The 136,612-nt window shown below is 48.0% G+C and overlaps 19 protein-coding genes and 1 non-coding gene across 22 annotated transcripts; 10 read left to right on the top strand and 10 right to left on the bottom strand.

The window, feature by feature from the left end:
* The first annotated feature begins 441 nt into the window (after positions 1-441).
* Positions 442-21,719, top strand: LOC128726409 (uncharacterized). Its single transcript, XM_053820216.1, has 11 exons — positions 442-1,960; positions 10,597-11,590; positions 13,535-13,555; positions 13,752-14,836; positions 14,905-15,002; positions 15,065-15,448; positions 17,205-17,258; positions 17,934-18,143; positions 18,213-19,314; positions 19,648-19,931; positions 20,044-21,719. Exons 1-11 carry the CDS (start codon positions 442-444, stop codon positions 20,326-20,328), a joined length of 6,036 nt encoding a protein of 2,011 aa, XP_053676191.1. The 3' UTR covers positions 20,329-21,719.
* Positions 21,720-24,038: 2,319 nt separating this feature from the next.
* LOC128724787 (purine nucleoside phosphorylase-like) lies at positions 24,039-26,083 on the bottom strand. The gene is made up of 3 exons (XM_053818507.1): positions 25,959-26,083; positions 24,903-25,179; positions 24,039-24,833 (listed from the first exon to the last, which is right to left on the bottom strand). Exons 1-3 carry the CDS (start codon positions 26,081-26,083, stop codon positions 24,234-24,236), a joined length of 1,002 nt encoding a protein of 333 aa, XP_053674482.1. The 3' UTR covers positions 24,039-24,233.
* Positions 26,084-27,564: 1,481 nt separating this feature from the next.
* Positions 27,565-33,125, bottom strand: LOC128722567 (purine nucleoside phosphorylase). Of its 2 annotated transcripts, none has more exons than XM_053816240.1 (3): positions 33,014-33,125; positions 28,504-28,777; positions 27,565-28,422 (listed from the first exon to the last, which is right to left on the bottom strand). In XM_053816240.1, the coding sequence occupies exons 1-3, from the start codon at positions 33,052-33,054 to the stop codon at positions 27,841-27,843; spliced, it is 897 nt and encodes a 298-aa protein (XP_053672215.1). In that variant the 5' UTR covers positions 33,055-33,125; the 3' UTR covers positions 27,565-27,840. The 2 variants fall into 2 exon arrangements, with proteins under 2 accessions (XP_053672215.1, XP_053672214.1); XM_053816239.1 differs by lacking the exon at positions 33,014-33,125 and adding an exon at positions 29,938-30,134.
* A 1,769-nt stretch (positions 33,126-34,894) lies between these two features.
* LOC128726329 (uncharacterized) lies at positions 34,895-38,843 on the bottom strand. 2 transcript variants are annotated; one of them, XM_053820132.1, is made up of 3 exons: positions 37,670-38,843; positions 37,146-37,579; positions 34,895-37,068 (listed from the first exon to the last, which is right to left on the bottom strand). In XM_053820132.1, exons 2-3 carry the CDS (start codon positions 37,445-37,447, stop codon positions 35,457-35,459), a joined length of 1,914 nt encoding a protein of 637 aa, XP_053676107.1. In that variant the 5' UTR covers positions 37,448-37,579; positions 37,670-38,843; the 3' UTR covers positions 34,895-35,456. The 2 variants fall into 2 exon arrangements, with proteins under 2 accessions (XP_053676107.1, XP_053676106.1); XM_053820131.1 differs by lacking the exon at positions 37,670-38,843 and having other exon boundaries at positions 37,146-37,627.
* Positions 38,384-39,136, top strand: LOC128726330 (40S ribosomal protein S13). The gene is made up of 2 exons (XM_053820133.1): positions 38,384-38,646; positions 38,749-39,136. The coding sequence occupies exons 1-2, from the start codon at positions 38,437-38,439 to the stop codon at positions 38,992-38,994; spliced, it is 456 nt and encodes a 151-aa protein (XP_053676108.1). The 5' UTR covers positions 38,384-38,436; the 3' UTR covers positions 38,995-39,136.
* A 2,033-nt stretch (positions 39,137-41,169) lies between these two features.
* On the top strand, positions 41,170-44,584 carry LOC128727421 (kynurenine 3-monooxygenase). Its single transcript, XM_053821331.1, has 7 exons — positions 41,170-41,366; positions 41,951-42,020; positions 42,132-42,371; positions 42,474-42,561; positions 43,234-43,888; positions 43,954-44,115; positions 44,416-44,584. Exons 1-7 carry the CDS (start codon positions 41,277-41,279, stop codon positions 44,572-44,574), a joined length of 1,464 nt encoding a protein of 487 aa, XP_053677306.1. The 5' UTR covers positions 41,170-41,276; the 3' UTR covers positions 44,575-44,584.
* A 58-nt stretch (positions 44,585-44,642) lies between these two features.
* Positions 44,643-47,270, bottom strand: LOC128722469 (2-acylglycerol O-acyltransferase 2-A-like). The gene is made up of 5 exons (XM_053816133.1): positions 47,139-47,270; positions 46,967-47,064; positions 46,751-46,882; positions 45,463-46,004; positions 44,643-45,385 (listed from the first exon to the last, which is right to left on the bottom strand). The coding sequence occupies exons 1-5, from the start codon at positions 47,268-47,270 to the stop codon at positions 45,228-45,230; spliced, it is 1,062 nt and encodes a 353-aa protein (XP_053672108.1). The 3' UTR covers positions 44,643-45,227.
* A 1,242-nt stretch (positions 47,271-48,512) lies between these two features.
* On the top strand, positions 48,513-48,611 carry Trnay-gua (transfer RNA tyrosine (anticodon GUA)). The gene is made up of 2 exons: positions 48,513-48,549; positions 48,576-48,611. It is a non-coding gene; the product is annotated as a tRNA-Tyr (tRNA).
* Positions 48,612-68,527: 19,916 nt separating this feature from the next.
* On the bottom strand, positions 68,528-71,251 carry LOC128726573 (basic proline-rich protein-like). The gene is made up of 3 exons (XM_053820388.1): positions 71,240-71,251; positions 69,325-71,092; positions 68,528-69,255 (listed from the first exon to the last, which is right to left on the bottom strand). Exons 1-3 carry the CDS (start codon positions 71,249-71,251, stop codon positions 68,528-68,530), a joined length of 2,508 nt encoding a protein of 835 aa, XP_053676363.1.
* Positions 71,252-74,762: 3,511 nt separating this feature from the next.
* Positions 74,763-88,789, top strand: LOC128724788 (basic proline-rich protein-like). Its single transcript, XM_053818508.1, is given in 5 exon segments — positions 74,763-74,804; positions 84,819-86,044; positions 86,145-87,121; positions 87,218-88,366; positions 88,369-88,789. Coding segments are annotated over 5 exon segments (3,702 nt in total). The 3' UTR covers positions 88,677-88,789.
* Positions 88,790-89,226: 437 nt separating this feature from the next.
* On the top strand, positions 89,227-94,722 carry LOC128722478 (calcium homeostasis endoplasmic reticulum protein). Its single transcript, XM_053816143.1, has 10 exons — positions 89,227-89,309; positions 89,537-89,707; positions 89,792-90,204; positions 90,278-90,440; positions 91,063-91,135; positions 91,664-91,738; positions 92,132-92,223; positions 92,311-92,509; positions 92,588-93,616; positions 93,690-94,722. Exons 1-10 carry the CDS (start codon positions 89,285-89,287, stop codon positions 94,528-94,530), a joined length of 3,081 nt encoding a protein of 1,026 aa, XP_053672118.1. The 5' UTR covers positions 89,227-89,284; the 3' UTR covers positions 94,531-94,722.
* Positions 94,723-94,821: 99 nt separating this feature from the next.
* On the bottom strand, positions 94,822-96,829 carry LOC128722936 (ubiquitin-conjugating enzyme E2 J2). The gene is made up of 2 exons (XM_053816629.1): positions 96,760-96,829; positions 94,822-96,696 (listed from the first exon to the last, which is right to left on the bottom strand). Exons 1-2 carry the CDS (start codon positions 96,827-96,829, stop codon positions 96,044-96,046), a joined length of 723 nt encoding a protein of 240 aa, XP_053672604.1. The 3' UTR covers positions 94,822-96,043.
* A 1,152-nt stretch (positions 96,830-97,981) lies between these two features.
* Positions 97,982-99,380, top strand: LOC128722722 (mitochondrial E3 ubiquitin protein ligase 1). Its single transcript, XM_053816399.1, has 3 exons — positions 97,982-98,106; positions 98,216-98,385; positions 98,452-99,380. Exons 1-3 carry the CDS (start codon positions 98,002-98,004, stop codon positions 99,194-99,196), a joined length of 1,020 nt encoding a protein of 339 aa, XP_053672374.1. The 5' UTR covers positions 97,982-98,001; the 3' UTR covers positions 99,197-99,380.
* Positions 99,279-101,581, bottom strand: LOC128722721 (FGGY carbohydrate kinase domain-containing protein). Its single transcript, XM_053816398.1, has 4 exons — positions 101,396-101,581; positions 99,929-101,032; positions 99,638-99,856; positions 99,279-99,570 (listed from the first exon to the last, which is right to left on the bottom strand). Exons 1-4 carry the CDS (start codon positions 101,579-101,581, stop codon positions 99,424-99,426), a joined length of 1,656 nt encoding a protein of 551 aa, XP_053672373.1. The 3' UTR covers positions 99,279-99,423.
* Positions 101,582-102,245: 664 nt separating this feature from the next.
* LOC128726366 (uncharacterized) lies at positions 102,246-102,824 on the top strand. The gene is made up of 3 exons (XM_053820171.1): positions 102,246-102,265; positions 102,345-102,585; positions 102,648-102,824. The coding sequence occupies exons 1-3, from the start codon at positions 102,246-102,248 to the stop codon at positions 102,822-102,824; spliced, it is 438 nt and encodes a 145-aa protein (XP_053676146.1).
* A 345-nt stretch (positions 102,825-103,169) lies between these two features.
* Positions 103,170-104,474, bottom strand: LOC128724789 (protein yellow-like). Its single transcript, XM_053818509.1, has 3 exons — positions 104,097-104,474; positions 103,796-103,992; positions 103,170-103,722 (listed from the first exon to the last, which is right to left on the bottom strand). Exons 1-3 carry the CDS (start codon positions 104,472-104,474, stop codon positions 103,170-103,172), a joined length of 1,128 nt encoding a protein of 375 aa, XP_053674484.1.
* Positions 104,475-105,978: 1,504 nt separating this feature from the next.
* On the top strand, positions 105,979-107,236 carry LOC128726721 (uncharacterized). The gene is made up of 2 exons (XM_053820544.1): positions 105,979-106,825; positions 106,906-107,236. The coding sequence occupies exons 1-2, from the start codon at positions 105,979-105,981 to the stop codon at positions 107,220-107,222; spliced, it is 1,164 nt and encodes a 387-aa protein (XP_053676519.1). The 3' UTR covers positions 107,223-107,236.
* Positions 107,237-107,686: 450 nt separating this feature from the next.
* On the bottom strand, positions 107,687-108,688 carry LOC128726722 (60S ribosomal protein L7a). Its single transcript, XM_053820545.1, has 2 exons — positions 108,676-108,688; positions 107,687-108,599 (listed from the first exon to the last, which is right to left on the bottom strand). Exon 2 carries the CDS (start codon positions 108,585-108,587, stop codon positions 107,772-107,774), a length of 816 nt encoding a protein of 271 aa, XP_053676520.1. The 5' UTR covers positions 108,588-108,599; positions 108,676-108,688; the 3' UTR covers positions 107,687-107,771.
* Positions 108,689-111,895: 3,207 nt separating this feature from the next.
* Positions 111,896-122,489, top strand: LOC128726720 (protein zer-1 homolog). The gene is made up of 10 exons (XM_053820543.1): positions 111,896-112,074; positions 117,861-118,461; positions 118,532-118,753; positions 118,828-119,030; positions 119,098-119,269; positions 119,346-119,507; positions 119,601-119,762; positions 119,869-120,018; positions 120,084-120,329; positions 120,394-122,489. Exons 1-10 carry the CDS (start codon positions 111,896-111,898, stop codon positions 120,607-120,609), a joined length of 2,313 nt encoding a protein of 770 aa, XP_053676518.1. The 3' UTR covers positions 120,610-122,489.
* A 1,826-nt stretch (positions 122,490-124,315) lies between these two features.
* LOC128726024 (insulin-like growth factor-binding protein complex acid labile subunit) lies at positions 124,316-133,574 on the bottom strand. Its single transcript, XM_053819804.1, has 4 exons — positions 133,273-133,574; positions 126,061-127,078; positions 125,788-125,986; positions 124,316-125,713 (listed from the first exon to the last, which is right to left on the bottom strand). The coding sequence occupies exons 1-4, from the start codon at positions 133,572-133,574 to the stop codon at positions 124,716-124,718; spliced, it is 2,517 nt and encodes an 838-aa protein (XP_053675779.1). The 3' UTR covers positions 124,316-124,715.
* Between the last annotated feature and the right edge of the window lie 3,038 nt (positions 133,575-136,612).

Genomic DNA, 136,612 nt, shown 5'->3' on the forward strand with positions numbered 1-136,612 from the left:
TAGCAGGCGGTGCATTTGAAAAGATTTGTTTCCTCTTTGCAATGCCAACTTAGATTGGAGAAGCTACTGAGTGTTAGTGAGCAGCTCAGCAGACTGTGACCATTCTCGAGCATCTTTGAAACTTCAACCGGTGTTGCGCAGAAACAGCAGTATCTTGTGTGGAAATAGACGGTCAAGCAATGGTGATAATTTTCGCGACCTAGCAAAAACATTCACTATCTTCTAATTGCCTTGCGTATACGGCTTGTGAACAGCGTGTTTGTTGTGTCAAGTAGATTTCATTTCGGCTTAGTTTTGCATAATTTTATCTTGCAAAAGAATTCTTCTATACAATATGGTTAGCTGAAGCGCAAGACGTGTAGTGTGGGGTTTATATTTTATATTTGATTTCTTACGTGGTTCTTCTCTTTTTTTGGTAGGATTTTCGATTTCCCCAGCAAGATGGAGAAATCAGCAGCCGCCGCCCATCCGGCTTCTGCCGCTGGGCCTAAAGTATCCCAGATAGCGAACCTATTCCAACGGAAGCCTGTAGAGCTCACCCAGGAGGTACAAACCCGCGGAGAAGGTGCGAACGCCGGCAGCACCGCCGCAACCCACTCACCAACGGCCACCGTCGTGCGGACGGAATCACACGCGGCCCGTTTCAACAACGCGCGCGCCCTATTCGAAAAGCTCGGCGAAGGACGCGTCAATCGGCCACCACCGTTCAGTATTAAGATGTCACATTCCAGCAGCAAGGAAGACAACCTGTCCGATATCGGATCCGGCCCCGACCGGTCACCATCGCCAAAGAGAAAGCAACAGCTGCACAACCAGCAACAGCAGCCACCGGTGGCCATTAGCAACGGCATCGGGAAGCTCGATTCAAACCGCATCCTTAACCAGTCCCGGCTAAAGTCGGAGAAACCCGAAAAGCCCGAGAAACCGGAACGGAAGTTTAACTCCCGCGAGCTGATCGAGAAGCAGAAGAACTGGACGTCACATTTCTCGAAGACGCGCACGACGAAGGGTGCTTCCGGTGGCGATTTTAACCGTTGTGACATCATCCGGACGGTTCCGGGAACGGGCATCATTGCAGGGGCGGGTTCGAATGCCAGCTCCGTTCCAGCACCTACAACAAATGGGAATTATTCGGCCCTTTCGAATGGTGCCGCAAAGGAACCGTCAACGTACGTGTCGGATCGTAATGGACTCAACCACGGTGGCCATGTTGCTCCGGTAAGCACCGGGTATCATCGGTTACCTTCTCCCAGCGAACCACCACCGAGTCCACCCAAACGTCAGACACCTCCACCACCACCACCCGAAAAGGGCCCACGAACGAGCGCCAACTTGCGGCAGAATTCCTTCCCGAGTCCTACGAAAACACCACCAGCGGTTCCACCACACGCCACCGACTTGAGCTCGCTCAGTCCCACAAAGTTGAGCCCGGAAAAGCTAAAACCTCCACCCAGACAGGCGGAACCTCCACCGGTGACGGCACCACCCCACGCCAACCTGCCCCCGGTGGCTCCCGTACGAAGCAGCACTACCGTTCTTACTACGGTACATCACCACAGTGCTCATGAACAACAGGTACAATCGGTGGTTCCACCGGAGAAGGCGATCCGCAAGAAATCCCTCGAGGGAAATCTAGACGATCGGGTGCCAGTGGCCACCGGAAATGGAGCCGCTCCAGGATTCAAGTACCCCGAATTGGGAGCACTCGCTCGAAGGCAGTCCTCAGAAAAGGACACTGGCTCGGGAGGACTCACCTCGCCAGCTCACGCCATCAGTTCTTCACCCAGCCCAGGGGCAAGTGCATCCTCAGGTCCTTCCTCGCCCATCCACACCGAGGACGAGAAGCAGGAGAACGAATCGACGGAAAAGCTAGTGAAAGGAGCAAGCACCGAGCGGGAAGATTCACGAGCGGAAGATACCCCATCGGTGGCCGACAGGAGCTCGGTTGAGGAACTAAACGGTAAGTCTAGAAGCTAAGATCCAGCTGCAATTTGGGGTGGCACAAATTCATCGCAAACACCAATGAAACAATTCTACCACGTGACTAAATCCTCTCGAGACGAATCGTAATCGACGCGTAGCAATTCGGCGCAGAAAGTCTGGTTGTTTGGCCTGCTGGTCTGGTTCCTGGATGCCTGGTCTGCTACGCATCAGATAGCTAGGGTGGCGGGTTCAGATGAGCACCATTGTTCCCGGTCACGGAGACTTCTCGCGATAGGACCCTTCATTGGTGGTACTAAGCAGCTTATATTGAACACTTCATAGCATCGTCTGCGAAACGTTGCTTCCAACTCTGTTCGTTCTAAAGAGACGCAATAAGTGAAAAAAAATCTACTCACTCTTTTGAGCCTTCGGAAAGGATGTTTTGTGAAGAGGCGGAGTGTATGCAGGGTGTATGCGTACTTCAGACTCGATTCCGTCTCGGAGCGTGCCCAAGCATACCGGGAAGTGGGTGCTTACAACCCTTTCTGTTTCGTTTTGCGCGACTCCCTGAACCCCGGAGGTTTCGAATCTCGGCGATGCGTCGTGCATGATATAATAATAACTTTTCCAACATGAACTTTGGGAGGGTGCTGCCGGCGGTGTGACGGTTTCGAGCTAATTTCCTCCCCGTTCGGAAAATCTTCGCGCATTCAACTGTAACCGTATTCACTCCGTAGTCGGGATGATCTTAAATCATCTCGATGAGTGAGAGAGAGTGGGGTCTATGCCCTTGTAGGGCGCAATTAAGCAAACACAAGAGGTGTGGTGTGCGGTATGTGGCGTGGTACGAATGTCTGATGTTAGGGCAAGTCGTCGTTGCATGTGTAGAAGTTCCTCGTGCACTTGCTAACAAGGCACATGGTCCTTATGTAACGCCGCTAGCCTTCAGAAGGTGGGTGTGTTTCATTTTCATATGTTTCATCTTCGGCGTTTTTTCTAACCTTTTTGTAGAACAAAATTACAGAAATGGGGTACCCTAAATCTGGAAAACTCTGCCGTCAAAGAGACTACTGATTCGTGGTCATGCTTGGACAAAATGTTGGTAATTTTCGCGCAATTGACGGTCGAAACAAGCATCAGCGTCTCGTTGACCTGCTGCAATTGTTTATGCCCCGCTCGGGCCCGTAAAACCCGTCCCAGATGCAGATGCTGCTCACATGTTCGAGATGCGAGCAAACATCAACCACCATTTCCATCCTGCACCGTGTGGGGTGGATCGTGAAATTAGTACTGGTTTACCTCACCGCAGTGATGATGCACAGCTCTCCCTCGTGAATGCACTGCACGCGGTCGCGCTAAATTGGCCTATTTTTGATCCGAGCTCCAGCTATTGGAGCGTAGTAAACCAGTACGTTCACTGTAACACTGGCAGAAATGACGCCCGGATCCCGGGGGAGGCTGCCTGAATTGCAAATGAATGCATTTTTTTATGCACCCGTTCTCCTGACGGTCGGAAACCTGGGAGAATGGCGGAAGTTAATTCGGGAACGATACCCCGTCGTAAATGGGGGCAGCACAGCATAACGATGTTGGTGTATGGGCGTTTCGTTTCGTTATTCCATCACAAAACCCTCGGCCCAACCGCACATCGATGCCATTCCCGTGCGGGTCCCGATCGTTGCATTGCCTGGGGCGCATTAGTGGGTTTACCGAATAGTAATTTGCTTGCAGATGATGCTGCATTTCGTTGGATCTCTAAATAGCGCACTCCATTTGGGATTTGCTGGCACACGAAGTTATCGTTAGTTGGCAGTCACCGTGGTGTCCATTTGCTATAGAATATCGTTCATCTCCAGCATAGCGTTATATCGCAACTTCATCCACGAGTTCTATCCGTTTTTATACTTTAGCATGGACGCTTGCATTCCTGTGGGAAGTACTCAATGCTGGCTCTTGCACACATCTGTACACCAACAAGCCTGCTTATATTTCCCTCATAGCCCCATTACTCTTCCGCAAGAAAATAAATCTGAATGAATTAACTGGCACCCCGTTACGAGCGGGGATGAAAAGAAAAACAACATAAAATCCAACCCCCACCCGCGCGAGATCTTTGCTGATGAGAGAGCGGAAAATGCATGGCCTTTTCGGTGCAGGGGCGCGCGTACAATGCGACGTTGGAGTTTTGTTGTGCATTTTTCATCACACTTTTGCATCACCGTTTCCATCACGCATCTCCAGAATAAACGCAAACGGGCACTGCATCGAGAAGTTTTGGTTTTTTTCGATATAAATAGAACGCCATGTGTGGTGTAAGTGAAGGGAAAAGAGGCACTGCGTCGGCTCGCACACATGCATACAAATGTCTCGCGAGGGGCCAATAGAAGATGTACTTTTGAGGGAGTAGCAACCATCGTTGTACCCGGAAAACGCATTTCCTGCCCAGCACGTCTCACAATCGAGCCCTTTCATTGAGGGCGCTCATGATGATTCTACCCACGGAATGAAATGGGCGCGTTGATGCGTTGGAATGCTGACTAGAATGGAATTTATCTCATCGTTCATTCGACGATGCGTCAGTGAAAGTGTCTTCTAAAAAGTAACGACGGTTGGCGTACTCTAGCATTGTTGGTAATATTCATGTGCAGGGATTTTTCAATGGGCGCACTCAAAAGAACGAGCACTACAGCGGCTGTAAAAATGTGTTTTTGAGTATTAAAATTTGACAATAAAATTCAATCCAAAACCTGCTCTTAAAGCTATGAAAAGCCGCGCAATGCTCCCACGGGTGATCAGCTAAGACAGGCTTCCAAAAATAGTAATTGTCGGCGTGCAGTCTCTCTGGCCCGTGCTGTGATCCTGTGATCCCATATCGTGGCATCATTCTCTCCATGCTGTTTCGATCATAAAATCGATCGACGACTACCACTCCCCGGTTGGTTGATGCACGGCCGTTCGGTTTGAGACACCGTCCGGTAGTATTCCAATGGAAACTAGCACTCTCCGATCATGCCGGCTCGTGGGCGAGATATGTGTGCGTTTGAATGCTGCCGGCCGGCCATTAGTATACCCTACCCGCAGCATCCATGGATGCCGGCTCGCATACGAGAGAGAGCTCGAGCTCGTGAGTTCGACCCTCTCTCGATCAATTTAAGCGCTCGCGGTAGTTGAGCTCTTGTCTCACAGCGTCGATCGCACAGCTCATCCGCGAACGTGCCGCGATCGACACCGAGGATCGGCGTCGGACAGTTTTCCCGTGTTAGCTTCCCATCCGCACGGACGTGATCGCCGGCTGGTGCTGTTATTCGCAAAACCGGGTTCCCGGGATTGTTTGGTTCTGTTTTTGTGCTTCTTTTTGATTTGTTTTGTCGCCGGTGAGTGTGGCAACGCCTATGGTGTAGGCGGTGTTGGCGCCATGTAGCGATCAACATCGTCTGTATGCTTCATTCCATTCGGTGAAGAAGGAAGCGTATCAGGCGAGACTCAAAGGAGTAAAGTGATCGTGAACAGTAGTGGCGACCTTGTGCGGGATCAGCACTATCTCAGGGGAGTGGACCGCTTTTCCAGAGGTGTCTGATTTATGTGCCACCCACTGCTGGTTGGGGACAGTTTCTTTTATAATTCCACTTTTGAAACTACCCCTTCGGCGTGAACCACCGTATTGCAAATGTTGTGTCTGTGCGTGTTGCCACGTGAGAATTAAAAGTGATGGCGCTTTCGTTGTTGGGGCAAAATGTATATGTATATTTATAATCGGGCCCACCAACTGCGCCAGGCAAATGGGTTAATCTATTAGTAGCTGAAGTGAAAGTGTTACAGAATATGCCCCCATCACCCAAGAAGAGCCAAAAAAACAGGAGAAGCCCGCCTCGTTGGATTTGATGAATATTTGTGTATTGCGATTCCGTGCTAGCGTGTTTTTTGCGATGGGCGCTGAGTGAGCCATTCAATGTGGGAAAGGAATGGAATATGTGTTCACAAATCCCAGTGAGAGCACAAAAAAATATGGGGAAGCAAAATAATTTTATGGCGTGAAGGATATAATCCCTCTTTGCTAGCAAGTGGAATGATGTGAAATAAGCGAGGCGTGGCCAAAATGTGGAGACGAATAAAATGCGCACAAACAAGACCCATGCGGTATGTTTGTCTTTCGAGTATTTTCAGGCCCTAGTGGGGTAGTTTGATTCACGTTCCAGAGTAGGCCACTAGAGCGGGGTTGTAAACTGGTGTGCCGGCACAATTTAATTGGTAAAGATGAAGCGATCGAGTGAATGAGAGTTCGTCGAATAGTTGGTCAGAAGCTGCAGTGTGCAGTGCAGCGGCAGTTTCTCGAGCCTTCTTGAAATTCATCAGAATTGGTTTAAGTACCAACTGCCAGTTGCGGCTGGAGCTGCGAAGTTTTTTTCCTCCCTCTGTGTTGTACCCAATTGATGGCTGCCAATTATGTTTGCAATGCTTTTCGACGGCCGTGAGCGATACCACCGAGCGTATTGCCTAGCGTTCTGAAAAGAGGAGCATTCCTAGAGTGGTGAACGCTTATGCTTTTTGAAGACACTCTTTACACTTGGGATGTTAAAACCCCTCACGCGTTTGCTGACGTTACGGCATCGTGTTTGGTGAATCATAAATTCACTTGAATTATGTATTTAGGGGGTCGAAATTTGAGGTGCCTACAAAACAGCTGAGTACGTTTAAATGTCTCGCTTAAAAATAGGAAAATAATCACTCTGACCTTAGACACGTCGCCATGTATCGACCAGGATCGCGCCGGTAGCCGGTATTTTTCGTGGGCGGGAGACTGTTTTAAATTTAATTTCGGTTGCTATAAACAACTACCGATCACATCGCCACTGGCGCCACACAAGATCGCGCGTCCGTTCATCCGGTACGGCATGTTTGCTGGGGTTAATTTTTTAGATTTTGTACAGCAGCCTTTAATGCGATCCCCTGGGATAACAAGTAGAAATGTTTCTCTTGTCTGTTTTCCTTCTTTTCTATCGCTGATTGGAGCGTGAATGACAACTGCTTGAAATGTCAAATGCCACTCCACCCAAATAGTGCCGAATGCTGTTTGTTCATTGTTTTCACGCAAATAGCAGATGCGATCGTGCGATCGACTTCGTTTGCATTGGCGTTGTTACGCAGCACATGGCCGCAAGCGGACGGTCTGAGAAAACTAACAGCTATGCAAAATTCCATCGAGCACCAAGCAACCGCGCACACGTTGAAAGTGCACAGCAAATTCCTCCACCGAACATGGCGAAGCGCAACAAATAACAAACAAACAAACAAACGATTTGAACGATCTGCCAGAAAAAAAAGAACGAAGCAAAATGCTCATCATCCAAACCCGCGAACCATTGTTTGGCCATGGACGTTGCCCAATCACAGCAAAAACCGTCCCAAGTTGTTATGGCGGTCCCCACATGTGTGAATGTCACAAAAACCAGACGGTCGGGAGGTCGTTTGAAATTTTTATAAATATAAATGGACAATTTTTTTTTGTTGTATCCCACTTGTCTCGCGTGATGAAACCATCACTTGGGGTTGTGGTTGTCTATGGTGACAAGGCGCGCGCGCGCGTATGTGTTGCTCTGTTATGATCACTCGACTAGCTGGGCCACGTTTTGTCAAAACGCCGTTTATATCCGCCAATTCACGGGAAAGCGTAAAACCGAAGTTTGTCAGAGTCATCACCGAAACTGCCATCAATTACTTTCGTCTCGTTTTGAGGGAAAGAAAATAACAAAAAAATACCTACCCCGATTGGCGATCGACGGGGCCCGGCGAAAGATCAAACGGGCGCGCAGGGGGAAGATCCATTTCTAAGTGGATATTTGATCATCCAATTTATTCCTGCGTGGGGCCAAGATCGTGGCACTGACGTGAAACTCCCGCGCCGACGTCCACGCGGGTCCAAATATGACACGTGAGCGTGGTTTGTGGGAAGAGATGTCAAACAACTGTAAACGGTTTTGCGAGAACTTGTTTAAAGTTTTATTACCTCGCTAGATGACCTCGGTTTCGATCGGTTGCCGTTGGACCGGGTGGGTTGTTCTTGCATCTTTCCTTGCCTTTCGGTTGATGAATCATAGTAGCTAAGTGATTGAAAATGCGATTAAAAAAGGTTGAAATCTGTCGGCAGGTTTATTATTTCGTGTCTGCCTGACGCAAGCTCTCAATGACGTCAGGGAAAGGTCCTCTTTTTTTGTTTAAATTTTCTTCACGGCTACCGCATAGTGGCCATTAAGGAGAAATGTGAAAATATTTTGCTGCCCTGTAGTTGCAGTGGACGGAGGTTATTGGTGTTGTTTAAGTATGTTTGAAAAGTAAGCAATCTTTTAAAATGTTTCTTGTTGCACTGAAGGGTATCTTCACGCTAACCCAAGGTTTATGACGCCATAGTGAAGTTAATCAATGAGCTTCAATCAATATAGCGACCGCTCTGCCGAGGACACTTTCGACTTGTGGTGCTCGTGGCAGGAATTCCATCAGCATCCATACCACCCCCGGCAGCTATTCGTTGAACTTTCCATCCAAAAACCGATCGTTCCGTAACCATTCACTTAAATGCGAAGCAATCCGACCAATCTACAACCTACTGAACGCTCGGTAAGACCGGCTATGCAAAACATTTCCACCAACGCAACGGTTTCCTGACGTGCGCGCGCGCGGTTCGGAATTCGGAGTGGCACGTTCCAAAAATTGAACCAGCTTTGGGTTTACTTTGCCGTTGGTTCACTTGGCAAACCACAGCAGGGATCTCTGTGAAGCAGCTGCCAACATTTTAGACCGAAATTCTTAGTCGGCGATCGATCGAGTGCAAGTGTCGTTAGAATTTACGGTGACTGGGACATTACTCTCTTTCCGTCTTTCTTTTTGTATTTTTTTTGTGGGGACTTGAGCGCCATCTGACGACTTGGCCTTCCCTATGAGATGAGTGAAACATGTGTTGTGGCAATGTGGCAGTGGAATAGAGCAAACGGCTCGATTAAGCCGCTGGTTTCGTTCGCCGCCTCGCGTGGGACCGAGCCAGTAAGTAATGTTGTGATTTGAAAGCGTAATATGAGCCACGTAGCCACTCTCCGGGGGCCTCGTATGTATCAATAATTGGGCACGTTTTTGATGGGCCATGCGTTGCTATTCGGCTCAACTCATTTCCCGACAAAGAAACATTCAATACGTTTGAATACCCAAGATATATGACACCACGCTGAAGGTTCTTTTCCTTTCCGGTTTCTGGAGATAGGTCCGCTGGGAATGATGGACCGGGAAAAAGTGTTGGCATAACAGACTGTTCAAAATCTCGTACTTCATTAAGCAATAAGACAATCCGATAGGCTCGTGGTTTAATTGTGTAACGGATTTATACGCTGAAACGTATCTGTTTTGTGATCTGTCAATGGAAAATTGATAGCGCTCAGTCAACTAGTGAAATGTTTCCTTTCTGGTGAACTACTTACATCTGTAAAATCACGTTGATTGCATGTTACACTAAACACAATGTAAAAACGGTGGTTTTTGTGGGAAATATGATGTAGTTCGTCCCACCTAAATTGAATGTAGTCCAAGAAAAACGTTCGCCTTCCCATCAGTCAATTGTGAGGAATAATTTTATGACAACACCTCCTAGATGGCAATCACATAAAACGAAAGCGCCACGCAGTTGATTGAAGTAGATTGGCATTTTTAAAAGAAGACGGTAAGCAACAACCAAAAAAGTCCTCCTCCCCACAAAGCCAAGTTACGCACGACGAAAGCGGTCGAAAAAGTCAATAAACATTTAGTCTTCTGTCATGAGCAAACGTTCCCTAAGTGGTTAAAATTACGAACAACACCGCGAATGCAATTCATTAACACATAATAGCAGCCTGGCGTGGGCTCATCTGATGGACGTTTTAGAGGGCTCTGTCGGTACGTTGGCTGACCCCTGGCCATTCGCTATCGGTCCGTACCATCTACCGTGAGCTATTGTGAGAAGAATGGCCGATGGAGGTGACAACGGGGAAAAGTCGTGAAAACATCTTTGTGCTCTGCCAGCTAGCGATGGTAATGTTCTGGTGGAGGACGCATTTGCAACGCTGATTGTCCATCGAAGGCAGCCGTGGATCGCACGCGCGAAGGTGCCTTTTGTGTTTGATAAGTGCGCATTTAAGATGACTGACCAGCAACAGGCGCACGTTGTAAGCGTCTTGTTACTTTCGAGCGGTACCGTGGAAAGGTTGAAAATTGTGTGAGAGTGTGTGACGGAAAAACCATCCCACCGTGTGTTACGCTTTCCAAACGCGCAGTAGAATAAGATGTTGTTTCGCGAGTGAGAGCGTAGAGTTGGGTTGCGAGCCGACCGGTGTTGTGCATCAGGCAGCAGCAACACGATGTGTCTCAGTATTCGCCGTTTTTGCATCGACTGCAAAGGTGAGTGGGTGTTGTTGAGTCCCTTTCCCTAACCACTGGAAGCAGGTTGGGCTGAATGGTGGGAACATACGGTGCCAATTTCAGATAGTTAGTCCGCGTAGATCGTCCGAAGATGACACGTTTTGTTGGTCAGTTTGGTCTGGTGCAATTGGCGGTTTTTTTGTCGGACACTGTGTCGAAGACAGATCGTTCATATGGTGCATGTGACTCTATGTGACGTTTTCTGACTCTAAGAACTGTGTTTATTTTTCGTTCCAGGAAAATCCTCACGAACAGACGATGAACATTCCGGTGAACAGCAGCATCAGCAGCAGCATGATGGCGTTACACGTCGCACGAAGGTATCGAGCATTTGCTTCGATGTACCGGCTGCAGGACTCGGAAATCGTCCACCGAGCATCATCAGCAGCTCGACTACCACGGACGAGGGTGGCTTCAACGAGCCATCGCCAGAAATTAAAGCCAAGCTGAAGCCAGCCTACGAGTTCGATTTGCCGTTGCCGGCGTCTCCACCACGTAAGCTTCCGGTTGGTGAAGATCGCTCACCGGTTAGCAGCCCGGCGGAAGCCAAACTAACCTATGCAGATCTTGGCTACCGGGTCCGACCAGACGGCACCGAGTGTGACGAAATCTACGGCGAGGTAGACGTGTACCGAAGTGCCAACACGAGCAGCAGTATTAGCGGAATGCAGCAACTTCCGGCACCGATGGTGGCCAACAATCGATCTCAGTCCTGTGGCGTTAATGGCAGCAGTAATGGAGCGGTTATGCTGAATGGCAGAGGTTCATCTCAGCCCATGGTTGGCGGCCCAGGAGCGGTTCCAAACGGCCGAACGCCATCGGTTGATCGAGTGTTGTACGCGTCCATCTTGCCATCCTCGGTTGGGGACAACAGCTCCACAACCACCACGGCCACGGACAGTGAGCTAGCGTTTATGGACGGTGAACGGGACGAAGCGAAGATACTGGACTTTGACGAGCTGAGTGAGATGGGTGAAAAGGGCTACCATAGCCCTCAGACGCTGCTGGATCCGACACGACCCACACTGAGCGAGGTGGAGGATGATTACAGCACGAAAACGCTGCCTGATCCACCATCGCTGGCGTCTATGCGACCTCCGCCTATTCCGGAGGGTCCACCGTTGGATCTGCAGGATTCGCTGAAGTTCGCAGATGCTAGCGACAACGAACAGGATAGCCTGCTTCCGGATGAGATGACGGCTGATGAAGCCGAGCGGCTGCTAAGCTCCAGGTACGTACTTCCGGTGGAGTGGTGACATTCGATAGGATGTGGTGTGGCACTAGACCAGGTATGGTGTTGTCGTAAGTGTACCAAACAGGTGGTGTATGTGTCTTATTCATGTTTACCAATGGCTTTGAATCTAAGCAAAAATGTGTTTTAAACCGTCATGTTTGTTGCTGTAGTTTTCCTATACTGGTAACAGTTTCGCAGGAAGCGTAGTGTGCTCGTGTATTTGTATCTGTTACATCAAGTAAGGCATAAAACCATTCGTTGTTGATGTAAATTATTTAAGGACTAAAAGGTACATCGTTCAAATTTGACAGCAATTTGGCATCGATTATTTTCAATTGCACTCGGACAAAGAACGTCCAAGGTACCATCAGACAGAGTGTGATTCGGTTGCTTACTTTAGATACCTCTGCCCGTTGCTTGATAAATTAACATAAGAAAACAGATGATCTGCGTTGACCCAATTCATTTTGGGATGGTTTCCGCGTGTGTTTTAGCCCCCGCACTGGCTCAGAGTACGAGTATATTGAATATCCGTGTGGAAAATGCTTGTTTACAAGCAACACGCTTCGCTTCCTGTCCAAAACTCCCCAGGAACCGGGAAATTGTGTCACCGGGGAATGTGATCTATCGATCTTCGATGGTGTGTGATGCAATTCCCCTGCTGGGTTGAAATAATTTACATCATAAATGTGTTCAGTCACATGGCCGCGGAGAAACACGCGATAGGAATCATTCGCCTAAGAGCGGATGGTAATGTAATAAATCGTTATTGGCATACTTTTGCTCGTGAATGTGAGATGTGATTGAAATTCATTGAATAAACAAGGCTGCAATCACTTTGCTCTTGTACGAACCCAGTGAACGAAGGGTGCATTATAATTGTAGTAATTGTCAATCACACACGATGATGTAAAGTAGCTTGTGCCCCTTGGGGAATGTAGTTTAACTGCATTACAACGACGTAGTGCCGGTAAGGTGGGAAGCAGGGCTTGAAGAAGACGCTTTTTATCAGCTGATAGTGTGCAACTGCACCATTGCCCTTGACATCGCTTCATTGTACGTCTATGAATGGAATTAAATCAGTACGTAGTATGAGCGTGCATTCCTCGAAGACGGTTTCTAGATTACATTTGACATCTTCTTTGGCGGAAAAAGCGAAAAAAACGTTAATTGGCTGTTTGTACCAGGTACTGTGCGCCTCCATCGTTTGTTCCAATTATTCCAAATCCATTTTTCCAATGATCTTGCCTTGTAAAGCCATCACAAATATACACAAAATTCATCTACAGACTCCTACTTAAAGAAAATAGTTCCATTTTTTTGGGGATATGTTTCCATATCCGTCTCCTTTGATGAAGACCGACCAGAAGAAATTCGATCCAGTCATTAGCGATAGGGAAAGTAGTATGGATCATATCTGAAGTTCACCACTTCACAATAATCTACATTCGGGTTTCGTCTGTTTGATTAGAGTTTTGAGTGCGTCTTAACCATATTTATGGTTGCTTCTATCGTCGAAAATAAATTGATCTTTTTTCTCTTTTCTCTTTCTTTTTAATTTCATTTCTTATGTTTGGCTTTGATTCGTGCTTGTTGCTTGCCATTGGCGCGACAATTGTTGTGTTTTCATTCGTTCCTTCGGTCTTCCTTCGTTGCATGTAAACAATGGAATGAAAACAAACCCACATGCATCACACAACCATCACGCCGCGCACGAAATGCATCTTCATTCGACACTTCCTTTTACATGCACACGTTACACATGATCACCATCATCGCCATCCTCCGTCACGCCGTTGGGCCACGCTTCGTCACTCGCTCTGCCGTTCCATTTGGTTTGGGTTTGTTCTCTTTCCATCTACCCAAACCATCCTTCGGGTTTATCTGTGTTGGCTCAACTGCTTGGCTGATCATTTCTGTGTGCGCATGTTCGCGCAATAGGATATTGGAGAACAGGATCAGGTAATGTGAAGATCGAATACGATTCTAAATTTGCTAACTTCTAGTGATATAAGATATAAGTCGCCTAATCTTTGTGTGATCTTTGTCGTATAGATGGAAAGATCCTTGCCTCGTTTGATCTACGATAAGTGCATGAACACATATTGTATGGTGATAATAATCGTCCGTGCTACTTTCATTTGCTCGTATTTCTCAGACAAAGGCCACTACTCTCAGATGAACAGGCACGTGAGGTGGAGCAAATTCTGCTCAACAATCAAGCGAAAGCGGAAGAACCGGCACGTGTTGTTGCTAGTCCTCGGCAAACGGTTCGAGAACGGGAAGCGTCCGCAGTTTCAGTTACTAAGCAACACCAGGCGGTCCCATCAACTCCGATGGCACCACAAAAACAGACCCCAGGTTCGGTTGCCTCCGCCATACCGATGTCCGACGAACCGGATTGGTTAAAGGACGTGCTGGAGGCTCCGAAAAATGTCTCCTCTTCCACAGTGGGTTCGATGCGCGATAAACCTCCACCACCACCGCCGCCAAGTAGTGCGAGCAGGAACAATTCCACTACTAGTCAGCCGGAGGAAACGAGCATCGGCAACAACACGACCTGCGATCTGCTCAACCAAACCATCCTTGATTCGTCGTCCATTCTTGCCGACTCGTATGTCGACACTGGCGATTCGATTCCAAGCGTTACGACTACCACCTCGGACAGCATTAATCTGAGTAAGCTGGAAGAATCCGCGGGTGAAAATGGTGGCGCCGGAACCGAAGCTGAAGAAGCAGCTCACGTTGAGGACACGCAGGACGAAGAAAGGGATACGGCAAGCAGTCGACGCGGAGTCGTCCACCGTCAGCAAGCTCCGAGCGGTGAGGTTGTCAGTGAAGCGGATGTGTCCGCGGACGACGAGTCGAATAACTCGGCCGGGTTCTACATTCCTGAGTATCCGCCGGTACGCTGCAAGGAAGTGTACGTAAACCCGGACGGGGTGCACTTTTTCGAGGATGGCAACTTCTGGATGGAGGTACCCGGGTTGATCGAAGCCGAACGGGACATGGACGATGACGATCTGCGTGGTTACGTGAAGAAAACGACGAAGGTGAAGTTCAGCTCCAATCCGATGCAGGTATTTTCGACGTTCTCGGTGAACGACTACGATCGACGGAATGAGGATGTCGATCCGGTGGCTGCTTCGGCGGAGTATGAGCTGGAGAAACGAGTCGAAAAAATGGACGTCTTCCCGGTAGAACTGATGAAGGGACCTGAGGGTTTGGGGTTGAGTATAATAGGTATGTTCCGTAGGCCATTAGCCGATGCTAGTGAGTATTTTGTAATGCCTCTCGCAAACCTTCCACAGGCATGGGTGTTGGAGCGGATGCTGGTTTGGAGAAGCTGGGCATTTTCGTCAAAACCATTACTGACAATGGGGCTGCTGCACGTGACGGAAGAATACAGGTAATTAAAATGGCCAGTTGCGAGCAATGTGGAGCAGAATTGACCATTGATTTCGTTTGTAGGTGAACGATCAAATCATCGAAGTCGACGGTAAAAGTCTAGTCGGTGTTACGCAGGCGTACGCAGCGTCCGTCCTGCGCAACACATCCGGTCTGGTGCGATTCCAGATCGGGCGCGAGCGCGATCCGGAAAATTCGGAGGTTGCTCAGCTGATCCGCCAGAGCTTGCAGGCGGATCGAGATAAGGAAGAACGTGTCAAGCGTCAGCTGGAGGATTACATACGCCGGAATGCGGAAATTTCGGAAGACAGCACGCTTCCGGTGTCAGCCAATTCGAGTGTTTCGGAGGGCCCAGTCAGTCCGACGACGAATGCAGCTGAATCGCTGTTCGAAACTGAGGCCGCACGCAGCAGCGATGTGGAATCGTTGCGTCGCATCCTGCAAGAGGTAAGTTGCTCGTTTGCTGACATTTATCATCATCATGCTACACTTTATATACGCATTTCATTCATCGAAGTCGTTATCGTTTCTTCATCTCTCAAATTGGCGATTGGTATCCAATTCGTTGTCGTTTGTTTATTATGTTAGCTTATTCCGAATGAAACATTCCAAATCTGCTTTAAATGTCATTGGAGTTGAGGTTCAACGAATTGAACCCGAAAACAAATTGTGCAGAAGTGTTATGTTGATGTTAAGTTTAAGTATTTGTTTTGTTCGATATTCGAGTTCAATGCCTTAACTTTATCAACTCATAAACAGCCGATTGAAACCGGCCGAATAATTTTAAATTTTGCTAGTAAGTAATGGTAAGGTGAATTGAATGATACTGGTTTAAGGTTTGTTTTACTTGTTTCCTTTTATTAATGCTTCGGCGTTTCGAAAGCCGTTTCGCCGCTTCCACTAACCGCACCGATTCCATTTTGTTTCGAATTGTCAATTGACATTCGAGTTGAACGTTTAGTATTTCGTTTTCTCGTTTGTTCACTTAAACCGTTTGTTCTATTCCATTTCTTTTTTTACTGTGCATCACATACCTTCTAACCATGTTTGGGAATGGCCATGTCTGTGCAGCATAAAGCGGTAAAGTTTTGTTTTATAGTGCTTCTAGCAATTACCAGTGTTTTAAACGTTTGCTGCGTTGATATCTCACAGATGTTAGAAAGTGTTTGTTGGTAGATTGTTCATACGGATGTCGTTCAGTTTGGTTTGTTAGTATGTAGATGCTTTTTGCAATTTGTTGTTTTTTATTCGTTCAGCAAAACATAATTGCGGCTTTATATCTGTTGGTTTCCTTTGTTGGGGTGCCATAGATGGGATAGGTGAACTTATGGGTTTTGTTACGAGTTTCTAGCTTAAGTACTCATAGCTGGAACCGAAAACTCCTCAGGAAAGCGGAGATCGGAAACTGCTGGCTTGTTGAGCCTTATAAGAGTTGTGTATACAATGTTTCATACTCTTTCCATTGAGACGGTAAGATTGAACTGCATGCCACGCTATGTAACAGAGAAAATCGACGCCAAACGCATGCTACCCTTTTCATGATAAAGCACTGCTACACCCAACATATGCACAGCAAGCACTGTATTTGATTTTCATTTTTGGTATTTCTTTTAACTCCCTATTTGTTACTCGAACTTGGATGAAAGCTTGTAGTGTACTGAAACTGAACGAAGCAAACAGTTACTTCCACGTTTGCAGTACAGATAGCGCCAGAATCGGTGAAACCTCATACAGTTTGAACTCCCATCGATCTTGTTATATTTTTGATTGCAACATTTATTTCGTTATCCTCTAGATAAAAGCAAAACCATTCACATCTGTTCATTGGAATATTTTTCCCAATTTCTTTCTTTCTTTCCAATCCGTCACACGAATGCATCTGTATCTTTGTCACTGCCAACCAACTCAACCAACTACCCCTACACTCGCTCGAAAAAACGCAAAACAACCACCAACCACCCCTTATTTTGAACCGTTCTGATTGAAACTTGCAAAATTTCGCTCAAACGACCACCTACTCAATTTGCGAATTTCGCTCTTTTTTGGCTGTAAATGTACACGTCCTTTACTTTCGGTGTCCAAATTCGTTTGCCAATCTTCGCATCCAAATCATCAAACTATCCTCATCGAAACGAATCCGGTTCCCTGGAATGTTATTGAAACGATTTGATGATAACACGAAACCAAATAATAATATCTCCAGAACCTCAAAACCATTGCACTGCATGAGGGCGACATTCTGAACCTGAAGCAACAGGTAAGTTACGTTTATGGTTTTGTTTTATTATAATTTAACACTTATACTTTCTGTAACGGGTGGGTTTTCGTCCTTTGCTGGATGGTTCGTTACCGGTGCGAGCGAATAAAAACTAATCTTAAGTTTATGTGTAAGTGTGCAAGTGTGAGTGTGCGAGCGATTGTGTGCTTGTGGTCACTGTTTCTGTGCGCGCAAAACTGTTTTCTTCCCATTGTCCTTCCCAGGCGTGTGTGTGCATATATTTCCGTACTTGTCTCTATGCTGGATATCTTTCACCTCATATTTGTCACGAGCATACATATGCTTTACATTTTCACATAGTCACGAAACACCACGTTGCACCACAAGCAGCTCATGCGAATTGGCTATTTCCGTATCTTCTATCGATTTCTATCAAATTTCAAACATATTACACAGTTGTGAAGAAACAGAGTTGCGCTTTTCCACGCCCCAGTCACGTTTAGAACGATCTCATCACAAGATCGACGTTTATTTAATTGCAATAGTGCACCTATGGAACGGCAGAAGTGTATATTTATTTGCGTTGGTAAAAGCTGTTCTGTTTTGGTAAAAGCTGTACTAATTTCACCTTCTTTCTTCTCTCACCCTTCCCTTCTGCAATTGCAATTTTCATTCCACACTTCCACCCTCGTACTTACATCTCCGCCTTACTAGCTCATTAAATACCAGCAGACGTGCAACGAGGCTGAGTTGTTAAATGAGCGTGTTAAGCAGACGGAACGGGAGCTGGCCAACATCAAGAAGGAGGCAAACAATTACCAGAACATGCTGCAACAGTCCCAAGCGCAGTATCTGGTGCTGGAGAAAAAGTACAGCCGCGTGAAGAAAATACTGCGCGACTATCAGCACCGAGAAAGGGACATGGTGAGTAACCTAGGGCCTAGCAAGAATCTCTAAGCATGGTTACTAAATGATTATCCTGTGTGTTTGCAGATTCAGTTCCAGGAGTATTACCTGCAGCATCTGCAGGAAAAGGACACCGAGTACAATGCGCTGGTGAAGAAGCTTAAGGATCGCGTCATAAGCCTCGAGCAGGAACTGCAAGAGACGCAGCGAAAGGCCGGTTTTCCCGTAATACTACCGTACGATAGTGCCAGCTTGAAGCTGACGCCCCAGATGAGTCGCCGCCAGCCACCAAAGCCCGTCTTCCAGAAGCTAGAGACGGATCTGTCCGATACTGAGTTCAGCGATCTGTCACCGGATGGTGAGGGAGAGGACGGCAAGACGGCTACAGTCGAACGGAAAGTGCCCCAGGCGAAGGACGACGATCTAGACGTGGCAGTTCCACAGCACGAGCTGCTAGACAATTCTCTGAACAAGGGCAAGAGTGACTTGGTGGCTCGAGGTGGTCTGGCCAAGCGCAACCTGCCCGGCAAGCGAAGCCACAGTAACAGCGGCTCGGACTGCGCGCTGGACGAGAGTGATGAAGAGGGTCAGTTGAGAACAAATACCGGTACGGGTGGTTCGCACGAGTACAGCGGTCTATACAGCACGCCACAGATCGTGAACCGAAAGGTGGCCAATCTGACAGGAGAAGACTCGGGACCGCCGGTATACGCGCAGGTCAATAAGGATCGCAGCTCAGCCGGAGGCCATACTGGCGGGCCTGGGGATCCGGGACAACAGCACACCACCATACCCAACATCTATCGGGCAGCCGTCGGATCGGACAACGGTAAGCTCAATTCGAGCTATGGCTCCGACCTGAACGCGTCCTCGTACGACAGTGATCTCGGTTCGTCGACGGATAAACTGAAGGACAGTGGGCTTTCGAGTGACAGCTGGATGTATCCGAGCCGCCGACCAAAGGGTCTGAAGGGCATCACACCGCCGTTGCTGGCGGAACAGCTAAAAGAGCGGCTAGCGGAGCGCCGTGGTTCCGGTGGTGGACTGATCGATGACGGATCGTCTCGAGATTCGAGTGACGACTATTCGGAGATCAACCAGCAGCAACGGCACATCAGCCCGGCCGTGTCGTTGTCGCAGAACTTGCTGGTGGAAATCAAGAAGGCCGTCAACGAAGCACAACCGAAAGGTAATACACCCGCCCGGAGTTATGCTCTTGGCTCGGCTTTGCCTGTGTGTGTTCGTGTGTGTGTATATGTCTATATGTCCTGTTGCGCGACCTTTGCATGTGCGCCACGCATTGGATCTTCATTGATGTGTTTATGTGTGATTTTCGTCCTCGCTTCCTTACTGGGGGCGGGAACGCGCACGACATTTTCATTTGAATCGTCCTTTTTCGTTATCATTTACAACCGTTATCGTGTGCGTAGTCTGGAGCCAAAAGATTTACTGTAGATTCTTTTGGTTTTTTTCTTTTTTCTTTTTTCTTCGCTTCTTCTCTTTCTCTCTGTTTCGTCCGCAGTGAAAAACATACTTCCACAAAATTTATCTCCTCCAGGCGGTAACGGGCCCTGGCAGCAGCAGCCCCAACAGCAGCAAGGACAATCCACGAGCGGTGGCACCACGGCAGGATCGCAAGGACCTCCGTCGCCATCGAGCGTGTCGAGCGGATCGACGTCCCCGGGCGCCTACTCACCGAGCCGTACGCTCGACCTGTCCGGATCTACGTCCAGCTTCTCGAGCGATCGAATCCGTGACACGCACCAGTGGAAGAATGGTCCCGTCGAGGAGTGGTCCAACGAACAGGTACCGTTGTCTAGCATTTTTCTTTAACACCTTTTCTTTGGTTATGGCAGGAACTAACCAGTGTCTTGTTGTTGTTGTTGTTCTCGTCCTTCTTGTAATGTGTGTTGGCCAGGTGTGCCAATGGTTACTGGGAATCGGCCTAGACCATCACATACCGGCGTTCATGCAGCATTCGGTCGAGGGTGGCGCTCTGTTGCAGCTGGACAAGCCCGATTTCAAGATACTAAACGTCGGGGGTGACGACAAGAAGCTACTGAAGCGCCACATAAAGGAGCTACGGCGACTGAACGAGAAGGAGCGCAAACAGAACGAAAAGGAGCGGCGCGAGCGTGAGAAAATGTTCAAGAAGGCGGAAAAGAAGGCCGAGAAGGAGCAGAAGAAGCGGTATCAGAAGTAAATGGCCGCCACCGTGCTTTAGAGCGTAGGCTGTTCGCGATAAAGAGGCATTTATAAATAGCGATCGAGCGAAGAAAGCGACGCATCTTTCGCCAATTCAGGCATGTCCTCATAGGCTCCACATAAGCTACATTTATGTGATGGACGAGGATAACGAAAGACAGCTTTTGATGGATGAAAGGGTAAAACTAACAATTAGCAATGAGAGAGTGCGCATGGAGCGTACAGTTGTTGAGTTACAAAGAACGCAATAGCAAGGCATAGAAGGTTAAGTTTTATTGAAGTAAAGTGTTACTTTTTCTTTTGTTTTTCTTTTTTTGTTTTACTTTTTCGCTGACCTTGAAAGCGACTTTACGATCAGGAAAGCTCGGCAAGTGAATATAAAACTTGCAGCATTTCCTTGCCCGTGTAACACAAGCGAATGTGTTAGAGATTACTTTGCAATGCGATATTGGCATTTTTCCACATTTTAGTTTATTTCGCTTGCGTTTAAGGTGTGTGCATTTTTGATAGATTTATTGTTTAGGATGGCGGTTGTAATTACGATTTGCTTTTGCTTTCGTGTGTGTGTATGTGTGTTTGTTGGCTATAATTTATTTATTTAAATTGAGAGTACACAGTCTGGAATGCATGTGAGAGCGAAAGTGCATCTCCCGATCACGAAGAAACCTTGCACTGTGCAACGACTCGCATGCCCAGCAATGGCGCTTATAAATGAACAAAGCAAACAGAGGTAGCTATGATCAAATAAAAATTATGATTTAGTGTAAGCGCAATCGCGAACCGACCCGGCCTAACGGTGGCGCCCGTTTAGATGCAAGGGCCAAAAGAAGTGGTACCAGTCCACTGACTAACCTTCTCGGTCAACTCGCGAGGCGAAAGTGGCACTGTACGTAGCAGCAAGGGCGTATTACAAATGATAATTTATTGAGTAGAAAGACACGTACGAAGACGATGGACCGTACAGCAAGGTATATGATGTAATCGTTATCGATAGAGGAACCCTCCCCACAATATAAACGAGAGCACACGCACGCGAGGTGTGTGCATGTGTCATAAGGGCTAAAAAGGGCGTGGGGTAGCACACGGCGCGAATGGTTGACCGCGGCCATCGGACGTTGTGATGCCCCGCGATAAAAAACCAAACCGTTCACTACCATTACTATCACTTCCTTTTCCCACCCGCGGGGAAATGCACCTTTATATCGTTGTAGCGAAAATTAGCATAGGCGGAAATTTGAGCAAAAACCAATTGTAGTGAAACTTATTTTTAAACGCATTGTAAGTATCGGGAAGACGTTCAAGCGTAGATTAAAATATTCATGGATTTACGAGGCGAGGCGAAGAAGTAGCGCCAAGAGCAGCTGGGAGGATATACAACAATAAATCTGACGATGGAAATTGTTTATTCGTTCATTTATGTGATTTACGTTTGATGTTTGGTTTACTGTTTTTTTTTTATTTTTCGTTTCTGTATAATGTCTTTAGTTATTCTCGTCTTTGTCTTGTCTTGCGTTGCTCTCGTCGAACTTGTGACGTGTTTAGTTTTTTGTTCAACCAGTACGGTATTGTTTTACTTCTCTACTTTAACTAATATACTTTCATACTAATATACTTTGTTTCGTATATTTCTTGTTTGATTTTTTGATTAAATGACAATCGCACACAATTTTCGCCCTTTGAGGCAAACAAATCGTCAAATTGCGCAACGGGTAGAATGGAACAATCCCCTGATAGCACAGGGTGCGAATTTAATAACCACCGCTTCGATGCAATGCCAATGCCTATCGAACATCGCTGTAAGAAACAGCATTAACCTTTCGACATACAGGCAGTGAGCCCTCGGTTTTGGTGGGCCTTAAAGCATTCGCGTGTTTTTTTTTGTTTCCTTTCCGTACGATTACGACAGAAACCACCACCACCGTTTAATTGATGGCCCCGTCGAATCAGACGTTACAGCGGTTCAAAAAGTCGCCCAAAAGGATGACGAATTGCTTGACCCGCCTATCGGGAACTGGTCTCGCGGTTGTCGAATGTGGATTATTAGAAAATAATCAGCAGTCGGCCGGGATAGGTTAGACCGTTTTGTAGTCGGGCCGGTGTCAATCAAAAAAACGAAAACCTCGGTGACGGCCTTAGCATAATTTGCCCACGTTTGTGGCGACCGGTGGGTTTCTGCTTTTACGTTTCAGGCACTGGCGAGCCTCGAGATGCGTTGTTTGACGTACCAGTCGTGTAGTATCAATACATACCGGTGATATGTTTAGAATGCGCAGATTGGCGTGTACGCGTAGCTTTTCACATCGAAGTGATTTCTCATGATAATGGGCTTTGTTTTGCAATCTCATCATTTTATAGGTTTTTTTTTCTGTTCTATTAGCCTTTGTTTAAATTCCATCGAGCAATTTGTTCTACACGCAACGCAGGCTACCGATGATACATAAATGTTAAAGTTCATCGCCAAAAAAACAGAAACCTTTGACACATAAAAAGTACTACGGACAAGGCGACAAACAGACACACCCACACGTGGAAGACAGGGAATAGTAACTAAATAAACCCAGGCGAAACCTCCAGATATTAATTGTAACCGATGGGATGCGTGAGCAGAAGCATACAGAGTTGTCCAATTTTTTGTATTAACCTTTTGAGCAAGTTTTACTCCATTGCAAAAGTGAACCACACGTGGAACGTAACCGCTCCTTTCTGCGTTTGTGTTTGGATGCCGGAATGCAAGGACCCCAGTGGAGTCGATCGCACACACATGCGCATCCGAACGGGCTCCATTTGGCATTCAAAAGCGAACCGGATCAGATTGACTACCAAGAACCAATATCTACACGAAATGCTCATTTGATATTAAGTGAATTTAAGGATATTTAAAGGAACAAAAAAAAAAGAAACACGAATCAGTAAACGGTATAGTAAAGCAGAAGCGAGGCCCCCTTACAAATATATGAAAGAGAGAAAAAAAAGCAACAACGGCACATTTTAAGATAAAGCAAACTTTTACCCTTTTCTTACTCCAATTCTACCTATTGCTATCTAGGACAAAGTAAACACAACATAAAGAAATGAACTAAATAAAGGGAAACTAATATGAATGAATAGTAACGCTCTAACAGACAGTAACGCAAGCCAAACGACGGTCCAGATTTAGATGTTTTGTGGCCCCGTTGGGATGTGCTGGGTTTTTTCCTCAAATTTTTCGGATGCTCCAACCGTTAGCAAAGTCAGCAGAATGACTCACGATAAGACCCCAATTGAAGCTGACGATTCGAACGCTCCATTCGTGTGTATGGTGGATGGGAAGGGAGGAATGTGGGTAGGAGGGCGTAGGAAGGACACATGAAACATGAACGACTCTAAAAGGCGGGTGGGTAATAAAACGTAAAATGAATAAATGTATACACACAAACAAAAAAAAATCGAATCGATAATAAACGAATAAACTAGCATTGGAAAATTGTCATCAAGTGCGTTAAGAAGGTTGCGTCGGATATTGAACGGTTTAGCAGATACGGTGATTAGCAGAATAACACTGATTGACACAGGACAAATCAACCATAAGTATTATTAACGCAATTATGAGCAATCAAAGTGGAACAGAGCACACGCGCGCAGGCTAATCGACTCGTGGAACAGTAACATTGAAAGACAAAATAAAACTGACCCCGACGTTTCGCAATGACAACACGCTAGACACGCAAACGTAAACTAAGCCGGTATTGAACCGAGACCGGCAGCAGAAACTACCATTTAATACAACACACATGATAACACGCAGAAACAAAAGAAAGAAAGACATCACAAAAGAACAATGAACAGACACAGAAGTGGCAAACAGCAGGCGGCGACTGATTGACAGAATAGAACAGAAAACTAACATGGCGACCTCAGCAGCACCTACTCCGTGCGAGTGCCGCCATTTTCGGTGCGTGGAATTGCACCGACAACCCGCGTGACCAGGTCACAGATGCGGCTCTCGAGCTGCCTGCCAACGTTCACGAACGTCTCGTGGCAATGTTCCTCCTCCTCGTCGTAGCTCATGGTGCACATGTTTGTGATGAGGCTGAAGGCGAAGCACGTTAACCCGCAGTGCCTAGCGGTGATGATCTCGTGCACGGTTGACATACCGATCGCGTCCACACCGAGTAACGCCAGTAGGCGTCCTTCCGCGACCGTTTCGAAGTTTGGACCGCCGACGCAGCAGTACACGCCTTCGCGCAGGATCTCCGGCAGGCCCGGTACCTGTCGGGAGGCTTCCCGAGCCATTTGTAGCAGGGTTGGATCGTACGCTTTGGCCATACCGAGGAACCGTGGTCCAAACCGGTCGTCGTTCGGTCCAAGAAGAGGGCAATTCCCGGCGAAACCCATCAGGTTGATGTGATCCTTGATCAGCATGATGTCACCAACGCGGTAGTCGGTATTGGTTGCACCAGCAGCATTTGTTGCGATCAGGTGCGTACATCCGACGAGCCGCATCACCCGCACAGGCATGGAACACTGTAGATCGAGGATCAAGACAAATGTAGTAACGTGTGGGAAGAAGGATAGCTAATTCTACTGGCTTACCTTTGCCAGCGAGTATCCTTCGTAGTAGTGGAAGCGTCCCTGCATGCAGAGCACCGGTACACCTGCCAGATAACCGAACACGAGCCGCCCAACGTGGCCTGCGACGGTCGAAATGGGGAAATGCGGGATCGTCTCATAATCGAAGCTGTCCACGTCCGTCAGCTGATCGGCCAGGCAGCCCAGTCCTGACCCACATATGATTCCGCACCGTGGACGGATGCGCGTGCGCTCCAACAGGTAAGTGGCGATTTCCTGTACCATTTCGAAGCTACCGTAGCTAGGGGACATGATGATGAGTATGAGAGAAATAACACACATTCATAACCAACGTAAGGGAGGAGGGTTTTTAATTGCCGTGGCAGCGACACGTCCCGCGCAAGACCTTGGAGATGATAGGTACGTCTTACTGACGACCCCTGTCTGACGAATCTCATCACCAATTGAAGTATCTATTGCACAATTGCAACTCGTAATCTCATCTCGAGAATCAGATGCAAATCTGAATGAACCCCTACACGTGTCTAGATCTTCATTCTGGAATGGTTTTAGTCCCTTCTTTTCAAACAGACCTCAGATGGACTGAGAATCTTCTCGAACCATAAAACCGACAGCCATTCTAACGTTATAAACTGCATTTCCAATGATCTGATTCTAAGCCCTTTAACTAAGAACACCTACAAAAACTAGATTACACCCACCGGGCGGTCGTTTAGACCCTCGGAAAGAGAAAGTAGCTCCCACGAGTGGAACAACGCAGAAGCAAACACGCCTGGTCAGCCCACGTTAATAATGGGCCGACCTTGCCCTAGCCGCTGATCTAGTTGGCTGCGTGTGTGGGTTCGCTTCCCCACGCGAGAGGAAACCGTTACATGAGCTTCCCTCAATCAGCCACCCGTTAATGTCAGCTGGAATCTGAGTTCCAGCTGACAAGTGCACTGCTTTTCGATTGTCGGCAGGAATTCGCCGGAATCAGTACGCCGCTCGATAGCAATAATTTTTTATCCTAAAACAAAGCAGCCACTAGAGGCTCTAGAATATCCTCGACGCGTTATGTACCCAGCGTTATCCTGCACAGGATTACACAGCTTATTGTGTCGTTTGCCATGAACCGCTTTAGCAGCGTGCGTTTGCTGTTCCAACTTCGGTTCCTTCGAGCTGCCGTTCACGCCGTTACGCTCCATGATCGTTTTTGGGATGCAAATTCACACACGTTCTGTAGTCACCATTCACGAGTTGGCTGTCCTTTAACGACTCGTTTGAACAGTCCGTAAAATGAAAAAAACACAAAAAATCACAGCCACACGCGTGTTCCAGAGGTACAGAATAGTGCGCCACCAAAGCAACCCGTTCGCGTTGACCGATCGAATGCAAGTGACCGATAATGACGGTCGTGTCAGCAGCTGTGGCTCGGCCCGATCCAGCATTGCTCTTTGTGTTGGTGCCGCGAGATCACGAGCTGCTAGCTCCGGATCATGGAATGCTGCCGATTTCCAGTGCGGTGCATGCTTCAACGTGTCGTGGGATGATAACACATTAACGCTGTAACGCAGCACACGCGGATTTGCGCGGTTCAGGGGAATGAATGCGAGAACATTTCGGGGATGGTTGTGGTTGAGCATTTTTCAACGAATAACAATGTTGCGGTAGAAATTTTCATAACGGTCATGATTTATTTGACGCCTTTCACGTGGAGCTGCACTAAATTTGTGTTTTTTTGTAATGCATTTTCCACCGAACACGTTGGGACAATGATTTCATGCGAACCGGCGATGTTTTTCGTTCATTTAGCATGCCATAATTATTTTATAGCAACGTAACATTTCATCTATAACCGAGTAAGGCAAAGAACAGTGAGGAAATTCCCTTTGCAGTTTTTCATTGTCGGCTCACGGCGAATCGATTATTTTGCGTTTATTCGATGTGACATAGAACAACACATAAAACAAACTTCCATTTACCAGAAACCCATTGGAAATCAACGTTCTTCAGATGCTCATGACCAACGATCACTATTTTTGTATTGCTCCATGGCCCTCAATTTTTCGCAGCAAAACACCCATCTTCATTGCGTGAAAGATGATTTCCGTGCTCCTCAACGAGCGGCGTTTTGTGATGTGATTCAATGTATCCTATCCACGATCCTTACCGCAATTCCCGGTGCACCACCATTAGCGAGCGTTTTGCGTAAACGCAATTTAGGAGCATCATCAAAAACAATTGCTACTGATCGTGGCTGTGGGCATAGATTCACGGATGAGTGGGGAACATCAGCTGAAAGGCGAAAGTGGTAGCGTTCAAAGTGCCGCAACGCCGACATATGATGAGATAGTGGGGTTTTCGCACTTGAAACCCCATGCCAGGGGTCATTGTCAACGCGTCCGCGAGGTGTGGCTCGCTTGGAATTAAATTAGTGTCGCTACCGCAGCAATTGATCCGGAACCGGACCCGAGGCACGGTTGAACCGCTTTTGGTTTGTTTCCTTACTCGATATCAACGAGGGGGTGAGATATGTTGTTGCTTGCTTATGTTAACACAGCTGGTCGAAGGGTGTAATTTAAATCAGGTTAAATTGTTCAATCTTTCGTATTCCAGGACACACACTTTCTTTCCTTGAACCCTTCGATTGACTCCTCTCTGAGTAAGGCAAACGGGTTTTTTGAAAATGATTACTCATTTATTACAACTCTTCGATGGCGGTTTTGTCTAACGCAAAGGAAAGTGGACTTAGAAGTTTCCCTCACGCATTAAGGCTGCCTAAATTACGATTACGCTTACAGATACATTAGTTAACCCTACCTAATTCACTATCATTTATCTAGTGCGTCTCCCAGCCACTTAAGATCGATCACGAAAGATTCTCCAGAAAAACGTTCCGCTCCGTACTCATGTTTTTTTTCTTTTTCGTTCGGTACATTTCCTTCCGTCCGAGCACGTCAGCTTATTTCTTCCCTTCGTAGTGGATGTGCTTAACGATAAGGCTCACGAACTGAGCGAGCGTTTTCTCCCGGTTCTTGCCCACACCTACAATACTATCGTGGCAGTGTTCCTCCTCCTCGTCGTAGCTCATGGTGCACATGTTCGTGATGAGACTGAACGCCAAACACGTCATGCCACAGTGCCTTGCGGTGATGATCTCGTGCACAGTCGACATACCGATCGCGTCCACGCCCAACATAGCCAACATTTTCACCTCAGCCACGGTCTCGAAGTTAGGTCCTCCGAGACACGTGTAGACGCCCTCACGCAGCTCGTTCTCGATGCCAATCTGTCGACCGAATTCCTTCGCCTTTTGGATCAGCTTCGGTTCGTACGTATTGGCCATACCGAAGAAACGCGGTCCAAATCGCTCATCGTTCGGTCCCTGCAGTGGGTTATTTCCGGCGAATCCCATCAGGTTGATGTGATCCTTGATCAGCATGATGTCACCAACGCGGTACTTCGGATTCGCACCACCAGCGGCGTTCGTCGCGATCAGGTGTGTGCATCCGATCAGGTGCATCACGCGAACTGGCATGGAACACTGCAAAAGTAAAATGAACGGTGCATTTGTTAAGTTCCGCAAAACTGTTTACTTGGATGGAGTGTTTGTAACGTGTCCTACCTTTGCCAGAGGATATCCTTCGTAATGATGGAACCGACCCTGCATACACATAACCGGTACACCTGCCAGATAACCGAACACAAGTCGCCCAACATGTCCAGCGACGGTTGAAACGGGGAAATGCGGGATCGTCTCATAATCGAAGCTGTCCACGTCCGTCAGCTGATCGGCAAGCGTACCCAATCCGGACCCGCAAATGATTCCAACCTTCGGGCGGAGCTCCGTACGCGCCATCAGATGATTGGCGATTTCCTGCAGTATGTCATAGGTATACCTGGTGCAGGTGGGGTGAGAGAAAAAGCGAAAGGAGAACGATTAGCATCAACGGCCTGAACCGAACCGGAGTCTGCTAACGAAATTAGTTGCCATAGGGGAATGCGTTTAGTCGTTTGAAAGGAAGCACTGGCGCCTAAGCACCTCAAGACCTTGACAGCTGTCACTGGAGGCGTTGTTTCTTCGCGCGAAAATTCGAGACAACACTTTCACTTCACTTATCGCGAACTGGAGCATTTTAATTAACATCTCTTGGACCCTAGAAGATCTCCCATTCTGAAAGTTGCCTTCAATAATCATATACTAATGTGTTCCCTATTCGGGGAAGATGCAGAGTTGTTTGGAAAAATGGTTTTCCGCTTCACCTGCCAGCTAGGAGGACCAAGAAACGTCCCCAAGACCGTTATCAGAAGGCTAGCCACCGAATTCCCATAGATTCATCGCATTTTAAAAGCTTAACTGTTGCTGTTGCGATGACCCCAACCGAACTGTCGGGGGCACGATCGCCTTCCTTCCAGATCGCTGTAGTCGACTCGACAACAAACACGCTGTGAGGTGATTCGGCAACGACCCAGCACACGGTGATCACATTTTAGAGAGGTTCTCTCGTTCTCACCCCACAAAGCCACATGAACGTTCTCGATCGGGAACTGATAAGGCAGCTGGCTGGCGCATATTGGCGAATGTTCCGTCGTTACTGTTGTTGTGGATGTACATTCTAACGGGTTTTGGAAGCTGTTTTCGTTTCTCTTTTACTGAAATTTTTGTGTTTCAAAAGGACGCGCTATTTTCCCCTAATTTTTACCAGCTTTTCAGGGACTGGTTCGGTTTGTCTTTCCCTCCGAGAGCACCGAACATGTCGTAGAAACGTCATATTTATACCTCCGTTTCAACGAGCATCCTCGTGATAACGTTGGGTACGTTTACTTTGGAGTACGGTCGTAGATTTACTGGCCCATGTTCCAGAGGTGTGGCAACCCTCATCGCACCAAATCCAGCGACCATCGACAACTCGCCAACAACACCAACAATACAACAAATCGATGTGCACCGGTCATGTGCACCTATACCAGCTGCACTTGCATGTTTTCCGTCACCGAATGGGATCACCTTTCCAGTTTCGGCCGGCCGCCTTCCGGCCGGTTCCGGTTTCTGACTTACCCAACGTGCTGGTCAGGGCGCGTCATATGGAAGGGCCCGCTCGTAGCGCCCTTCGGCGGGGAAGTTTCTGTCAGCCCCGAGTCACCATTCCGGTTTCCTGCCGAATGTCCATTCTGGTGATGATGGTGACCATTCGACACACCGTTGCCATTTTGGAGGTAGCTAAATTTGCTCATTTTTACGCCTCTTCGAGGATACCTTCTTCACCGAGTTGTGCTTTCACGCTTAAGGCACTTCCACAAAAGGAGTATTATCTCCGCAAGGTTTCGTTATTCGACCACAAATTAACCCCCCGATATAGAAACAACTTCACACCGACCCGCGTGTGCCGGGTTATCCTTTCAAATAATCGCACTTAAAAAACGCACGCACGCTTCACTTGGAGCAGCTGAGCTGGCCACACTGAGCTTGACGCCTTTCTACTGCAAAGAAGTCCTGGTTGTGTCGCTGAACCGTACACTGCCGCGCCACAAAATCAAGTGACCGCTCGCGACGCCAAGTGATAGCATAAAAGCTCTCCCCATGCCGGATTGGCTTCATGCGCATGTTTTCGCGCTCACAACCACCGAGTCACCGAGGGGTGGATGCTGCCGCTTTGGTGGTGGAGGTTGGGTAGAGGTGGACAATCCCGACAGGGTTTGGGGGTGGTAGAAAAGTGGGGTGTTTGCGCTGATTACTGAACGTTCGAGAGAGGCAGAGTGAAAGAGAGAGAGAGAGAGAGAGAGAGAGAGAGAGAGAGAGAACCGATCGCGAGGGCTGGTCGCAGGGATAATTATGAAAAGATGCTGCGCTTAAGTAATGGCGTTGTTATTTCCAATGCACCTTTTCTCGCTTACCAGGCCCTCCTAACTCACCTCCCATTCACTCTCCACCTATAGGTCAAGATTTGTCACGAAGGAGACACATTTAAATTGATGCAATGCGAATGGTTCGCGCAATGGTTTCCAGCGAATGCAAGGGTGTCTAGAAGCGAGAACTGGTGTGAGACTTCAGGAAATATCTACATCTATGACGTATTTGACTGATTATTATTGGCATCATATTTTTTTTTTGCTATATTCAATTTCGCACGGCATTCATTCAGCTCGAACAAGCTTGGGGTGGATTTCTTTGAATGCCCACCAGGCGAGCAACCCATTCACCGGTTGCGAACGAACGCGTGGTTTTGTTTAATTTGTGCGTATTTTAATCGTCTTTGTTTCGCGGAATACATTCGATACGATCCGCGTGCGATCAAGAACGGGCGCGTGGCACGTTCGATTTGCCGGTGTTGATTCCTTTGTCCTCCGCGAGTCCTACTCGCTGGTGCATAAACGTCACGCTACACCCGGAAATCGGCCATTAATGTTGTGACGAGATTGAACAGAAAAAAAACACAGCAACACAAACTAAACCATCACGCTCTCGGCGCCTCGCGTACTTTGGAATGTTCTCGTACTCTGGTTTTTTTGTTTGCTTGTAAACAGGAGCAATTTGGGTGGTTTTTGAAATGTACCAAAAGTCTTAGCTCGACTGCACTCATCACCCTTGAAAAAAAAAAAGCAAGCTGTAACGAAGGCGAAGACGTCACGCGTACCAACGGTTTTGATAAGGATTGTACGCAAAAGGGAAAAATTGCTCCGTTCGTCCTTTTTTCCTACTTTTCGGTTCTTCCCAAAAAGTTGGGTCAAGGCTCCGGGTGGGATCTGGGATTCAGCAACTGTAGACTGTGTATGTGTGACGCAGTGGTGTTTTTATTTTTCAAATTTTCGGTTTTGGCTCGCGAGTAAAAAAATAAAAATAAAAAATAAAAACAAGTCCCGCAAAACACCACGCGGTTTGCATGTGAGATGAAAGCTGTTTTGTATCGTCTAATCTCTCGTCTAATCAGCCGAGGGTCTCGCACAATAATATTATGGCTCTGGTGCTTGGCTGCCCAATGGGGGCATGTAGCCTTTAGCTTTCCGCTTATCGGTGGGATCGATCGCGTGCTGGGGTGTGTGAGCCCTTTTTTCCCAAACAAGCCCCTAACTAGGGGGTCATCCTGTCGAAGGGATGCTGCACCGGGACGATGCACAAACAAAGTGATGTAAGGAAGTGAACCTATTTCAATCGTTTCACGGCAGGGCAGACAAAGCAGCCAAACAGATCATGAGCAAGTAAACATTCAACGTGTGTTTTTCATCATTATGCGAGCTTTTTTATTTTACGGCAACAATACACGATTCTAAACCGAAACAAGCTGATAAAGCGGCCATTTGACGGGCTCTTTTAATGGTTGTTTTGATTGAAACGGAGTCACAAACAGAATTATTTTGAGACGCGCGCATTCAAGGTAGTTCTTGCAAAGAAGTCCCTTTGAAGCTATTACAAAAATCAAAAGCCAAGATAGGCAAGTCGTCTTTGAGGTCCTTCAAAATTTGCAACATATGCACTCGTCTGCTATCGTCTTCATACTGAACCGTAAGGAATGCGTTCAACTTCCAATTGAAGCCGTGGTGGCACTCGTACTCTTTCCCTAACAGCCTCAGGCGAAGAAAAGCGAACCACTTTAAGGCGTTGAGCAACCCACCGTCGTGTTGTCAAGCCCTTCGCCGCCTGATATACGTAATTTGTGCAAATCTACAAGCCACCGCCTGGTGGGGACGCGCGAAAATGACCATGATTGGGCTTGTTTGTGTTCGCGGTCGAATGATTGCAAGAAAAACCGGGCCCCAGGTCCGCCGCGATCGGCCCCTGCAAACGGATGCATCACGCGTGGCATCGTCGCTTAATGACGATCTGATGTTGCCAACGGGTTCCCGAGTGCATCGCGTTATTGCCAATCGCTGATGATTGATAGTAACGCAAGGGCGATGGAATAGTGCAGTGTGACAATTGTTTTGCCTACTCCTTGGCCTTCGTAGTGGGCAGTGTATGGTGGACTCAATTTTTGCACGAGAACCGCCACATGACGATCGTAACCTTAGTCGTCAGCAAGACAAGTGCTACGATTTCTCACATCCTTGGCAATTTAGAACCTTAATGTGCGATTCATTGGTGGTAACCGTTAGTTATCGGATTCGGAGCGTGCACTGGTACTTTAACTTCTACTTACATGCGACCGACGCCCTGTTTACTATCAATGAACGAAGACATTTTGGAGAGCTCGTGGAAAACGATGTTATAACCTCACTTTTCAAACACCACCGGGTGACGTTTCTTTCAAAGCTATATCCGTTAGTATCGAACCACAATTTCACTTTCTCGCCGGCTTAGTAAAACAACGAACGATTAATATGCAGACGAGCTTTGGCTTTCAGATGCGATCAGTTAGATTATCTATAGCTTAGTGCGATCGCGTTCTCGAACGATCTTCTATTTATAAGCCCCAATCCCCCACCGCGGCTGGCAAAGGACGATCGGTTTCTTGATCTGTGTATAAAAATCGTAAAATTATTTGTTTGACTGTTTGCTTTCACCCGGCTCGTAAACGCTCCTGGCCTCTGGAACATCCGAGTAAAAACCGTAATCGACTCGATCGATGTAGACCATTCCCAGGCGGAGTGATGAAAGGGGGGGCAGGACCTCTCCACAGAAACAACTTCACATGGATCCACCCCTAACAGGCGCCAAAGTGATCGAACTCACCCTGCGAGGAGGTTGCCCAGACATGGAGGAGGTGATAGTCAGTTCGAAACATCGAAGCCAGCAGAGCAAGCGACTGGTGGTGTTGGTGTTACAACCCTCGTGTGTGTTACCCACCGCATGGTTGCCGTTGACGACGGACGCAGCAGGCAGGCATCCTGAGCTCCTGAGGATCTACGTCAGCCAGTGATAAGGGCTCCTCAACATTCGTGTTTCGATGCTCGTGGACCGGTTGGTCGGTGGAAATGGGGAACGCGGTGAGCACGTTACAAGTCTCGCGACTTTTCTTGATACCGCGGGTCGAGGTTTTAGGTGTTTTTTTTGGCTTTCTGTTCCGTTGCCGTCCGCGTTTTACGATTCGCGATAGAGTGCGCTAAAGACATGTGAAGACCTCGTCCCTGTACGTTCGCGAGTGGGGCGTAATTTTTGCCAATTTTTGCATGCAGCGCGATTGGAGGCGATCGCGTTTTATGGCTCATTAAACATCCCCGGGTGCATCGGAAGATCTTCACCTTCAAAAAAGGAACCCACAGTCCTGGAAATGAGGCTGGAAACAACCCGGCACGGTAAACAGGAAGATGCTTTATGGATGAGGTCTCGTTATCAAAAAGTGTCCCGAAAACGACCGGGCAACGAAAAGCAACGAGCGGACTAGAGCGAATCCGTTGTCCGGATGGTTCGCAAAGGGACGCGATGCCAACGTGCCGCGCAGCGATAGGGAGTTTGTGTTAGACACGCACTGGTCACGCGTTTTTCTCACCCCACAATCAAATTGCGACCCGTCAAAAAACGTGCCATGATTTCCGGATTTTAAAGCGTATTTACATGTCCTCAACGGTTGGGTTTACACCCGATTGAAAGGACAAACACGCACACGACTGTGGTGAACAACTGAATGGACGCGTTCTTAGTCATCAACAAACGCCTTGGAGTAGTAAACAACAACCGGCCATTACGATTGCAGCCAACTATCGGTCAGTATGCTGCTCGCACTGTTGCTCGTGTTTTTCTGAACATATTTCGACGTCAGCAAGCATCGATCCTCGATGCCAATGCACTTTGGGGGCATTGAATGACGTCGACGGAGACCGAGTTCCCGAGTGTAGGATGCGTTCAATGATGGGGTCTTTGAGGCGCGCTAGAATTAGAGTAGGACGCAGTCCATTAAGGGGCCGTTCGGGGATTATTTAACCTTAAATGTCGAAATGAAAACTCATTCTTTCTGTTCTACAACGCAAAAGAAATGAAAAAAACCCAACGCTCCTTTACTAGTAGCTATCTCTTTACTGTTTTTCCCCCTCTAGATTAGGGCCATGTGGACAATCTTGAAACGTTACTCTAGGGCTAGGTAGTTTTGTCATTGTCTTTTGACAGGGTTTTTTTTTTCTTCAACAAATTACAGAACCGCGTGCCGTGTAAAAGGGGTGCTGTGGCTAATGATTGTGATGGTGCCAATAGTGGAGATGGAACCAATGGTTCACTACGTCTCGTCGGGACTCCCGATGCTCTTGGAATGAAGTGGAGTGAAACATAATGACAGAGAGAAGGACTCATCCTGCTGCCCTTCGTTACACTATGCACTCTATCCGCTCAACTCGTAATGGCCGCCACGCATATGCTATCATTATCATTTTGCATTGCTCCTCGCGCCTCTTCCTAGCTTACACCATCATTACTATCATAAAATTGCATTAATGTGAGTATGGGTGTGTGTGTTTTTTTTATTAGCTAGAGTGTAAAGTGACATCCTACATGAGCAAGAGGATGCGTTAAAAAAACGTCAACATCCATCAAAGGATAACAGAAGTACATGTAAAAAAACCCAACTTGGTATGAGATCACACAATCACATCTTCGTTTTGCGGGTGGAATGGTGTATCCTTGTTCCGTTTTCCCCGGTTTGTTGCAGGTCCTTAACCACTTCGCTCGCTACCGGAGGTGTCCACTTCCACGGTCACCGACGGCGAGTAGAGCTTCGGAAGTTCCGACTCAAGCCGCAACAACTGCACGTACGTCTTCAGCTTCATCGTCGCACCCGGTCCCACACCCACGCCAGCTCCCATTCCATCTGCCTCGTTGGTGGCCGTCTTTACGAACGTCGAATAGTACGACACCAGCTCCTGGGAGCCGTCATCGTCCAGGTCGGCGATAAGGAGTGAATTTTCCTGGTAGTTCAGGTCCGGTTGGCAAAGGGCCTCCGTTGTGTCGCCGTTAACCGCCTCCCGGCAGAACTGGATCACGTTGCTTTGGCTTGTGTTTTCGATTTTGGTGTAGGACGCGTTGAACACGATCAGTTTGATCGTTTCCTTGAGGAAACGCATGCGCGTCCGGAACACACCGGTTGGACGCGAAGGTGCGGTCGTCTGATTTTGACCACGTGCTGATGAAGACGTCTTCGAGATGGCATCCAACCCGGGAGGACCAATCCAGGCTCGTTGGTGTACGAATCGCTGCGAGACATCATCCTTTAAGGCATGCACTGCACGCCTGAACCGGGTGCTCCTGTTGTCCGGATCACGCTGGCTCCACTCCCAGAACTTGATCACGAACCCGTACATCGTGGACCGGTTGTCGGCACCGAAACTGGTGAAGGTAAGACGCACCGGTTGCATTCCGTACAGCTGACGACCGGACACGTTCCAAAGGACCTCACCGGTGGCTTCCTCCGTCATCAGCACCGAAGTGGAGCAGTTTTCCGGACATTTACCCCGGTTTTCTACCACCAACTGTTTGCCACCGACGTTCGTAATCGTGCGCTGCTTCTCGGTGTTGCGCCGCTGCCCGTAGAACTTATGCTGGGGTAAATCCGTGGGCATACGACGGACCACGCGCATGTCGAGTGCCTTCCGGTGAATCAGCTTGTACAGCTCTGGGAGCGATTTCGCCTTCTGCTGCTCGGATTTCTCCTTCACGCAGTTGAACTTCACGTTCAGCTCCTCATCCAGCATCAGTTTGTGCACGTACAGGCACTCTTTGACGGCGTACGAATCCCCGATCATGACGCCCTTCCTCCCGGATATCATCACCAGCCTGTTATGCTTCGTTTCACTAGAGCTTGTCACGAACAGCAGATCATGCACACCGTCCCCATCGACATCCGGTATCAGGAGCGGGAAATCAAGCATATCACTCTGCCGACCGGCGTTGCTGCGCTTGTTGTAGCCCTCGGCATGCCAAAGCCACTCACCGGATAGCGGATCGATGCACTCCAGCTGACCGTACTCGTCCAGCACTAAACAGTCCGGTGCACCGCTCCGATCCGCGTCGAGCAGCGTGCAGTCGATGCTTTTTGGTTCGTTTATCATCTGATCGTACCACGCCACCTTGCCGGAACTGCCGACCAGCGAGATGATGCCATTCCGGCGCCGATACGACTCGTCGAACTCCGGGAACAGCTTGTCACCGCGGTACATGAAGACAAGATTCTTGCTCTTGCCGTGCACACCCTCGACCACATTTATCACGCCTTTCAGCTCGATTTTCTCGTAGTTGCGTATCCAGTTCTGCGTCTTTACGCGTTCCGCCCTGCAATGGATGGGATTCCAAGTGTGAAACACACGTACGTGCTAGGAACACCGATGGAGACGCATGGTACGCCTTACCTGGCGGGACAGGACAGCTCATCCGAGCAGGGAATAATCCAGAGAAACACCACCAACGCCAGAAAACACACGACCAGCGATGCCACGAAGCAGCACTTCCGCGGGAGTGACATCTTCCGGTCCGGAATCGAACCAGCCTCGTGCAGGATGGCCACGTTGTCGGCGTGAAACACTCCGCTTACGTCCTCAACGTCGCTCGGGCTCGGTGGATAACCACTGTTGTACAGTGTAGCGCCCCCATTTTCGGCCCCGGACGTCGTCCTTAGCTCCGCTACCGGTCGTCCTTTCAACCCATTCATCATGATTGCCGTCGCAACGCCTCGCACTCCGCCAGCACCAACGGTTCCACCGTTAAGCTTGCGTTCCGATAACCGTCGGACGGTGATTGTGCGATGCAGCAGTTCTTCCTCACTCTCGGAATCGGTTTGTGTCGTCTGTGGAAGAGGGGAGTATATACCACCGGACGAGTCACTATTGGGCATGCTACGGAAAGACACTGAAACGTATACAGGTTAGTGCATTACCGTCGAAGGAGTGCGGTTTTTGTTGGATTCTATTCTGCAGTTACCGCTTGGAGACGTGTGAACGTTTGTTCCCTGGAGCTGCTTCCGGCAACGCGCCCGAGTCGTTTGTGGTGGCTCGGTAATTTACAGCCTACGTGCTAGGGTTAGACCCTGGTTTGCCCTCCACACCGGCAACATCTTCACCGTGCGCTCCATCGCTTTTAACTCGATCGAATCTAATCAAATTTAAGCTCTTCTACAAATGAACTTGTTTATTATTCAACGCATCTAGGGCGACGAGTGAATGGCGAGTTGTTTTGCTATTTTTCATTTTTCCCAATTAATTTCGTGGGCATGCGTTGTGCGGTGGAAAATTCAAACTCATTACTCGATCGGAAAACTGCTGTTTGCCTTGTGGATCTAACGGCATAGAGCACACGAATTTAAATGAATGGAAATCTTTTGACTAATTGTTCAATTATAGCATCACAAACACTGAAAATCTAAGGCATTTTCAATTGAATAATTATTGATTCAATTTTTTGCAACATTTTGCAAGCAAAAAAATGATAACTGGGATAAATAATAATAACTTTTCGCTGGCCTTTTCGATACAAAGGCCTTTTGGACGCTTGTTGCGCTCCCTGTTGGTGAGAATGCAAACTATCAATGACAACGAGCAGCGGTGTCGTGCTGTCAAGGTTTGACGTTTTCCTCCATCTTTTCTCGTACAAACTCTAGGTGAACTAACACGCGGTGTGCGAAGGCACGAATAAAAATATCGAAAAATGGGTCGTATGCACGCTCCCGGAAAGGGTATTTCCAAATCCGCTCTACCGTACCGTCGTTCCGTGCCGTCGTGGCTGAAATTGAACGCCGATGATGTGAAGGAGCAGATCAAAAAGCTCGGCAAAAAGGGCATGACTCCGTCGCAGATCGGCATCATCCTGCGAGATTCCCACGGTGTTGCCCAAGTGCGCTTCGTGAATGGCAACAAGGTTAGTTTCGAGTGACAACCGGCCGCCGGATGTGGCACGGGAGCGACAAGCAGTGCGTCAGTGGAATTGAAACGTGAATCGGGCTTTGTTTTTGTATTTTAGGTGTTGCGTATCATGAAAGCCGTGGGTCTGAAGCCCGACATTCCGGAGGATCTGTACTTCCTGATCAAGAAGGCCGTCTCGATCCGCAAGCACTTGGAGCGCAACCGTAAGGACATCGACAGCAAGTTCCGCCTGATTCTGATCGAGTCCCGCATCCACCGCTTGGCCCGGTACTACAAGATTAAGGCAGTTCTGCCGCCAAACTGGAAGTACGAATCGAGCACTGCTTCCGCTCTGGTCGCCTAAACAGCGAAGAGTTGATGTACAGAGGGGATGTGCGACCTGGTGAACGTATTTTGGTCGTCTAAAACGTTCAACTTCAAACGTGGAATGTTGGAAAGTTAATAATACACAGCAGGCTGGCGTCTGGATGAGGTCAGTTTCTCTACGCAGCAGTGTTGATTGTTCTTGTTGAGACCGAAAAAAGCGTTTTCCGCCTCTCAGTCAGCAGTTATTGTCATCTGGGAAGTCTTCCCCATCACCCTGCTTCGATTGTGAATGTTTCTGGAGAAGATGTTCGTTTATTTTTGATGTGGATGGATATGGTGCTGACTATAATCCACCTAAATTTACGAATAGGTTGGGAAATATTAATGTACTGCTCCAACGGCCAACTAATATTTTTGCGTGTATATTACACTTAGATTTAAGACGTTAGAAGATCTAACACCCTTCATTGTATTGAAAGATCTATCAAAATTTATCTATATTATGGCTAATGCTTTGTTTTCAGCATGTATGAGCAAGTACACATCTCTAAGGCAGGTACAGCAATTCACTTAGTAATACGGGTTACCATTATTGTAATTTATGTAATTTTACACACCAACCATCCCAAGAAAGGTATTCTTTATCGTTTTTCAGCAACTCAGGTAAAACGTCGTACCTGACTGGTATCACACATTACCGCATGTAGTCCCGATAAGATCATTTGCCATCGGTCAATCACAGCACGGCGCTTCCGTGAAGATCACGATCATTGAACGTTGCTAATCTATCTGGTTTGAATGCAGATGCTCGCGGCATGGTACTGATAACGAAGGTAACGTTTGCTGGTATGAATCGCATACCTAACAGTTTTGGGATGCGATGAATAAGAGCATGTACGATGGCATGATAAGCGCGGTTTATCGTCTACGGTACGTCGATCATGTGCCAGTCTAGATCTCTCGGTTCTTCGGTATGGGAAAGAAGTTCTTCTATCTTAGTTGTTGTCCATGTTAGGAAACTTCGATAAGTGAACCTCCCAGACTTGTCGTCGTTGGGAGCATGGGATTAAATGTGCATTCTTCTCTTAAAGCCTAGAATCACGTTTGGATTGACTAAGGCATCATGATTGTTAACTGTATAAACACTTCCCATTTACCAATTGTCTCTGCGCGACCTCATGGCATTATCGCTTAAAGGGCCAATGCAAACGCAAACAGTAGCGTCGAATGTTCTTCCGCCCGTTAGGTTGTTTTGTTAGGCTTGCGTGTTATTTCATATAAATGTCTACTTGTAATCCTTGTCGAGATCTCCTGTTGAGTGGTTTATTTATATCGCTGTCGCGAAGAAGGAGGCCTTAGGTTTGGAAGAATCTCGACAAGTGCAATGGAACTTTCTAGCGCTTTCACCAGCACAGTCACTGATCGGTGGGATTCAGTTTCGCTTTTAATTAGGCCACGTTAAATATGTTCATCTTCCTGCAAACCTCTCTACCATGCCTTTTAATCGATCTTCCCAAATCTTTCACTCTTCCTCCCATTTAATCGACTTGTTCAAAGCGAAACATGTGAACCGCCATCGAAAACAACCGCCAGTATATGGAACGAAGGCGATATTCGTACTACGTCTTGCAAATAGGAAATTATTTTTTATTTGATCAACTGTTCGATTAATGTACTGGCTATGATTACCCAAACTTTTTTTTACATTAAAAATCCCAGCTTCATTCGCTCGTTATCGCGTTGGGAAATGAGACAAAAAGTGATCATTTTCACCGCGGTATCCCTGCGTAGGAATTAGTCTTCCTTTAGGTTCCATACGGTCGGTTCCAAAACGTCGGCATCATGTTTCCAACGGAAAATGGTGAAGCGCGAAAACGACGGACAAAAACTATTGGAAATGTGATAACGAACCTCGGTCCGCTAAGCCTCGGTAGGAGAAGCGATGCGTACCCCAATGGCGAAGGTATTCGAGCACCGAGATAGGCCAGCAGCGCGAAGAACGACGAAGACGGCAGGACGATAGACGTCTCGCGTGTCCAGGCAGGCCGGCGGTAAGTGCTTTTTCTGTCCAGCATACCCTCGGAATCGAGCTCAGTTTCGTTCAGGCGCTTGACCGAGCCAGTTGGTGGCTAAACCGGAATTGAACGGAGCGGTGTGTGTTATTTGTTCCAGCCGATCGATACTACTACACGTCGTTGGTAAAAGCGTCGAACCTAATTGAAAGATTAGGAGTTTTTGGATTTTCGGTGTATTTTTCAATCAATTCAGCTGAAAACGTTTTGAAGTTGGCTTGACAAAAACAGCATCATTATCACAAAAATGGCCACCACGAGCGACAAATATAAGCGTACAAATACGAACGGTATGCAGCATCAACCCCTGGACGTGGCCATCGTTGGCGGTGGATTGGTAAGTTAAGTTAAGAACCTTTTTCATGACTGCATTCACGCATTGCCTCACAAGGTACAGTTCAGTTAGATATCTACAATATTCCTTTTCAATTTTCTTCCATTCCTTTTCATGGAACGTAAGAAAAAAAGTTTGTAAAAAGGAGCAACACCACATTGTGAAATATCGAGAGTTCTGTGATGTGAATGAGTGAATCATAAAATGATTTTATTACCAAGATTAGTCGCCTCTCGAATCTACACGTGGAGGAGAATTCCATCAACTTGAAGCATGTTTTTTTAATAAAAAAATCCCATTGATATTCCTTTTCACGGGATTAGCTTCCTTGCAATTAAGTGCTTGCTTGTGTCTTATCAGCAGGACTTTTTTGGCGACGGATTGGTACTCGAAATAAATCCACAGTCTTGTCTATTCCGATGCTAGCTAATCATCTCTGCCCAAGAACTGACCATGGGTAATAAATTACTCATATGATGTAAAGGATCACTCACTTTTGCATGGTTATATGAATTTAAAATGTGGCCGTACTTAAGCTTCATTTAGTAATACTAAACCTTTTTCTCTCTCCTCTCCTTTCCCGACAGGTTGGTTCGCTGTTGGCGCTGCACCTGGGCCAGAAAGGCCATGAAGTGAATCTGTACGAGTACCGGGAAGGTAATGTCGCAGAACGCCCACGTTGCCTGCACATGTAATTGATACCGGTTGTATACCGGCTTCGTCATTTGGTGCGTTACTTATTTATGGCTTTTTTCAAACCATCCGCAGATATTCGCACGGCCGAACTGGTCATCGGACGTAGTATCAACTTAGCCTTGTCGGCTCGCGGGCGCCGTGCTCTGGCCGAGGTAGGCCTAGAGGAAGCCCTGCTGGATCACGGCATACCAATGTCTGGCCGGATGCTACACGACCTGAACGGTAACCGGAAGATCGTACCGTACGACGCGAATACGAACCAGTGCATCTACTCCGTCGGTCGAAAGCATCTGAACGAGGTGCTGCTTAACGGTGGGTATTTCATTACAAATGCGGAATTTCAACGGGCTCGGCCCGGCACGCGGTTCTAAGGTTTCTTTTCTCACTTCTCTCTCTTTCTCTCGCCCCCAACAGCTGCTGAGACGTACCCGAACATTCACCTGCATTTCAACCACAAGCTGGTCAACGCCGATCTGACCGAGGGCACGCTGTCTATGGTCGAGTGAGTACAAATCCTAAAGACTACGGATCACACTGTAGTACTGTGACGTTCATCTAGACCCTTCCGAATCACGCAATATAGGCTGCTACACATGATCGATTGATGGACGTGATACGGATGGACTTCAGGATGAGTCGCATGTTCACGAGATTCGAGAAAAATTCCTCCCGGCGGGGGGGCCATTCAATTTCACTGCCCAAAAACACAGATAAGCCCATTTACTCCCTGTTGGCGTGTCCGTGTTATATCATCTCTTAGAATCAGACTCGTGGCGAGATTCCTCGATAAAAACTGTTTACCAAGACAATTTAATCTGGTCGGATGCGTGTTTGGATGCTTTCCCGCCTTCATTCAGCGTGACGTCAGGTCCACGACGCTTATCAGTTAGAAATTGAACAGGGTAGCAGCTCACATCCTGGGCGGATAAGCAGGCGGCAGGGAGGCATAAATTACCGAATCGGTATCTGAGAATTTGAAAATTGTAGTCTCGCGTAGGGACAATAGGGCAACGGAGAAAGTCTCAAGTGGGGTTTTAGGGAATTCCCTGTATTGCTTCTACCACGTGTCTTCTCGAAGAATTACTTATAACTTGTCGATACTCAAGTACTCTCAAGCGTGTGGCTTGAATCGTTTAATCACTCTCTCTCTCGCTCGCTTTCATTTTCCGTACAGCCCATCGACGAAGGAGGTTAAGAACGCCAAAGCCGACCTGATCGTCGGTTGCGATGGAGCATACAGTGCCGTCCGGAAGGAGATCGTCAAGCGACCTCGGTACGACTTCAGCCAGACGTACATCGAGCACGGTTACCTCGAGCTATGCATACCTCCAACGGCCACTGGCGAATTCGCGATGCCTCATAACTATCTGCACATCTGGCCGCGTGGCAAATTCATGATGATTGCGCTGCCAAACCAGGACCGCACCTGGACGGTGACGCTGTTCATGCCGTTCACGCACTTCCACAGCATTACCGATCAGGAGCGTCTGTTGGACTTCTTCCGGCAATACTTCCCGGACGCGATCGAGCTGATCGGACGTGAGCGGTTGGTGAAGGATTTCTTCAAAACGAAACCCCAACCATTGGTAATGATCAAGTGCCGCCCGTACCACGTGGACGCGAAAGCACTCATCATCGGTGACGCGGCACATGCGATGGTTCCGTTCTACGGTCAGGGTATGAACGCTGGTTTCGAGGATTGCAGTGTGCTGACGGAACTGTTCAACGAACATGGTGCTGATCTGACGCGCATCCTGCCCGCGTTCAGCGATCGACGTTGGGAGGATGCCCATGCCATTTGCGATCTTGCTATGTACAATTATATCGAGGTAAGGATTCGGATGTCATGGAAAGCATAAAAATGTGTACAACGGTTCCATCTTGATTCCTTCAGATGCGCGATTTGGTCACCAAACGTTCCTACCTGTTCCGGAAGAAGCTGGACGAGTTCCTGTTCTGGTTAATGCCAAACACCTGGGTTCCGCTCTACAACTCGGTCTCATTCTCTCACATGCGCTACAGCAAGTGCATCGCCAACCGTGCCTGGCAGGATAAGGTACGTTCGTTCGTGTTCAACCCACATACACTGCCCGTGTTCATTCATTTCCATTTGCAGTAGCTCTGTCGCTATCGCAATTTTGGGCACCACGCTCATTATGGCTGGCCATGGGGTTTGATGATGCGTAAAATTAACAATAATCTTGCTTTCGCTACCGAACGAGCGTATTCTCGAAGGTTTCCTTGAAAGCCATCACTCATGTAGCGAAAACAAAACGGGCCCAATTGGAACATAACATACTATTAGCGTGGTATTGCTTACTTATTGGTACTGATTGTGGACCTTTCTTTGTTGCAGATTCTTACACGCGTTATGTATGGTGGCGCATTTGCTTCAGTTGCAGCCATCGGTTTCGGGTGCTATCGACACGTGACCATCGGACAGCTCCAGAAGCTATCAACAGCGGTTTTACACACGTTTCAGCAGCTGAAAGTGCCGCAGCTAAGTGCCCAATAAAATCGTACGCTAACCGTTACCGTTATAATAACTCACTCACAACATTTCACAATATTTGAAATGGATCGTTTATTTGAAAGTAGTTATTTGTTGTTGTTCTTGTCCGATAATCACTGTTGCTTTAACCACGTGTTTCAAATACTTCGATTCAGTAACAATTAACATATATAATGGAGGGAAAAAATAGGAAGTGGATATGTGTGCACTGTTCGTCCTTCTTACCAAGCAAAATAATGCTCTAAAGGCAGACCAACGCTCCCGTAGAAAAACAAAACACCCAATGAAACAAAAACCCCAAAAAAGGATACAGCTATACTATTAACATTAAATGCTAACCCGTCTGCCTTAGGTGCTAGTATTTGACCACTCCGTCGAAATGAACAATTATGATGGGTGGCGGTTGGGTCTTAGGATATGGGACCAGGGTATTTTTTGTCGTTGTTTTCTCCTATTCACGCAGTCTCAGTCCTCAAATGTCGATGGCAACGAAATGCTCGTTGATGGGGGATGATCGCACACTACAAATTCTACGAGCCAGCATAAGACGTTTGTAGCAGTGGAGAGGTTTGTGCGTGTGTTTCTCCGGCACCATAGCCATACACACAGCCTGTCGTGTACGCAGATGGTGGTCGCGTTTGCCACGCGACTTTGGTTTACTCTAGCACAAGTTTCACAGTTTTGTGATCGGCTATGAAGCGCGGTTTGTTGGTTTCGAACAAATCGTCCAAAGCCCGGCAGAATCGCTCGTGCACCTCATCGACCTGTTCGTTGGTAGGGTTGTCCACCTGGGGCACCTCTACCGGAGCACCAACTGCAGGAAGAAGAGCAAATAAGGGTTGTTTTAGTACAAAGCGTTCCAACGCGCTAATCCAAATCTCACCCACTTACCGACGGTGTTGAGGGGCTTCCGCCGTGGGATCAATCCGTAGCTGTACTGGAAGAAACCACGGCCAACGAATGCAGCCGGTGCGATTCCGGTCGTGTTTTTGACGAACTCCTGGAACCGGCGCAGCTTCGAACCGGGTGGGTTTGGTGGCTGATCGAATAGGTCCACCTCACCGAACGTCATGACCGGTACGAGTGGCGTGCCGGCTTTGAGGGCTAGCTTGCAGAAGCCTTTTCGTTTGCGCAGAACCAGCGTGTAGTTGTTCGGTCGGCAGTGCAAGGATTCGGCCGCTCCACCGACGACGATCACGACGGCGTTCGAAGTGAACCCATCCTCGTTGAGCGGGTGGTCTGACTTGTTTGATGCCTTTAGTAGGCTCAGAATGCTGTTCTGGTTGGCCGACACGAGTCCCCAGCTCAGCAGGATCTCTCTGAAGAACGGGATCATGAAGTGGAAGTTGAGGGTCACGGGTCGCGAACGAATTTTGGGGAAGTTTTTGTGGAAACCGGTCGCATTGGTGGCGAAATTGATGAACGCTCCCAGTCTGCAAAATGGATTAGAATGAAGAAATTACTGTGAGATTACGCATGACCAGAGAGCATTGCTGATGCGGCGGCGGTTTTTTTTGATTATAATAACATGCTTGTTGCAGATAATATTTTACTAAGAGACAAAAATCCTCATAATGATATTTTTATGTAATTATGTCTTATGTGCTGCTACCGTGCAACTGATAAATTAGTGAGATTTACGATTAAACCCCAATCTGGTTTAAGCAAACGTGAGATTAATCAACGTAAGATTAAATCATTTCAAACTTGTCGAAGGTAGCTTTATGAGAAAAAAATATCACACTCGTCATAAGCCTTTTCGTGCTCCGGATTATCGTACTGGTAACAAGCCGATCGATAAAATCTCTTACCCACCCCCTGTTTACTGATACGATTTGTCCAATTACGCTCGCAATCAAATCTCGCGGCCAAAATCGTAGGGCCCGGGTTGTAAACAAAATTGTAAGTTTAACACTTTGGACCCATTGGCAACCGAACGAACCGCCGTGGTAGAGATTTCCAGGCAGTTCAGTAAGCCGGCTTCACAATGACTCCGGCCGTATCTTATCAGCCTTCGATTGGCGATTGCTCGCCTTGGGCACCGAGCGAGAGAGAGCTCTAGAATTTGGTAATTATTTTCGGCGCAATAACAAGATTTTTCGGCCGCCGATTGAAGAAGTCACGAGCAAACCGAGTGCTGTGTCCTGTCCAGAACCTTGCCTGCCAGCTATCTACTCACCCCAACACGCCGTGGGGAAATGCTGCAAAGATGTAGTTCCGGTTGGGATCAAGATCAACCGTTTTGTGCAGCTTCGCCGGAAAGTAGCTCTGGTAGAGCCGCCACCAAAACAGATCGCGGAACCATTTTACTCTGCGGAAGAAGAATAGAACAATTGCCGGTGGGTGATCACAAGCATGAAGAAAGCGGAATCGATGAATAAGGAGCAATACTCACCCTTGGCCACGACCTCCGTTGAGTGTGACTTTGCGATCGGTGTAGATGAAATACCCGTAAATGACACACAGGGTTTTGATGAACAAATTGCCGTAGATCTGCATGGAACGAAAGAGGAAACAAAACGCTAATATATTCAAGTACCTTGATCGAGCAGTCCAGCAATACTCACCAGCAGGAGAAAATAGGATATTAGCATGCCCAGTTCACCGAAAAGGATCAACCACATCCACAAGGCGGTGGATAAAGTCTCGAGTCTCCTTCTCAAAGGCACGTTCAAAGGTGCCCATTCGATTTTCCCCATTTTGAATCGCTGCTGATTTGGGTCCTGTGGAGCACACACAAGCAATACCATGTGGTTATCTTGCTGGTAAACACGACGACATTCGATGGATGCTGGAACTCAGGGATACTAAAGTTCACTCAACTTACGATCTCGTTCCACACTAATACATGAAAACAAACAGGAAAAGGCCAACAAACAACAGCCAGCCGAGTAAAAAAGCGTTCACCGGCAGGACACACACGACACAAGGGTTCAGGACGAATGGTAAACTACGACTGCGGCGACATGTGCTCCAATGAGCAGACAGAAGCCGGCGTACTACGCCAGGATCAGTAGTACAATGACACTTCCCGGTACCGAGGAACCGAGTACTTTTTTTCGTAATGCTCAACCGAAGACTCAACGACAACTAAACCCGATGGGTTCGGGATGGGAAGAATCGGTCCTACGTATACTATCGAAACCTGGCCCCTGCCATGGCGTTATCGGTCCCAACACCAACGAACGGTGGCACCACGGTCCCACCAACTGCTTCAGCTGACGCATTTCGTACCAAAATTGATAGCGGCAGGTAACCGGCGATAAGAAGACGCACTCTCTCCCCTTTGCACGAGAATGCAGTTGAAAATGGGCAACCGGTCGCATGAAAGGACCCCCGCTGCACTGCATGATACCAATAATCGACGACGCGCAGATAGCGCGTGTGCTACCGGCTTTTGTTTGGATAAGGTGAAGCAGCAGTTTGTGGGAACACTTTTGAATTATTTAAACAGTGCAGCCCATCGCAACAACGCCAGCTGAAACAACAGAACCCGCTTTGGTGTGACAATCTGTGGTTCTGCGATAATACGAAGCGAATTCGATAAGGCTTCAATAAGCACACAACAATCGCATAATTGCATTGTGTAAGAGTGTTGTGTGAGGCGGGAGTGAGTCGAAGTCGGAAAGATGCTGAGTCAGCAGCAACATTCCGTTACGCTTCGACGCTTCGAGAGCTTGCTTATCGACGGTCTCGCAGATTCTCTCATCCAATGCTCGAATACCGAAACACCATTCTTCGATCACATGACGAATCGATCTATAAATGGGGATGTATACAGAGGAAACTGTTTGCATTTATGTTGCACCACTCATCAAAAGTTGCCCCCCACACGTGTTTTTTTGCTTCCGATGCTAAAATAATGCCAAATGTAAATTTGTTTGAACAGCCGGTGGTGCCAAACCGATGCGCTTTGTTTACAGACGACGTTTGTCGTATCACCTTCGATAGCTCAGTTGGTAGAGCGGTGGACTGTAGTGAGCTTTTAAAGTATTGTTGTAGAAATCCATAGGTCGCTGGTTCAAATCCGGCTCGAAGGAGGAACAGATTTTTGGAAGTGCTTGGGAAAATATTCCTCCGATCCTTTCTTTTTTTTTACACACCGTGATCCTCGAGACGATTTTAGCATTCACTTGATTTATTTATCCCTGTTGAAGCTACGTTTAACGACAGGCTTACCTTCGTGATGGATTACAGTTCAAAATTATCCCGGCTTTGACGTCAATTTGCATTCATTTGCTCGTTCACTGCTGGCGTTTAAGCAACGCAGGTCTCCCTCACTAACGCGACCTGATTGCGCGTTCACAATATTCTTTTCACTTTCAAGAAGTCCGTAAAACAAACACTTTCACGATTTCATGCTCACTTCCCGGACGGTCACAAAATCACTGCTCGTGTACCAACTGTTCCAAACCTCACTGACGCTTAACGACGTCTCAAATCCCGACTCCTTGGGCTCGGAGGCTTCCCGAGGCCTATCATTTAGTATTCCCGCCGAGCGTTATCACGTGTATCCGTCGATCGTGGATAAACAAACCCACCGAGGTCTGGCCTTCGTGTGCGTACTACAAGGCGGCCTGAAACACGCCTGCCAGTTAATCAACGTCTGTTTACCCTATATTTTGCTGCCCTTTCAACCCTGCCTCGAAAGACGTCTGTGCTGTGTCGATGTGTGCGGCATAAAATTGTCGCCAGAACAATCCTCTCCCACTTCGCTGTCGTCACCGCGGTTTTCCGCGCAGAACGTCACCTAACGCATGCGCGCACGTTGTCGGCAGCGCGTCGAGAATCTTAACAGCACACTTGGCGCATGGCCGGCAAGTGTGTGTTTTTTTGTGTGTTTATGGCGGATTGATTAGTCTCCCCGTCACGATCCCCGTCTCTTGCCGCTTATCGCGGAGACACTCTTTTTCCTAAGCTTCACTGATAACGACGTACGCGCCGGTTGCCTGACAGCACGGATTGGTTTCAGAATTTCTCCAACTCCCACGGGAGCCTTATCTACTTTCGGGTCGATGATACAATTAGGGACGGTTGCTTATCACACTCACTGGTGGCGTGCTACTGGCCACACGCGGTAAACCTGCCTGTAGGGGTGGGGAAATTCGCGCACTTTCTCGCGAACCATTCACTTGCACATCCGGTGAAGGACTGACGCGAACGAACAGAACCGAAGGGAAAAAAGCAGCGGCTTTGTGGATGAGTCAAAAGAGCTCTAGATAAGGGCTCAAACAAAAGGCCCGTTGCCGTTCTGGACGTGCGCTAAATCATACGCTTTCTTGTGATCACCATCGGCGGGGTGACTAAACATATGACATCTAAACGAAATTCCGATACGGGCGATCATTGGCTTTTCCTGTGATGCCCGTAATTGCGCACAACCACGCGGGCACACACACGAACGTGCGAGCGTGCGAGAAGATGAGGGATTGGGAAAATCGCGAGGAAAATTACTCCCTCAAACGAGGTAAACGTGATGGCCCTCACTCACCGAAGATCGTTCCTTTCGTGCTGCGCATTTTCTTTTAATGAGTGGCATGATTTGCGTGCGTTTTTGCTTTCGTAAATTTGTCACGCGAAAACACGGTAACAGTAAAGTTCACAGTGTGTAATAAAAAAATGCAAAAAAAAACTACAAAAAAATCTATTATTTTTAAATGAAATTAAGTTGCTGTATATATTCTTCAGGGTGCAATTAGAAGGGAATTTTTTTTTTTAAATATTTATTTTTTTTAATTCACATCATACATCGCTGTTGCTATATACCTTGTGGTTATTTTAAAACGCACCGGCAAAAAGTGTATTTGTGGCATGCGCAATGCTGATCGCCGGCTTTCGTGATTTGTTTTGATGCCACCATTCGCGGCTGTGATGATCGTGATGATCCTCGACCTTCTCGCCATCGCTAGCCCCCAACGCTTATTAACGGACGCATCCGCGCGCACACGCGTTTGCTGATTGAGAACCGCTGCCTCACGAAAAAGCCGATCCTATTTACATGGAGCAATTCAGCTAATGATGATGTCGAGCAGTGATTAATATTTTGTTTAACATCTATTAGTGCATGCTACTGACATTCAGCTTGTTTCTTTAATTTAATAACTCAGACTCTCGTCTTATTGCGTTCGTAGTAGTTTTCGAGCGGCGTTTTCCCTCTTTTAAGCCTACTTTGGTTCACAATCTGGGTATGCAGTTGACATTCCCACCCGGGGGTCGGCTGATGGAAAACGTGTTGTGATAGCAATAACAATTTGCTTTTATTTTTACTCGTGGCCCCCGTCGGAAGGTTAATTTCCGCTTCGTCTTCTAACCCCCAAAGGTGCGCGTTGCTAACGCGCGAAAAGGTTAACGCCAACCCTTCGACGTGATCGGATCCGCATCATCGTCGATTGGCGGCACAGGAACGTGGAACTAATTAACCCGACCCTCCACACCACGAGAACGGACGGTACGGTGCCGGATGCTGTAATTAAATGTACCCCCCACACTTTCCAGTGGCTTTAATGAAAGCAGCACTCCACCGAATCCGGTTTACAAGGGTGCAAATAAGGCTTGCAGCGAGAGGAACGCAGCACAAAAACCCTCAAGGGAACGGTGACATATCGTTTGTGCGTCAGGCGTGATATTTAGTGACAAATCATGCGACATTAGCCGAGTGGCGTTCTTCCCACGTACCTTTCTGGCTGATCGACTGTTCAAATGCTGCTGAATGCCCAAAAAGGTGCGAATACGGATCTCCTACGTGGCAAGGCATGTGCCACCGTGTCAGCATTGTTCTGAAGCCGGTCGAAAGCTCACTACCAGGCACTACCAAGGTATGCTGGCGGCTAATGGTGATAAATGACTAGAGATATTAATTTCATAATACCGCCCAATCATCGGTGAAACGTGTGGCAGAACGGCAGAAAACATGGGATGGTTTTATGGACTGTTTACTGTTGGATTTAGCGGAGTATTCGGTGCATGGCATTATCAAGGCATGGAGTGGAGGATTTCTGATCATTTCTTGCGTATAATAGCAACACGCTTTGTTTGCCAAACGTTCGTTGAAGCTCTCCCACTAGCGCTTCTGCGGAAGACCCCACGAGAGTTCGACGTGAAATTTGAATAATCAAATTCGTTTCCCGCGGCTTCACATTGGCTAGCCAAACATGATTACTGTGCGGGGCAGCCAAACCACGGCATCAGAGGAGGCGCACCGATAGCCCTGAGAAACGAATCTCTAATGGGTCGTGCAAATTTTGTGGCTTCCTCAACCACTCAGGCAGTGCGCTTCCTGGAGGGTTTGGACTTTTGAATACGCACCCGGACGCAGTAACGCGGCGCTTTCGGCGTAAAATACCACACGCTGCTGCAACCTTCGACCTCTCATTGATGTTCGAGCCTATAGACGCAGTAGGCCTTTATCCTCCGCGTTAGATATACGTATACCACATGGAAGTCAAGTATGACACATGGATTGGAGAGAATGGCACCGCTTGCTATGATGCTTCTAAGACCATATTCGGGCTGTGGCGGATTATTTTAGTCCGTTCTGATCTGATCGAGATCCGGTAAATGTTGAGTTGCTGATTCAATTTATAGAACTGCTTCGAAGATAAATAGTATAAAAGCCTTTGCATAAGCAGCCGCGAACTCTGCTATTACAGGCAGTAAATTTAGGATTTAAATTTACACAAACCTATAGCTATTATTAGGCATTATGACAACTTTTCAATCTTAGCCAAACCCAGTACATAGCTCAACGTTCATCTTTTACTCACATCCCCTCTACAACATTCCCGGCTATGTTTCGATCGCTTCTCGAGGCGTCCATCTCGAGCACGATCGCTTCTCCGAAATCTTCAACAAACGGACGCCTGATTAGACTACGTCCGGATCGTGAAGGATCTCATTCCGGATTCTGTTGAAATCTATTTCAGTTGAGAATTTGGGGAATACCCGGCTGGTAGAGAATGTCCGTCGTGTCGAACAATACGACACCTTGTGTGATCTCTCTCCATTCAGCTAGACAAGTCAGCTCAGCGAACAGATGTTTCAAAGAGGACTTCACACATCCGTTCGTTTCCTCTCCATGCGTCATGTCGCCACTTGCGTATCACCTCGACGACGTTTCGTATGATGCAACTTGTTTAATTAATCAATCCGTACCGTGCCCTGAACCTGGCCGAGCTAACATTCGGCTCGTTCTGGTGCGACCACATGGTACACACGAGGCGGGTAAAGTTCCGTATCGGAGTTGTGTGATCATCTTTGCGAGGTGTACCTAGACTCCTGTACGTCTTGTCCGTCTCTCGTTGATTGATCGACCGACTGATCTATGACGTGGGCCACAGCCTCCACACGGATGTGGCGTCCCAGCAGGACGGGATCAAATCACGTCTCCTAATCGACGATGAATGAGGTCAAGTTGAAGGGGTCATTATAGAATGGGAATCGGTGCCAAAGTCAGTCGTGCAGAATGGGGGTTTATATTTGGAACCTTACCTTGGGGGAGATAAGGAAGACTCGATCAATTGTTTAGATCAGTGTATCGCATATCTGTTGCCTGGATTTTTCGTGATAGATGAGTGTAATTTAACAATGAAGATCATTCTATATATAGTCTCTAGATCATTTTATTCCTGACTCGTAGGCGGAACATGTGTTTGCTCATGAGCATTATTTCACATAAACGTCATAGGAAATATTTTAATGACAATGTTACCCAGCATAATAGTTTGAGCAAGCAGTTCCTCATTGGCATTCGAATTCGTTATGCAAACTGTAAACATTAGCTTTGTGCTGGCGTTGTTGCATGATGGCCTTCACCTTAAGCATAGCACAATAGGACGAAGCGCAATTGTCATTCGATAGCGTTCTTCTTGAGATTGGATCACTACACTATCTGCAGCAGATTGCCCAAAGAACCTTTTCAATATGCTCCAAGTATCACCCTAGCATGGCTGGCGGAATTAATCAACGTCGTTTCAAGGTTCCAGATTTCTAAGGGATCATCAGCGCAATATGCTGTCTAGTATATTAGGGGAACAAAGCGCAAAAAGTAAAGCTGAGAGCTCGTTTGAGCAGCCGTCATAATTAATCCATTAAGATGGAAGCAAGATGAGTGAAGCGACTGTGATGGCTCTGGAGCACCAGTCCAGGATGACTTCAGGTTCTGTGAAAATGTCAGCTGCTCTCTCGCAAATATCCCCAACAAATTGAATCGGTAGACAGGCTCGAATAGGGCGACATACAAATGCTACGATCGCCATTGGCGTTGGCGTTTGGCCCATTCGCCAAGATGGGTACGCGGTTGCGCAGATTTGACGGCAAAATGTCGTAACATTGCGCAGTTCTAAGCCAATCACTCGGCTGCGCTGTGGTAAAGCCAGTAGGCCATGCCCGCCACAACAGCGTGGTAACATTTAATTTAACTTCATTCTTCAAATTCGAACGCGCTATCACGTGGTTTTCCCTCTCCCCCGAAGTGACACTTCGGTTGCAGCGTTTTAATGCGTTTTTTCCCTTTTTTTTATCCTATTTTGTTTCTCTCCACCACACGAAGCACGTCTTCGCTGATGGTGGATGAATTTATTAATTCTCCTACCTCACGTCGGTGGCCTGATGCGGCGTGCTGATGAGGATGATGACAATGCTCCCCCATTCAGCCTAGGAGACAGGAACCACCGGTCGGTTGCACACAATTTACTAGGTGACCCATTGACATTTGGCGTCTTCCACGACCCCTATCTGCACATGGCTCAACAATCTGTCATATTCAATTGTCGACGAAATTTTGTGCGTCGTTCCGCGAGAGCGTTCGACGCCGCGGTTGAAGAAACTTGGGTGATAGATTTTCGGCACAGAGGGAAACGATTTGTTTTCCCGCACTTTTTTTTTGCTTCTCTTCTCTCTTTATCTCCAAAGTTTACCCAACAAAACCCGGAGGGGGGCTGGCTCGGTGCGAACGACTCAGCAAACTTGCCTCTGGGGAGGGAACCAACGAAAGCAAACCGCCCGAAAATATATAACCTCCAAATCGGTGGTGTCGCTTACGTGTTTAGACGCCAAACATTTAGGTAATCAAACAGTACACATGCCACTGGACCCTCGGTTCGGTCAGGTTTGGGCCGTTGATTGGTGGCCGAATCGATTGCATTCGTAAATTCTCACCGAATCGCCACCAAGTGGTGTCCTTGTCGCAAGAAATTACTCATTAGGACAGGTCGGACTGCATTCTTGTCGCTGCTAATGCCCCCGTTGACCTCCGTTGACCGTGCTGGCGTCGTAAACGGGTTGCTGCTCATCTCAGCGGGCTCGAATGTTGAGCTGATCAATGCATCATCGATGGATCGTCGAATGATGTGCTGAATTGTCGGTTGATTTGATATCCGCCAGACAGCCCTGATCCTTGACGGAAAAGGTTTCCCAACACACCCAACTCGTGTGAGCCCGAAAGAAGACGTTCTAAGCGGTTGTTTGAAATGTCTTTATCAGAAGTTACACCTTCCTGATAGGCTGACTGATCATTTGTAATGGATCTAATGAGCATGATCGCTCCTCCGGAAATTTTGGGCGAACCAAATGACCATTAAGATAAGCTCAGGCCGGAAAACGCCCGTAACGTAGGCCAGGGCGTATAACAAATAGCTCCCCATCAGACGGAACGAGCTGCTGTTTGAGATAAAAACGCTAATTAAGCTTTATTTTCCATCAACGCGGCAACCAGCGTCCCGCATTTGCGGCAAATCGTGAGCTTCATTTGGCGGGTTTATAATCCACCACCACCACCGTGTTTATTGTGATAGATTTACGAGCTGGCGTGGTTCGTTGACAGCTAATGATAGTACATTTGGGGCGCATTCTGTCGACCATAACTCACTCCCCGTAGTCAACCTCCGGCTTCATTTGGTTCCGTTTTGATCAATCACTTGGCACGGTGCCTGAGGGGCTCAATCGATGCGATCGATGAGATGATGGATGTGGGGCCAATTACGACGTGATCGGATTAAACGGTAGCTGCGAAAATTGACTACCGTTTTTTGTGCTCTCGGGTAAGGATGATTGTAAGATGCCCGGGCTCGAGGAAGTGTAAACGACGATGAACGACGAGGATGGAGCTGTTGATGGCATTTTTGTGCAATTAAGGCATCGTGTGATTGAGAAATCGAGTTTAAATACTAAGCCCCCACGCCAATAGGGAAATGAGGCTCATTGCTTGCTTCCTAAAACACGTTTCTTTTCTATGACACAAGAGGGCGCGGATTATGGAGATTGAATTTTAAGAAGTAAACCAACACAAGAAGCATTTTCGTTGATCTTCAAAGATGCAACCTTTGTCAAATATTTTAATATGCTAAAACAAACCGTTTCGGTCCGTTTTTCGTTTTCCTTCCTACCGACTTCAATGGCTTTATCAGGCTTTACCCTCGCTCGGTGGTGTTTGTTTTCCAAAAGGGCGTCTTCGGACGCTAAGCCGCTGGCATTTTCGATCGATCGATGCGAGATTTATTTGGAAATCCCTTTCGATGGACCGATGAAGGAGGAGCCCAACCATGGGCCAAACATCATTGACACCAATCCGACCCAGTGCCACCCTGGGTGGAAGAATTATTCGACGGACTAGCATAATAATTATACGATTCCCTTTCATTAGCAAACAACGCGTGTAGGCAACACCGATAGGGTGACCCCAGTGGAGGGATGGCCAGGTTGCTGTCATGCGGAAGAAAACCTTCGACCGCAACCAACCGGTTCCAGCGCTTATGTTGCCATTGGAGGTCTCTCTCCTTGGGTTCTTCTGCGTCGGTGGAAGATCGAAAGCTGTGCGTTTAGTTACTGAAATTTCCGCCGATGTGTTTAAGTGTACACCCTGTTTAGCGACGACTCACTTAACGTGCACCGGAGCGATCAGAAGCGAGAGCGATCAGCGAACGTTAGGGTAATCATATTTAGGGGTCCTAATTTAAGGGGTCTCATCAGCTGCTCGTGATCGGTCAAGTGCGCGAGGTGCGAGACTTGATGATACATGGTCAGTAAATATCGCCTCGGATGTTGGGTATCTCAAATAGCTAAAAAAAAAATTGGTGGCCTAATGGAGGTCGCCAGCAAATAGCGGTGTTTGTTAATAACAACACAGCCTCCATGCACGTGTGTAGATTCGACCTACCGCAGCTATTTATGTACACCACATAATTTAACCGAAAATATATTCCGCTGACGACCGTCTATGGACGATACATGGCTAAGTGACAAGCAAATAACTCAAAATAATCTGATGTTTGTATCAATTATTAGCAAAATTTTGTTGTTCGCGGTTTTTCCTGCACTCCTGCTTAGGATGGGGGATTTACAGTAATCTGTTTGGCGATTCTGAAAGGTCACACTGATTATTGAAGAACAGATGGAGTTGCCTGGTGGCAGTATTCCTTTTGTCAATAATATGATTTGCATCCTTGTTTGGAACCACTTGAACACCACAGGTTATGGAGACCAAACGAAACACCTTAAATTACAGGCGCACATTATTCCCGGCGTTGCATATCTCGGTCGGTCTCGTCCAATGCAATCTGAATTGATATCGACAAATGAACTTCAACGGAGATTTTATCTCAACCCGTCGCAATGTCTAGCGTGTAGCTTCGAGAAGGGACCCTTATAATCTGATCTATTCGTACTCGAGCAAGATTAATCGAGCTCATGACATTTTGACAGCAATTGCACCTCACAGGAGGCACCGTTCGCGTACCACACGATCAATGGCGAACGCCTTTCGTGGTCTTAAAGTCAGGGTTCCGTTTCTTAATATCTGCCCCACGTAACGACACACCATGCGCTGCGTATCGATTGGTGTGTCTCTGGTCCTTGGAAACAGCGAAAACTCAACCACAAAATGACCGAGTACGTAGAATGCAGCGCATTTCCGGTCTCCAGTGAAACAGAAGTGAGTTCGGGGTTTTTTTTTTAATGCCGCCGTTGCATTCCATCCGGTCACAAGATCGCGAAAAATGTGCAACTACTCATCGTGTCCTCCAAAAACCGGAGACGGACACACGCCGACAGCCTTTCACCTACCGTCTGCGTTGCCGTTGGCTGGCGTGTATGGGACCCCATCCGGAGGGGATAGATTAATTTTCCTCCCACCGGTTCGGCGGCAGATTCCGGCCCGATTCGGATCTGCTCTTGAACTTTAGTGCTGAAAATAATCGACCAGCACAGCGAGGAAGCTTTCCCGGGGCCGAGGAGTGCGAAGAAAAAGAAAACAAACCGCGGGAACCGCACGATGCGATCGATGCGTTTGAAGAAGATGGATGCGCCAGTGGGCACATAATGTCACCGGCACATGCACATGCGAAGGGAGGCCGGTTCTCGAGGCGATCAACCCACCAGGATGGGGGCTTTTTGTGGAATATGATTCTATCAGTGCGATCGCTGTGCGTTCGAGTGGCCATTATGGTGGTCCTGATGGCGAAAAGAGCCTTCATTTCACGCGAATTAAAATGAAATCACTGGTGGTTAGCTGGTAAGACGATCAAACCCTGGCGAAGGCCAGTTTTTTTGGCTCGTACGAGTGAGATTTTTGTTTCGTTCCCGCGGTAGCGACGTGCAGTTTTTTTTTTGAGAAGGTATATTTTTTTCTTCTTCGCGATCATCACCCCCTGCCGTGTGTTGATGGGAATCAACTCGATCGTGGTGCGTAATCGTTGCGTTCGGACGTGCTTGGAAATGCTTTTTAATTTTTGGTCACCAAGAGAGGCCGTTGTTGTGGCTTGTGAAAAGTAATCCGTCCAGCGGTTAGTTGCTTGACGCTAACGACATTGTATTGGGTTAAGTTTGGAAAAAACACACACACATGTTTTAAGGACAAACGTAGCACGCTCATGGGAGATCATTAGTGCAGTAAAAACCATCAATTATTAATTTTAGAGAGCTCCGCAGTTGACGAATGAGCGATGTAGGGATCTGTTTTAAACATTGATTAACCTTAAACTAAACAGATGTTTTAGCTAACTTTCCACAACGCAGCATTCTGCTCTAAGTGTGAGGGCTATTTCTGCCCACATTATGAGAAATCGAATTCCCTTGATGATGACTCATGAACATCAGCGCAACCGTACGATCGGATGCACTCGAAGACTAGTTGCAAATGTAATAAATATAATGCCCTCGATGCCCTCGTTTCTAGCCGTCCGATGGAGGCCAGCCTCCGATCGGTCCCCCCGGGTGGCATTGCGCATCCAGAGGAGATCCAGCGTGTGTGTGTGTGTGTGGGAAGACTCCATAAGGCCCGGAAGGTGATGCATTGGTGATGCTTATCGAACGTTTCGAGGCGCCCATAAGTTTTCCTTAAGTTAATAATGTGTTAATTGAACGTGAACGCATGCTTCGACGGAACGGATGGGTTGAAAGCATATGTCCGTTAGAATTGGGGCTTGGAACCCCGTCGTCGACATGGTGAGAACTGGTTCCGAAGGTTCTCCGGATGGCTAGCATCTGCCACCGTGATTTGACAAGGCGATACGATGGTCTCTCGGTGCAAGGAGGACCGCTTTACTGAGGCGTGGATGACTAGAATCGTTCATGGGTCATTTGAATGTGGGCGAGGGCGTGAATTATGTGTTTTCCACAACCCTCACGCACCGTGAGCGGACCGGAAAGCCATAATTCAAGGAGGATATGCTGGACAGCTTGCAATCAGCGTTAATTGACGACAAATGAAACCATAATGGAATTAGGAAAACCCGCGCAAAACATCACTCTCAGAGCCCTTCCAAAACCCTGACGGGTGTTGCGTTTTTTTTTGCAGTTACTTTTCCACCAAAAATGCCCTACGAGAGCACGCATCACTTAGGCGCTAATGATGTTGCACTGTCACGCTGTCGCCCGGGGAGGGAGTCCTTAATTAGTTGTTCACAACCGACCAGGGGGCACGTATCGCCCAAGAATCAACCCATCAACCCAATGCCACCCGACAACGGTGTGGAAGTCGGCAACATTATGCTGAGACCTGTGCGCGACCCCATTTGCTTACGCCAACGTGCGTTCTGCAGGTGTACGAGGTGTATGCTAAGGTTCCGTGTGACGTGCAATTAGTCGTGACCTTGAAGCGTGAGACTTACCGCGAAAAAAAAGGGTACGACCGACTCCCACCGGAAGCCGCGGTGCGGAAGCATATTTTCAGCGATGTGCCTCTTTTTTGTTGCTGTCCATCTCCATCGCCCCTTCTACTGTAGAGGCGACATCACGACGGTAGTGGGTTAGTAGGAGAATTAACCCACAAAAGCAGGTCGCGAGTAACCGCGTGCCGGTCATGATTATGCCTCACGATCCACACTCGCACACACGCGTAATGTTTAGCACCTAGCGTTTCCTCCCCGGGTTTGTTGTCATTTCGGAGGCTCCGGCAATTATAATAAAGCGCTAAAAAGTTCATCATTACCGCACTTGGTCGAAAGTGCGGAACCACACGGCTACGGTGAGGTATCGATGGTGCGGTGACAAACGGTGCAGGTTATGTCACTTTTCTTCTGTCAACACGAGACATCGCGATGCGCATCGTTTGGAGCTCGTGCTCGCGCGTGCTGCATCGTTTGCGTGTGTGATGCAAGAGCACGGCTACCACGTGGCCCCGTGGAACGCCTTTTTCAACGGTCGGGATCACGCCCGTGAGATATTTGCCGCATTCCGGTTTCAGGACAACGCTGCCACCCAAATCGAACACTTTGACCGATAGCCGTCCGGTGATATTTTGCGCTTTTGTTTGATTTGTGCGTGTTGCATAAGTCGGCTTTTGTGCGTGTGGCAGTACGAGAGTAGTACGGAACGGGATTAAACGGGAGGATCGTTCGATCTTCCGTTGCTTCGTTCAGCGCTGTGTCATTAACGTCATAAGCGATGCGTACGCGTAACATTTAAATACCTCAAAAACGGTTCACCCAACCTTAGGGAGTAGCGCGAATGTTCGGTAATCGACACCGGTTGAGAGGTGAAGAAGAATCGACATTCTGGCATTCCGTTTCTCGATGCTGTTACAATCCTTTTTCTGTTTTTTTTTGTACAGGCAACAAACAATATTTATTAGGCATAAAATGATGTATTGTAGAAGAAATTATTTGCAACCCAACATCAAGGCTAACTAGACTTAAGGGATGCAATCACATTCGATATTCGTTTCCATGCCAACGAGAGAAGAACGTTCCTTACTTTTTTATATACCTTTATCATTTAAAAGGTATGGTCCATTCGACTTAGCTTTTTACTTACTTTCGACTCCTCTTGCGATCCTGCAATCACGTTTGTTTTTGCTTCTCCATAATGTGTAATCCAACCCATGCCAGTTTCATCAATTATGCATTTCTGCACAGTGCCCGCGGGGCCAACAATTGCACTTGCACCATCAACATTGCTCCACGTGGATCAATGGGGCGAAGACGCGCGACACTCCTTCAACGCTCCCGCGAGAAGCTAGTGAAGCGTGAGAGTTGTGCCAAAAATCTCAAAACCCCGTCTTGTGGACCCAGTGTAGAATCAACAAAAAAAAGGCAAAGCCAACCCTTTGGGTACGTATGCAGGTCGCGGTTCGTGGTGCATCATCATTCACGTGCAAGCTAATTGCCGGTTTTGGTGAGCTGAAGAGGGACATCTGCACCGTGGTCGGAAAGGTGCCCACGGAGTTGCGATTTTTATGACTTATGGTGGCCGGCAAAACTGGCGGCTTAGACGCACCAGGGTGACGAATTGATGCACACGTACGGTTACGGCCGGCAGGACCGATAGCGAATGGTTAGGTGCCGGAGGTCACCAACGACTGGTTGCGGTTATGCCATGCCTAGTGTGGCACAGGTCGGCAGATGCGACAAATAGTGCACTGGCACCGTGGCCACTACTTTCCTGGTGTAAAACAAGGTGTAAATGTTTTTAGCGGCCATCTGTGGAAACTAATTTCACGCTTAAACGTAGTGACGTGAAAACACGGATAGTTGGGTTTCGAGGAGAATTTATGAAGCCGGGGGCGAATCCTGTATCATTCCATAGACGTCTTTAATAATCATTCCAGAATACTGTCAAATATTACCTTAGTCCATTTTTAAATCAGTGGCTTTTAATGATCTGAAATTTCTTGCAGACCTGCGGTTTGTGGGATGGTATTCCTGATTATGAGAATTAATTCCACAGGCTAAGTATTTGAAGATCCACGTTAGGCGTTTCTTGAGTTTTAATTTTGTTTGAAAAAGAATGCATGTGTGACCATTGAAAGGATTCAATTAATCCCTTATTGAAGATGACAAAGGTAATTTAACTCATTATGAACACACCTCGAAAACAACAAAATCGCGAGCGATGTCCATGACTTGTAGAGACACGACAACTCGTAAAAGTGAGGCCATTTACGAAAGATTTCGCCGTTTATGACTCAACCCATTAAAAATAGCCGCCGCTGGATTCGGTTTTCGATTGCACTTGAAATGAAGCCAACATGCGGCGGCTCATCAGTTCCTTTTTCGGTGAGGAACTCCGCACGTTGACCCCCTTACTTGGTGAGCTTCCCACCCAAGAGAACGTGATGTACTTGACTTTTGGCCACCGCACTTCAGCCTGCGAACGGACCTCTTCAGAGTGCAGCTGTTGCCATAGCGATGGGTGCGTCGTGTACATGAAATGAAGAGTGGCGCCATGACAGAGACCTTCATGAGGTGAAGGCTCGCGTATCCTGAATCCTGGAGGGAAAATGTGCAAATCATCAGACTCCTAACTTGATATGAATCTTTAAGTGTTATCGGCGTAGCATCTTTCAATACATCTCTTTTTGTAGGCAAGGCTCAGACGTATTAGAATGCCTACTTTGATTTTTGCAATGCAGAGAACCGCGCACATCCTGCTGCTGCAGAATAGCATGTGCCGTAAGTCTCCAAATTAGGACTGAGAGGCTACCTTGACGACTTGAACTCACGATTCCTGGAGCTAAATTCCCGCCACATGCACTCGCAATGCGTCAACGCCACTAAACGTTATACCGCCACCGAGATGACTCTCAAAGTACGATTGCTCCCGGATTCACAAATCCATCACCATCTCCGGCTGGCGATCGGGGAAGTGAAAACGAGTTTCCTCGTGCTCGTATGACGCTACGGACCTGTTGGCCACATTCCTGCCTAACTAGCCAGCCCCGTTGGCTGCCCTTTCCCATAGGATGAGCCCTCTCATCATCGCGCCGCACGCGCTCATCGTCGCAAATATTTGCCTGTATCAAGCCGCCCCATCGAGCTGGTTCTGCTGACGAAGGGTTGGTGATGGTGAACCTGCCTCACGAAGGTACACTACTGTCCCGGGCCTACAGTCCCGATCGTGGCCAGCACACGCAAATTTACATAACCAACGGCACCATCCGCGACACAACATTGTCGTGATCTTTATGAGCACCCGGGTTGGGTTGGACGATCGCCAAGTGAACTGCTTGAACTGCGGTTATGTGGGGCGTCCCTGGACCCCCTTCAAAAATGCCCTACACCCGCTAGATGGCCGGTTCCTCGCACCGGACCGTGATAATCGGTAGAGTTACGCCAATCATTGGCCCCAGCGCCGGCGGCGCTGATCGTCAGCATCAGCTCCACAGATAACCATCGGCTGGCATTGGTCCATGAAACGGTGAGCGAATTCGAACGGCCCCGGCTAGGGCTCCGAGCTGCCTGGGGCCGTCTTTATTTCTACGAACGCTACACCTGCAAGTACGTTTATGAGTCCGAAGGGTCGATCGGTGGGAGAGAAGACAAAAAAAAACAGCAGAAGGACGGTAAAGGTCTCGCCGGGTGCTAATAGCGCCTAACCGTGACCTACTGCTTTGGCACGGTGCTGCATCTGCCTTCTGGTTGACCGGCGAGGGCTAATAAGTTCATACTCGCTTTCTATTCAAAAGGGAAATCAATTACGGACATCGGGCAGAAAGGCACTGGGCGTTATTCATCGTTCCGTGCTGAGTTAGAAACCGATGAGAAGATCTAACGTCTACCGTCTAATGTCTAACGTCTAACGTCTTAAAAGATGATCGAGCTAAACGAAACATATCAGTTAGGTGGAATAAATAACATAAACCGGGGGTAGTTTCGTTAGACGAAATTGGAGACATGTTCGTAAACAAGGCCATTTAATTTAAATCAATCAGCTCCTTGGCGCACGATGCCAGTCGTAAGCCATATGCGCCCGAAAGCTCGTTTTGTGTCTCTGAATATCGTGCTTTTTTGTTCGTTTCCTCTTCCCTAACCCGATCGTGTGGGACTTGTTTTCCGCGCTTGTGGCTTTTCTCGTCCTCAAGGCCTCGGGCTCATCGGCGCGTGCAGTTGGAGGGATTCTCAAAATTTCGAATCCACCTCACACCGATCCTACGGGGTTCCATTTCTGCGCTCGATTCGAGATCGAACTGGTTTTTCGGCGTTTCGGTCATCCCAACGGTCATTCGCAATGGACGAAGGATGCGCGAACCAACCAAACCGCCCAAGGTCACGCGAAATCGTCCGCTCCGTGTGTGTGTGTTTTTTTTTGCTTCGTTTGGGACGTGACGGTGACGAAAGTGAACACTATTCGCCTCTAGCTGGTTCACCAAAAAAAGAGAAGAAGGAGCACCTTTTCGGAGCATCATTTGCATAACACACGGGGTTCGGCACACGAGTCGGTGATTGACTGGCGGTGGGCGTATTTTATGATGCTTTTTAGTGCTCGCCTAATGCCAGCAAAACGGACAGAGAGAAGAGATAAGTGACCAAATCAGCGCACAACAGCGGCTTCCCTTAGGAGGAGCATCATGTTGCGTTATCGGATTAGCAAACTGGAAGTGCAGCGGGTCCTTTCCCGAGAATCGAAGCCGGATGTTGGTAATCCTGGACGGTGGAGTTGTCAAGAACAAAAAGGCAGAGCCTGCTACGATTTTATCGTTAATTGGTCTGGTTTCTTGGAAGAAGAGTATAGTTTCAGTCGACTTCGGGAGGTTGGGCAATCGGAGTGCAATAAATTCAACCTTTTTTTCCCGCCGACGATAGTGAGCGGAAAATTTACCATAAAACTTTGAGTTATTTTTACCATGAGCCAAACCCATAAGTCTTATGCCATCGCCTTTCGAACGGGCATACTTCATCGTGGTTTGAAGAAAAACATGCGAAATGAGAAGAAAAAACAAAATCTCATCTCATACCACCCAAACGAGCGGTGTCCAACGGCTTGTCCGAAAGCGAACTGGAACGACCATAATTACTCATTATGCGTACCACCATTTGACACGGGCTTTTCCACACATTCCGCCCGGAGAACAATCTGACCATTTCCAAACAATGGCAGCCCGGTTTCACACTTCATATGCGCCAGCATTCTGCGGTACCGCAGCGCACATGAAAGACCTGTTGGAAAAATGGTGACCAGAGTTGGGGTTGAAAAACCAAACAGACACCAAAAAAAAAGGGGAAAGAAAACGAACCCCGTCTACGCCCGGACGGACGCGGAAAAATCGCAACACAACGCAAATGAGGGCTTCAATTGGGTGGCGAAATTTCTGGCCACGATCGCATGCCACATTAATCTCGACGCGTGCACCTCCCGCGTGACGTCAGCGTCCGGTGCGGGAATCTTCGGGTTCGGAGGTATCATTTTTCATGCTTCCCAACACCCCGACCAGGCCGACAAATGGTATAGTTTATGGTGCGAGCATAAAACGATCGCGATCGCGTATCGCGCGCACCTTTCGAAGCTCACGCGCCTTATGCTTTGCGTGGCCAGATTGCGTAGGGGTCGCAACGGAGCCAAAGGGTCGAGGACGGAAGGGTGACGAAGAGAGAGAAAGAGAGAGAGAGAGCCATGGAATCGAGAAAAAAATGTTTAAAAGTGCTCCATTCGAAGGTCATCTCCTGCCGGGGGTCTTTTGTTTTAGGTTATGTTTCGGCGGGTTGGAGTAGTCTATTAGACAGTAAAAAAAAGGTATCCATAAATAGCCCACGCGCTTGACCTGTTGAGCATCTGCTCAGATTCCAGCCTGTTGGCGCAACGGTCGACAGGTAGCGTGTGAAAGGACGATAAGAAGATTCCACTTAGTAAATCGGTGGGACCGTTTGCTCATTGGTAACGGCCCTTTAGAAGCACAAGTGCTAATCAGAATGGTTAAAGGAAAAAAAATAATAAGTACAGCATCATTGCTCCATGGAACGCAGATTCCGCAAAAGTGGAAAATCCAGAGGGAAACCTACGCATTTTGACACCCTTTTGCAACATACCCGAAGCGATAGGATTGTTCGTGGACGTTGCAGCAATATACACGGATTTTAGAGTGCTTTTCAAAGCAACTCCCATCCAAATCCATTACGGCAGATTGGATCGATTTTGGGGAATTAGGTTATGCTTTGATAGTACAGCTATTAAGCGTTAGAACCACGGACGTTAAACGGTATTGTGCGTATTGCGTACGTCCTGCTGACGTGAGACATCTCCAAGATGATTGTTTTATTTGTTTGTCAGACGTCATTAAGTTTGTACATTTTCGTATATCCACGCTCAATGACCAATAGAAGGTCACTGAAGAGCGAAAATGTTAATGGGCCTGACGTTTCCTAATACGCCGGCTCTCAACTCGAGTGATCATGTTTTCGAATCCTGTCTTGATGCGAATCCCCACGATCGAACGATTCTTGTGACACGAATTTCGTATGCCACCGGCATTAAAAAGTTTTCTATCTTGTCGTTAGAAAAAGCGTTTCTGGCAGTAGTTGGGTCAATCTAGCACAAACAAAAAAAACATACAGACGTCTATTATTAGTTATCCCGTAGGTGATCCTTACCTGCAATATCATTACACATCACCTAACCAAACCCACTCGTGGACGTCCTTCACATGGCTTACTTCTGCAATAGCAGACCGCAAATTCATCCGTACGGCTTACTTTCCTCCCCTAGTAGATGATTATGCTGTTGCGAAAATTTGCATCCAAAATCATCACCCGAGAATCGCCGTAATGAGACGGTTCCGAATGCAAACAAAACATACCCGCGGTTTGATCACCGCGCCTGCACGTGCTTGCGGATGTGGTTTGCGTTGTTTGAGCATCGTTTCGCCGTTGTATTGTCCAGTGTTCCAGCCGAGTGGATAAAGGTCTCTGCACGGCTGCGCTTCCAAACCACTGGAACCACTTGACGTTGGAGCGAAACCTGGCGGTCAGATGCACACGATGGGCGGTTAATGGTTGCCCTTAGCTCGTCAATTTTCATCAAAAGACTCCCACAAACGAGGAACCTCATCTAGGAGACCGCGAGCGCGAACGGCAACGTCCACGTCCTTGGTCCGTCAGTGGTGATTTGTTGTTCTCGTTTCTTTTTTCCTTTTTTTGACTTAAGATACACCATTTTTTTTGACAAAAAGACGCCACCATCCCTCAGCTTTTCGGCTTGAGGCAAAGTTTGCTTGAACATGAACGCGCCTCCCAGAGCTTGAGCCTCAAACGAGCGAATTAATATGCGCTTCCGGTAGTTCCGTCGGATGGATGACTTGTGTTCTCGCAAAATCCAACTTGTTCCGAGGTAATGATAGACGAACCAGACACGCACAGAGGCAAGTTGACGCAACACTTAGTAGGCTTGGGCAGCTAATCAAATCGCAACCATGCGGTGACCTTCAGAAATGCAAGTCCCGCTGGCCTACTCTGATGATGGCGGAATTGTCACATTAAACCGATCGAAGGGGGAAAACAGACGAAGCATTTCTTCATCGCATGTCCAGCTTCTTCGTCCTGTTCCAGCTTCGAACGCTACGAGTTTGATCGATGATTGACAACACCGATAATTATCGTAGATTCGGTGTATACAACGCGATATGGTGAGGAGATAATCATCGGAAGCTGCTTCTCAGCTAATCGGTTGTGGTGATGGACTGCGCTTTGACGCTCTTGATCCGTCCTCGGTTACATTGGTTAACACGCACAAGCTTAAGGTTAATGCCGGAAATGAATCCCTCACGGGGATATAGTTCTAGCACGCAACAGTCTTTCTACAAGGTGAGGTACCAGGGTCGAAAGACGCTCTGAACTGTCGGAGTTTGGGAAACATTGCAACATCTTCCTTCCAATATTCAACAGTAAAATAAGCGTCCCTTAACCCTTCGCCTATTGCACCATTACCAATAGATATATGCGACATGACGAAAAATATCAGATTCTGCACGGAAGACTTGGGCGCATTGCTGGAGGCGATGCACAAAACAATCTTCGCCCATCGACACGGTTCCAGCTGTAATCGACCATTTCTTACGACGGCCATTTAATAGACCCATCTACTTTTGTGGTACAATAAAGATGAGCCAGGTTAGGATCCCCCTTTTTGCCGATGGCGCGCGATGTCGTGCCATCGGTCGGATGAGCCTAATTCGTCACGTCACGCGTCACTTTAGCGGCCCACGGTCCGCAGGGATAGCGTCCTCCATCGAAAAGGGCCTTACCGCTCAGATAAGGGCCCGCGGGATGGCTTCGGTTTAGGTTACGGTTGGCGCGGGTTTTATGGTCGATGGCGCGCGCTTGGCGCTGCCATGGTAACGGGCAACAAATTATCGACCTGACACCGCGTGCTGCGCCACGAAGCCGGTAGGGCGACCTTTTCACTGGTGCTCAGGGAGAAGGAAATTAAAAAAAAAATAGTAACCCTCTAAAAGCCCTTGCGGAATCGAACCGAAGAGTCGCGCGATTGGCAGGCGCGGTCTTTATTAATAGTTGCGCCATTCGCGGTGGCACCTGGGATCAATGCGACGTTGAAGACTTCGTTTTTCGGTCGAACGAAGTAGCCACAGGCTAGTCCACGAGGCTCACGAACTGTCAAACCAAAGCGCAGCCCACAGACAAGAAGGCTGCTGAAGCAACACACTCGTTGGTTTAATTATTGTCCCATCAAGCACATCGGAACCACCATTCATTTATTTACATTTACCAATCTTACAGCATACGGAACGATGTTTAGTCTAGAATATGACCGCTTGGTCGCCGAGTTTGTAGTAGAAACCGTGCTCGCAGTTCGCTCCTTCGCACTGCTGCGCTCCTGCAGTCGAAGCTGGTCGCACGGGTGTCTTGTCGGAGAATCCGCCATTAAGTCCAGCGCCACCTTGACGCTGAGAGTTAGAGGACGCTTGCTGAGGACGTGGCTGTTGTGGACGTGCTGCAGCAGGTTGTTGTCGCTGTTGCTGTTGCTGGGGTCGCGCAGTGTTTGCGGCAGGTTGTTGTCGCTGTTGCTGCTGCTGCTGAGGTCTGGGTGTGTTGGCAGCTGCAGGACGTGCCGGTTGCTGTCTTACCTGATTGGTGGGTGTCGGTCGAGACGCTTGGGTTGGAGCTGGTTGTCTCTGTTGCGGAGTTGGCTGAGGTCGTGGCGTTATAGACTGCACGGGAGCTGATCCACTATTGCCCTGGAATCGCGACGCTGTCGGGAATGGCGATGCGAATGAGCTGGGTTGTACGGTCACCTGAGGAGATTGACCATAGCTGGGCCTGTTGATCTGCTGCTGCTGCTGAGGCTGATACTGTTGCTGCTGAGGCTGGTACTGTTGCTGCTGAGGCTGGTACTGCTGCTGTTGGTACTGCGGTTGTTGCGGATAAGGTTGCTGCTGAGGATACTGCTGTGGCAGTGGTGCCTGTCCGGCAATTGGACGACTTCCCTGACCCGACACAATCGCACCACCTGGTTGGAACAGTGGCGCTAGGTCGCAGTTCGGCAGAAGACCTCCATTAGGGCAAACCTGTGTCGCAGGCACGATCTGCGGCTGACCGGTGTAGATGACTTGCGTCTGCGGACGAACCTCAATTGCCTGCTGGATCTCGACACAGTACGGTCCAACGCCTCCGTTTGTGCAGCAGTATGGTGGTTGACCACCGTTATCACACGTCTGGTACGGAGGTCCTTGCGGTATGGCACAGTTCGGGCCAACTCCACCGTTCGTGCAGCAGTACGGACCAACGCCTCCATTCGGACATCCGAGGAACACGACCGGTGGTTGAGTCACCGGAACGAAAGGATACGGTGTCGTTGGCTGTGGTGGTGGAGGTGGTGGTCTTGGCCGAGTAGTGGTTGGCGGAGGTCGCGGACGTGTCGTTGTTGGCGGTGGCCGTGGACGAGTCGTCGTTGGTGGCGGCTTAGGACGAGTCGTTGTTGGCGGAGGTCTCGGACGAGTTGTAGTTGGAGGCGGCTTAGGACGCGTTGTGGTCGGTGGAGGTCTCGGACGGGTCGTGGTTGGTGGTGGCTTCGGCCGAGTGGTAGTTGGCGGTGGACGAGGTCTCGTAGTGGTAGGTGGCGGCTTAGGACGCGTAGTAGTTGGCGGCGGCTTAGGACGTGTAGTTGTTGGTGGAGGTCGGGGTCTGGTAGTAGTTGGCGGAGGCTTAGGACGAGTGGTCGTAGGCGGAGGTCGTGGCCTTGTAGTAGTTGGAGGAGGCTTTGGACGAGTAGTCGTCGGTGGTGGTCGTGGCCTCGTCGTCGTTGGTGGCGGCTTAGGACGCGTCGTTGTTGGAGGAGGTCTTGGCCTCGTAGTAGTTGGCGGAGGTCGTGGCCTCGTTGTCGTTGGTGGCGGCTTAGGACGAGTTGTCGTAGGCGGTGGTCTCGGACGAGTAGTCGTTGGCGGCGGCTTAGGACGAGTTGTAGTTGGTGGAGGTCGTGGCCTCGTAGTTGTTGGCGGAGGTCGTGGCCTCGTAGTTGTTGGCGGAGGTCGTGGCCTAGTGGTCGTTGGCGGAGGTCTTGGACGCGTGGTGGTCGGTGGTGGTGGTGGTGGCCTCGTTGTTGGCGGAGGTCTTGGACGGGTAGTTGTTGGAGGTGGCCGCGGTCTTGTTGTGGTCGGTGGCGGCGGTGGTCTCGTCGTTGGAGGTGGTCTCGGACGAGTCGTGGTTGGTGGTGGCGGAGGTCTCGTAGGTGGCGGCGGTGGAGGTCTCGTAGGTGGCGGTGGCGGAGGTCTCGTTGGGGGTGGCTGAGGCGGTGCAGGAATCACTTCCGGTGGAGCACTAAGTCCACAGTCAGGAGTATGGGCACCATTCGTGCAGCAGTACGGTCCAGATCCACCGTTAGTGCAAGCTCCATAAACGAACGTCTGCACCTGTACGATAGGCGCTCCATTGTGATGGCCAGGTTGTATGACGATCGGTGGTAAAGGTACTTCCGGTACTACACAGTTCGGTCCATTTCCTCCATTCGTGCAGCAGTGCGGTGGAACTCCACCCTGAGGACACGTCGGAACCGAGGGCTGACAGTGTATTCCTTGACTTCCGGGAGTGCACGGTGGCAAGTAGCCATTGTCTGGTTTCGTTTGCTGACAGTGTGGTCCAGCACCAGCCAAACACAGCGGATCCTGCGGACGATCGTAGTGATAGCCATCTTCATCCTTGCTTCCCGATCCTCGACCACCGATGGCGAACGGTGAGGTTGATTCCTGCTGCAGCAATGCCTTCAGCAAGTTCTGCTTGTTTACGGACGTGATGAGGAAGCTTTCATCGGGTAAAGCTTCCGCCCGCGGGACACCGACTAGTGCCCCGAGGAAGAGAAGGAAAACAATCTGCAGAAAGCGAGAGGCCAAGAATACGGAGATGTTGAGTGCAAAATTCCCCTAAAACCCTAGAACTTCCAACGCTCGTGTCACTGAGCTCGGGCACAAAAAACTTTTTGTACACATCCTGCCGCAAAGCGAAACGCCTTGTTGTACCTTGTTTTCCATCTTCTTCCAGGGCTGGAGCGTTCGTCCAAGTCCAAAACCGTAACGCGTTGAGAGAAAGTGCACTCCTCGCAGATCGATATCCTTAACTGGCGGAGGACGGAACACCCCTAAGCCTACTAGCTACACCTTGCCGCACAGAACTGAGACTAGTTCAGAGAATCCTGTGTGTGGACATATTTATACCGCTCACACCGAAATCAAAAAAGAAAACTACAAACCCGCCCGTCGTCCAGTTTTACTGCCGCAAGATGTCTCCATCCACCCGCGGGCGCGCCAAGCCAAATTCAACAACAGCCTGGTTGGACGGAATTCTTGCCCAAAACCCATCTTTCGCGTGCGGGCTCATTTGAATATGGAGCTCCAAGCTCGACGGGCTTTTTTTCTTTCAACTCGCTACACTTTTTTTTTGCCAACCCCCTTCCGAATGCCGATGGCAGCATCCATCTGACTATCATCATCGGTCCCTGGTGACCTTCGACAGGAAGAGTGACCACCTCCGACCGGTACCGGGGAGGCGAAAGCAGCCAATTTTGCAAGAACCACCTTTCGGATGAACTTTAGCTCGGGCTTCACCACGCCGCTAGAAAGAGACCCGACTAATCGGGATGGCCAAATCTTTGGTCGCGGCCCGGCGGGTCGTAAAGGGAAAAAAGAACACCCCATTAAACGTCTTTGCCAAAAACAAACGGAAAGTGGTTTGGGAGGGGAGATGGTGACACACACACACACACGCGAGTACAAGAAAATGTTAAGAAACTCGTGCATCAAACGCTGCTGCGCCCAGCTCACAGATAGCTTGCTGGTCACTGGCCAGTCCGGCTGAAAGTGAAACTGGTTCTGGTTCGCGCGTCTCGGCACCTGATAAACCGTGCGTCCAAAAAATTGGTTCCCCCATTCGGCACATTATGCATCCGACTGGTTCTGGGTCCGGTGCCGGATCGCGGGGTAGGAAGCCGGATCGCGGGCGAAATGATGATATCGCGGGATGAAGATCCACTTCACGCGGGGCTACGAGATCCTCGAGATGGACTAGTTCATCAGCATGCGAGGTGGTTCACGATACCAGCAAAGGCATAGGTTGTGTGCTGGTTTTCCAGCTAAACCACTAGGGGTTAGTAAAAGTCAAGGATGTTGTGCCGCGTGCGCGTTGATCGATGTCAACGATGTCGTCCGCCAGGGGGAGATGTTTATCAGGTGGGCCACTTTAGCTTCTGGGTCCGTGGGCCGTGCGTTGATAACATTTCGAACTGAATCAATCAAACCTGGGAGTCACGTGAAGGATTTGCAAGGACGTGCTCGTAAGTTTGCGAGACACTTTCCAGAACGCTCCTAACGCTCCTAGACCCGCTGGAAAACGAGGAAGTTCTGATATCTTCCGCCATTGAACAACCGGGTCGCTGTTGATGCTATTTGTTGAAAAAACCTGTTGATCGGTCATTGGGGTATGGTCCGGTCGAGTTTTATGTTCAGCTTCTCAGCAGAACAACAACCGAGCGACCTTTTGATATTTAGCGACCCAAAAGCAACGACGACGACGACGACGACGATCAGGTCCGATAGGTAAGAGGACACGCATCCGTTCTGAAACTTTCGGGCGAAAAGTTGAAGAGGTCTCGCCGCGTCGGTCCCGTGGTTAGTTTTGTTTTCTTCTCGTCGAAAAAATGCTTTTTTTTGGAAGGGGCACTTTATTATCAGTTTTGCATACAAGGAATTCGGCGAGTTCGTGTTCCGGTATCGGACTATCTGCGGGTCGGTCGCTTTCTTGGCCCGGGTCGAATTAGAATCGAACGAAAATACGTCCCATTCAGCACCAATTGGGACCTTGCGTGTGGGAACCAGATTTTCGCCGATCGTTCTAAATATATGCTATTATTTAAATTGGTGCTGGCTGCTTTTAAACTTGCCCAACGATGCTTAATTTATTTGCTGGCGCTGGTTTTAGAGAACGAGATCATTCATTGTTTCTACGTTCACTAGCTGACCTGCCGATGCGTAAGTGGGTTGTTGATTTATTACACGCTTCAAAGACGAATGGATCAATACAAATTTAGATTTGGTGCGATCTTTTTGCATTATTCAACACAAAACAGGTCGAAATTGATAACACTTGTTTGGCATTTAATGAAGGAAAAAAAAAAACGCTTCATTCTAGTCATCTTCTATTTGGTATAGGAGATGCGGATAGAATTGGCAAATTTTATGTAGAATTGAAGATGGTGTGTTGATGTGTTTTTTCCTGCCCAAATTATTCATTCCACATGTCGGATGCTTCACTATCAAATGTATCGCGATGGTGTTTTTTTTCTCTCTATGCAAACCATAGCATCATTTCCCAACATTGCTGAACTTGCTGATCATTCACTGTCAGTTGATATCAGTCGGTTTTCTTTTTCGTTCGTCCTTCGCCGACAGTGATGCTGATAGCGTTACAAATAGTGTCCGTCTCTATTTAAGCGGAACCAGTCGTGACTGAGCCGTGGAATCGAAAGGATGGCAGCTCGGCAGGACGTGATGCTGTGGGCAGAAGAAGTTGGTGAACAAGTTTCTTCATTAGAAGGTTACGTGTTGAGTAAAATGTGTTGGGATATAAAATTGGTTGGAACAAGGATCATCATAGTTTTGGAGTAGTACTTCGAGATTTTCGGTTGAGTTCTATACTCAGACACGTGGAAGGATTTCTACCTTGAAGTGTACTTATTCTGAATGTGATGCATGTGCAAATAATGCTACATGTTTTCATTTCGAGCTGATGATGAAAGACCATTATAAACTTAGTAGTAACCTGACGTTGCTTGTGGTTTACTATTGATAGTAAAAAAACATAAAATTAAAATAATAAAACCGGATTTCTTTTATACAGCTTATTAGGCTTTCATAAGATCAATCATTTATACAAGCATTAGATTCTCATCTTGAACAGTTCTTTATTATTTGGATTGTAAGCTTATCTAAAGATGATATTTATGGAGCTTGCTCGAAGAACATTTCTTTTCTATATGAAATTTTCCAACATTAAGGGCATAAATCGCATGGAACTCATAAAAGATAACCGAATAAGATAAGAACGAATATCATTTATTGATATCATCAAAGTAGCCATGCTATTTACTAGTTCTAAATGACATTCACACAAAGCTGTTTGTCATGGCCAACAACACTCTAGCATAGGATGTATGAAGAGTTATCATGATGCATTTACTCTTGTATTCCTGTTCCAAATAGTATTCCTTAAAAACAACTGCAAAGTCTTGATAAAAGCTTCAAGTGAGCTTTACCGATTTATGACATGCCTTAGATTTAATAAAAATAACGCATACAGAGATCAATAGTGATCGGTTCTTCGATCATAGCCACAATCGTTGTGGTGTAGCTGACCTGTTTGACATCATCCATGAGATATCTGCAAATTTACATTGCCATCCCGTTTGGCACGCTTTTCGGATGGTTTTACAGGTGTCACTTCAGCGAGACACCGCAATCCCAAAGTTCAACATCCTCGCGTGGCGATCGTATGAATCCGTCTGCCAAGGACTACATCAATCACGCGACGCAAGTAAGCGGCTACGCACGCAAAATGCCACAAATTTATCAAACGACACCTGGAATCTTGGCAACCCGACGATCCCGGCGCCGTAATCCATCAAATTAGCCTGTAATATATTCACCCAACAAAGGCACCGAAACATACAGCCTGGAGTGGAATAAAATTTGCTCAAATCTGGCAACAGATGGCCGGTACATAACCGGACCGTGGTTTGGCGTGCGATGGAACCTGCAATACGTTGCCACCGGGTCGAAGGAGGATGGTCCCTGTTTGAAAATTCATAGCCAAAAACTTCTGGTTCGGGCTTAAGGCCGCAAGGCGAGCTGTGACTATGAATATTCAGCCAAAGAAAGCGCCCACGAGAATGGGCAGGCTAAAGCCGCGCTTCGAGATTTACAGCCGTGTCACCGGCAAAAACGCAACCAAACATACCCTGTGGCGCGGGAGGGGTTTGTATTTTTTGTGCATTTGTTTTGTTTTCTATGTTTTGAAACGACACGAAAATCTTACAAAATCGTTATCGCGCCGTTTAACGGCGTTTGCGTAAACCAAGCGGGTTCCGATTCGAAGTTACGAAAATCGCTAATCAGTTGATGTTCAGCCAGTGCTAATTTAGCAAACTGAACACGCAACTACAGCAGACAGGACGAACCCACCGAAGAGGTTCATTCTGGTGACCTCGCGTGACACATATCCTGTTCCGCGATCGATCCTAACCCTCGGGGCCCTCCGGAAGCCCGGATGAGTGGAAAATTATTCATGACACGCCGCCATTACGATCGAAATCCGTCGAACCTGATTGATTTCGATCGATCAGTTTCGAGCCGCGCATCATGACGCGTGCTTCCGACACGAACTACAAACGTTGCGTAGTCACGCGATCCGTGCACGCGCATCCCGACGAGAAAAGGACGGCTGGAAATGTGAAATCGGAAGAGCAAAAAACCGCTCCACGCGGTGGCATGTGACCTTGCGCCAGAAACCTTAACAGAACCTGCCCCGAGCGTGAGGTGGCGCATAAACTGCAACTGCAAGACGTATCTATTGGTGATGTACAATACAACAAAAAATACACCCAGACAGACACTCACGCACGCGGTGAGGGGGGAAAAAACTATCAAAGATAACTTTGAACTGACTTGACCAGCTCTGATTCGAACGAACGCCTTTCATTTGCAATGCTGATGAGGGGATATTGTAAAATGTGTGCATATTTTTTTCCACGTTCGGATTATGATGTGTACGAAAGCGTATTAAAAATAGAAGAAGATCGTATCGAGTGGATGCGCGGGAGAGATGCCATGGGAGTGGCCGGTTTGGAAGGACGAAAATTGTTTAAGCTGCTGAGCAGATGCTAATGAAGTAGCTTCTAGCTACTTCTATTCAGTAGGTAGCTTCCATTTTATATTTCATAACATGCTTTTATGCTTTTCCATCAAATAACTGTCCTTTCTTCGTATAAAGTTCACTTACGGCGATCAATAACTCTACTCAACGATCGTTTGTGTTGTGCAAACAGTCATCCTCTATTTTTCGCAACTCAAAAATTCATCCTGTTTCGCAATCGGCCAAAAAGAAATCATTATCCAAGCTGATAAAAACCTATCCATCGGTAACCCGATCCGGGAGGAGATCCCATGACAATCGATCGTTGGGAGAACAATTAAGTTGACAAATTACGATGCAATCAGCCTGCGGCTCAACACGATCATAAGTCACAGCCGCCAGGCACCGGATCAGCTGGCGAGAGCTTGGTTGAAAATTTTCGCATCATCCCCACCGAATGCATATGGCCGGATGGTTTCATCTGAAAATGGGCGTTTTTTTTTTAGTGGTCTACTCCCCTGGTGGGAACTGCAACTGCCTCGCGATCAATTTTGTCAGTCACACTCCCAAAATATGCGCTTTTGGCGAACGCAAAGCTCATTTTTGGGAAGCTCTTCACGCGTAAAAGGCGCACGATTTTACCACTCGCAGCCAAGGTCAGGACTCTTCACCGGCGTCCAGATGGTGCAATCGAAATAATTTATTTTGTACTAAATTCCTGCGTGTTTCTCAAGCGGCCATCCGTTCGACGCATTATTCGAAGATCTCCTCCACTGGCAGTAGTAAAGAGCACATTACAAAACCCATTGCTTTATGCTAACGCCTCGCATGTTGTCACTCAATGAGCTTTCGCTTATCAGCCACAAATATTCACCCAAAATCACCCCAAAATTGCGGCAATCTGCCGCAGGCAATAAAAAAAAGGAACTCCACACCGGGCCAGAAGGGGTTTTGTGTTTCGAAAAGTCGTATTTTACCACCGATCGTTGATAAGCCACGACATGACAGACCTGCAATGTCGCAGTCCACCTCCGCATGCGTGCAGGATTGATGAGGATACGCTCCTGAACCCTACAGCGCCCTGGGCAAAAGAAGAAGAAGAAGAAACGGTCCATTGGGCAACACACACACACACACACACACTACCGGTCGGACGAAATTAATCATCGATTAGTCGTCGTCGTCCTCCCCAAAACCTATCTAATTCCGTTCGCCCAGTTTAGGTGTGAATAATGCGTCGAGGGTTTCGTGCTCTCGAAGTAGTCACAGCCTGTCTCGAGCTAACCCGCGCAAGGTGTGGCCCCAAAACGCACCTTGAAGGCGTGAAACTGTCCCATAAATTAGCAGGCTGCAGCTTTGCAGCCCCCAAACAACGCAATCTAATAACGTCCAAATGCCACCCTACTGGACGTGATCTTCGATCCTCAACGAACGGTACAACGAACGAGATCAAGATCCTCTCAGCCGGACGGTGTTTCGAGGGGTTTTCGTAGGGTGCGAAGATCATTGCAGGACAACCGATCTCCCAAAAACAGGCCATCTCAGGGGTCCGTGTATGCTGTCCAGCCTCACCGGGACCACTGGCAGGTTGAAGATGACGCCGGAGATGTTCGCAGGCTTTTGCGGAGGATGACGCTGGCGCGTGACCTTTTTGCGCGCTCCCCATTGCGGTGGGAGGGTGGAACTCGACAGCATAATCACCCCCAACGGTGTACCCGTTCTGTCTCGCTCGGTAGCTCTCGCTTAGAGGATTCCACCCCCCCTCCCCTCGATCACTCTCACTCTCCTTTGGGGAGAGAAGCCGGCTGAGTTGGGGCATGTTTTTTTTGTTTCGAGGGATACCGCTGTTGGCGAAGTTTGGCGCGTCACCCTCAGCATCAGTAGTAGGCCTTTTGTCTGCCCCACCCGTGGTTACCTCATGGGTGGAGAGCGCGAGCGTGCGCGTGCGAGAGAGAGAGAGAGAGAGAGAAGAGACTCCCGAGAGAGTCAGCATCCGTCGTGGTAGACGCTCTGGTTGCGTGCTTTTAACCTCCCTAAGCCCTGGAAGTAGGGGTTGGGCCTGAGATGGGCTCACTAAGATTCGAACATCACACGCACCCGTTCGGTACCCACCCCCCTTCCCCCCCCCCTCCCCGGTACAGGTGCAGGTGCACTTGTGGGTATACTAATTCTCGCCCACCCCGTTCCCCCCTTTCGATCAGCCATCTCTTTCGTGTGGCGCACACGGGCAGGATGAGATGAGCGTCTCCTGCGCGCGGGCTCTAAGGCCACGCGTGTGGCGGGAGCGCGCGGTATGTCATCCGTGGGGCGGGCACGCGGTCACCCCCCTAAAAGCCCGACGATATAAATAAACCGTGCCTTACGGTCCGGTCGTTCAGTCGTGCGAACCTGCGAACACCGGGTGCCAGTGACGACACGACGCACGTGTGCCGTGTGTCCGAACCGAACGAGCGAAGGCTTTTCCTTTTGTGATTGTGCACGGCTGTGTGTGTATGTGTATGTGTGTGGGTGGGTGTGTACGTGTCTATTTGTAACTTAACCGGACACGCGTCGAAAGGACAGGATACGTGCCAGGATAACGCATCGAATCTGTGAACGTTCGCCGGTTCCGTACGTACGTGGGACGCTCCGAGGCGCCGTGAATCGTAGCAAAAATGGTGAGCTTTCGTTTTTATTTCCTACCCGTTGTGTTGGCTTTAAAATCAGTTAAACCTAAACGCTGGCGCCTACATCCGGTTCGAGCACCGTTCTGTGTTTTTTGTGAAGCAAGTCAACGTCTAGCACGTGCCTGGTCGCGAGATGTCCTTTCAGTTGAGACATCCTTTCCGAGGGATGATCGGCTTTCGAGCTTTCGATTGCCAAAAGCTACTAAAAGGGGGGTCTCAGCATGACCCGGACGCGCTCCCTAACCAGCTGAGGCATCTAAGCGTGCCACGAGCTGAGGCTACTTTGTTGCAAATTGATGCAAAAACGGCTGCACCGTGAGACGACTTGCTGGCGGATTTTTTTTTGTTCAAGACAAGTGCTTGCGCACTCTAAAGCGTGTATATTTGTCGTGTATGTGTGTGTGACTGTGTGCTGCTGGATGATAAAGATCCCAAGGGGGGAAAAAGTCCAAATTTGTACACCCTTCGCTACTGGGCCTATACCTAGCCCTTTCAAAATGGCAGCAAAAAAAGCACAGCACACACAAAAAAAAACAGCAGAGAAATGCAACCCGCGAAACCGATGTTCAACGGCGTTGCCTTTGCTATTTCATTTTATGTACCACGACGAATTTTCTCGCGTGGAAGCGATGCTTTTTTTCGCTCTTCGCCCGGGATCATGAGAACCCGGCGTTTTTCGCGTTTCGACTGGCTGGGCGCTGATGAGCAGATTTTACAGGGCCTTAAAAACCTGGTAGATGGCACGATGGGACTCGCCGCGAAAGGCGTAATCCCTCACCGGCTCATCTTAACCTTTTGCCTGGGCGAGCGGCCGTAGATTATTAGTTTTTATTCCGTTCGATCGGAATCGCGGTTATGCAACGTCCCTTCGACGCCCTCGCTCGCTGTTTTAGCTCCCAGCCTGGAGCTCGAGCGAGTGTCGCTTGCATCGATGGAATAACACGTTAGGAGTCTTTTTGCCCTCTTGTTTTTTTTCTGTTTTTTGGCGAAGCATCGCGCATTCTGCGACATTTGTGTCCCGAAACGAGCAGAATAGAAATGTAAAAAAACACCCGCACACGCTGCACAATTGCGGTGGCGAGTTAGGGCTTTTTTTTTTCTTTTTTCACCAACTACCCTTACGCGTGACCTACGGCCTCGTGTGCTGGGCGTTTGGCTTTGGTCATTTTCTCAAAAACCTTCCGCAATCCTCAGCCTACTTACCCCCGCAGTGACCTGTGTAACGAACTTGGCTGACATTTCAATCAGCGCCGGGCTACTAGGATCCAGCGTTTTTAGCACTGTGTTTCGAGCCCGACCATGCTATTTCGGAACGCCTCTAGGGGAAGAGCTGTTTTTTGCAGCTTGACGTAGCAATTTGGAATAATTCTGCACCATCAGGTCGAGCGGTCCGGAGCCCGTGCGGTTTGTGAATGGAAGGGACTTTTTTCGCGCACGCCAACATTGTCTCACAACGAAAACGCAATCCCACACGGACGGGACGATCATGATCTAAGCTAACGATCCGCTAGCCCGGTCAGAGGTTGATTTCCTTCGGGGCAAGGCGTCGGTGAGTTGGACTCCATAAAGGATGGGTCGCGCCGTTGTAATCATCTTGCTGGGCTGGCGGATGTGCATGTGCGGATTATAGGTGGATTACGCCATCGAGATCGCGTAGAACTGGGACTGTGGCTTGAGATGACAAAAACCAAAAAAGCCCTCGGGCGCGTTGATGATGGATGAAGCACTCCCGCATGCGTTCGTCGATCGTGATTTATGGTTTGCTTTTTTTTCTACGTCCCATCGTAGGTTCATAACTATTGGGAGTTTGTTTGGAAAAAAAGGCTGCCTCTCTCTCATTCTTTTTATACTCCTTACATGGCCTTATCGATTTGAGACGTTGCGTGAGCTTGATGTTATTTTTAGCATCACACATGCACGAGGGTATTTTTAACATAATAAACCTTGAGACTCTTCAAGGCATCACTCTGGGGGAATTTGAGAGAGATGGAGATTCAGATGATTCAGACGATTAGCTCGTTAAATCTTTTTAACATTCAAATAAAAACCGTTGAAATCCAAACGCATGTTACGTATGCCAATCGAAGAATTATAAAAAACCTTCTCAGCTTAAGGTGTGATGGCGTCTAACATTCTGATATCGATTTCAATCACTCGTGTCTATAATGAATGACAGAATGGCACAGAAAATGCCACCGTCACGAGAATAGAACGATCGTGCGGAAGAGATTTGACACCAAACGCTAACGAGCGTGTTCTTCAGCCTGACCTGAGTCCGTTCCTCATTCTGGTCATGCAGTTCTCGCTGCAGCCACGGTTCTGCACCCTTCGAGAGTGTCTTTTTTTGACACTCTAAGCACCACGGATGCGGGAGCCTATAATTTGTGTTTCAGACGACCTCCCAAGCAATCTCAAAGCCAACGCGAAGAGTGATGATCACCGACCATCCATGGTAGCAAATAACACCCATTTAGTGCGCAAAAATCATCAGCTTAAATCACTTAACACCATTTTCCCGTTCAACGTTAGCTCCACACCTTGCTCGGACCGTAAAAATACCCATCGCGTCTATTCATCTTGCGCGCCCGCTCGTGGGCGTTTGTGAAGGTACGCAAGCCGTCTTTACTCGGGTACTTTGGTTAAACGGGCTCATGCACCTAGCGACATTCTAACGATCGCAAACGGCTGAGGAAAAAAGGGACGCATCTTACTTCGCTTCGACCGCCAATAACCATAAAAACGGGGGCGGGTGTTGATTAATGACGCGCTGAAAAGTTCAATCGATTCCGATTCCAAAGTCGCGTCTTGCGAGCACAGCGAACCCGCAATTTTGATCGTCCCACCAGCGTTTGGGAATTGTTTTAATGCTCTCCTTGTTGGCTCAATAGCCCTCCCCCATTTGGTGGATGACCGTTGGAATTGGCTGGTGTGCATGAAATGTCGCCTTTTGCGGAGTTAAACAAAAAAGGTACAAATCTCCAGCGAACGGCTGGCGATGGTACGATGTTGCAAAACGACGGTTTCGTTCCCATTTTCAGTTGATAATTGAAAACACTAACCTATATACTTGGCTCGGGAAACACGAAGGGAGCAATGGATGGATTTCCCAACGGTTTCTGGCTACCCTTTTTGGTTTGTCTTGCCACACCGAGAACCATTCGCGCCCGTAAAAACGCCTGGCCAGGGAGAGGATTTCACTTTCAATTTCATTTTCCTCCCACCGAGCTGCTGGTGGAAGACGAAACAACTCGGAATATGTATCCGAGAGCAAAACGCTCGTTCAGATAATCACGTTCCGATATGTTTTATTTATACTTCGCGCGGAATGTTTCCAAAAAATTAGGACCAAGGACGGCACGCGGATTAGAAGTGGACCGATGCGCGGCCAATCAAGAGCGAACGATTTGCATACAATGTTTTCATAACCATAGTTGCTGGCAAATTATGATAAAATCTTCCCGGCCCGAAATATGGCATATATGATTGCGTTCGTTGAAATAGATGTAAGGACAAAAATTATGCACAACTCTCACCGGGTCTAGCTGGGGCGAGCAGCTTAGACCGGGTTGGAAATCTTTACGACCTCACCAAGGCCAACCGTGGTCCCAAAAAAACGTCGTGCTTCACATCACCCGGCCAGACCTGACCCCTTGAGGGCCAACCAGAGCCACCCCAAAGCGGCCCATCGATCGATCGATTACATAATGATCGGTAGAGCACCTGCCACCGTGTTCGATGGACTCCGTCGTTTCTTTCCGATTTTATCGCATCATCTTCGGCGGCGATCTTCGGCATTTATGAGGGCTGCTTTACCCCTGGCCACCGGGTTGGCTCATTAATTTGGGCTGCAAGATCGAGCATAGCTTTAAATAACACATAAAGCAGAGAATCGAATCGACGGCCCCACCCCGAAAGGGATGCCAGACTCTACCCGCAGCGAACGACCAGAACCGGTAATTTATCATCGGATTCGAAACATTCGGCAATGAATTAACGCATGTGGCGACTCGTTCGGACATATTTATTGTTACACGGGTGCGGGAGAGTTTTGAAGAAAAAAAATGAGCCAAAGAAACTACGCTTGCTTGGTTCAAGGCCAGCTGCGTATGCAAATCTGGATTACGAAATTATGACAAACTGATCTAAAAACAGTCTCAAACAGTCTTTGGGAATTCAGTAAGGAATCCCAAACTCGTCCGCTTGGTTGCCTTCCCAATCATGCGATAGGATGCGGTGTTTTTTTATACAGCGAAGAGAGTTAAACCCCATATGCAAATTCTGTTTGCACATCCGCAAAAAAGCGTGTGAAGATTAGACGATGCACGTCGTTTTGTGGATGATTTTCGACACTCCATCGCTTGCCAATGTTTGCATTGATGTTGCTCCTACAGCACGAAATAGTGTAAGAATAGGGGGAAAAAACCCGCTCGTTAATAAGGCCATGGTTGCCGAGGGAAAGTGTGAATGTGTTTTCCTATTTCACGGTGTGACAGAATCAACTTAAGGCTTGCAGAAAAAATACAAACAAGGGGAAAAGACACACACGTTCTGCTTGAGCGGTTTTAAATGTCCACCAGAAGCCGGTACCGGACCGGGCGCCAATGCAAGTACGACGTGTGGTGAGCTATGGCACCTGGACGGTTGCATCTTCCCCTAGCCTTTGACATTTGGACGATAAAGTTATGTCATACTATTGCGATAAACCGCAACAATACAGTCGAGTGTCGGTGCTAAAGGCGCCTCGTGTCAGCACCACCGCATTCGTTTGCCACTTTTGTGTCATGCGAAAAGAAAATCCAGCCAAGAACATCCATTCGAAGGTATCGAAAGATGCGACGACGCGCATCAATTCAGCAAGCGTGTAATGAAAGACTTCAACGCGTGGAATGAAACGAACTCGAATGAGGGAACTCAACCCGCGGTACTGTTTATTTTTGGTGTGTTTAATTATGGCATTGCTCAGTAATTTGACAAAAATATGGTAGCTGATTACTATTTTAGCGTAGGTCTTCATAAGTTCACACCATTTACGAATCGCGTGCAGATCGATTCACACCATCGAAAACACGCTCAAGGTGAAGCATCAATAATCAAAGCATAATTATCCTATCCCGAATCCGCCGATATACAATGGCTCAATTATTTGCTTGACATTACCCATCGAGTGTGTGGAACCATCACCACATTGCACGAACTATGGCGAGAGTTTTTCGCAACTTATTGCACCGTTAATGCGGCAAACCTTTTGCAAAGTCCACCACACCCTCGTCCCACACCGGCAGCTAGCATCGAGAACATCGTGCCGGATGGCCGTGGCGAAAAAAGGGAACGATGAAACCATTCGTCGGCAATTCGAACGTGCGTACGTGATGGCCCCGTGTGATGAAAGTAAAAGTTCGACATTTTGCCGAAAAAAAGCGAAGAACAACCCCCACGCATCCGACGGCATTGTGTTGCTTTCGGCAGCTCTGCCTGTCGCGTGAAGTAGGTCGCTGCATCCGACTCCTCTGCAAGTTCATTGCCTGGCCGTTGTGAGATCTTTCATCTGCGATCACTCATCAGATGGTTCCCATGATCGGTGTGACCACTTCGACTTCGAATCCCCCTACCAGCGATATCGTAATTAATCGCTTACCAATTACCGATCAAATCGTACGCCGATGGTTTCGGGCGATCGTTACAAGCGCGATCGTAATTATGATCGCTGGTGTTGAGCGGTTGGAAAGGTTAGCTATTGCTCAAAAAGATATTTTTATAAAGGACTTGACGCGAAGCTACACACTTAATTGCGGAGAGCGTTTTTAACATTTTTGTCGTTTTCTGACCAAACACACCTTTATTCTGGTTTGTGTTGTTACTCAAAATTTGATAGACCTTTGAGGGTTCACTTCGTAACATATACAGGACACAACGTATCGTTCTTCAACAATCTCTGTGCTTACGATAGCGGTGTATCGCTGTTCACAGCATGCATAACATAACCTCATTCAAGACGTGCTTCAACGCCTACTGTGTTTTTTTTTTATTTTAGCGATTCATAGTGCTGCTCGGCTGCCTGCTAGCGGCATCTAGCGGCAATGCCGAGATTACGACCGTACTAGGCCAGAACGGGTACGACTACACTCCTCCGAAGGTGCCATTCCCACCACCACCCAGCTGCCCTGCAGGAGGTGTACCTCCGTACTGCTGTACTAATGGTGGTCAAGGACCTAACTGTGTAGTACCTACGCCTCCACCGCCAAGTTGTCCAGCAGGAGGTGTTCCACCGTACTGCTGTACTAATGGAGGATCTGGACCTAACTGTTATGTCCCACCGCCACCTACGCGACCACCTCCACCACCACCACCCGCCTGTCCGGCAGGAGGAGTACCTCCGTACTGCTGCACTAACGGTGGAACAGGACCAAACTGCTATGTTCCTCCGCCACCGCCGCCTCCACCAACGAGACCTCCACCACCGGCATGTCCTGCAGGAGGAGTACCACCATACTGCTGCACCAATGGCGGATCTGGACCGAATTGCTACGTCCCACCGCCACCAACGCGTCCTCCACCACCTGCATGTCCTGCCGGTGGAGTACCTCCGTACTGCTGCACGAATGGCGGAACAGGGCCTAACTGCTATGTTCCTCCGCCACCGCCGCCTCCACCAACGCGGCCACCACCACCTGCCTGTCCGGCTGGAGGTGTTCCACCATACTGCTGTACCAACGGCGGAACTGGGCCCAACTGTTACGTTCCTCCACCACCGACTCGCCCACCAAGCTGCCCAGCCGGAGGTGTTCCACCGTACTGTTGTACTAATGGAGGAACTGGCCCGAACTGTTATGTCCCTCCGCCACCGACTCGTCCACCGAGCTGCCCAGCCGGAGGTGTTCCGCCATACTGCTGCACCAATGGAGGAACTGGCCCGAACTGTTATGTACCTCCTCCACCCACTCCTCCACCAACACGTCCTCCACCACCGCCACCGCCGTCGTGCCCAGCAGGAGGTGTTCCTCCGTACTGCTGCACCAACGGTGGAACTGGCCCGAACTGTTACGTCCCTGCGCCACCACCACCACCACCGACACGTCCGCCAGGTTGTCCTGCAGGTGGAGTACCTCCGTACTGCTGCACCAATGGCGGCCAAGGACCAAACTGTGTCGTTCCGACGAGACCACCTAAAGGAGATGAGTACCTTCCGCCTTGTCCCAATGGCGGCCAGGGTCCAAACTGTGTGGTTCCTACTCGCCCTCCGGTAACTCCCGCCCCAAGGTAAGTGCTCTTTGTCCAAAAGATCCTGCACCTGACGTATGGATCCTGGATTCTCAGCTTCAAGTGTCTCAACGTTTCTCCTTATTCTCCTCACACACAGGCCTCCATTCGGTTGTCCCAACGGTGGAGTTCCTCCGAATTGCTGCACAAATGGTGGACAAGGTCCAAACTGCGTGATTCCGCGACCACCTCCACCACCGCCGGCTTGTCCAGCGGGAGGTGTACCTCCATACTGCTGTACCAACGGCGGAACTGGACCGAATTGCTACGTCCCACCGCCACCGACTCGTCCACCAACCTGCCCAGCTGGAGGTGTTCCACCGTACTGCTGCACTAATGGAGGAACTGGACCGAACTGTTACGTGCCGCCTCCGCCCACTCCTCCACCGACTCGTCCTCCTCCACCACCACCGACTCGCCCACCGAGCTGTCCTGCTGGTGGAGTTCCACCGTACTGTTGCACCAATGGAGGAAGCGGTCCCAACTGCTATGTCCCTCCACCGCCTACGCCTCCACCTACGAGGCCACCACCTCCACCACCAACTCGTCCACCAAGCTGTCCGGCCGGTGGAGTACCTCCGTACTGTTGCACGAACGGCGGATCAGGACCGAACTGCTACGTCCCTCCGCCACCGACTCCTCCACCAACGCGGCCACCACCGCCGCCCCCGACACGTCCACCGAGTTGTCCTGCTGGTGGTGTACCACCGTACTGCTGTACTAACGGTGGAACTGGCCCCAATTGTTACGTGCCGCCTCCACCAACTCCCCCGCCTACTCGTCCACCACCGACTCGCCCACCGAGCTGTCCTGCGGGAGGTGTTCCGCCATATTGCTGCACAAACGGAGGATCCGGTCCCAACTGCTACGTGCCACCACCGCCCACTCCCCCGCCTACTCGTCCTCCACCGCCTCCACCTCCGACTCGGCCACCGAGCTGTCCTGCTGGTGGAGTTCCGCCGTACTGCTGCACGAATGGAGGATCCGGACCGAACTGCGTCGTCCCTACGCGACCTCCGCCACCACCACCAACCGGAAGCAACCAATACCTTCCTCCCTGTCCGAACGGAGGTGTCGGTAAGTATCAGCAGCATTAGTTCCACACACACACACACTTCATGAATCGAGTCTCGGTATGTTACTTACTCCCGTAAATTGATGACTCCATTGCAGGACCTAACTGCCAAGTGCCACCGACACGTCCTCCGAGCTGTCCTGCAGGAGGTGTTCCGCCATACTGCTGCAAAAACGGAGGAACTGGCCCGAACTGTTATGTACCTCCTCCACCTACACCTCCTCCGACACGACCTCCACCACCACCACCAACTCGTCCACCAAGTTGCCCAGCAGGAGGCGTGCCTCCGTACTGCTGTACTAACGGCGGAACTGGCACGAACTGTTACGTCCCACCACCGCCCACTCCTCCGCCTACACGGCCACCACCTCCTCCACCAACACGTCCGCCGTCTTGCCCAGCAGGTGGAGTTCCGCCGTACTGCTGCACGAATGGAGGATCTGGTCCCAACTGCTACGTCCCTCCCCCACCTACTCCTCCACCTACAAGACCTCCTCCACCACCTCCTACGCGTCCTCCGAGCTGCCCGGCCGGTGGAGTTCCACCGTACTGTTGCACAAATGGCGGAAGTGGCCCGAACTGCTACGTCCCACCACCGCCTACTCCTCCTCCGACTCGTCCTCCTCCGCCTCCACCAACGCGTCCTCCGAGCTGCCCGGCCGGTGGAGTTCCACCGTACTGCTGTACCAACGGTGGAAGCGGTCCGAACTGTTACGTCCCTCCACCACCGACTCCTCCACCAACGCGCCCACCGCCTCCACCACCGACTCGTCCTCCGAGCTGTCCTGCGGGAGGTGTTCCGCCGTACTGTTGCACCAACGGGGGATCTGGCCCGAACTGTTATGTCCCTCCTCCGCCCACACCTCCACCGACTCGTCCTCCTCCGCCACCACCAACTCGCCCACCGAGCTGTCCTGCTGGTGGAGTTCCACCGTACTGCTGCACCAATGGAGGAAGCGGTCCCAACTGCTACGTCCCCCCACCACCTACTCCTCCACCTACTCGTCCGCCCCCGCCACCACCGACTCGTCCGCCAAGTTGCCCGGCCGGAGGAGTTCCGCCTTACTGCTGCACCAACGGCGGATCAGGACCGAACTGTTACGTCCCTCCGCCACCGCCTCCTCCCCCAACACGTCCACCACCGCCACCACCGACCCCGGCCAAGGAAAATGAGTACCTTCCACCGTGCACGAACGGAGGAGTTGGTAAGTGTTCGAATCACCGGTAGACAACTTTCGAGCCTCATAACTATATCAAAATGTCTATGCAAATGCAGGTCCCAACTGTGTTGTGCCAACGCGACCGCCTCCACCGCCAGCATGTCCTGCCGGAGGAGTTCCGCCATACTGCTGCACGAACGGAGGATCAGGACCGAACTGTGTTGTTCCAACGAGACCACCACCGCCAACTAGCCCAGCACCTAGCTGTCCTAATGGTGGTGTTTTGCCTTTCTGCTGCACCAACGGCGGCCAAGGACCAAACTGCCAAGTTCCGTCTCACACTCTGGAGGAAGATGGCTACCATTACAAGCGGCCTAACAAGCCGTTCACGTTCTAGTTTTAAGCACACCGCAAGTGATCGGACTTAGAGCTGTATTTTACGTTCATTTAATTTTGCCTTTATTATTTGTTTAAGTTGATTCGTTCATCTGTGAATAGCAATAAACGTAAATTCCCTTACTCATGTACATTTTTAAACATATTTGTGTGCTTTGTTTTATTCGTGTTGTACAATTATAATACTTTCAAAAAAGCAAACAATAAACGAGAAGGTAAATAATATGATGAAATGAAGAATGAAGAACCAACAAAGTTGAACGCAAAATAGTTAATGAGACTCTAACATTAACGGATTTGAAGATTTTCCGACAATAGAAATACAAAACCCTGAATTTGTCCACGTGCGACAAGTTTTGGTGGAAGAACTGAACTATAACATGTACACCAGGCGTATAATTGACGACAGACAAAACAAATTGTCAAACGTCTTCAATGGCGTCTTTTTCACTGTATCGGCAAATTTAGTGAAAACTATTACCCTTTTTCCGTAAAAACTACAACAAACTACGTTTGGTTAGTGATTTTTGTCGATGCCGGGTGCCTGGTGTGGCGGTTAAGTTTTAGTTTTGTTTTAAATTATTGTTTCTTATTGGTTCTTGCTGGACGATGGAAATACCACCAGCTCCGAATGGTAGGTCACTTTTGCTGATCGGTGAATTGTTTCTTAGTCTAGTTTACTATATCTTTACGTGTTAATTAAGTGAAAATCACGTACTCTTTTGCGTTACGTACGTGAACTGGTACTCGTATTCTACAGATCGTAATTGTGCTTCATGGTGGTTGCATTTCCCTTCATGTGTTGTTTCGCTCATGTGTTGTTGTTGGCTGTGTACTCATTGGCGGGGTTTTTGTTTCCAGATATCGAATTACGGAATATTATCGATAAACTAGCCGATTTCGTAGCACGGAATGGACCAGAGTTTGAGTCGATGACCAAATCCAAACAACGGGGTAATCCGAAGTTTGCGTTTCTGTACGGCGGCGAATTCTACAATTACTATCAGTACAAAGTGATTACCAGGCAAGCAAGTAAGTCTTTTTTACCGAGACCAATCTATGCTGTCACACGCATATTTTACCCTTTGCGCGTTATCTTTCATTTTCTCGCGATAGTGATGAAACAACAACCACAGCAAAACATGGCGCTACCCCAATTAATGGGTCAACACGGAATTCCCCCTTTGTTGGCGGGGTTTGCTCAACAACCACCGCCACAGGCACAAATGCCGCCTGTCTCTTTGCAGCACCAGCAACAACTGCACCACCAACAGCAATCACAACAGCAACCACCAATGCAACTGCCGCTATCCTCTAACCCTAATGGTAGTGGCCCTTCTAACGCTATGCCACAAATTTGGTCCAATCCACCTCCGGTAAATTCTGGACCACCAAATCCCGCCGTCGCGATGGCTGCCAACAATCTAAACAGTCAGATATCGGCGCAACTGGATGCAATTACTAAGCAGCAACAAGCATTAACAGAACAGATACGGCAATCCGAAATGAATCTCACAGCGCAACATGGGGTAGGTGGTCCTAAATAGCAAGTGCTCTGTTTGGTAAAACCAGTGTCTTAACAGCATATGTATTATTCTGCAGGTGTTGCTCCAACAACAGCAAGTGCAAATAGACGAATCACTGAACCGTGCCCAGGAGGATATGCTGTTCAGCCAGGCAAAGGACCACAATATTCCGTTGCACGAGTTCGACAGCAGACTGCAGCCGATTATTGAATCTTGCACGAAAGACAGTATCTCCAATGGTAAGTTGTTCGTTGACTGTGTTTCGTTCGTTTTTCTCTCGGTTTACATTCGCAAAAACGAAAACAAACAACGAAGAGTCCTCAACGACTTTATGTGCTTGAAAATTCCGTTCCTCCTTGCAGTTCCTTCTTGAGCGGAATCCCATATGTTTCTTATTTCCCTTTTATTTATTTTTCCTCCTGTACACCAAACGATTTTTTTTGAGATAACTTTCCCACTAAAATGCATAGTTTTAGCGAACGAATGAAGCGGATGATTTTTATACAAGCAAGAGTGACCATATACCTAACTAGTGGTGTAGAAGTATTGAACCCAACAAAGAGTATCGTCCTTCGATGCTTGTGCAACAAATACATCCTTTGTTTACTGTCTTGCAAATGAGTTTTGATGCCATAGTTAACGTACGTTCATAGCTTGTTTTCTCTCTTATTTCGACCAGTAATGAATGTCGCGCGTTTGCTGTTATTTTTTTGTACTACCGCACATTATTTCCATTTCCGCAACAGCATAAAGACCTCCTTTCCTAAAAACCTTTACAATACGCATTATCAAACCTAACATCCCACGTTTCTAATGGCAAATTTCAATCTACATATATTTTTTTGTTAATTACAATTTTAGGAAAAGGCTGGATTTTACAGCATTGTACCGATTCGGGAAAATGTCAAATTATTTCGCAGTATCTTTTGAGAAAGTAATCATCAAATGCCGTTTTATTGCCTTATATTATATGTCAATCGTTTATTTTTCTTCTGTTTGTCATTTTGGTATCGCATTAAAAATTCGCACCCGCACCAGCAAATACGGCTAGATTCGCTTGTGTGTTCGAAAGGAATCGAAACGAAGATCTGGCGTTCGCTTGAATCAATGTAAAACAATGCGTGCAGAATCGCCTGGTCCTGCGCATCGATCAGTGGCATCGATATTGCCTTTCATTATTCTCCCGTTGTTGTCAACTTAGTTCCAAGTTAAGATCCATTCCTATTTATCCCTTTGATCAGAATGTCCAATGCACGTCAATAGCGAATAAAATTCTTAAAATGATAAGAATTTCAAATTTTAAATGACCATGAAACTCACAGAATCGTTTATCGTTTCGTAAACACGTCCTTTCGAACTGTAACTGGTGTGGTGCAGATTAATTTTTTTTGATAAAAAGCAGAACAGCCAAAAAGACCTTAGCGAACTTTCGTTTTTCCGATCTTTATCTATCTACTTATAGGGCGTTAATAGCTGGAGTTTTATTTACGCAAAAATTACACCTGATATATTTAGTAAATGATGTTATACATCATTGGTAAGTGGTTATGCTTCCATTTTTTTCTCACCCAGTATTTCTCTTATGTACCTAAATGTTTGTAGTAAGAATGGTAGCGTTAAGAAGCCTTGTCCAAATTTACCTGTAAACTATGTTCACATATACCCCCATTCCTTTTCATTAGTAGCGTTTTTGGCCGATATAAATAATAGTAATTTTCTCCAACATTACACATCAAATTTAAAAATAGTAACAACCTGTAACTAACGCCATGTCACGATATGTTTCGAAACATACGGAAGTTAGATATTTGCTATTTTCCCTACCAAACTAAACACACGCATCCTTCTTCTTAATACTTGTTCATACTACTCAATGAATTGGCTTGATTGCTTTCCTAGTGCAGATTTTCAAAACAGAAACCATACTTAGTAACAAATCTTACAGCATCCGGAAAAACGCAGACGAGCTGAAAAAATGTCTGGAAAGCGCGGTCATTCCGATGTTCTGCAACGCCCAGATAAGTACGTCTCCGAACCAATATAGTTGAACAAGCAGTCCAATCCAAAGTTCTTGTTTTAAAACAGTTTTTCTACCAATTTTACTTATAGCCGCCAACGATGAACAAAGAGTGAAACTCACCAAACTCCTGCTGCTGTGGGAATCAAAGGGAAACTTTTTCGATGCCTGCGTCATATCGAAGCTGAAGTCGCCTCCCTCATCTCTGCAGGAATACCAGACTAGTCTGCTGACTCAACACTCCAATGTAGTGGCAGCAATCACGCAAGCTACAAAGACTACGTTAGAAAAGTGAGTATTCTAGAAAAAGTCACGTTCTCTATCTGGCTACAATCGCTAATTACGATGCTTTTTGCCCCTTTGAAATAGCTATCAGCAGCAACATCAAGCATTTGTACAGCACGCTACTCAGCAGATAACGATGCTGGAGAAGCAAAAACAGCAACATCTCGAACAACACGCCCTCAAAACGGGTGGTCTATCCGGTGGCCCACCTCCACTGCTGCCGGAATTGATGGCGGCCGTGGTCGGAGCCAACAACAGCTCCGTTAATGGTGGTGGAGGTGGTCCTCTCGTTGGTCCTGCACTGCCCTCTTCCGGCGTGCCGGGTTCCTCACAAGGTTCATCGATGGTGGATCGAGGAGGCCCTCCACCTGGTGGCAATGGTGGCGGGCAGATTCCTTCGTTGTTAGATCAAAACATCAACTTCGGGCTGCTTTCTGCAGCGCTGCAGAAATTGAAAAACATTCAAGATAACGGACCTCCGGGAAACAGTGGTGGACCACCTGGCGTATCTGGCAACGGTAACAATTTACCTCCGCAATCATCGTCGGGACGGGACGGAGACAATGGCGGAGACTACACGCAACCACCACCGAACTTCCCCATTCCGGATCTGTCGAGGCCACCTCCTAATTTCCAGTACGGTGCCGCGCCAACTGGTGATGGTATGAGCGGTAATAATAGCAGCAACTGTGGGATGGGGGACAACCGTCACTCGCAACACCTTGTCGATGAGCGATCGATGGAGGATCGGGACGATAGATCCCTGCTACCGTCCATGAGTATGATGCACGATGATCGAGAGCGAGCTGAGATGGATAGTCAACACCAGCAGCTTCAATCGGAGCACGAGGATGGTCACGATCTCGAGCAACAGCAACAGATGCAGCAACAAGAAGAAGCTGAACCAGCCATTCCCCCGACGCCTGTGAAGATTCCATATTTTGAGCTACCGGCAGGTTTGATGGTGCCGCTGATTCGGTTGGAGGATTTCAACTACCACTCACTCGACCCGGACGAGATTCGTTTGCCACCGCCAACGCCAACAAACGATCGGTTGGTGAGTGCTGTCGAGGCGTTTTACGCCCCACCCAGTCATGAACGGCCACGAGATGGGTAAGTTTGTTTTTGCTTGATTAGGGGGTTATATTTCAGGACTAACTTTAACAACAACCCTCCCAACTAACAGCGAAGGATGGGAAAAGCTGGCTCTGTACGAGTACTTCAAAGTGAAAAACGCCTCTCGCAAGCAGAAGGAGGATGAAATTGACCGAGGTTTGCGCGATCGCTCACGATCTCCGTCACCGATCGATCCGGACCTGCTGAAGGCGACTAAAAAACAGAAGAAGCGCACATATCGCTCGAAAAGCCGCTCGCGGTCGCGCTCTCGATCACCGGCTGACAATGGCTCCCTTCACGGGCTGCCGCAGGCCAGCCACGGTTCCGGTGGTGGACCTGGCGGAAACAATCGCAATAATCCACGTCACCATCGAAACCACCGCTCACGAAGCAAATCCCGGTCACGGTCGAAATCACGTTCGCCTTCACGACGTTCCCCTTCGGCCGGACCCTCGTTACCTCCGGTGCCATCCCGACCGGGGCGCAATCGATCTCCCGCTATTCGCCGAGGGGGCGGTGGTGGAGGCAACGATCGGGATCACCGGGAACGGGGAGGTGGCCGGGATATTCGACGTTCGCCAACACCGCCCAGTTTCGGGGTGGGTGGGTATGTAAAAGCGGCCAGCAGTTTTTTGGAAGAAAGCAGCAAGCCTAGCGGTAGTGGCACCGTTGGCGGAGGAAATCACCAGATTCATAGCTTGATGAAAATGGGTGGTGGTGGCGGAGGTGGAGGAGGTGGCGGTGGTGGTGGTGCCGGAGGAGGTATGGGAGGAGACCGTATAGGGCTGGGAGCAACGATTGAACCCCGGCAAGAGGCATACAATCCGGCAGATCCTTACGAGAGCTTTCGTAAGAATAAAGGTGCTGCTTTCATTACGCGTATGAAAGCACGAGCAGACGAGCGGAACTAGGAAAGACTATAGCACTATTGGACGAGCAGCCTGATCTTCAGTTAAATCACGGCTTTCCTTAACATGTGTCCTCACGTCTCTTGCTATACCCTGTTCGGCCATCGGTGCATAAAAATGGTAAAAATGCTATTGTACTAAAATTAGCGAATGCAAATAAATTTAGAGCGAAAAGCTTCCAGGCTTTGGGCGTTTCTAATGTCTCTATTTTCTGTCGTTGAGCTCATCGTCAACGCACGCGTCATAAACAAAGTTATGAGAAACATGCTTTTATTCGCATTATTATCACTTGAATTGCATCGTTTTATTTCCGGTCCAAAATAAATACTGTATAGTGACGAAAAGTACATATTTTCCACCACCTGTTTGTCGGGTTTTAGGAGTCCCTTTTACACCGTATCCTTCAAACGCATAAGTCCTAATTGCAACATCGCGTTCAAACAGATACGTTTACGTTCATCCTTTTCAGCTGACCGTGCACCTAAATCCTGCCATATCCATGCTTGTTAGAATTTTAACGACCATTTGGTTGGGGTTTTATCCCTCTTTTGTTAGCGTTTGCTTTGCTGCTTAATTTGCACCACCATTTATGTAGGCTTATACACTTTTACTGGAGTCCAAAGCGTATGTTTGACAAATGTTATGATGTAACTATGATTTCGCAACGAATGGTTGCTACTTTACTGTTTCAGATCGTACAAACTTCCACACCTAATCGGCATCCGCGTGACCGATTGCTGAACCGACATTTAGAGCTTGTTTTTGTTTCTTTATAATGAGCACAGCCGCGCCGAAAACCGGCCACTGGGTAGCATTTACTTTAGTTACAATTGCGTCCTATTCCTGTAACGTTAGATTGCATTAAAATGTACATCCATAGACAGTTACAGAAAAAAACCATTATGACAAATTCTATCCATCGCGATGATGCTCGGCTAGAGGCAACGAATGGCATCGAATAACATGGAAATGGTAAAATTATGTGTATATTACAAAGACAATTGTTTCATTTATCAGCAATATTCGTTTAGGCTTGTTGTTTTTGTTTTTCTTCAACCCACTACCCTGTTGTACACTTGTCCGATATACTAGGAGTTCACTTTGGATAAACTTTCGTCGCGCGTCGTTTGTTTTGTGAATGTATTAGCATGGTTTTTGCATATGCTTTTCGATTTGTTTTCATAAGCTTGTAATGTTGCTTCTACGAAAACGATTTTGGTATATTTGGTGGAAATGAGATACGGAAGCGTAACCCCCCAATTTCTCACCCACGTTGCTGCTTTCCTTTGATTTTGGGCATTAATATGTTATACCATTTATTTTATGATTAGAGTGTTTAAACTACAAAATCCTCTTGGAGGATCAATTTTTTAAAGGAGGTTAGTTAGAATGGGTGCCTACGATAAGCGCAACGTATTTTTGCCCTAAGACGCGAGCGACAGAGCAGCTCCTGTCGAACGAGCAATGCATCCGCGCCCAGGTACTCCTTCGATCCGTTTTTTTACGCTGATCGTTATTAAATATTCATACTCTTGATCACGTAGTGCACTATAAGTGCAAATACGACGAACCCAACAAGCACGATCAAGTTGGTGTAAAGCGAATGCCAAATGTTACTGTCTTCGGTTCCGGTACGGCCCAGCAAACCATCCGTTGCGTCTCCTGTCCTAGCTGAACTGTCGGTACCGTTCGGAATACCATCCGTGCTAGCCGCTAGTTTCCGTTGTTCTTCTATCTTTTGCAACCGTTCGCTAATCTCCTCGCAAATCTCGGGGAACAGCTCTTGAAACACTTCATTTTTCATATTAAACTCTAATGACTGCTGAGCGTAGCGTCGTTTCTCGTGTATCGTCGTCTCACACGAGCCCATCGTAGGTGTCGCCTCAAGCATGAAGCTCAGTAACCCGGTCAGGATGGTCGCCACCGACCAAGCCGGGTTCCAGGTGTCGGGATGAAAGTCCGATATACTGAGGCAGAGTCGTTTGTTTATCTTAAAGCGTCCGTTCGGTGTGGTCATGTAAATCGAGGGGGGTTTGAAGGGAAATTCCTTGGTGAACAAAAGCGTCCCATGGTAGTAACCACCGTAGTAGGGCGAATCTTCCGGTCCTTTAATGACATAGTGCCATTCGAGAATGTTCGAGGGCAGCGGTTCGGCAGTTATGTATGGTACTGTGGAATATATAAGGTGTTGAAAAATTCATAGGAACAGTTCATTTAATCCGGGGGGCTTACCTGGATCCCGTTTCAATCGCATGTAGTCCTGTTTTAGCCGACAAGTGGCAGTCGGTCGTAGGTTCGTCATCGTGGCACACTATGTTGTTTTACTGTTGCACTACAGCCAATATCACAGAGATGGCAAAACAGCTGCCTGCACCTTTCGCTTTCGTTTCTTCTGTTTTCCCGTAGGCTGCTACCACGTTCGTTCAAATTAGGACAATATGTACTTTTTTCAATCACCAACAGAGCCTCGAGGCATTTGCAAAACACTGACCTATTATGACGATAGTTGTTTTGAAACTTCTGGATTAACCAGCATCTGCTCGTAACGCAATGAAATGAAATTATAATCCAATTGAATCTAGCAGGTGTTGGGTTTGTTAACACAATATACACTCACGATTTGAAAGTAAATTCCGTTTCTGCACCTATCAATAAAGATAACATCAATTAGTACCTTAAGACGTGCCAAAAGATTATTAACGACACGTTGGCTGTTAACCAGATATCCAGCTTAAGAAAGATACTTACGGCTGTCTCACGTAAACGATGGTATTAGAAAGCAACTGTTTTTCCAGAAGACAACGCACGCATTCCAAAAAATACAATTGATTTAACGCATCGAGAGGTATTTCATTCTACACGTCAGCGTTAAGCATATGCAGTTTCCAGGTATTTACAGTTGTCTGTTACGATGGTAAAGTAAATACAGATGCTTCGCAAAAGTACACACAAACCGATACTGTAAAAGTACGGGAATACGGATAAGCCACTCGACGGGAACGGGCAGGTTTTCTTCAGTCACCTGAAAGAGTGTAATTCGTCGATCGCAACAGAAAATAACACCTCCGTCCTAATGAAAAACATCAAAACATTTTGACAGCTAGTACGAGCGACAAACACGTACATTATCATCTGACGTAGTTGACTTGTTTTGTAGTTGCTTGTTAGTTGATGGTTAAAGTTAATAGTTTGTAAATCTTATTAAACCGAGTTATTAGTGTGACGGTTCGTATAAATCATTCTGCAGAATGAAAAGAAGGTTGAGTAAACCAAAGGATTGCTAAGTTTTCATGTAAACACAGATTTGTTATGCATCTGAAGATGTCTTCCAAGCGATTGTGTGGTGAATCGCGATTGGGTGCAGTTGTTCTGATGACATTATACAGTGAGTTTTGTGTATTGCACATAAAAAAACATCAATAACATGTGAAAAACATACCCGGTTTGTGCAGCGAAAAGTTGCACCATAATGAAATGGAATATTTACAAGAAGCGGTTCTGTTGGGCATCGATCTTTTAGTGCTTGTGGTGTGTACCAATCAGTACTACAAACTGCGCAAAAACTGTCGCTCGCTAAAGGTAAATATTCTTCCGTGAAATCGTGCCCCTTACCGGCACTGTTTTTGTGGTTCAAAGAAGTAAATTTTTGCAAAAGGTTATGTCATAACTCGTACGTTGGTTGTTTTAGGATGCGCCGCAAGTGCAAATCGATGAACTATTACCCGATCGCATACGAAAGGAGCCGGACCAGAAACTTAAGTATGCCGTTATCCGAGGAAGTGTTACCCCCATCGGGACCGCACTGCGAAGTGCCATGTCCCCATCGGTTACCGGGGTACTGCAGACGATGACACTGACGTAAGTAAGACGGACGAAAGTTCGATGTTTGATTTTCCTCCTTTCCTAAATATGACTCTTGTTTAGTGAACATAGAGTTGTTCGTGCAATGTATGGCTTTTGGCAGGGAGAGAAACAGGTCATTCATGTGTCTGCAAACGAAACCCCGTTCAAACTTGTCAATGGCAAGCAAGGCGTGGAGGTCATAAACGGTCTTTCTGCCGAATTGCTTGACATGGACACAATATACGAAAACTATGAACCCTCGTCGCTTACCGTGTTCGAGCATCTGTTTGGGTTGTTTTCCGGCGTGAGACAAAAGGGCCTACAAACGACAGAAGAGATGCTTCGAGATGGTAGCTTTATCACAGCCGTCGGTGAACTCGAGCTTGACGATTCCGGTGTCCGGCTGGTCCCACCATCGAACGGATCGCCGATGATCTTGACGACGGCCACCAAAAGTACACTACTGAAACGACTCGAAGAGGCGAAATCTTCCAACCTGTTCAAGGTGATCGTATGCGGAACCATATCGGCCGTGTTGATAGGCTTGATAGCGAGAAAGATATACAAGCGTAAAAAGCAAGAATGGGACGAACAGAAACTTCGCAAGCAACTGGAACAATCACGTGCCACACGGCGAGCCCGTTTGCGGCCGACCGTGATCAGCGAAGATCAGCTATGCGTTGTGTGCATCGTCAATCCGAAGGAAGTAATATGTCTGCCGTGCGGCCATGTATGCTTATGTGAAAATTGCGCACAAAAAATCAGCCTACATTGTCCAGTATGCAGAACAGTTATTGAAACCAAAGCAGCAGCATTCATTTCTTGAATCGATGGATATTAACCTTGTTACCACTTGCTATCGTTTACCGGATGGTATGGAAAATTGTAAAAAGAAAAATATTTGAAAATTGAAAACATATGACCATGCTGCTTTATTATATGCGATCTCTAGACGCACAGAAACCAAGATCTGTTTAAATTTGCCGTATAAAATAAAGTGTTATTCACAATTGCTCACAAATAATAATTTTCATCCATCATCCTTAATAGTCTTTATCCTTTCATTAAACGTTCGTAGCCACGCTGATCAAGGTACATTCGTTGGAAAACGCGATACTTTCGGTCGTGATAGTCGCGATTACTCTCGCTGAGGTCGGGCTGTACCACAATTGCTTTGCCTGCCATGCAGGATGCTGCCAACTGCAGAGATACGTTGATTAAGATTTGGAGAAACCCGATTTCGCATTTGTATATGGTGTATACAAACCTCCAGAGTGTCGTAAAGCCCCGCAGCATAAGCTCCCATCATAGCGGAACCAAGCAGAACAGCCTCTGGTTCGCCGGGAAGCAGTACCGGAACTGAACAAATATCCGCGTGAGTTTGTACAAAGAGAGAGTTTTTACTCAAACCTCCACAAAGCAAAATGGAAGTAATCGGTTCACGACCCGAAGCCTGCAAAACTTGTAGTATGTGGCGCGTTCCGTACTTGAAATCATAAATCGAAAAGACCCAATAAGATATAGTAGCCGATGATCGGTTTCATGCACGCGTACTCACAGCCAGTGCTTGCATGAGAGACAGATACAGTAGTGCAAGATTTTCGATGTCCTTTGTCATCGTTAGGCCGCTAATCATACCCTTTAAATTGGGATCGGCCAGTGGGGATCGATTACCATGAAAGTCTGGCCAAACGTGCAAATCAATCGTTAACTTGTGAACGGACTTTTCGCCACGTTTCGTCGCCAGCTCATGCAGAAATGTGTTAAGAAAAGCGTATATTTTCCCATTCGAAGTGTATTTCTTCTGCAACTCACCGAAACACGGATGAGTTTGAAGTACGTGATCGATCAACACTCCAGTAGCACTCTGACCTGCTTCGTTGAGGTAAAGATGCGGAGTTATTGCATGTTTGTAAGGGCCCCAAATTCCGGGAGCCAAGACAGGACGCTCGGTAAGGCTCATATGGCATGATGACGTTCCACATATTATGGCCATCTTGGCCGTCAGCTTATTACTATCTCCCGTGCCGTTTGGACTTTGGCAGCCGAGAAGTGCGAGTGCTCCTGCATGAGCGTCGATCATGGAACATGCAACGGCTGTTCCTGGTTGCAATCCCAATTCACTGGCAGCTTTTATCGAGAGCCCACCATCTATGGGCGTCCCCGGGTTTAACACACGTGACCCAATAAGTCGCCAATTATCTATCATAAGTTCGTCGGCCAAGCCAATCGATTGAAGGAAATCCGCTGACCAGCGACGGTTTTCTGCGTCGTAATTCCATTTACACACCGCAGAGCAAATCGATCGACTCTCGATTCCTGTGGCTCGGAATGTCAGGTAATCGGGCAGATCGAAAAATGCCCCAACCTTGGTCCACACGTGATCATGCATGTGGCGCTTTAACCACAAAAGCTTTGGCACTTCCATCTCCAGAGAAATGCTTCCACCGACGTAGTCAAGCATTTTATGGTGTGTGTCATTGATAAAGCGTGCTTCTTCTTCCGCTCGATGATCCATCCAGAGGATAATGTTACGTTGGTTATCCAACGACGAAGGGCATACTGTCAAGGGTTGCATGTTGGTATCCAACACCACCAGCGAGCAGGTAGCATCGAAACCGATTCCCTTAATTTCTTCTTTGGAGTAGTTGGAGGAAACATTCTGTAATTAATACATAATTTAAATATTTATATAGTACTTTAATTGAAAATATTGCAAGCGCTCTCAGATATCTTTTGCGTTAGCATACAAATATGTTCCATGATTAGCCAAAGTTAGTCAAATGCAAGGTTTCGTCCTCTTGAGTTTACTTCCCCTTCCTCCTTTTGGAGCCATAAAAACGGGCTTATCACTTGGCTGTCTATCAGCTTTGTGTAACGCACTGAACTAATCATAGGTCCGTATTCTCGGCAAACAATCGCGCTCAATGCGGTAATAAACGCGCCATCAAACAAGTGCATCCATCCCGAGTCGCGTTCCCTGTACGTCGTCTGCATACATTTACAATGCCCCGTTCAAGATCACCTTGACACACTCGCATACTGCCGACCAAATATCCTCCGATGATTGCTCGTAGAAATTGGGCTGAGTGTTCCACGTACGGATGGGTTTTACGAATGTTTGCAACACTTCACCCTGGCTGTTCACCAAAGCCGCTCGGGCACTGCCTGTGCCGACGTCAACCCCAATTATGTACACGGGTTTCGCCATGCTTTGGTGGTTTTAACTTTCACCTTTCCCTTTTGCAAGCCCAAAGTCAATCGTACAGTGTCCTGCAATCGCGATCTTTGCTCCACGGAAGTCTGGAAGTGAACTAAAGCGAGCCGGCACCTAAAGTGGCCTTGCACCCACCATGATTCGCCTCCATGGGTGTTTGTTATTATTAGATGATAAAGATTTGTATCAATTACAGGGTGCTTCGTGCATGTAACAGTTGAAAGTACTGTTCTTTTAATGTAATTCAAAAAGGCGATGCTTTTATTTTTTAGTACTCCAAGAACATTTGAAAATAACACGTGAAAAAATTATTTTTCCCGCCATGCTTTTATTTTCAAAAAGAAAAATGATCATGTGCTCGAAACAACCGAATTGCGAGGTGATTCGAGCAGTTGAGCAAGTTCTATGATTTTGACAACTAGGCCGATTGTACAACAAAAAAACTGCCGGTCATAACAAACAAAAAGCACGTTCGTCTTTTGTTTAGTAGAAAGTGTGTAACATCGTGGCCAAACGTTAAATATTTAGCTTTATGAAACTTTACTTTATCACCCGTTTCATGGGGTGTTGTGGTCGTGAAAATTAAAGTATGCTAGGGGTCAGAAATAGCGTTCAAAATTTACACTAGCGTGGCACACTTACAGTTGATTCCCTCGGAATGGTTCGCGTAAAACACAGGTAAATTCCTCAACAGCCTATAGATTGTAACAACGGTTACTTAAAAGAAACTTCTCTTGATTTTCAAACACAATTGCAGATACATACTGGTGCAAATACGCTGTAACAATCGCCCTTCAAATGCTCCCGTTTCTATTCCGTCCCACGTGCTCTTGAACTATATCAACGAGCAGGTCGAACGATATTACGGGGAGTTTGGTGTGGCAAGCATGCTCAGGTTGAATGTGATATACTTCAATGCCAAAACGCATCTCTGCATAATACAATGCCGCCATGGGCCTCATAGATTTATCACCAGCATTCTACCATTGCTAACTGTGGTGAGTAGCTTGTTGAAAGAACTACACGTATACGAAATACTATACTTTCGACTATATTGTAGGCCGGACCAGAAACTGCCCGTTACCGTACGCTCTATGTGGGTGCTACTCTACAGCAGTGTAACAAATTTATTGTCAAGTATCAGCAACGATACATCAACAAAACGATTGGCGACTACCGTGGGGTACTGCAGAAGCAAAAGCTCGTCGACGATGTTACTAAAATGAGGAAACTATAACATAAGGTAATCAATCATATCTTTATTAGGCTAAGCGCTAATGACCCTATACGTTTCGAATAAATAATTGCATGGGGTTTTGCAGTTACATATTGCCGTACATTCGCAGCAGGAAGGCCCAGTTTGGCACAGGATTAGTCGGTCTAGTGTTAACAGTCATAGTCAATCGTTCTGTCTGAAATTCGGTAGAGGTCAACAGCTACACTCTCATATCACAGCATCCGTTAAGACGGATTTCGTCAGTCAAGAGGTTTTAGTCACAATCGCAGTCTCAGTCTAACGTGTCACGTGCTATGGTCATCTTTTTTATTCCCCGAACCCCACTGGCTCTCCGGCGATAGCGTTCTAGTAACAATCGTCATCGCACTCTTTGCAAACATACTTAAGCCGTGTCGATGCACCACCGACACCGCAAGTGTTGTTCAAAAAATCGCTCAAATTCGACGACAAACTCAACAGATGCTCGTCCTTGCCCACGCTGACATGCGTCGAGAGTCGGCACTCGTCAGCGTTCTGAACCAACACAAAGTTGCACTCCCTGTAGGGCTGGTCGGTATCCCAAAGGTACAGTTCCGCCTCGCTGCGGTACCGCAGAATTACACCCTTACCCCCGTCGGTACCTAGCAGGACCGAATGCTTGCGTTTTGTGCCCATTTCAACGATCGCACTAGAACCTTTGCCGCTGCGTAGATGCTCCGACTTGATCGAGTACACTTTCTGGCCGCACAGATAACTAAAGATGACCAAACTCTGTCCCTTGGGTTTCGGTACTAGCAGCAGGTAGAGCACGTCCGAGTCGCCACAACCCGCCGAGATCGCGCGAGGAAGCACCACGCGGAAGTTCTTGTTGCCTTGAACATCAACCACAATCAGGGCGCCATCACCGTCGGAAATGTAACTATTAATTAAAAGAACGTAAATAAGCAATGATACTTCACGCTTTAATTTCGGTTAGGTATGTTCATACTCACACAAACGGATGGCCATTTTCGTTATAATCCGTCACGAGATATTGCAACCGAGAGCTGGGCTTTACGATATCGGATAGATCGACCGTTTTCACTGTCTTGTCGTTGCTCAGATTAAAGGCGTATAGCTTCGGCGGACAGCGTTTGATCGGTTGCTCCAAGAAGTTGGTGATACCGCAATCAAGAGCCCACAGAATTCGCTATTTGAATAATACCGAAACCAAAACGTATTACTACAATGGTTAATACTTTGGTACCCGATTTCGATGACCCATCGACGGCTTATTGTGTATTCTTAACGTACCTTAACATCGACATAAAGATCGATCACCGACTGCAGGGAATTACAGTTTCCCTCCTCCTGGTAAGCCCAGCAAGGATATGGCTTGATGTGCGCGTAACAGTTCGGTTTGCTGAGATCAAATTGACCGAGCGTGGTCGGAACACCTGTCCGCAGCCGTGGCAGAGCCAGTATAGCCCGGACATCATCGTACTGGAACCGGACCGGCATCACGTTCTTTGGCATATATCGCTGGGTTGAGATGTAGATGTTTTTCGTCGAATCGCACGGGAAATCGATCGAGTTACCATTTATTCGGTACACCTTATCGCAGTACTCGTGCTCCTCGTGGGTTGCAAAAACCACCACCGAAAGGCACACCAGGGCCAACGAAAGCCTCATTGTGCAGAAACCCATGGCGCTTGAGTTTATTGCCCTGTCCCCTTAAAAACAGACTACTCTTTCCTGGTTTCCGACTGGTATGTCGGCGCGTAAGCTACTGCTTGCTGGAATTATTTTACCGTGTCATATATATATGCACAAACACATGGTTTGGTTTCTCGTTCCCAAGCGCGTTCCCAAGTTAGTTTTGTTTTCGATGTCCTCGAAAAACTCCCGGCGGGTTGTACGTGCATGGCTGAGATTGCTTGATCGTGGCTGGCAATGGGTATGGAAGCCATGGCATTGGTGGGAGTCGGAATGTGTATTGTCTTCATCTGGTGTGGATCAACAACCAGGCGACCATTTTTTGTCATGAAACAAACGCACAAACTGTTAGATTTTCTGGTTACACGCAGTACAATTATTGTCACATAACGTATTTATTGTAATCCGCTTGCGTAGCATGCGTAGATGATATTATGCGTTCTCTGATTATTTCACCACGTACCACGCCGTATCACTTGCTATTGTGCGTAACATTATTATCTTATACGAAAAACCGAGTGTTACATATTAGATTCTTATTGTTGGTACCTTATTTGGAGTATCACGTGTTGCTCCAGGTTATCTGTCATTATTAGGTCTAGCTTTGAACATTCAAAATAGTATCTAAGTCATTTTAATATCAGATCCAGATCATTGTAGTTAATTTCGGATTTCTTCAAACAGTGAATGAATCATAATCAACGGTCCTAGTTCAATGATCTAATGCAGAACGTGCCTTTAACACGTTTCTGTTTAGCCTTGAGATTATGTTCTTTTAGCCGCGTTGTAAATTCATGTGAATGTTTCCGGAATTGCACCGTGGCGTTCGTTGCCTTACGTCGTAACGGACTTCCTTAAGAAAGGTTACTCGTGTTGTAAGGGTTGCGCGCCTGCGTAAGGGCACGCGGTGGCGCTACTACGTGCCATCATAGGGCTACTACGTGCCGTGATGGTTCAGGGCGGGTAGAAATTCTAAATTTTTACAGTATATGTATTTCACACGTTCACCGTGGTTTGTGTCAAAAAAACGTGTAGTGTACAAGTGTACTCTCACCCGTGCTTACTGGCTTCTTCGTCGGGAATGTTGCTACAGGTTGGCGTCCCAGGCTTTCGTTGAACAACAACGGCAAATTACAAAACACAGCCAAAAAAAATAAACATGCTAAACCGAGCAAACGCCAGGTTCGGCATTGAGCGCGGCATAGCTATCACAAACCGTGACCGTCATCCGCCGACCGTTACCTTAACATTGGCCATTACCGAGACGTCCCACCGTAACCAAAATGTGCAGCTGACCACTGACCAGACGCGACAGAGGAAGCTATAAAACGTTTCGTACGTGAACGTCGATAGAACAGTTGGGTGCAAGGAGTGGAAGCCAAAAACACCCTGCATTGTAAAGCTCCAGCTTCATCCCCGACACCGATAGGAAAAATCGTCCCTGTTTCCGTCGGAACTGCTAGTACCGAATTCCATGGGGATGCCATCGACAGTCAGCATCGGGCTGTTGCCCATGCTTCTCGTGCTATCCGCGTGTTTCTACGCTGCCAGCGCCGATAAAGGATCGTGCACATCGGAGAACTGCACCCGAACGATCTACACGTGGGAAGGTGGCCGTATCGTGTGGCCATGTCCGACAACGAAACGGCTCATAACCAGCACCGGGAAGTACACACCACGTGATTTGATCGCGATGCGCTGCCAGCGTGCGGGGACACATACGCTGTGTTGTTTCCCGCGCTACAAAAGCAGCAACCCGATCACGCTGAGTAAGGTGTATGCCACCAAGAAAGGTTGTGACGTGAAGTTTGAACCGTTCCCGTGCTGGAACGAGCAGGAGGAAGGCAACTGCAATGCGTTGCAATCTGCGATCGATCTGTATAGCGATGGTAACTATGTGTGGGTGTTGGATAACGGTGTGACGCAATCGTTCCGCTCGCCGATGCAGCGTTGCCCACCAAAGGTCGTCGTGTACGATAGCAAGACAGGGAAGAAGCTGAAGACGATCAATCTGGCACGGTTCGTGACGGACAAGTCGCGGCTACAATACATTCAAGTGGAGTGTTTGAAGGGTGGCCGGTGCTACGTATACGTGAGTGATCCGGGTAACAACGCCATCATCGTGTATGACGTGTACGCTGGTCGGGGTTACCGCGTGATCCTTCCGAAGGCCGTCCACATGGGATGCCGGTACCGAGATATGTTGTACATCTTCCTGTCCAAACACAAGGAAGGTACGCGACTGTACTTTACCTATCTTGGAGGACATCGGCTGTTCGCCATCAAGACGGAACACCTACGGAAAGGACACGGCGGAAACATCATAGGTAAGGCGATGGTAAACAGCTGTTTTAACGGTGGGTGAGACGAGATTTAAATACTTTCTATCCATCCATCATCGTCGTAGACGTTGGCGAGAAACCACACGTACCGGTGTTCCTCGGAACGGATGGTGGCTGTGGGGTGTTCTTCCGAGAGGAGGGTGAATCAAACATCTTCTACTGGAACACCAACACGTGCTACAAGAAGTCTAACTTCAAGCTGGTGTACAAGAGTGTCCTGGGACTGTACGCGACGCACGTGTTCCCCGACCTGAAGCTGAACCGTTTGCTGGTACTGGAGAATGACTTCCCGAGCTATGTGAAGGATCATGCCGGATGTGGAACGCTGCACCAGATCTCCATCCTGGATGGCAGCTGCAAATGCCACGGTGGTTCATACTGAGCATCAACGTTTGACTCCTGTATTTATTATCCGTCGTCTCGGTGGATGATCCGAGAACGTGAGGTGTACATTTAGCATTGAGAGTTTTGGATGTAGCTTGTTTCCAATGCGATAATGCGAACACATGTGATATGCAACAGAGCTAGTAGGGTACTAATAAAATGAAATCTTTCTGAGAAAATTTCGAAGGTTACTCACTTCAGGAAGCAGCTGTGTCAGTTGACACAGTTCAGTTGACTGGAAAACAAAATTTTACATTACTTTCCTCTGGAACAGAGCATTGCTTTCCAATAGAAGCAAAACATCAAGTACAAGTCATTGCGTTACGGGAAAGGATTTTCCAAGCAAGTGACTAACTTTGTGCCATCCATGCGAATCCTTGAAGTGACAGGTTCTGCGATACAGTTCCAATTTCTTTTTCCTTGTGGAAAGCCACAATAATGAGGCACGACACAAAATTTGTTTCGATGGTTCGAAAACTTAATTTATTATCGAATCCGAGCATATAGCGCGAAACAGAATCGACCCTCATATACGCCTGCCAACACTCTAGTTCTTCTGCAGCATCTCACGCTTTTTGGCCTTCTCGATCTTAGCCAAGCGGGCCATGCTCTTGGGTCCAAGTAGACCACCGCCCCAGTGGCGACGGATATCATCGTAGCGATCGTTGAAGTTCGTCTTGATCGTCTCAACCAGCTTGGCCAGGTTCGGCTTGTCCGAGTTCTCCACCTGGACGAGGGCGACACAGGTGCAGGTCTTACGGTATACGAGCGTTCCGAGGCGCGACTTGCCCTTGATGATGCAGTACGGCACGCCCATTTTGCGGCAGAGGGCGGGCAGGTACACGACCAGCTCGATCGGATCGACGTCGTGAGCGATCACGACCAGCTGGGCCTTCTTTTGCTCGACCATCTTCACGACGGTGTTCACACCCTGGCGCAGTTGGTTGGGCTTCTTCGAGGGAGCATCCTCCTTGCCTGCAGCCTTGGCTTCAGCCTTCGCCTTCAGACGCTGGACCTTGGCGATCGGGTTCTCCGGGCGGTACTTCTCCAGTAGCTTCACCACCTGCTGGGCAGTGGGTCTGTCCAGGGTTTGCGAGAACTGGTTAATCGGCGGCGGAATCTTCAGACGCTTCTGAAGAATGGCCTTGTGCCGCTGGATACGAATGTATTTCGGCCAGCGCACGAAACGGCTCAGATCACGCTTGGGCTGCACATTCTGGCCGATACCGTAGTTCTTAACACGTTTCTCGAACAGGGGGTTGACCACTTTCTTAACCTCAACTTTTTTCGGTTTAGCCAGCGGGGCTGGGGCGACCTTAGGCTTGGGCACCACCTTCTTCTTAATTGGCTTCTTAGTAACCATGATGGATGGGACCTACAGGAAACATGAATATTATTAGTAAACACGCGTACCATTGCGAAAACTACGACGGAAACAGTTCGATGCGTACCTCTTCTTGCAATAGCCGAAACAGAAAGGAAAAATGGACACATTCGCTGCTGTCACCTGTCAGAGAGAATGCTTCTTCCTTCTGCTGTCGCTTTTGATGGCTGTCGGTTCCGGCTCTTATCGTTTAGATGCACGAAGTATGTTATAATATAGCAAACTTTTACATGGGAATAATGCACAAATCAACTATTAATAACAATTATTTCTATCAATTATCAATAACATTTGTACAAGAAATTTTAATCCAATTTATGTTTTGAGTAGAAAATCAACAAATGCTTCCAATTCCCAAGGTTTGTAGAACCAGTGAACTAGCGAGTTCTGTAGCAAGGCAATCATCGTTTGTTTTTATCTAGTAATTCACATTCTTTTTGATTTACTCATTTATAGCTAGGAAAGCAATGCCCATTACAATTTACAGACAGATAGAATTTGATAAATTTTACACTAGTTCCGTTTTCGGCTCTGGTCGGTAAATGCCAAATCAGTTTGGCTGAAAATTGCCAAATCTTTTCGTTCGATCCAACCTCACATGGTTCAGAAACCTTGGTTAATTCCAACAACATATCAGCACAGAGCGGATCCGTAGAGTTGTGAAATTTGCAGAAATAAAAGATGTTGGCACCCTGAAGGGAAACGTCGTTTCGGAATCTAGTAAGTTACGCGCCTGAGTGGCATTAAATGGGCACTTGAAACGGTGACGAAAGGGAGGTTTGCAGTTCAGTTTGATCTTACCTCGTTACACCACGAATCTTCTCGATGCGGAAGTTCGCGCAGAACGGTTTTGCGTTGTGAATCTCCCCTGGGGGAGGCATGGGGTTTGTGCATTGTTCGACTTCTTACGAAGGTTGATTCACAGGTTAGATTGGTTTCAGAAACGGGATAAGGTGAAACATCCGCATTTGTGCGTGTGTGTGGTCAAGCGGGGCCGTGGTGGCTGCGAGCAAAACAACATGTGTTGTATCCGCTATGACGTAGTGCCATCGACAAGCTGATGTGGAGTAGATGGGGAGGTGACGAATCGGAGAGAACCGAAAAAATTAGCAAGGCCTCGAAGCGTGTTTATCGCCTCCGTTAGTCGCGAGCTACCTCAAGGTCGCCCACAAGAGGTTCCACAAATCGCGTGGAAGAGTGCTGTAGGCGAAGAAAAAGAAAAATGCGCGAGGGCTAAATGCAGCCGTTCGATCAAACAGCTGCTCATTCTCGATCACAAGCACACAACCCCGTGACTCGTGGCCAGTGGTGAACAAGCGATTGGCAGCTTGCAGGGCAGTGCGACTGCAGCCTAGTTGAGATCATGTGAGAATTGGTGTATGTACCTCTGAATTTGCGTGCGCGTGTGCATGTGTATGTGTTTGCAGTGAGAATACTATTTTGCCCCGTTTAGCTTTCATGGTAGGGAACGGTTGAAGCATAAGCAGAAAATAATCGATTTATTTTTAGATTTTCTAAACTCACACCAAATCCACCCCCCTCGTGTCGCGTTCATTCGTTTCCTTGCGCTAACGTCCACGACGTGCGGTCACCGTGAAAGGTCCCAAGCCGCCACTCGGGGAGCTGTTTTTCACAGCAGGCCACGAGGTTATTCGAAAGGCGACAAAAACAAACAAACCAAACGTCAGAACGTCTACGTATCAAAATTTTGCTCATCGCAATCCATTGCGGAGTACATTGTTTGTGCTTATTTGTTATATTTTTTCCTTTCATTCATCCCCCGTTCTCGTCGTTTCCCCGTCAAACTGCTCTCGCTGATTGTTTTATGCGATAATGCAGGCGGAACATTATTATGTGTTGTTCGCCAGTGCCAGCAAACTGGTTCCGACTGCGCTGGTGCATTGCCGGAATCGATGGCTGCGCTGAATCGCTCCGCGGGTCGGATCGATTTCGCATCCCCCCATTTTGTGGGATAATTTAGTAGTAAAATCGAACGCAAATTAGAAACGAAATGGTAGGGGATGGGCGGGCGCTGCTATGTACGTGCTGTGATTTTCAACTCCCTGCGTAAAACGTGATTTGTCAGCGGTTAAGTAAAAACACTCTCAGCCACTCGATCCACGGTGGTGTACCTGTTGGATTAGGAACACGTCGGAATGGTCGGGGCGGGGGAGGGGAGGTGAGCAGTGCCTGCGCAAATTCAGTCCAGTCATAGATTTGGGCTAGCTCATTTGCTGCTACTGTTGTGTTGCTGACAGCTGGCACGGAGTGACAGCAGCTAACGCAACTAGAGACAGAGAAATGTGTGTACACAAAGAAAGAGAGAACAATGCCATACGGTTAACGGTAACCCGAGGCAAGGGCACGCGAAAGAGTGCGACGGCATGACACACGCGTGCTCTTTCTATCGTCGGGGCTAGCTAGCTCTATTTGTTTACGTTACGACGTCATCATAACGCGCGAGTCTAGGGCAGCATAGAATGACGATGGACACTCGAGCGCACACTGCCTGCCAACGCGTGGACGTTGGTGTGTAGGGGCCGTAGAAATTGACAGCATTTCGTACGCCAGAAAGATCTGTGCCCATCGTGTGCCACCCGAAAGTTGCGACCGTGCGTTTGTGCTTAATGTTCTATCGTTGCAGCGTCCGTTTGCTTATACGCATTCGGGAGTGTGTGTGTGTTTCGATGGGTGATAACGGCGATGTGACAAGAGTGCGATCGATCGCAAGAGCGTCACCATCGCTCGGTTGTGCATCGTCACCGTCATTTTGTAGACGGGCCATTTAAAGCCCATTAGTGAGAAAAATTTGTGCGTTTGCAGGAGTGGAGCATTCAACAGCGTGCGGAGAACGGGAACGCTCGACACAGAATGCTAGGAAAAGTGCAATAACTCGCCCCAAGCGCAAGCAGCGTCGTCGTGACGCACTTCAAAACACACACCCGTGTGGAGCCCGTGAATAGTGCGTCGTAGTTAGGTTTGCTCGGTTGTGTCAGTGAAAAAAAAACAAAGAGTGCCTGTGCATCGTAGCAAACAGTGTGGTGCTGGAAAATCGGCTAGTAGTGCACACATTCATGTAACTGGTCGTGTACATCATCGCACACCCCGTCTATCAATTCGATTCGCTCCGAGGGCCAAGTGGTCATAAAATCTTCCGCTTCCCGTTTGGCGCTGGTGTTCGGTGGAAATCAGTTTTCATTTGCATCCGTTGCATCCCCGCCCATTCGCGAACGTTTACACGCGCCCGTAGAAGTGCTGTGCGTTAGCGGGTCACCAATAGTGCGACGATGTTCGGTCGTGTGAGGCTCAAAGAGAACGGCATGATGGACGAGGAGCTGCCGACGCTGCAGGAACGGACCATCCGGTATTTGGCCAAAAATCTCCACGTCATCTGCTACACCGATCCGGTCACGCAGCTGCTGGAGCTGAAGGACGACGTCGTCATGCCGAACGAGATTTGCGATAGGTGAGTTTTTGTTAACCTTAACCACCTATTTTCGTAGTGCTTTTGTCCTGGTTGGCCTATTTTTTTTTCCCGATCGTCGACCTGTAGGGAGGGGGGTCAGGGTCTCGAAGTGAAAGCTGCGGAAGCTTAAACTTTCCATTCGACGGACTTTCCATCGAGCAAAATGCAAAACACCACTGAGAGCTGTGATTGATTCTCCCGCCCAAGTGTCATTCTAAGGGCTGTGACGTTATTATCAGTGTTCCTTTGGAGTCTTTGCCTTTTTTCATTTCAAGAAGACAAACATCCAGCCAGCATGCATTCTTGCTTTCGCTCGATGCAACACCAAAAAGGCGAACAAAGAACACGCACGAATCGCTTTCCCGTCAGCACACATGCTAGAACATGTGAGGCGCGATAGCGATGCACAGAGGGTGGGACCAACCTGCACCCCTACCCCATACGCCGTATGCGCGCCTCTAGAACATTGCCAGCACATACGCGTTACATAACGTCCCGTCCTACTCGCGCCACAGAGCGAGTACGGTGTGTTGTGTGTGTGTGCGAGTGCTCGAAGGGCCCCATCTGTTTGCAAGGGCCCTCTATTGCTGCTGGTGGCTCAGGTCCACCTCTCAGCTAATCAGCTGTTTTTCGAATGACTGCAACGTACGTGCGGTGGGCCTTTTGTCCACTCTTGTGCCTTCTCGTCCTTACGAAGGGTGATTTTGGGGTGCGATTGTGAACCGAGGGAGGAAGGAAGGGGTGGCAATGACGCCGCACAGTTATGGCGACGCAAATCTTCCCTCATCACCACCCACCACCCTCGAGAGGATGTATTTCCCACTTCCGAGTGATCGTTTTTGTGCGTCTGATATTTTTTTGTTTGTTATCAACATCGCACTCATACAAAGACACCCGGACGGCTACTGCGTGAGCAGCAGGTTTTCTTTATGCTTTTTTTTGCTTGCTCACAAAGGTCACCGCGCTATGCAAACCGCACTATGCGCTGCATAATTTTTTTTATCCTTCAAATCGCTCCATAGTTGGTGTATGTTTTGCACATAACATACACACAGACGCACATATCTCCGTAGGCATTCCATGGTGGCGATGGTTTGGTTGGGTGAATGGCGCGGTTCAGTTGAGCTGGCAATGGCTTGAGGGTCTCGGGAGGAGAAACTTGATTCCGTCCCTTCTACGGCACTCCCTTTTTCCCCCCGTTGTCGTATTTCCTTTGGCAAATGGCCCTATTCTCCTCCAGCTGCTTGCTTGGGGAGCAGGTTTTTCTCTCGAGAGGTACGAGCGCACGTTCTTTGTTATGGAAGTAGGCTTTGTGCTTGCAGCTGATCCATTTTGTGATCTAATGGCCCAGCAGAGGAAGGGCATACTTCGCTCCCTTCGTACCTGCGGGATACCGCCGAGTGGTTTGAAACTGAGATTCGAAAACTACTCCCTTTACTGCTGCTGTTGTAGCATTAGAAAACCCGTTTTTGCGTTGGTACCTTCTGGATCATTGGTTTGTTTTCATTGCACTTTGTAGAGCCCACCCCTGCGAGGGGCAGTAAATGCAGTGTGGAAAGTATGATAAGCTTTATAACCGAAGCAGGTTTTGCAGGGTGCCCATTTCTTGGCTTTTCTCCGTACTTGTGGCCCACTAATATTCGCTTGGGTCAGGGTGAACTGTTGGTGATATCACTCCCACTACAGTTTATTAAAGAAAAACGAGTTTTCCCGATATTCCGCTTCATGCTATAGTTGTTCCCAGACTTTGCTCGGGAGGTTTAGATCGAATTGTCGCCATTTTCTAATGACATCTCGGTGCTGGGAATGGGACAAATAAAATCCCGATCGCCTTGCTTGGTGTGGGAAATGTTGAATTCTTCCAACACTCGTTAGTCCACCAACGGACAGCTGTCTCACGGTGGAACCGAAAAAGCACGAGTGACGATAATTGACCAGAGCGTTGGTGTCAAAATTAACTGCCCAAGTAAAAAAAAGGCAAACGTGTGTCTAGGTGGGGTGATTTTCCCCGATTCCTTCCACCCAAGATCCTGCCTTGTGTGTCCGTCCTTTTGCCAGGTGATCGTACTCTATTCATAGCGACATCGTGTTCTGTGTGGAGGGGAAAGTAAGGAGCTTCCTGTCGTCTTAAATCCATCCCAGCAGCATCGGTCACGGTTTATTGCGCGGTGTTCTATCCGACCGCCGATGACGTCCGGGTGGGATGAAAAAGGTGATCCTGTGGGTGGGAGGCACATGCCTGGCTTATGGCCGAGAGGATACGGTCATGCAAAGGTTGTTTTTCACGCCAAAAAACACGCGCAAGACGTGGTGTGAATTTGTGTATAATTTTGATTACAATTTTCCACTGCGGGTTTTCCACCGTAAAGGATCACAATCAAAGCTGTCCATTTGATCGTTTCATGCGAAATGATAAACCGATAGCATGTAACGCGATGAGGTAGAGCAAGGTTTTTTTTTGTTAGTTTGTTATCGATTCGCCGATTGAATGATTGCAATTGAGCGCAAGGACACGCATCGTTGGCAACAAAACAACCCCCATTGCGTGGTCCTCTGGTGGGCGCATTTGCAAACTCAACCGAGCGACCCACACTCCCACCCAATCAAAAAACGAACACAAAAACACATACCCACCCACGGGTGGTAGATTGATCTACTCTGACTGGCTAGAATATATCGAGTGTGCTTCTCGAGCAAAAGCCGCAGCAAATGCGCCAGTTTCAGTTGAAATGTGTCTGCTTTCGGCGGTCTCTTATTCAATGCCCCAATGCTCTCGCTCCCTCTCTCTCTTTTCCGCACCATGGTGGGAAAATGAGGCCACAGAAAATATTTGCCTTTGATGTGATGTGCGCATTTGTTTTCCCCCTTTCGTTTGGGTGTTTTGTTTTATTTTCTTTCTTTTGTTTTTTTTTGCGTGTGTGAATTTCCACCAAACTACACCCAAGGTTTATTTACTTTTATAATAGCTTGATGATGGTTTGAGATTTCAGCGACGAGACAACATTATTAAGCCATGCATACGGTTCAGATTAAGCAGCCAAACCAAACCGAACTTTGGCTTCCCGATGCGCCCCAACCCCCCTTCTCGTGGTCGAAGCGATAATCCTGCCGTATCATAAGCAAGCACCAAACGGCGTTGATTATATAAGGCTTGGGACGGAAGTGATTGCAAGACGACCACCGCCGAGAAGTTTCTGTCAATGAACTTCATCTGTCGATTGCCCTTTGCCTTTGGCCCTTTTGTTTGGGGTTTCCCTTTCATCTGAGGTACATCACTTATCCTGCGTCCTTTGGTGTTTTCGTAGTTGCGGAGTAAGACGTTCTTTTGCTTGCTGCAGGCAGTTCATTGAAATCATTACTGTCAGACGATCGCAGGACCTTTCTTGAGTTGAATTACTTTCCCATTTTATGCTGCCTTTGGGATGCATTTCCAGCGACACTGGGGGAGGGGCGAAGGGGAACTGGACAATTGCCATAATCGTCCGTCAACGTGATCGCGCCCGCGTGTGTGCGTTCATCGTGAATGGACTTTTCAATCTCAACGGTCAACGTCGCAAACGTGAGACGACTCCGTACGATGGAATTGGACACTCCATTGGCATTGTGGACGGCGGGAGAGGGGGAAAGGCAGGTCATTTAGTAACTCAACCTTCAAAACAATACGCGCGCACACACACACATAGTCATAAGACATCACAACCCTCCCCTAGGAAGTGGGTGGCCTCGAGCTCGGGGGAGCAATTGCTCCATTCGTCTCTGCTGCACTTGAAATAGTAAATGTTACGTGCGACATTTTATCTGTGAAGCCTGCGGTGAATGCCATGGCGCGTGATCCACGACCAAGGGCTTGACTTTTGCGCCAAAACCCTTCTCCCTTCGCTTCCCTTAACTAGAACCCGTGCGAGAAGCGACAAAGCGCCGCAAAATATGATGGAAAAGGCCCGCGAAACATCATTTACGGTTCGTTTGTGTCAGCTCGTGTTGCAGTTTTAGTGTGTGCCCTATTTGATACACCACCCCCCGGGGGAAGGAGAAAAAGGACGTAATTCTCGCCAGCCGGGGGAACGTTTTAATTTCAGTGTGTTATTTTTAAGATCCCTTCGCCCGAGAGCCGGCCGTTTGTTTGTTGTCTATTGCGCCCCCAAAGAATGCGAGATATCATATGGCTCGTTCGTTTGAGTCGTCTTTGTTACATGCTATTTTTCATGCTCGACGTGTGGGGGGTCACCCTTCTTGTAATGAGCCTCTAAAAAATCGGGCCACATTCTACAAACGAGCCTCGTAGAGGCACGTACACATTTTGGTGAGAAAAAATTAAATCACTCCCTTCCCAGGAGGTCCATCATGCGCAAATCACGTGTTGGCAATCCTGTCTGTTTTGGTGGTGGTACGTGCGAAGAGTGCAGAGAAAAATGATGAAAAACGACCCCCAACATGGGCTATTCTTTTGATAAGGGATTATTTCGGCGCTTCTCCGTTGGCAACGGAGTGATTTTGTCTGAAGGCACTTTTGCCGCTTGATGGAAACAAACCAAAGAAATGCCTTTTACCTATCGCGCGGGACTCGCACAAGGCGGTTGTTCACTTCAGTATGTTGGCACTTCAGTTTGTTTTCTCATTTGAATTTCTCACCATCCAAGGGTTTGAAAGTATCGCTCTAACACCAATGATGGCTTCTACAGCCAAGGTCTCAGGCTTACTCTATTTCAAACTCTCTGGCCCCGGGGTGAGGATGGTCTGCTGGTTGCTAATCGAATGCCCATTAAATGGGTTTAATTTCATTAGAAATGGTTAATCTCGCCACAAGGGCCTCCCAAAGATTGGCTTCCAGCTCGGACGCCATTACATCACAGCTTAACCGTTTGTCAACGTCGTTTCGGGTAGCTTTTCCCGCGGTTTAATTACCACCATCAGCCCCCAATATTCGGTGCCCGTAGTTCGACCCAACAGGCTCGTAAGGCTTGTTTTTCTCGCATCCATCAGCACTATTTTCTTGTCTCTCCCTGGCGGTCCTCTTTTCGTCTCACTTCGTTCGTTTATTGAATTTTCGGTGTGCAAGGTCATGGGAAATGAATCATAATTACGCGTCGCGGAATGGTGGTAGTGGACGTCGCGCGTGCTTTTCCTCCTTTTCTTGTGCGGTTTTTCTTGCCAACCTTGTGCGACGCAAGAACGTTTATTTTCTTTTTTTTCGTTGCTTTGAGGCCAATATTTTTATTCGCTGATCATCAACTGGAGACACAAAGTTTAGAGAGTGAACCTTAGAGATGTTGGTTTTATGATGGCACAGTCACATTTATTGCAGATTTTAGAGAGGTAACCATTTTACGTCTAAATAAATACGGAAGCCAATGCTTTTATTTCGTTGGCCCCTTTTAATTGGGTTTATCGGGAAATATGGAGTATAAATTTTTTATTTTAGATTTAATCGTTTCGGTACATTTACATTATAATGTAATTAGATCCGTTGATATTGTGCATTTCATCGTACATCGTACATTCCAATGTCGATATGAGATTATTTCTAGAGCAAATAGTCGGGTAGAGCTGACTGCTGGCATGTATCAGATTATTTACTGCAAGACTGCTTACGGCATTCCTTGTGTTGTGCGGTTAAGCATATGGAAGCCATGTGGAAGCAATTTTAGATCAAAAATAGCCTCCCAAGAGATGTATGAACCGGAGCACACAAAAACGCGTCTTTTTCCGCATTTTCAACCGCCAACGAGTTCGCTTTCACCACACAGACACACGGTTTAATAATGCGATAAATTTTCGTTCCACAGGTTCCTCCGCTATCAGCAGGATTGTGGGCAGGACATCAACGATCGCTTCATACAGCTTTTCCGCGACACGGTGAAAACGCCCCTGCGCCATGTCAGCCTGCGCAACAGCACCATCACGAACGAGGGCATGCGTGTCCTGTTGCGGCACCAGCTGACCTCCCTGTCGATGTGGTACTGCAACAAGATCACGACCGCCTCCTGGAACATTCTGATCGAGCACTGCCGGCAGCTGCGATCGCTCGAATTGGGCCGTTTCGTGGACATGCTGAAGCACAGCGAACCAAACGAGAAGACACCGATCGACTTTCAGCTAGTGTTGCCACGTCTCCAGCGTCTCAAGCTCAATGGGGTCGTTCTGCAACCGACGATCCAGTTCAACCATCTTACTGAGCTGAGTCATCTCGACCTGACGGCGTGTATCTTCGCTGAGTTCAGTCTGAAGGCGCTGATCGATCTGCCGAACCTCCGCACGTTGATCCTGTTCAATGTGTGGCCACTGGAGCACGAGTTCCCGACGCTGTGTAACCTGAAGAACTTGGAAGCGCTCGATCTATCCATGTCCCGTGTGAATGTCGACGGAAACTATCTTACGCCTAACAAAGTATGTGCCGCCAGTTGGCTTTTGTGAGTATTTTTTCCGCACTGATTCCATCTCTTCTTCCAATTTGCAGTTGCTAGCAAATTTAGTTGAAAATCTACCAAAACTGCGCCACCTGGACATCTCCGGTACGAATCTGGCCGGTGATGGTGTGGCCGAACGGGCAGGTTCCTGCGTCGGTAGCAGCTCAGACATCCCGGGGCTGGTGAGCCGAGTCGATCGACCGTTGGACTTCCTCGGCATCTACTACACGTCCCATTCGGCATGCAAATGGCATGACATTCCGGCCCTAAGAGTAGGCATTCCGGGACGCTGGGATGGAAGCCGTGAGAACAGCTAAATAAGAGCATGGATGATTTTATGTTTTAGATCGCTGGCGAGGCAACGGAGGAGCAAATTTTGGTGGCCGCAATTGCTTACCAGGACCGGCACGAGGTGCTGACGAAGGTTTTGAACGATCTGTACCACATGCTGCGGTTTGAGGCGTTCAAACAAATCCACAAGGCGCTGGAGGTGGTCCTGTTGGCGATGGATAAGCATATACGCGTGAAAAATATTCAAATCAGTGGCAGGTTAGTATGAAGGATCTTGCACGTCAGTGATATAGTCCCGATTGACATGTTTCTCTTGTTGCTGCAGCGCCACTCTGTTCTACATCGTGAAGGGCCGTGATAAACTGAAGTTTGGAGTACCGTTGAAGAACCACATCATCTATACGCTGTTGAACGGCATGTCCACGCATCTGACGGACGACACAATGATGCGGAATGGTTGTCTAACGCTGTGTCAGTTCAATATTCCCGTAGACGTGGTACGTAAGGCTTAGGCATCAGGAAGTGGTAGCGATGAATCGGCTAATACTGAGAGAAACTCATTTATGATTGCAGATGTTTGAATACGAACGGTTGGTGAAAATTCTGCTCCATGGAGTGTCGTACCGCGAGCAGGAAGGATTCGTGCAGCGCATTGCGGTGCATTTGCTGAACTCGCTCGCTTGCCAGGTGGACGGCAAGCAAAAGTTGTATCTTGGAGAGCTCGGTGCTATATCGGTAAGCGTGCAATCAGGCGGAGGTTTTTCGGTTGTGACAACCGGAAGATAAACCACGGAAGATAATACTTCGGATTCTGTGTCCTCCTTACAGCTGATGCTGAACCTGATCAATGATCGATTGTCGAGGCGTATCGTTGACGACGTGATGGAAGTGGCCTGGTCAACGATGTGGAACGTAACCGACGAGACGGCGAAGAACTGTGAGCGGTTTCTCGATGGGCGCGGCATGGAATACTTCCTCGGTTGTTTGAAGGTAAGTGTTATCTCCCTCCTGTTGGGCGTGCCAGCCCTTGTGGTACCTTTTGGGTGTCGAGCCATATATATATTTGTATCCATTCCTATAACATATGTTGCAACAGACGTTCCCGGATCGGGATGCTTTGCTGCGCAATATGATGGGCCTGCTCGGCAATGTGGCGGAAGTGAAGGAGTTGCGGCCACGTTTGATGACGCATGAGTTTATAACCGAATTCTCGGACCTGCTCGACTCGTCCAGCGATGGAATCGAGGTAAGTTTATCTATAGCCTGACTCGTATATCGTGCTAAAGCATGAAGTCCACGCTGATATTACAGGTTAGTTACAATGCGGCCGGTGTGCTGGCACACATCGCTTCAGACGGATTGAATGCTTGGACCATCTCGAAACCGGCCCGGCACAACGTGCTGATGCGCATGGTCGAAGCCATTGAACGGTGGGATCTGTCCGCGGAACGGAACATTAACTATCGCAGCTTCGAGCCGATTCTCGGTCTGATTCGCTGCTATCATACACCCCAGTGTCAGCATTGGGCCGTGTGGGCACTAGCGAACCTAACCAAAGTAAGTGACTTCGCTGGAAGACTCGTCCACAAACACGCTCCTGAAACACGCTCCTTTTTTGTAGGTCTATCCGACGAAGTACTGCCGGGTGGTGGAACAGGAACAGGGCATCGAGCTGCTGCAGGAGCTGATTGACCATCCGCAACCGTACCCGCGGCTAAAGGAGCTGGCCCAGATCGTGCTGACACACTGTCGCAACCTGTGTGAACCGATGGGTGATGCCTCGACGGAACCGGCCGGTACCATTGCCGACTCGACCGAGATGGAGCTGGACGGCTAAAAGTCTAACCCCTGCTCTCCTGGTAGGCACGCCATAACCGGTTGAAATCGGACACATAGTGTGGCGTGCGCTCACGTGATAGCAAGCATAAAGTAGCCGGCTTGGAATCTCCGGAGTACCGAAGGGCGGCGGAAACGTCAATGGGCGGGTGGGCAGTAGTTTATCGATTTAGGCGAAACATCTAGCGCAGATTGCGAGCGAAATAAATGTCAGTTACCGGATGATTCGCGGGGGGTGGATGCAATGCAGCGAGAAGTAGAAGTAGAAGCCAGATTTTGGGAGGCTCTCGATGTGCAACGCTTGTTTTTCGTTGCTTGCCATCACGAGCTCCGACGAGAGCACCTTGAGATGGGGAGAAGTAGTGGTGGTGTTTGCGAGATTAATCTGTGGTAGCGGGTAACGGTAGATCGAACGCCGCCATTTTGCACAACACCAAAGCGCGCGCCATCTTCGACTGTCGTCGGGTGTACCCAGTCGTGGGAGGCTGCAGTTGATAATCGCATCTCGTTCGGTTCGGTCGATCTTGTTTTTTGACGTTTTCGTGCAAGGCTTCACCGAAGGCTGTCCTTGGCAAACCGGAACTGATCTTGCGAAAGTGCGAACGATCAAGAACGTTACTGTTTTTTCTCGCTGGCGTTAAAGTTCGTTTTATGTTGTTCGCTCATGTAAATAGTGTTCAGGCATTAGTGGTTTTTGGCGCAGCTTGTCGGGAAATAGAACATCGGAAGTGAGAACGTACTGCCGGTAATGAGGTGAAGTTTGCGCGCTCGTGTGCGTGGTATGGGTTTTGCGATTTGTGGCGTGGTCGGGCGAGAAAGAGAAGCGTGTAAAGTGATAAAAAAACGTGGGTGAGTGAACGAATGAAGCGAAATCGTCGATGCCGGGTGAGCGATGTGACAATTTGGCGAGCTAGAGATGAAATACAGGCATGTATTACCCCGATCGGGCTTATGCGACACGGTAAATCGACTGGTTAAGAGGGCATATTCCTCCCGTGCTCACACTTTTGCTTCAATTCATTCGTTTGAACCCCTTTTGGCATATTGTTGTGTTTTTCTTTGTTTGCTACTTAGTCTATCGCACGCCTTGTTGGCGGAATCTGATGAAGATCAGGTTGAACGATCGCCTCCGGCCACTTGTTTTAGTGTCTGTGAGAGAGGCAGCATGGGACGGGCAAGATTGATATGTTTATTTATTTATAGGACTCATAGTTGGGCGCGCCATAAACAAGGTTGGCCAACTATCCCAGCTGGGTGGCGATATTGATATTTTGTATTTAAGTGCTTCTGTCTATAGGCTTCTGCGACGTTTATTATGTGTAATCCATTTCGCTTTTAAGAATAATAGAGATCCTCCCTCAGAGCCGGTCGCCTTTCCTTTGCCAGTAGCAATCGAAGTGTGCGTCCTGTCGCTTCGGAGCTTGTGCGGCTTGCGGTGGTGCAAGCTTTGCGTCACGCAATTAAACGCACACGCATATACTCCAATGTGGGTTGCCATCCGGCGGTTTGCCGTCATTGGAAGATGCATTCGATGGCCTTCTCCGCGGCTGCAGCTCTGGTTGTGGGAATATTATTACACCTTAAGTAAATCACACTAGGAATCCCTTTTTGCTGCTTCTTTCGCCCGCGGGTGGTCAGTCTGTGATTGACGCAAACGGAGCAATCTAACTCATTCAATCCCAACGCTAGCGTTGGTCTGTTACGTAGTGATTCTATATGACAAGAACAATGCGCGGCAGTGATCAGAACGGGATGAGAAAGATGAAAAAAAGTAAGCAAACGCCCGGTGAAATAATAAAAAAAGCATAAGATAATAACAAAGCAAAAAAAAACAAATTTAAAACGAAATCAATAAATTACTAAGAGCAATTTTCGAAATAACTCAACGCAGCCATACTATGAGAACTGTAGGTTTCAATTCGTTAATGAAAGAAGTTCATTACACACATCATTATCATTCGTTTTTTTTTCATATAGAACATTTTAATACACGATAGTTGCTAGCAATAGCTTCCCTGAAGGAATCGCAAAGATTAATAGTACTTGAAAGTTGAAAAGGAATCAAACCGATAACAAAACGCATGGCAGCCTAGACACAAACCGTTACGGTGCAATGTGAACCGGTTCTTCCTTGGACACCTGCGAAAGGGGAGGCATTTCGTAACACAATGAATCCTATGTATGATTTTCTTACTTTTTATTTGCAATTCAATTCATATTAATCGAAGAAGCAATACATTGGAAGCCAGCACACCCAACGTTTCGAATGGATTGCAAGCATTGGCGTTGGCTTTCAGTATCGTAGCATAGTCCGTGCAATGAAAGAGTTTTGTTTTGAACGCATACGCATACCGTCAATACTAGATATATCAACCGAAACCAGTTCCGGTTGTCGGAGAAAGTATAGCCTAGTACTTTACTCTCTAGAAAATCCAACTAAGATCACACTACTAATAATTACAATTGTCCAAACCAGAGGCTTTCCATTCATCTTTATCATTTCGTTACGTTTCGCTCTTTTTCTCTATAATTTGTAGTTTCACGCTTAATCTCTTTCACCCTCCATATCCGGTGTATTCATACGCCTTTTGCATTCATTTGTATGCATTTATATTCAGCAATGTTGATTACTGGAACCGTTTACAGCGTCATAGTTTTATTTTGATCCTCGTCAAACTATTAACTCCCGTGGAAGCGACTCTTCTCAAAAGCTTGATTTTACATTTCTACCCTTCATTTTATAACGATCCTCCTCACCAGTTTGGGTGTTTTCAGTAATAATAATAATAATAAACTCATTAATATCTTTGCTACCATAGATATCATTCTATTATATCTATCTGAAATATGTTTAACATTAAAATGATTAATAGTTCCAACTGCTCAAACTGGGGCTGGGCTGTGAATGTTTATCTACTTTAAGGATGCCTGTTTGTATCTTTGCTGTTCATATCTAGTGTATGTTTCAAGTTTGCTGCATTACATTTTGCCACTGTGCATTTTACATGATGCAACAATATAAAAATATTATATTTGATGCCAATTTTAAAGCAAAGGATATGTAGACATAATCACTCTACTCTAAATCTCTAACCTTAATGTTCCATATCATGCAAAGAGTTTTGGTTTAAGTCAATTATTTGATCAAATGCGGAAAAGATTCAAACGCTTTTTTCTTCTTGATGGAAAAGACGTTAGAAAAAGTCATGGCAAAAAACCGATCAAGATGGCATTTGAAATGTGCGACAACTATTGTACCCCCTCTTAAGAATCAAACTTTTTGCAGAGTTAAGACAAGCGAGTGTTGATATGAACTTTACATGGAAAATTCAACAATCAGCATCAAAACAATTCATATCCTTTCGATAGCAGCTCCCTGTGTTATTAGTTCCTCGGGTTTATTTTTCGGCTCTTCTTTATGCTAAACTGACTATCATATTTTCTTGCACAACATCATTCACACAAATAAATTTTCTCTCGCATACAATGCCATTCGTACCCATTTCTCTGTCAAACACACATGCACACTTTCGCCTATGGACCTCCTTGTGCTTCTCACAAAATCCTCCCTACTTCGTACAGTTATCTGCAAACAAACAATATCCCTTCCGGATTGATGCGATCGTTTAGGATCCCGGCAAAGTCCGGACGCCGTAAAATAAACAATTAATCTTCACCATCCAACGGTCATTTATTTGAACCGATTCTCGTTTGCCATTCGTGATGCAAGTTCATATACCCAACAAGCTCGCCTAGATGCTTGGTTGGTACAATCCTTTCTCCCAGGAGGAACCTTTCAGTCATGATCGGTCTATACTAAACAATCCTTGCTTTTGTAAGCCTTAATACCCTCGAAGCAAGCAAGCACTCCCTTTTTCATGCTCTCTGACTCTATCCGACACACACACTCATCCACACATACATAGCAATTGCACATACATACATACATTCTCGCGTCCCTAGCATCTTACTAGATCGTCGTTCGAGTACTCGCGTTGGCGGAACAAGATCCGGTACCGGTTCTTGGGCGCATTTGTTTTCTTAGACGGACCCACTTCCCAAGGACGAGATTTTCCTCCAGTGTGTCCTTAGCCGAATGGCACCAGCTCACTGCAGGTCCTCGTCCAGGTCCACACTTTGATCCTGTTGCGTTTCCGGTGGGTCTTCTTCCGGTTCCGTCGCCAAACCTTGCGCTTTATCGAGTGGCAGCACTTCCGGTGGCAGCACCAGAATAGCGGTGGCCCCGGACGACGAAATGGACGCCGAAGACGCCCCATAACTGCCGTCGTGGATGAGATTCTTAAACTCAAGAATCGTCTGCATCGTGGTGGTGGAGGTTGTACTTGTGGCCGGATTTGCAGGCCCACTATCACCCCCGGTTCCAAGATCTGACGCCGATCGGGCGATATCGTTGTTGTCATCATGATTCCCTTGCCCGGAAGCTGCACTTCCGGAACGATCGAATGGATCCGGTTCCGGGGCGGTTTCATACTTCAGCTCATCGTACGGTTGCTGCTGCGGGATTGTGAGCACACTCACACCCGGTTCATCGTCCGCCTCGTTTACGGTCACATCCGGTAGTAGCGTCTGGGGGATACTGTTCGGAAGCGCGGGTCCGTTGGTTGTCGAGGATGCAGTAGCTCCTGAGAATCCTGTCGGATTGGAAGCAACCGGTGGCGATGATGGTGGAGGAGCCGAAGTTGAGGCTTCGAACAGCAGGGGAATGGGTGCGACAGTGGGTAGGGTTATCGGGATACCAGCAGGAAGGATTGGTGCGATCGGTCCAGTGATGGTTGGGGTTGAAATGGCACCTGTTGGTAGCGGCAAGGATGCAGGAGGTGCTACCGCTGGAACTGGCACGACGAGCGTGGGTACAAGAATTTGCACGATCGAGGGTTTCTGGATCATGACGTTCGAGGGTACGAGTGGTGCTTGGGGTTTCAGGAGAGGCTGCAACATGGCGATCGGGGGTTGGATGAAAATCGGCGTCTCCACTGGGATCTGCTGAGGGACGATACAGTGCGCAACGCCATTCAACCGCGTGTGGTAGAAATCCATCTGGTTGATCAGCTCCGGTAGCGATTCGTTGCAAAGAACCGGGTTTTCTGGGTTGGGGAAAAAAAGCACACCGATGGTTACCTCAATTCACACAAAGAAAACAAAAAATGTCGAAACTTACCGTCTAGGTAAATTTCCAACCGATTCGGAACGCCATGGTTGCTGCAGCGTGTGTTCGATACGAGATCGACAGACAGCTCGCGGATCATGTTTTTCGACAGATCGGCCACGCATAGGACTGGCAGGCCGTGGAAATCCTTGTGCATTGTCGTCAGCTGGTTGTAGGAGGCGTTGAGTGTCTCTAGCGAAGGCAGGAACGTCTAGAAGAGGCACCAATGGGTTTTGAAAATGAATCAACCAACAGGTTATCGATAGCGATTGCTATTCCACTCACCTTGGACAGCTCCTCCAGCGTTTTGAGCTGATTAAAGGACAGATCGAGCTTCTCAAGCTCCTCCATACCGATCAGATCGTTCGGTGTGATCGTCTGCAGTTGGTTGTGAGCGACGTTTAGGATGCGCAGATTATTCAACCCCATCAGAGCGCCATCCAGCGATCGGAGCCGATTGTTGTTCAATCGCAGTTCAAAAATGATCAGTCCCGAATCGATCATATTCTCCATTCGACCGGTCAGCATCTCGATGCGATTGTGCGACAGATCGATCAAGCGCAACTTTCGAAGTCCAGCAACTTCTTGTAGCGAAAATTCACGCAGCCGATTCTCGCTGAAGTTCGCATTGATCAACCCCTTGCAGTTGAGCAGCGAACCGTTCAGATGCTCGAGCCAGTTTCCGGCCAGGTTGAGCTCTTCCAAACGTTCTGCTTCAAGGAACTCGTCCCAACGCAGTTCGGTGATTTGGTTGTTTTGTGCAAGCAGTTTCGTGAGGTGGGTTGCACGAGCCAGCAGACCATCCAGAGATCGCAACCGGTTGCCAGTGACGCAGAGGTTGTCGAGGTTCTTCAGAAAACGGAGTTCTGCCGGAAGATGCTCCAGCTTGTTGTCTTGGGCGGTGATCATGAGGAGATTCGGTGAACCGAGCGGTAACTCGCCTGCCAACGTAGTCAGATTATTTTCGCTGATCAACAGCAGCTTAAGTTCGTCCAGGTGCCGGATACTTCCGTTCAGCGATTGCAGTTGATTCATACTGAGCTGCAGCGAATGGATCGTTTTTGGGAGCGCATCCGTGTCTATGCGTTGCAATTGATTGCTGCCCATCACAAGATGCCGCAGGTTCTGGAGATGCCGGAACGTATCACTCGAGATGTAGCGAATTCGACTGCGTGATAAATCCAGCGTCCCGAGATTCGGCATCTGCTCGAACATGTCGGGTGGGATTTCCTCGAGCAGGTTGTCCGCCGCACTGAACAGATCGAGTCGGGGTAGATTGCGGAACGAAGAAACCGGTAGCTGACTGGAAGTAGAAAAGGCGAACATTCTGGGGGTTAGTTTTTTGGTAACTAAATCTGCTGAATCCTTGTGGAATTATCTTGATCATCTCTCGCACAAACAAATCGAGGAGCGAATTGATTTGAACAGCTTTAAAGATCCTTAAATTCGCATGAGAATCGAAATGTCCAGCAGTAATTCTGAATACCAGATTAACAAGCAGAAGAACACTCCACTCCACTGCATTTTTTGTGTGAACGAGTTATTGGTTACCATTTAAAAATATGCTGGGCTTATACGTCCTCATTCTGGTGAAAAGAATACACCCGGTTGCTATGTAGACACACGAAATTAACTGCCTGACATTCAAAGGCATAATTGTTCTATAAGGACTTTTAACCAGAAGAGTTATTTTCAACATTTAGTGGAGAGTAATAAACGAACAAATTGATAGTGATACTGGTGGTTTAGAGTTAGAATTTGACCATCAAAACCATTCATCTGTGAAGCCAGCTACAAGCTATTCCAAATGAAGCAGCTAGTGTAGCGTACATGTACATAAACGCTAGACTAAGTGTTTCGGAAAACTTTGCTTATCTGCGCTCCGGCAAGGTAAACGCTCATAACAAACTAGAATGCACAAGCACAGTGTTACTGCACCATAGTAAGTGCACCACTCGCGCACTTCCAGCAGTAAATAGTAAACATCGTGTCGAAGCTGAGCAACAAATTAGCATTCAATCGATTCGAGCGCAAGCGCCTGCTAGCTGTTCGGTATGTTTTTGCAAGTTGTCCGGCAAATATGAACAAACGCTCATGAATGAACGGTGTGACCATGGGTCAGTATAAATCAAGCCATCTGCATCAGTGTTCCTGCGCTGTTGCTGTCGCCCTGCTGCTCAACATCATCATCAACAACAACAACCGTTGCAGCGTCATCGCCCCAGAGGCCCACCACCAACAAGCAGTGCCAGTGTCAGGCAAGTGTTAAATGGCTTCATAAGATGTGATTTAATTAATTAATATATAGCAAGAGAGCGAAAGACGGAGAGAAGACCTCCCCCAGTTGTTTATGGTGGTTCCCTTCGCGCGTTCCGGCGAGTTTGGCCCTCGCAAAAAGGGCGAGCGGAAGGAAATTCGCAATTCGTAAAATGTGCAACAAACTCTTAACGGGGCCTGGCTGCATGATGCGACGTCCGAATGCGCGCGTGTAACTCGACCGTAACTCGACGTCTCAACCATCAGCCATTTGCGCTGAGAACGACTCGTACCAGATCGAACCATCAGCGAAAGGTGGCCTGAACCAATTAACACGATCGTAAATCAGTGCTGAAATTATTAAACATTATTGTTATTACCCATCGACCATCGGGCGCCACACGGCTCTGGCTGCTGTAGAACATGTTTCGATGGATGCCGTTGATTGATAACGCCTCCTTTCTCCCTTCCTCTCTTTTGCAAATTGTTCCTCTCCCCGTCTGAGTTGGGTCCGATTTCTGATTCTCGCCAGAGGGCAGAGCCTGCAACCTGCCGCTGGTTGGGTTATCGGCACAGTGAGGCTACCGCGTCTGATCGGCATCGACGTCGCCGGTCAGATCGTAAAATTTGACGCCATCCTGACGATAACTGGTTAGTAGTAGCTGCGTGCCCTGCCGATCTACTGCTACTAGATCAGTCCCCTGGTGCGCCGGTGATAACCTCTCAGACGCTCAGAAGCTCAAGCGATGCTCCATTTGTGTCCCTGTTATTGGCACGTTTATTGGGAATCCTCAGCTCAAACAATTTTCCCTCGTTGTAGGGAGTCACCAAGATTTTTGGACCCTGTTAGAGCTTCCAGCTCAAAATCGCAAGCGAAAATGGCACCACAAGACCACGAGAGAACCCGCGTAAAGAGAACCCAATTCTCACGCCAAGGGTCGCGCTAACGAACGGAAGACGTGGGTATATTTTAATCAGCACATAGTGCCGGGATTGATGCGCACGATGCGTCGGTAGGGAGCAAACAGACAGCGCCAATGGACGGACGGACCCTGACCCTTCAAAGCTTCGAACTAGAGCACGTGGGTAGTTCATGGTGCAGCCACCAGGCAATCAGGACCGCTATCGGTTAGTGTCCTAGATTCGGTGTGGTCGCAAAATTTATCCTCTGTACAGGAAACTGGTTTCTGACCACAATTCAGCTCCTTTTCGTGTTATTTTAGCCGGTCTGCCATTAGAGCAGCTTTTTTGGGGGGTTTTATAAGGCTATCGTTAGAGTTTATTACTCCTTTAAATCACGAGAAATACCCCGAACATGGGCTCCTGGTTACTTCGTGGAAGGTACGAGCCTTAAAGACCTAAAAAAAACCCAAAACTAACAACGACGCATTAGAAAGTCCTTCCCTTCGCTCGGGGCCGCAGATCTCCTGCGATGATTCAACACGTTCCCGGCGCGGGTTTTATCCAGCCGAAGCCTTTCACCATCCTTCTGCCCATCCGTGATGCTTTCCCAACCGTCTCATCGTGCGGTTTGTGGAAAGAAACGTGCCACAGCCGTAAAACATCAGCCGCGGGCAGCTGATCGCAGGCTGGAGAACTTTGATAAGTCACACACGGGGTTCGCCTTCGGCTGGCCCTTCCAGAAAGCCTGTCGACGGGCGAGGACATTAAAGCCAGGCAACCGTGTGGGGGTCAGGACGGAGAAAATGCTGGGTAAATTCAAATGAGAATGACGCCAGGAGAGGGCGGGCGATCGATCAATGGTGGGTTCGCTTTTCTGCGATTCGTGCACTTCCCGTTTGAGAAGAGGCGTTTGAACGGCACAGGAGTAAGATACAGGACCGCCGTGAGGCTACTTGCGTCAGCATTACTAAGCACTGTTTCGAGCCTGTTTGATATCGTTTGGCGATAGTGACAAGTTTGGCCGGACAAGCTGACTGGCTGGTGTTCCTTCTGAACCTGGGCGGCTATCGTTTTGCGAGAGTGGTTTCGATGTCGTGATGTTAACGTTTTCGAGAAAGGAGTGGCATTTCGATACCCCCATCAATCTGGGGCCACACTTGCCTTAGTGCCGTAGTGACGTAAATGATCAATTTGTTGCTTTCTTTGCCTGTTTGGTCCTTGATGTGGAATGGGGCGCACGAAGTTTGAAAGTTGGCGGGGAATTTTGATGATGCGGAATGACTAAAAGGTACCACTAATGGTTTGCGAGAGAGTTGGAAGTCAGACGCACAAAAGAAATTATTTTTACCGTAGTTTTCCACGAACTAGTTCAAAGAAAGAGAGAGGTCTTTGGGGGCAATAGATCCATGTAGATAGCGGTAGATCCATTAAAATATCTAAGCTAACAACATTTTTGACTTCTTCAAATTTTGACGAAGACTACATTTGTGGTAGTCTAGGAACGTAATGTCAATTGAAAAGGTATCTTAAATGTTCTTGTCATGAGCCTTTGCGAGAAGAATGTCTATAAATTCCACATTTTTCATGACCCCAAATGGGTTCCGTACGATGACACTATTAGCAGAAAGTATCGCAGTGTATTACCTAGCGGACAATCTGGTTACAAACTGGAATGAATGCCTTTCATACGACGGAAATACGTCACATTGGCAGAAGCTCGATGCCATTTTCCTCCTGCTCCGATCGCTATCAGACGATCGTTTGCATCTGGCAAAAAATTTTCAATGAAACGCATGGCATAAAAATCTCGGAACATGAAACGATTCTTTGTCAAGCGTCCCGGAGATCGACCCTGGGAGTTCCTGGGATTTTGTGGATCCCGAGAATACTGTCGCCAATGTCGGTGGTCAGTCGACGATCGGGAACTGGGATTGCTGGTGCTTTCTCGGCATCACGGGTCAAGTTGGAGAAATCGAAGCAACAGACCCCGCGTGAACAGGGTGCAATGCAATGCCCCTATGCCACATGTCTTCACCCTGGCCTCATGCCTCTCACACACCCCCTCAGCGTGACGATCGGAGATTCCAGAGCCTCTGGATGGCGCGTGATTGTTTTCTCCCAATCGCTTTCGTGCTCGCTCGCACCCCTTTGCGCGGTTCCAGGCGTGCGACGAATCGTGGCGCCGTAGCTTGATATGATTTGATTGGAGTGGAACGATAATTGAAATCAATCAATGATAATTCAATTAAACTCTGTCCCATTCGGTGTCAACTGGTTAGAGCTGTCCGGTGACGTTCCCGGTGAAGCATCGGCATCGAGAAGGAGTTAGCTCGCTGGATTGTTTTACGCAGCGATCCAGATTCGGTACGCGCACACGCAAGGTGGGATGTGGCGTAGATTCATGGTGTTATGTCTTTTTTTATGAAAAATAACTGTGGAAATACAGCTAACGTATCTCAAGTCACGTGGGCAATGAGCTGGGGATCATTTCTAACCATACAATATTTTTTTACAAGTCAGGATTATAGTAAAATCGTTTCCATGCTTTACAAGCATGACTAACCATTATTCTGGGTGCCATTATCATTCTTAAACAATGATAAATAATCACTTCAATTATCACTCGATAACATCTCGTTTTAATGATTGCACTAACGAACGATTACGTACACTATTGCCCTATTTAACAGACAAATTAAACTCCCTTTCCATGTAACCCTCATCAGTAAAATGCCCACGGAGTGTTGAATGTCACTGCGCTGACAGAACACGAACCAGCTGTTACACACATTTCATCAGAGGCCAACGGTAGATCGTTGATTAAAAAAAAAAGCGGACGCCTGGTGGGCCGTACCACACAGCCACAAGTGCCTCGCGAAAGCTGATCTCCTGCAACGGGCCCACGCCACATATGGGCTCGATCATACACGCTCTCGTCCCAACTGCCAACCCAACGTCAGCAGAAGTCCTCAGAAGCCTCAGCACGCAAACCCCAGACACACGGGTCGAGGGTTTTTCCACGACCGAAAAACGACCTCTCCGCCCATGCGTCCAGCCAACCGCAAAGTATTATTGTCGCACCATCGTACAGATCCGACCGGGGTGTGTGTGTGTGTGTTTACTTTGTGCCCGATTCCGGGAGAGCCTTTCTTCTCAAATTTCCCATCGCTGGTCGACGGTACCTGGTCCGCGCCCTGAGAAAGGAACAACCGAGACAGGCGAGAAATCCTTCCCGGGGGGCGGCGGTGGTGTGACTTTTTAATCTGCCGTTGCTGCTGTGCAGCTGAATAAATATCGCAACCCATGAAGGGAGCGATGGTGAAGCCGTCAAGCGTTGGCGATGATTGGTCGAGAGCCGTTCGTGGAAGGATGTGCCGCGCAAGGACAACGTGGTCGTTCAACATGCGACGGAACCAGCTGAATGGATTGGCACTGATAAGCGCGTCAGTGGCAGCATCTAATTAATTCACCGCTGGACGTTTATTTTCAAAATACCAATTCCCGGGTAGCGGGAATTCTGCTCTCCTGCTTTGTGGCAGGGTTTTTCTATGCGACGATGCATCGTTTAGCCTGACGCAGCAAATGTTTGATTGTGCAAAGCCCGAGCATATGCTTAGAAGGCTTTGTTTGTTGAAATGTGTCGTGAGTGTGCCTTGTGGGATCACATTTCGCTCTCAAACTGTAGGAGACACAATAGAATTTTGTTTACCCAACCGTCACGTTGCTGACGAAATGCGTTACAGCATCGCAAAAAAGTCAACAGTCAAAATTCGAATCCTACCATTTGTCAGCCATCGGCCTGATGAGAGAATAGTGTACGCGATCTTACCGATCCCGTGAGAGCCGTGAGGGAGTGTTATTGTTTACAACGGGCACGGATTACTGCACGACAACTTGCAGGGGCCGGTACCGATCACAGCTCACCGAACCAAGAGTGTGTTACGCCTTTGCAACCTTTGCCTTTTGCTTGCCGAGACCGCCTGAGACCTTCACTATCTCGCGCGCGCGCGCGCGGGGTGAGTTTCACGCGAGCGGTGATAAGAACTGCCGGAGAACCGATCGGCAGCCATCACCAACACAGCTCGTGGAGTTCCTGTGAAAGTGACCAACTAGGGGTTCGATTGGAATTCATCTCGAACGATGGTTCACCGTTCTTTATCGTCCTTACGATCGACTTGTGACGCTTCTCATTCGACGTCAATCGTTGTTGATGCCAATCGGCGCGAGCGAGAGCGAAAGAGAATTTCTAGAGGGCAACAACATGTGCGTTGTGGCCGTATACGGGAAAAGCCCTCCCAACGCTGGTTGTCCGTGACGTGCTGTGGCTTCCTCACCTACCTCAGATTGTCGAAGTTTATCCGGAGCGTTTTAATGTTCATGTTCATCTCCCAGAAGGACAGCGAGGCGAGATCGAGCAGTTGCGAGTGCGAGATCGTCAGCCAGATGTTGTGATCCTCGGTGAAGCGATCCTGCAGCGCGTTGACGACCTGCCCGAAGGACTCCATTTGTTCACACTTCACGTCGATGTTGTTTCCGAAGAAGCTCGGCGAGCAGGTGCAGGGTGAAATCTCCCGTCGCACCGCGCAATTCAACGACGCACTCGCCGTCATGCCGATAATCGTGTACAGCAGCGTGGCCATCCTTGCTCCACGCTTGCTTCCTTTGAGCTGCTGATGAAGGAGAGAAGGATCCGCTGTTTGGCACGTGACAAAAATCCCTTTTTATCCCGCTCGCCGCACGAGCACGGTGCACAAATACACCCACTCACACACGCACACACAAACTCACACGCACTTTGTCACACTGTTTGAGGAACACTTTCTTTTTTCACTCTCCAATCACTGCTTTATGTCACTTTCTGGTTATCGTAACCTTGTTACTGTCGATGGCTGGAGATGATGGAGGGAAATGTCACGAAAATTAGTGCCTAAGATCAGTTCCCCTGGAGTATTGTATTGTCTAGACATTTCCAAGATCCAACGTGCTCGTTCTTCCATATTGGATATCGAGCCAAGAGATGTTGGATAAAGAAAGTTCGCAAAAGCCACAGATTCGATCGCAGCTGCTGGCCACATGCAAACATGCTCTTAAATTTAACAAGGATCAAATGGATCACAGTAGGCCATGAGGGATGCTATGGGAGTACGTAGGATCAAAGCAACCCTTGAGAAATGTTTCAAAAGGACAGCAAAAGGGTTTACACACAATTAAGGGCAATTTTGGAAGTCCACCTCCTCAAATTTGTCCTACTATACGCGTACAAAGGTGTTATTTTTGCGAATGTTTCCTTGTACTCAGTAACTCAGAAGCGGGTTTCATTTCGACTCTTAGACCAAAACCACGTCCCTCAACACAGCTCCAGCTGATCTGGCAGCTGATCGGTTGCGAAAGGAACCTGCCGGAAGACCGGAGTCCGGATCGTGTTTGGTACGCGAGATTATGCTGCCACGCCGCAGGGGTGGCAAGGACGGTGAAGATTATGTTCGCCCCTTCGCCCCTACGCCCTTACGCCCTTTTGCCTCTCTCTATCCACACCCCCACCCGACACCCATCGATCACGATCGTGTGCGATCGTGTGCGTGCGTTTGTTGTCGTTCTGGTTGCGTTTTTCTTCCAATCGAAATGACGACGGTTTGATGACTCTCCTGCTTCCCTGACACTTTCATCAGCATCAGCCGGCTTCCCCGCTTCCCGGCCAGGGTTTGGCTCTGCTGTTTACGTTTGCGGAACCGCCCAGACCGCAACCGCTCCCCCGGGGGTGGGTTGCGCTTGGCTCAGCGATAATTCAAAACGTGTAATAATACGCCACCGTCAGTCTAGCGCCACCGCCAGCCCGTGGGCACTAACACCACCAGCGGCGCGTTGGATTTGGTTCGTTGGGATGTGGTTGGAAAAGTAGTCCTGACTGTGATCACTTGGAAAAGTCCAGCAGACGCTAAAGTTTAAGCAGGACACCGATTTCACCGTTGGCAAGGACATTCATTCGTTCGAAATTACCAGAAACACGCACGCAAACTTTCACATTCACTGACGATGAGGGCGATAAGGACAAACTTCTGCAGGATCCTTGCACTGTCTGGGTGTTGACGCCTGGGGCACAACAACGTCCTGATCGGTCTCAATATGGTTATCCTTGCCCAACAGCGATCACCCAACTGCGCCCCGAGGAGCCACGCGATCCAAGTAGCTCGCTCGCTTGCGTTTTGCTGGATCAGACACCACACACAGACACACTTTCGGTTGCAGCACCGTGGCCACGTCCGATAAGGCACGGGCACTCACGGCTACGGCCGGTTCTCGGAACACGGTAGGCCACACTCTCACCGTGATCGCGATCGTTCCAATCAGCGAGTGACCAACACTTCACTTAAACTTCGAGGTTTTAACATTACCCGGTAACGTGCGGCCAAAAATGTTACGAAAAACAAAAAAACTAAAAAGTGCGCGCTGCGAAATGCCTAGTGCGTGACAACGACAATACCAACGTCGACGACGACGGCGCGATTCTTTCGTACTGCGGACCTGCGGACCGATGTCTGCATCCTACCACGCTCACGGAGCGATTGAGCGCCAACCGAACCGGCCCGGTTCCTTTTGAAGAAAAGGTGGAAAAACAAACGGAACCGCGCGCCATTTACCCACCCACCACAGCAGCTGAGCGGTTTCTTTCGTCCTCTTCCGGTGGTACGCGGGCGTACTCTGGCGTACTGGATCCGGCCACAAACGCGGGGGCCTTTCCGGCGTACTCTCTCTCTCTCTCTCTCACTCTCTCACTCTCTCTTGTGCGCGCGCGGGCTTTTTCGGAGGAGCTGGAACGATCTAGTTGGCCAGCTCTCTCGCTCTCTCTCTTTTTTTCTGTTTTAATCTCGCGTATGTTCTTTTCCTGCTTTCATCTTGTTCGCGGTAATTGATGCTGGTTGGTCTCGTTGGCCCTGTAGTACACATCTCTCGAGATTCGCTCTTTCCAGCGCTCTTACCAATGTCACTCGCTCTCTCCCCTGCTCTTTCTATTGCTTTTTCACTCATTTTTTCGGGGCCCCCGAACATCGGTCCTTTTTCACCACGCATCCCGATCCTTGCGGGTGCTGCTGGTCCTGCGGGAAAACCCTTTCGCGTTCGCCGCAGGCATAGGGGTTGCAATGTGTGGGGGTCATTTATTTTTTTTTCGGGTTTTCATTTTTTGCTTGGTCAAGCTTATCTTTTCCAACCAATGGATGATCATGGTGGATTCATCATTGCTGCTGATTTTCACGGTCACTTACAATTTGTGGTTTAGTACGGGCCATTTGTCGCCATGGACGGGTAATCTATCAATCTGGAGGTTTATTTTGTATGTGTGTTTTTTTTTTAAATATTTTTTATATTTCGGATGCTGCTTGGACATTTTGATCATTCATTTCTGTTTGCATTTAAATTTGTTTATTAATATCTGTTCGAGGAAATAATTAACTAAACGACCATATAAAGCTAAAGGGCTAGAATCCTGCTGTAAATTCCGGAACATTCTGGACGTTTTAGATCTCTCGTGATCTAGACTAATCCGATTATGAATCAACTGCAGTTGATCCCCCGGCTTGAAACCAAAATAGCATCTTGATTGTTTGGAAGAAATAACTTGTTCGAACTTCTCGATACTTGATGTTCTCTCTCTCTCTATTGGACAAGTTATCAAAGAAGC

Source organism: Anopheles nili, chromosome 3 (genome assembly GCF_943737925.1).
Source record: "Anopheles nili chromosome 3, idAnoNiliSN_F5_01, whole genome shotgun sequence".
Taxonomy (NCBI): Eukaryota; Metazoa; Arthropoda; class Insecta; order Diptera; family Culicidae; genus Anopheles; species Anopheles nili.

Excerpts from the sequence above, each read along its gene's own strand:
- LOC128726409 (XM_053820216.1), top strand. The coding sequence starts at position 442 with ATGGAGAAATCAGCAGCCGCCGCCCATCCGGCTTCTGCCGCTGGGCCT. Across the intron at positions 14,837-14,904 it reads TTTGGGGTTGAGTATAATAG|GCATGGGTGTTGGAGCGGAT; the intron begins GTATGTTCCGTA and ends AACCTTCCACAG. Across the intron at positions 18,144-18,212 it reads AGCACCGAGAAAGGGACATG|ATTCAGTTCCAGGAGTATTA; the intron begins GTGAGTAACCTA and ends GTGTGTTTGCAG.
- LOC128724787 (XM_053818507.1), bottom strand. The coding sequence starts at position 26,083 with ATGGAGCGTAACGGCGTGAACGGCAGCTCGAAGGAACCGAAGTTGGAA. Across the intron at positions 25,180-25,958 it reads CCTGTGCAGGATAACGCTGG|CTACGGTAGCTTCGAAATGG; the intron begins GTACATAACGCG and ends CATGTCCCCTAG. Across the intron at positions 24,834-24,902 it reads AAGGATACTCGCTGGCAAAG|TGTTCCATGCCTGTGCGGGT; the intron begins GTAAGCCAGTAG and ends CTCGATCTACAG.
- LOC128722567 (XM_053816239.1), bottom strand. The coding sequence starts at position 30,113 with ATGAGCAAATTTAGCTACCTCCAAAATGGCAACGGTGTGTCGAATGGT. Across the intron at positions 28,778-29,937 it reads CGCCCTGACCAGCACGTTGG|GTATACCTATGACATACTGC; the intron begins GTAAGTCAGAAA and ends CACCTGCACCAG. Across the intron at positions 28,423-28,503 it reads AAGGATATCCTCTGGCAAAG|TGTTCCATGCCAGTTCGCGT; the intron begins GTAGGACACGTT and ends TTACTTTTGCAG.
- LOC128726329 (XM_053820131.1), bottom strand. The coding sequence starts at position 37,627 with ATGCCCAATAGTGACTCGTCCGGTGGTATATACTCCCCTCTTCCACAG. Across the intron at positions 37,069-37,145 it reads GAGCTGTCCTGTCCCGCCAG|GGCGGAACGCGTAAAGACGC; the intron begins GTAAGGCGTACC and ends CATCCATTGCAG.
- LOC128726330 (XM_053820133.1), top strand. The coding sequence starts at position 38,437 with ATGGGTCGTATGCACGCTCCCGGAAAGGGTATTTCCAAATCCGCTCTA. Across the intron at positions 38,647-38,748 it reads GCTTCGTGAATGGCAACAAG|GTGTTGCGTATCATGAAAGC; the intron begins GTTAGTTTCGAG and ends TTTGTATTTTAG.
- LOC128727421 (XM_053821331.1), top strand. The coding sequence starts at position 41,277 with ATGGCCACCACGAGCGACAAATATAAGCGTACAAATACGAACGGTATG. Across the intron at positions 42,562-43,233 it reads GGCACGCTGTCTATGGTCGA|CCCATCGACGAAGGAGGTTA; the intron begins GTGAGTACAAAT and ends TTTTCCGTACAG. Across the intron at positions 43,889-43,953 it reads CTATGTACAATTATATCGAG|ATGCGCGATTTGGTCACCAA; the intron begins GTAAGGATTCGG and ends TGATTCCTTCAG.
- LOC128722469 (XM_053816133.1), bottom strand. The coding sequence starts at position 47,270 with ATGGGGAAAATCGAATGGGCACCTTTGAACGTGCCTTTGAGAAGGAGA. Across the intron at positions 47,065-47,138 it reads TATCCTATTTTCTCCTGCTG|ATCTACGGCAATTTGTTCAT; the intron begins GTGAGTATTGCT and ends CGTTCCATGCAG. Across the intron at positions 46,005-46,750 it reads TTTCCCCACGGCGTGTTGGG|ACTGGGAGCGTTCATCAATT; the intron begins GTGAGTAGATAG and ends TCCATTTTGCAG.
- LOC128726573 (XM_053820388.1), bottom strand. Across the intron at positions 69,256-69,324 it reads GACGCAAGTCATCTACACCG|CGCCACTGTTCCAACCAGGT; the intron begins GTCAGCCGCAGA and ends ACTGCGACCTAG.
- LOC128722478 (XM_053816143.1), top strand. The coding sequence starts at position 89,285 with ATGGAAATACCACCAGCTCCGAATG. Across the intron at positions 89,310-89,536 it reads AATACCACCAGCTCCGAATG|ATATCGAATTACGGAATATT; the intron begins GTAGGTCACTTT and ends TTTTGTTTCCAG. Across the intron at positions 90,205-90,277 it reads ATCTCACAGCGCAACATGGG|GTGTTGCTCCAACAACAGCA; the intron begins GTAGGTGGTCCT and ends ATTATTCTGCAG.
- LOC128722936 (XM_053816629.1), bottom strand. The coding sequence starts at position 96,829 with ATGACGAACCTACGACCGACTGCCACTTGTCGGCTAAAACAGGACTAC. Across the intron at positions 96,697-96,759 it reads GCGATTGAAACGGGATCCAG|TACCATACATAACTGCCGAA; the intron begins GTAAGCCCCCCG and ends TATATTCCACAG.
- LOC128722722 (XM_053816399.1), top strand. The coding sequence starts at position 98,002 with ATGGAATATTTACAAGAAGCGGTTCTGTTGGGCATCGATCTTTTAGTG. Across the intron at positions 98,107-98,215 it reads AAAACTGTCGCTCGCTAAAG|GATGCGCCGCAAGTGCAAAT; the intron begins GTAAATATTCTT and ends TGGTTGTTTTAG. Across the intron at positions 98,386-98,451 it reads CTGCAGACGATGACACTGAC|TGAACATAGAGTTGTTCGTG; the intron begins GTAAGTAAGACG and ends ACTCTTGTTTAG.
- LOC128722721 (XM_053816398.1), bottom strand. The coding sequence starts at position 101,581 with ATGGCGAAACCCGTGTACATAATTGGGGTTGACGTCGGCACAGGCAGT. Across the intron at positions 101,033-101,395 it reads CAGTATGCGAGTGTGTCAAG|AATGTTTCCTCCAACTACTC; the intron begins GTGATCTTGAAC and ends TATTAATTACAG. Across the intron at positions 99,857-99,928 it reads CTCTCATGCAAGCACTGGCT|TACGGAACGCGCCACATACT; the intron begins GTGAGTACGCGT and ends TATGATTTCAAG.
- LOC128726366 (XM_053820171.1), top strand. The coding sequence starts at position 102,246 with ATGGTTCGCGTAAAACACAG. Across the intron at positions 102,266-102,344 it reads ATGGTTCGCGTAAAACACAG|ATACATACTGGTGCAAATAC; the intron begins GTAAATTCCTCA and ends ACACAATTGCAG. Across the intron at positions 102,586-102,647 it reads TTCTACCATTGCTAACTGTG|GCCGGACCAGAAACTGCCCG; the intron begins GTGAGTAGCTTG and ends ACTATATTGTAG.
- LOC128724789 (XM_053818509.1), bottom strand. The coding sequence starts at position 104,474 with ATGAGGCTTTCGTTGGCCCTGGTGTGCCTTTCGGTGGTGGTTTTTGCA. Across the intron at positions 103,993-104,096 it reads ATCTTTATGTCGATGTTAAG|CGAATTCTGTGGGCTCTTGA; the intron begins GTACGTTAAGAA and ends TTATTCAAATAG. Across the intron at positions 103,723-103,795 it reads GAAAATGGCCATCCGTTTGT|TTACATTTCCGACGGTGATG; the intron begins GTGAGTATGAAC and ends TTTAATTAATAG.
- LOC128726721 (XM_053820544.1), top strand. The coding sequence starts at position 105,979 with ATGCCATCGACAGTCAGCATCGGGCTGTTGCCCATGCTTCTCGTGCTA. Across the intron at positions 106,826-106,905 it reads ACACGGCGGAAACATCATAG|ACGTTGGCGAGAAACCACAC; the intron begins GTAAGGCGATGG and ends TCATCGTCGTAG.
- LOC128726722 (XM_053820545.1), bottom strand. The coding sequence starts at position 108,587 with ATGGTTACTAAGAAGCCAATTAAGAAGAAGGTGGTGCCCAAGCCTAAG.
- LOC128726720 (XM_053820543.1), top strand. The coding sequence starts at position 111,896 with ATGTTCGGTCGTGTGAGGCTCAAAGAGAACGGCATGATGGACGAGGAG. Across the intron at positions 119,763-119,868 it reads ACTTCCTCGGTTGTTTGAAG|ACGTTCCCGGATCGGGATGC; the intron begins GTAAGTGTTATC and ends ATGTTGCAACAG. Across the intron at positions 120,019-120,083 it reads CGTCCAGCGATGGAATCGAG|GTTAGTTACAATGCGGCCGG; the intron begins GTAAGTTTATCT and ends CTGATATTACAG.
- LOC128726024 (XM_053819804.1), bottom strand. The coding sequence starts at position 133,574 with ATGGCCACGCTGCTGTACACGATTATCGGCATGACGGCGAGTGCGTCG. Across the intron at positions 125,987-126,060 it reads CGCTGGAGGAGCTGTCCAAG|ACGTTCCTGCCTTCGCTAGA; the intron begins GTGAGTGGAATA and ends TGCCTCTTCTAG. Across the intron at positions 125,714-125,787 it reads GTTGGAAATTTACCTAGACG|AAAACCCGGTTCTTTGCAAC; the intron begins GTAAGTTTCGAC and ends TCCCCAACCCAG.